Source organism: Oenanthe melanoleuca, chromosome 1A (genome assembly GCF_029582105.1).
Source record: "Oenanthe melanoleuca isolate GR-GAL-2019-014 chromosome 1A, OMel1.0, whole genome shotgun sequence".
Classification (NCBI taxonomy): Eukaryota; Metazoa; Chordata; class Aves; order Passeriformes; family Muscicapidae; genus Oenanthe; species Oenanthe melanoleuca.
This window is the reverse complement of record NC_079334.1, coordinates 22095026-22222572: the sequence shown is the minus strand read 5'-3', so window position 1 is coordinate 22222572 and position 127547 is coordinate 22095026. Positions and strand designations below refer to the sequence as shown.

Here is a 127547-nt window from a genome sequence, read left to right as displayed (position 1 = left end):
CCTGGCTAGCCAGGACTGCTGATAAATTATGGGGAGTGGCTTGGTGAGCTCTTCCACCAGCTTTCTCAGTGTTCTTCGGTGGATCCCATCCAGCCCCACAGACTTGGGAGTGTCTAAGTGATGTAGGGGGTCACTGAACATTCCCTCCTGCATTGTGGGGTTTTGTTGTGTTCCCTGTCCCTGTCTTGCAGCTTAGAGGACTGAGTACCTTGAGGACCAGTGGTCTCACTATTAAAGACTGAGGCAAAGAAGGTATTAAGTACCTCAGCCTCTACCTCACTCCTGTAGTCATCCTTGGCTCCAGAGCCCATCTGCCACAGCAGTTTGCCTCAAAGCCTTCACTGAAATGATGGATTCACTGGATTTTGAGTGACCCCATCCCTCCTGGTTCTGCTGGTGCTGAGGCAGAGCTGCCTCTCCTCAAATCTCTAATGCTTCCCTCTTGGGAACTGGGGAGCATCTCTCAGCACTAAATTCAAGAGTTTGCTGGCTTAGGAAATGAAGTCACCCCCTCCTTTCATTATTTACTTATTTTCCCCTGAGGGAATAAGCAGGGGCTGGTATTGACCTGGCTTTTAATACAGCTTTCAGAGTCGTGTGCCTGCCACTGGCCATGGAAACAAACTAATGGACCGAGAGAGAAGGACTTTGCGTGCGAGGACACGGGCGTTCAGGACACAGGCTGGGGTGGTGGCCTCCAGGAGAGGGGGGCCCCTCATGGCTGGGCACCCCCTCAGTGACATACAGCATCCTTTGGAGGTGGGTGGCACTGCTTGGTGGGGGTGAGGTGTCCCCTTAGCTCCTGGGACACTCCTTGATCACCAAGGAGGGAGCGTGCAGAGATGCCAGGCAAGGATGGTGCACCAGGGCCATGGGCGTGCACAGCTGGGGTGGTTGGGGCAGCACACTGCCACCCCTCCCTTCACATGGCAGGGCTCTTGTGGGAAAAATGGGTATTCAGCCATCCTGGTTCCAGCCCCCTCCATGTGTCTGAACCTGCTGGATGTTTTCATGTCGTGTTTGGCATCACGGTGGAGAAGACAGTGAAGCACTGAAGAATACCCAGCTAAACCCCTGCTGTTCATAATAAAATTGCAAGAAAGCTTTCAGTGCTGTCAGATCATTAGAGAGGGGAGAGAGAAGAGGGTTGAGGGGAGGGGGCAGAGGGAAGGAGAGGAACAGCCAGTGCAGGAAAACAGAGAAGATGAGTAAGTTTCTGCTTATCAGACACTCCCTGTGCAGCTGTGCTGCTGGTGCCACACACAGCCCCTCCAACAACATGGTGCAGCCACTCCAGGGTCTGTTCCTGCAAGCTGCTTTGCTGATACACAGCAGCAGGACATCCTTCTGACAGGTGCTTCTGCACCTGCACCCTGGAATCCCAGAGCACTTGTACACACTGCAGGTGCCTACATGTGTGTGCCACACATGGGGGCATAATCCATCCTACACCACAACTTAATCCCATAAACACCTAATCACAAAAGTGCCACACAACAGCCAGTGTCTCAACAAGTGCCTCTCTGGCCATATGCTGGAGACTCCTTTATGCAGCCTGTGAAATGCCGCTGGGAAAATCCATCCTGATAAACTGTTTGCTACAGAGAAGGCTTGACATTTTTAAGGATTCTGCAAATCAGCTGTCCAGGCCATTTATAACTGTAAACACAGGGTATTTTACCTTTTGCACACAGTGTGTGGAGCATCAGGTAGGTGACACCTCCTTGTCCTGTGCTCTCCAGAGAAGACACCTTTAATGAGGGTATGATGTCCCTGGCATCCTTTCCTCCTCTAGGATCTGATGGAAGGACTGTCTCCCTAAGACCTGCCTCTAATCCTGAGGGACTGGCAGCTTGCTTTTCAGGAGGAAGACACTGCTTCTTTGTTTATTCAACCACAATCTATATTTCTTTCCTGTCTTACTTCTGAACATGTTGCTTGGCTCATTATTGAAAGCTATTCACATACCAGGAAGATAATGGGGAGAGGAAGGACTTTTTCCCTATGAATAAGATCCAGGCACTGGTTCAGATCCTCTACCCCATGACAACTAACCACGCTGATGCCACTCCTGCCAACTCTCAAATGAATGTTGTTGTTTGAAATGACACTTGAGAAACTTGTTTCATGTTTTATTTTTGGTGACACTTTTGGACAACCCTTTTGAAAAGAAATCATCGTTGGCACCTTTCAACTCACACAAAACTTGCTCAGCAAAACATTTTGATACACGCTGCAACTAAAAATATTTTTAAGAAATGCAACAATAATCTCAATTGAGGAGAAAATAGGTTTGGATTTCCATTATTAGGAAGTGGTGCTGGAAATGTCTGTGCTTCTGAACAAACATGTTAGATTTCAAACAGCTTGGTTTTGTCCAAGTTTTACCCAGGAGTGGATAGGGCACATGGCACTGCCACAGCAGATGTGACCTCTGCAAGAGTGTTCTTTGCCCCTGCAGGAGGGTCTGAGGTCTGTTGCAGCTTTAGGACAGGCAATACGAAGTGGCTATGGTTTTAAATGTCACAAAAAAAAAAAAAAAAAAAAAAAAAAAAAAAGCAATCAGGAAAAAAAGTCTTACCTTCCCAGGCCATTAAGGGCTTGCCCCCGCCAAGTCAATGGGACTTTGGCATTGCCCGTGGTAAGAGCAGAGCTGGGCCCTAATGGAGCATCTCTATCGGAAAACCCCGCAGGGCCCGGCCCTGTGCTAAATCCGCAAAGCTGGGATGGGCTGGTGCTGCATGCGCAGGAGGGAGAGGGGAGGGAATGCAGCCTGCTGGATGCTGCAAACGTGCGGTGGGGTGGGGCAGCCCCGCTGGTGCGGACAGAGGGCACAGGAGGGATGGGCAGGCAGGGAGGCAGGGTCTGGCTGGCATCCCGCGGCCGGGATGCCACAGCAGCAGGAGCTGAGATGGCAGCCAGCCCTGAGAAGGGCTGCACGGGCTTCTCCTCCTGCCAGGTCCGCAGGGTGCGGGTCCTGCCCGCCCCAGCCCCGTGCGCTCCCCGGCGGGACGCGGCGCGGTGAGGATGAGCGCGGCGGGGCTGGGCTGGGCAAACCCGGCTATTGCCGGCCTCACAGCACCACCTAGGGATGAGAGCAAGGCTGGCATCCCCCGGGCCCCGGCGCCACACAATCACAGCATCTCTTAGGCTGGAAAAGACCTCTGGGGTCACCGAGTGCAGCCCTTAACCCAGCCCTGCCATGTCCACTACTGAGCATCCCTAAGCACCGTAGCTACACATATTTTAAACACTTCTGGGATGGTGGCCTCTTCCCTGAAAAGTCTGTTCCAGTGCTTGACAGCACTTTCAGTGAAGAAAATTTTCATAATATCCAACTAAACCTTCCCTGGTGCAGTTTGAGGACATTTCATCTTGTCCTATTGATTGTTATTTGGGAGAAAAGGCCAATCCCTTTGCTGCAACCTCCTTTGAGATAGCTGTAGAGAGTGATAAGGTCACCCCAGAACCTCCTTTTCTCCAGGCTGAGCAACCCTGACTCCCTCAGATGCTCCACATAAAACATGTGCTCATCCCCACAGATCCCAGCATCCTTGCATCTCCTGACTGCCCAGACTCACCCAGTGCTGCTTCTGGCCCCAGTGCTGGTGGGCAATGTGGGGCTGGGCTGGGGCTGAGGCTGACTCTCCAGGCAGTGCCATGGGGCACAGGTGAGGTTTTGATCTGGAGTGAAAGAAGCCTCTGACAGGACCAGCATCCACACCACCAATGCTGCAATTAAGGTCTGCCCTCCTGACAGCCAGGCCACGACTTTCACAGGGTGGACACTGACTCTGAAAACACTGAAAACACTCAGATATGTGCAACCACTTTGATTTCTTGTTGGGGACAAATCTGCAAAGCCATGCCAGCTCTGGGAAGTTAGGGAGAGATGACCCTTGTTCAGAGTCAGATCCTCCTGGTGCTGCCTTGCCATCTGCTTGTCCTTCACTTGTTTCTCAGCTCTGCCTGGTTGCATATGCTCAATGTATGAAATTTGCTCCCTTTTCTTCTGTTTTTGTTCCTTGATGGGACACATGCAGCCTATAGCTGTAGAATGGTGCTGCTGCCTCTCCCATGGCCCAGGTGGGAGGCCAGCATGCCCTGATGGTGGGAGAGGGGCAGTGAAGCTGCACAGAAGTGATGTCCTTGTCAGGTAGAAGGCTTGCAATGCCCTGAGAGCTCTTCAGGCAACCATTCATTTTGTATCCCCTTGGGACAATAGATAACAACAGCCAGGCTTGCCAGCTGTAAGAAGACTGTGGTCCTGGGCTTCTTCCAGGTTCCAAAGAAAGCAACACCAGCAAAGCAGTCAGTGGGCTGCAGTATAACACTTACTTTTGACCACATCCCCTCCAGAAGGGAGCATTTGATGTGAGTAATGCCTCTGCTTTCTGGGCATCCTGGACATGTGGACCCCAAGTGACTCACTGTGCATATCAGGTCAGCCTGGTCAGCCTGGTGAAGTAAAGTAAAGAGCAGCAATGTGATTCCACTGCTCTGATGCCTGTGAAGAAATTCAGGATGGACATAAGCACTATCCTGAAATAGTCTGTGTAACACAAGATATTTCAGCTTTGAAAGTTTTTTTTTTTTGGTCTCTGAAATTAGAAGGATTATTTTGGTGATGACCCCAGATTTGAAACAGCAAGTCTTGAAACCTGGGTGGGACCTGGCAATATTTGGGTCCCTGGCTGTAGTATATTGATAGAGTCGTTTGAATGTCCCAGCAGTACAACCAAAGTGTGCTGTAGAGCACAAGGCCTCATTACAGAGGCTGTATGAGCAAGAGAATAAGAGCTTGAAATTGCTCCTGACAGGTGATTAGGTGCTCACCCTCTGTGAGCCTCTGTGTGTCTACCAGAGGCCCAGCACAGCCCTGCACACCACTTCTGGGATACTGAAGAGAGGAGGACGAGCTGATGTAGAAACTCCAGAGAAGACTTTGAACATGTTTATGACATGACCTGCAGCCTCCACATGCTTCTTTCAGGGATAAGACAATGAATCAGTAGGAGAGTGGGTGCAAGCACATGACAGCCAATGCAGACCCATAGCAAAACACTTGGTACCACACAGAATGATCTGATTAAATGTAAGCAGAGTGGAGCCATCATTTAGCTCCAGGCTGCTTGGTTACACCATGTGCCTTTTGTTTTCTGGGATACAGTGTCGTGCTCACTAGCAATGAGGCTGCCTTGAATAGAGAAACTTACGTGACCCCTCCACGGTTGTGTGAGGCTGTAGGAAAAGCAGGGAAGAGCTGCAGTGTAAACCAGCTCTGGAGCAGAGCTGCAGACATGGGGTGACATGGGCTGCAGGATGGCAGGGATAAATAATAACACCTGGAGTGTTATTATTGGACCTCGATTGTCCAAGGAGCCAGCAGTGATCAGCAAGCCAGTGGGTGCTGATGGAACAGAGCAGCACGAGGTCAATGGAGGAAGAAAGTCAGGGTGAGAGCAGCTGACTGGGATTGCTGCAGAGGAGGTACAAGGTGTGTTGGTAGAGCTGCACTGGCCAGATGAAGCTGCGTGTTCCCTGCTGCTCTGCTTGAGACAGCTCTCCTGCAGTGGTCAGATGGTCTCATGAGCTCAAAATGCATTGTCAACTGTTAAAATGCAAGAGGCATTTGTGAAAATTGTGGGATTTTCTGATTCCTTATAAATATTTGATGATTTGTCCCATGGAAAAGCCTCCAGAGTCCTCATGTTCTCCGTGGCTCCATTTTGCTTGTTGCTGCAGTCACAGGAGAAGGGACAGCTTCTGTTCTCATTGAGAAAGCAAGCTCAGGGGGACAGAAGCAGCTGACAGCAAAGCAAAGTGACTTTCCCAAGATCATGAAGCAGTCAGTGGCCAATGGACAGATTTAACCTTCCACTGTGGGTTTAACCTGTCACCTCCCTGCACAGCTAAAGAAGGACATTGCAAGTGATAAATGAACCAGGAGCAGTTCCTAGACTGTCCCTGCCTATCCTGTGTCCACAGCTGCAGCAAAGCTGTTGCCAGGACATTGCACTTCCCTAGGTACACACACTACACCTATCACCTTTGTACCACTGCCTACAACACCAAGCAGTAGCTCTGACAGACCAGGTGCTGTGCATACTCCCAACTCAGACATACCTGGCCTCTAAACATCCAGATGTAGGAACTGGGAGCTGTTGGGTCTCAGAGCTTCCCCAAAAATAGCCTATATGGGGCCTTGCAGATACTGACCATTACCTTCTAGAAGTGAATAGGAGGCCACGGGAGGCTCAGATGAGCAAGTCTTGCAGTCCCTGATGAGCAACAGCATGATGTGAGGCAGAAATAAAAATACACAACCTCAGTCCTCCTAGGGAATGAGTCCCAGCTGCCTCTCATCCTTCGCTGTGTGGGACGGGTGGTGAGATGGCCTTTTGTTAATCGGTGCCCTGTGCCTGGTGTTCAGCTGGCGAGGACAGACTGTCCCTTCCAGAGAAACCCCTTGCATAAGAATTAAAGACGAGCTGGGCTGAGATGCTGAACTAATCCACCAGGGCATGTCGGGAAGACGCATTTTAAGCCATTCTCCCTGCCCTCCCGCCTTCCAGTGCATTGTTTATCTCTCCCGTTCCTTCCACAGCAGCACGCGAATCATTCTGACTGCTGCTATGCAGAACACACCGTTCTGTCCCATCCCCTCAGCCCCAGAGCCTGCCTGGGAGAGGCTCATACATGGGAGGCTTTTTATCCACGGCTGGTTTGTGCTGCTGTGGGCAGCAAGAGCACACAGACACCGCTCCCTGCTGTCTGCAGTGCCTGCTGCCTGTGCTGCACGCACATTTCGCTGCTACATGTCCACTCCCCTGGCACACACACACACGCAGCCCCACCTCAGGGACTCCACAGGCTCCCTGCCAGCTCACTTTGCTCCTGTAGTGCTCAGCGAGCTCCTCGGGGTGCACAAAACTGGCACAGCTGTCACAGGATACTGTGTCTCCCTTGAGCCTCACCCTTCCCATGGGATTCATTCAGTCTTGCAGCTCAGCCCTGCCACAGACACATGTGTAGCACATACTCACCTGGCACTTTCCAGACACATGCTACACACAAATGGGGATCTGGGCATCATAGCATTGAAGGATAATTCAGTTTGAAAGAGACCCCAGGACAGCTCTAGTCTGATTTCCTGCTCAGAGCAGGGTCAGAAAAGGGGTCAAATGAGGTTGCTTGGAGCTTTATTTGATCTTATAAACTACTAGGATGGAGACTGTACAGCCTCTCTGGGCAACTTTTTCCCACACTTGACTGCCTTTGAGGACAGAAAGGTCTTCTTTGTATTCAAGTTGGACCTCTCTTCTTTAAACTTATGTTCCTTGTCTCTCATCCTCCCACCAAGCACCACTCTGAAGAGCCTGGCTCTGTATTTTACCAAGACTCACTGGCTCTTTCCCACACAGCTGTTCTGCATCTATCTCCAGCCCACATCGTTGCCAGAGCCTCTTCCTTGCCAGGTTCAAGGCTGTGCATTTGCCCTTGCTGAACTCCCAGTGCTCCTGCAGGCCCCTCCCTCCAGCCTGCTTATGCCCCTCTGATGTCCCCTCAGGAATGTCGACTTGTTTCCCCTCCAATAATCACCTGAATGCTTGATGGAAGTGCACCTTCTCCAGGTCAGCAATAACCACATTAAACAAGAAAGGTGCCAGGACAGCCCCCTGAGGCATACCAGCCTCTAGGTAGAGTACAACCCATTAAATACTCCCTGTGCCTGACCAGACAAATATTTTTTTGTGTCCATCTGCTTGTCCACCTATTGAGACAACACCACCTTTACCTGGCTATCAGAACACTGGGAGACGGCATTGAAAACCTGGCTGAATTGGAAATAAATTATTTCCAGTACTCTCCTTTCACCCACAAATCCAGTCTTTTTATCAAAGAAGGTGATCAGGTTCTTCAGGCAGACATGGTGCCTCTCCCGTGGCCCTTCATCTTGTCCAGACTGCTGGGCCAGGTTCTTCCACCAGCCCGTAGGCACCCAGCTGCCTCGGTGCACAGAGAGCACTCTGCATGCAGGAGAGCAGGATGAGGTTACACATCTTCAAGTAAGATCCTGCTGATTCAGCCCTGAGTCCAGCTCCTCCCAAGGAACCTTGGCCCTGTCTTGTGGTTCTCTGATACATCTGCCCTGGCCTGACACAGCTCTGAGAGTGCACCTAAATATTCCTGTTTGTTTCTTTTCCCCATTAGATCCGCCTTCCTTTTTTTTTTTTTTTTTTTATTTTTATTTCACCAAAGCAAGCCAGCAGGGGTGTAATAAAGAGAGCCAGTTGCAAACTGACAGAGGCTGGGAGTACCACGAGGATAAAAAAAGGCAAGGCTATATGGAAAAAAGCAATAAATGTGTTTAATTACAGGTGTGGCTAGGAACAGCTCCTATTATTAACGTTGCCAACACTTCCCCTTTCAAGACCCTGTTTTCACTTGCTTAAAACTTTGTCAAAGTTTCACCACTGGAGCACAAATTTTCCATAGAAAGTGATTGTCTCAGCTGGAATTTGGCGTATTTATTTAGTTCTTTTTGAAAATGTGGACCCACCACTAGTTTTATATATACAGGAGACAAAAACTGTGGAACTTACAGGCTTGGCCTCGGGCAGGATATCAGTTTTTGTGTCATGGAGGCTGTGTTTTGCCAGCTCCATGAAACACTATTATTCTCTCCCACCAGCACAGACAAATTACATGGTTTTGCTAAACATGGAAAGACTTGTCACAGCTTCACAGCTACAAACTTTTCAACCTTTGCTAGCCTGCCCAACCCTTCTGGTTTCTGAGACTGTCATGACAGCATATGGGCTTTCCCAGGGTGGAGCACTGCAGGAGGAAACTGGGAGGGTTCTCGCTTCTAGAGCTGCTGTTATGTGTCATGCACTGTTTGCATCTCTCAATACTTTCCTCTGCCCTGTGCCTCTGGCCACCTCTCTTTTGCCTTCAGGGAAGCCTGGTGGAGAAAAGTCCCTGATTTGAGTACAGAAGGAATAAAACTCAAGGGAGAGAACCAAAAATCTGGGGAACAGCAAATGAGACTGGGAGGCAGATGAGACCACAGACTGCAGGGAAATGCTGCGTCTGTTTGGGAAAGGGGCTATTGCCTGACAGCTGCTGTAGTGACTTGGGACAGCTGAGCAGGAGACTGGAAGCAGAAAGCGGGGCTGGCTGGGACAGTGAGATGAGGAATAGGAAGAGCAATGGCGTGGTGATTACAGATGGGGAACGGCAAGAGAAGAGGAGGGGTGATTGATCCCTGGGATGGGAAGAGGCAATTGGAGGAACACAGCCCATCTGCCTGGGTGGTGAGAGTTTCTAGTCACATGATGGAAGGGAGATCCTATCATCCATCCAACTGCAAAGGAAGGCTTGCACTGGCAATAGGGGGCAGCTTGTGTGGAGCAGGACATGTGGTGGGAAGGCTGGGGTTGACTGGCCAAGGACTTGCAGCTGAGACAGCCTGGTACTGTCTGGGCAGGATACTGAACCTGGGAATACAGTGGGAGAAGAAACAGGAAAGGGCAGGTGAGGTGGACCTGAAAGGGAGCATTGGCTGAGCCCAGAACCCAGGGCTTCCTGACAAGAGAAATCAAAAGTGGGAAAACATGGAAGGGGCAAGGGAATGAGGGAAGACAGCCATATCAGCCTGTGTTTCTGGGACTGGAGACTTCAGTGTCCGAACAAAGGTCTTCTCCCAAGTCTTCCTCCTAACTCTTATTGTTCCTCTGCTGTTATCCCAAATGCCACCCAACAGCACATGTCACCTCTTGCTAGTCCTGCTCCTTGTGGAGGACAACAGGCAATTGCTACTCGTTATATCAAATACACATTTCTCATCACTGGGAAATGTCAGCACCAAGGCTGGCTGTACAGCTGCCCTTCAATGTCCTCATGCATATGAATTATGGTCGAGTCTTTAATTATGTGGTCACAGATTTATTTTCCACAGGACATCTGCAGCACACAGGTTAGATGGTGTTCTGGATGAGTCTGGGCTGTGTCACGAAGAAGGCTCTTTTCAGAGTCTTAGCATCATCTCTTCTTTCTGTTGTTGTGTTGGTTTTTTTTTTTCCCCCAAAAGTGTGAAGACAAAGGAGTGACTCATTGCTGAGGCAGTGGTGTGCTGGCCTGGATCCTTGCCCCTGCTGCGGATTTCCTACCTGATGCTGAGCGAGTCACTCACAGCAATCTTTTCAGAGGTAGCTATTAGCTATGTTTTATTTATTTTGGCATTTTGCTTTGTTTTTAGCCTTGTGCTATCCTGGGATCCTGACGTCTCATTTGCAGGAGTATTTATTGCTCCCTGCTGCATGTGAAGGGGGACTTGCACCTGACTCTAGAAAATGCTTTAAACTGCAGAGCGCTCTGGTAAAGCGCTCAGATCAGCATCCCCACCTTGCAGGCTGCATTTGACCTTCCCTCCAGGAATGCTGGATCTTCTCTAAAATGCTGCTGTATTGCTCAGTATGAGTATTGAAAAGGCAAATCTATTATTATTTGTAAAGTACGGAGAAACTAGGTGCATGTTGTGTAAAAGAGACCCTACAAACATCAATCACTATTTTTGGAGTGGGGGCTGCATGTTCTGAATGAGCTGTGAGTCAAAGCTTTGAAGAACTCTTGTCAGCCTTGTTGGATGTGTCAAGCCACAGGCACCTCCCTCCTCAGGTACCTTTGCTGTTGAATTGCAGGTGGCAATGTGTTTGTTCTTGCTTCTCATCTCTCCTTACTTTCACTGGCCTTGGAGAAGTAGAACTTCTGCCTGGTGTCATTGTTTTGTCTGCACTTCCCCTGATTGCTCACACTTCCCTAGCGCACGCAAATATCTCTGTGGCAAACTGACCTTGGTCTTCAAAGCAATTTGTCCTTCTCCAGAGGGTGGGTGAAATGGGATTCTGCTCTTTGTTGATCAGGCAGAGCTGCCAAATGTGACCTGGCAGCTCTCTGAGGTCTGCTAGGGCACTGGAGCTCAGCTTTCCCATGAGTTTTACTAGGTGCTATGAATATCATATACCGTGACTCTGGAAGGCCACCCACTCAGCCATGACACTGTGAATAAACAGCACAACTCTAGCCCTTCTTCTCTTTTCCTACCTGAGGAATGACACGGAGGGCAGTGGAGAAGCTGGCTGGGTGCCCAGTGAGGTATAGACCCCTTGGGTACACCAGCCCACAAGATCCAGCTCAAGACATGTTGCCGTGGGTTTTCTCTACAGCGCTGCAATGAGAGCACTGGGGGCAGCCCAAGGACTTCATGTGTGAGTGGGACAGTGTGTTGGGTTGATGTGGCCAGAAATGTGTATTCTATCACCAGCTGTTGAAGCCAGGTGGGGCAGTGATTCCTTATCTCCGTGGCACATACTATCTGCTAATGGGCCATCTTTAAGACTAGATGGAGCAATCATCTTTATCTTTTCCACAACCCATCCTCCCTCCTGGAAGATATCATCTGCTGCTGGCCCATTCAGTCCCACTGTATGACTGATAAAATTACATCATCCCATGGGAGATGCTCCAGCCAGGGGGAGGAGCCAAGCCTTTCCTACCTAGATAAAAACAGAGATTTTGGACAGCAAGATACTGTGTTTCCACTGGATTCCAGAAGAAAACCGGACCTTTTCCACATCATCTCTGGACCTTCAGAAGAAAACTGCACCTTCCACAGGAGCACTGCTCCAGCTGAACCACATCTGCCACTGCAGGAGGATGCAGCCACCACTTAATGGGACTGCTACCAACACCCTGACTGACAGGGTGTCAGGTTGTATTCTGACTCTGTCAGGGCTGGGATTGTTCTTTGTAATACTGTATTTTATTTTAATTTTCCTAGTAAAGAACTGTTATTTCTAATTCCCTTATCTTTGCCTGAGACCCCTGTAATTTCAAAATTATAATAATAATTTGGAGGAGGGGGGTTTACATTCTCCATTTCAAAGAGAAGCTTCTGCCTTTATTGGCAGACACCTGTCCTTCAAACCAGGACGCAGGACAGTAGCCAAATGTAGCCCATCTTTTGCTTGCCTGCCTTCAGCAGCAGCACTCCCTGTACCATCTAGGGCTGCTTTGCCCATGTATGAATCCTGGGAAAGGTAGACAGGAGGTGTCCCAGGTGCAGGGCCCCTGGTTGCTGAGCTGAGGGTCTTGGACTCCCTTCCATGCTCTTGCACCCAAAGATCCCTTCCAGGCAAACCAGGGAGACAGAACAAGGTGAGGTCTCCTGGGGCCTCATCTGGGAATGTTGTTTTGAATGTGTGAGCTGTGCCTCACTGCTGGATTTGGGGGGTTAGACAGCCTTCCAGGTGCTGTAGTCTGAACAGAGTCTTAGTGTCCCTTGCTTGGTGCCTAATACAGTGCTAACCTGAGGGGGTGCTACCCTTTGGAGAGGTGCACAGAGGAAAAAAGGTGCTGCCACTACCCACCACTTTGATCACTGGGAGGAATGGAGATGGCCCAGCAAAAAGCACAGATTCTGCCTGTCCCTCAAATTTATTCCCTCTCGAACCCAACCCCAGCTGGCCTCTCTCTAGTTGGGATCCTGCTGCTTGTGTCACATCTAACAACTTCCTTTTTCAGACACTGGGGCAGAAGTTACCTGCTGGACTGCTGGAGCACTGACACACCTGATGGAGATAGGCTCCCTGCAGTACTGACTGCTACATGCATAGCCAAAATCAGCAGCCCCTGGCCCAGGCTCCCTAATAGAAATTACTCCATAAGAAGAGATGTAACTAGGCAATGCTTGGAGAGAGGTGGGTGTTAATAGATCACATGGCTAGCCAGCACTAAAAGCTTGATTACAATTCAATTAGGGGAATGTTTCTAATTAAAGAGTTCTTATTTTAAGCTGTCAATGATTAAAATAAAGGTAGCTGAAATGTCCGTACACACTCCAATTTCATCCCCAAGGGCTGCACCTACGTTGGGGATTTCTTCAAATTCCCTCCCTCTGCCTCAGTCAGTAACAGGGGGAGAGCTGGTATGGCCACTGTCCTCCTAGATCTTGCACCTGCCTGCCAAGCAGTGTCACCCTAAACTCTGCTCCCACGAGGCATGCTGAGAGCTGCTTTTCCTGGATGCTGATTCAGATCCACCCTTCCCAGCTCTGCATCAAAGCCCACCTCTCCCAGTGCCTTCATGAGCCTACCACTTGCAGCAAAGTCATGAGTGGTGCTGGGCTTTGGGAAATCCCTTCTTTGCTGATGTGCAGCGACCCAGGGAAGGAGAGCAACCCTCAGCTGGATCCAGCAGTGGCTGCATACTATTACCTGCCTTCCCATCTGCTCACTGTTACATAAGCTGTGAAAAAACAGAGGCTCAGTGGAGCATGTGTAAGGAAATGTCATTACTATGAAAAACTCAATTAAATTTTAAATTCTCCAAGTGCAGGCCAAGTTCTGTAGCAAAGCAGGCCCAGCAGTAAGAGAGGGAAGCAGTACTGGCTCCCAAAGGCTTGTATAAAATGAGGAACAAATCCCAGGTCTCAATGGACTGTCAAGTCAGCGCGGGCACTGTCTGCCAGTGGCATTCAGAAGGTTGCAGCCCCCCATCTTGGTACAACTTGGAGCCACGACTGCTCTCTACAGCACACAGTGCCAGCACGGCTGCAGCTTGGGCCTCTTGGCACCGACAGCCCGTGTTTACATCATGTATTTGGTAGCTGACATCAGGGGCCTGGCTTAGAAGCACCTAAGGGCTCTTCTGGTGTGGGGGCTCCTGAGTGTTTCCCCATCACACTTATCTCCAGCTGCAGGAACTGGGCTCTTGACTTTGGGATGGCTGTGCTGGAGCAGCTCCGGGCCTTGACAAAGTATCCTGGTGCCTCCAAAACTGGGCAGCATCTGGGTCTTGCTCCACAGGACATTCTGTCCCTTCCAGCTCATCCTACACTGGCCTCCAGCCTTTCCTGCAGTCCTGCTCCCAGAGCTTTCAACAGCACTTCCATCTTCCTTTGCACATCCAGCCTCAATCTCCCAGAGACCCCAAACTGTTCCCCAGCCTGGGCTCTGCTCCTACACTCCCATATAGGTCTGTTACATCCCGGCTGCTCCCCTGACCCAGCTGGCTTTTGGAGCTACTTCCTGTGTCCGCCTGGCCCCCACACACCCCAGGGTCTGGGGGTAGCCCCAGCTTTGCACCCATCTGTTGGTTTATGTGGTGTTGGCTTATGTGTGTGCTTCGTTATTCGTGTGGATTTGCAGGTGCCTCACCCAAGGGGCATCCCCACTCCTGAGGGGCGCAGGCTGAGGAGCCCTGAGCACTGTGGGGCCTTCTGGGCCTTCCTGAGGGACCCCCGCTCGCCACCCGCTGCCAGCGCTTTGGGACCCTCGTTCGATCATCCCCATGCGGGGCCACCCTGCTCTAGGGGGCTGCCATGGGTGGGCTGTCGCTCCACGCTGAGGAAGAACCTCCAGCCGGGTCGCGGCCCTCACACCCGAGCCCGTGTGCCGCCCCGCTCGCCGGAGCTGAGGGCTGGGAAGGCGTCGGGAGCGGTGGCGGTTGCGCCTTTAACGGCGGGCGGAGGAGGAGGCGGAGGAGGAGGAGGGCCGGGGCTGCGCTGGGTGACATCAGTGGGTTTGGCTCCGGGGCTCAATGGAAACTGGGTGAGCGCCGGGCTGTGCCGAGCACACGCCGGCTGGAGGGGACGGCGAGCGGGCGGGAGGCGGCAGGCAGCGCCGCGCCGCGCCGAGCCGAGCGAAGGAGGGACGCGCCGGGCACGGCCGCCACCAGCCCTCCCCAATCCTCCGTCATCCTCCCCGCCGCGGCAGCCTGGCCCCCTGACAGCCGGCGGAGCAGCATCCCCACACGGCCCCCTTCCCGTCAGGGTGGGTATGGGGGGCGCCCGCCCGCATCTTGGGGCGCAAACCCCGGGGGAAAGGCGGCCCCTCCGGCTCTTTGTGTGCGCGGAGGGAGGGGGAGGGGGCGGGGGAGGGGAGGGCAGGGCGCGATGCGCCGGGCCGGGGGGGCGCGGGGGACAAAAGCCCCTTTGTGGGGGCGCGGGGAGGGGGTCCCCACCTCCGCCACCGGCAGATTTTTGGGGGGGGGGGGGGTTCCCCCTTCTCCCGTTTCTAATCCGCCTGCCGGGGCCCTGCCTGGCTGCCGGCGGGGCCGGGCGGGGAGCGGGGTGCCGTGTGTTGTCGGCGGGGGTCTGCGGGGGTCCCGGCGGGGGGCCGCCCCCCCGGGGGATTTAGCCCCCCAACCCTTCCGTTCACTGATGCTCCCGCTCTCCCTCCCCGGCCCCCCTCGTCGCCTCTCTCCGGGGAGAAGGGGTGTCTGCTTTGGGGGGGCTGTAGGGTCGGTGTTTCCTCTCGTGGGGGCCGGTAGGGGCGGGGGTCCTTGGCCGCGGCCGGGTGCGAGTGCGGGGACGAGGAGAAGTTCAGCGCCGTTCCCGGGGGTGGCAGCTTTTTGTTACCTACCCGGAAAAATAACAGCCCGGGTACGGCTGTCTTCGCGTAGTGTTTGCCTGTAGGGGGTGGGGGTGTAAGGGACATATTTATTATTATGTTTTTTTGTGTGTCCCCCCCTTCCCTGTTTTTCTGTTGTGGGTATTTCTTCCTCAAATGTAGTTCAAATGCTCTATGCTTGGCGTTTCTTTTCTCTCCCCCATCTTATTTGCTGGTCTTCTTTCTGTAAGTGTCTGAGGGTCTGGAGGGGATTGCTATTTTGCATTTCAATCAAAATGTGCTTTTTTTCTTTTTTCCTTCACATTTTTAAGCCAGTTCAAATTACTGTTTTCCCAGCCTCATCCTTTTTTCCCTTCAAATACCACCCCCCCACCCGAAAAAAAAAAAAAAAAAAGGCCGTGTAAAGCCTTAATGATCTATGGGTAAAGCAGCCCCCACTCCCCACACTTCCTCTGAAAGCTGGAGCGGTGCTGGGATCGGCAGCCTCCATTATGGAGCCGTGGGTTTGGTTTTGTATGGCTTTTGCTAGACAGGGCATCTTCTCATTCCCGACCCCCTCGGGTGGGATAGAGGTGTCCCTGTTGTCCCCCAGCCTCTCTTGGGCACCCCCCCCTCCACCCCCCCCAGATGATCCCCGCATCTTTGGTCGCCATCGTTGCTGGCACAGCAATGTGGTATCAACTCTTATCGTGTGTTTATATAATGGCCTTTGTGCCTGTACGTGGGTATTTTATATTATATAAAAGGGGCTGGTGCAAAATGGTGTGTGTGGGGAAGCAGCGCTGGCGGCTGGATAGTATTATTATTTTTTTTTTTGTGGCTGTGTAGTATTGGATATTCACGTATGCAAACGCTCATGCAGAGCACACTCTCGCTCTGAGGTTGTATGTGTGTTAATCCCTTATGGAAAACTAAATGGTTTAACTAAATGATTGCCCTGCAGCCCCTGGGAATGCTGCCTTGGCTGTACAGTGCAGGAAGGGTGGCAGGGCTGGGGAGGTTAAGCCTGTTGGGGGAGGGTGGGAAGAAAGGATGAGTTTTTAAATATTACGTGTATAAATAATATATAGAGGGGTGATATAAATTTCATATGTAAGGATATATATTTTATAGGTACAATTTTCTTTCTTCTTGTAACGGTAGACCTGAAGATCAGAAGATAAAGGACGGAAGCTGTAGATGGTGGTGGGGGTACGAGTGTGAAGTAGAAGCAAATGGGATAGATGTTAGAACTCCTGGAGCAGTTGTTGAGGGGGTGGGATGTGTGTGTCCTGCTCTCTTACCAGGAATCCAGGCTCTCGCTCTCTGGCTATCCTCTGCCCAGGTTTTCTACTCACACTTGTGTATGTGTGTGTGTTGGGGGGGAGATAAGGCAAAATGACAGCTGTGCGAGACCATGATTTTTTTTTACTCCATTATCCTGCTTCCCGCTTCCACCCCCGCGCCCCAGAGCATTTTTTAGATTCCCCTTTGGAGCCTGTTGCTTAATCAGCTACAAGGGCTGCTGCCTTGTGAGAAACCCTTCTTAACCTGGCTCCTGCCAGTCCTAGAAGGGTGGGTCTGAATTTAGGTTTGGGACTGTGGTGTTGCAGAGCAGTACCTGCTGTGTCCCGGTGTGGGGCAGACCCCACCAGACCTCTTGCCCAGTCTCTGCCGTGTGCTCAGCTGTGCTCACCCCAGCTGGGAATTCCACTTCCAGTGGAAGTGTTTGGGGTTCACAGGCCTGGGTAAACACTCCATGAAGGAAGGAGGATTGAGAGCTGTCTTCTTGACAGTGGTGTGACGGGTTCCCGGGGACACAGACCTTTGATCGTTCATTGGAGTAGGAGTGTAAGCAAGTCAGATGTATGTTAATGTGGCTCTACAGAACAGCAGGCAGCGGATAAAAATCATGTCTATTTGCTGCGCCCTCACCCAGGTACTCCTGCCTCCTGGTTCCCAAGGCTCTGCCTACATTCCTTGTAGTAAGAAAGTCAGAAATAGCCACAGGGTTTTGTAGGCATTATATGCACAGAAACCCACATGCATAAGCAAATACTAGGTAAGGGGACTCCACCTCTGTGTGTTTTGTGTGTGGTTTCTGGTGACTGGAGCTCTGCTTTCAGGGTTCACAATGTCCCCTGAATGCCTTGATAGGATTATTTCCCTGTACATCTCCGCAGCCCGTCCATTCTTCTTTCTGTAATCCCATCTCCTGGGGCAGGAGAAGCAGCTCTGGGTTTATAGTATGCCCAGAATCCTGTAGCTGGGATTATTTTTTTTGTACTTCTGTCTCACAAGGCCATTTCTCTCTTCTTCCCTTCAGTGATGCTTCCTTTCCCCCAAGCTCCAGCAAGGGAAAGTTCCTTGCACCCACTTGTGAAAACATGAATCATTCCTCACCCTTCCTGTCCCCAACAGGCTCTGTGTCTGCATTTTGTACGCTAATAATGTGGCATTGCATAAATTAGGACTGTGGCAAATCCTTCTAAAAGGAGACACATTGACTGTCTCGGGAAGAGATGTGGTTCCTAGAATAAGTTGGTAGCCATAGAAGAGGCAAGGGAAAGAGAGCTGTTAAGAGGGGAACTGCTGGAGCTGCGTTTGGCCAAGGTGTTTGCACCAGAAGTTGAAGTTGGCAGAGAGAACAAACTGTGGCTGTGGCCCTCCTACCTAGTTGGTTTTCTGTGGAAGGTGAGTAGGCTGAGCCTGGGCATCTTGATGGGGTGTATCAGGTCAAAGGGTTAGCTAATCATCTCAGGTAAAGGGATGAGGAAAGGCCTGAGCTACTAAAAACAAACAGCTGGCACACCTAGGTAGGCAAGAGAGATGGAGAGGCTCAGGAAGACCAAAGGAGGTGGTGATCCCATCAGCAGAAGCGTGTGGAGATGAGCAAGTGTTGTTCCTAGTTAGTGTGTGCCTGGCAGGGTTCAGTTCAGTGAGATGTCTCCTCCCTGTCCCCTGTGCTGGCCCCTGCCTAGGAGTGATGCAGTCGCTTGCTCCTGGCAGTCTGTCTGTCTGTCTCTCACAGCCCTTGTGTCCTGTGCTTCACCACCACCCCTCGGTGCAGGGTGCTACTCCCCTTGGAGTAGGGCTGGGTCAAAGAGAAACTCCTCACAGGGTTTATTATGCCTGACCCTTGTGGTGTCTCACAAGGCTGTACCTGTCCCAGTGCCAGGTACTGTAAGGTACATGAAGCAGTACCTCTTTACAGTCGTGTGGCATGATCATGTGCTGCAACTTCTTAGGAGGAGTTTCCTGAACCCCTCCCCAGTCTGAGCAAAATGGTGGGGAAGAGTCTTGTTCAATCATGCTTCATTCTAATAATGGGAACATGGGTAAAACATGCTTGAGAGTGTTCTGTTCCTGCAGTGTTTCTTTCTCATGCTGTCCTTGGAAGTTCAGGAGATCAGGAGAGGTGATAGAAATCATGTAGAAAGTGAAGTATTTTAAGATTTAAAGCTACTCAGCCTCTGGGTGAAATGGGGAGGTCTCTTCTGTAGTCTTACATGATTCACTTCCTGTTTCTGCTCTGACACTGCTCTTTCTGTGCTTCTTTTCTCAGCCCGACTGAACCATGGAGCTTCGAGTGGGAAACAAATACCGGCTGGGCAGAAAGATTGGCAGTGGTTCGTTTGGAGATATTTACCTAGGTGAGTGTGAGAGTCTGTCTCAAGGTTGGTTTTCTCAATTGCATCATTGTTTTGGGGTTGTTTTTCTTGCCTGTTGGTATTTGTGGGCACCATGTAAGGTTGGAAGGGGTGGAGAAGAGAAAAAACTAATGGAATACTGCTAGTGGCTTCTGGCCTTCTCATGGCAAAGAAAGGGGGATGAGCTCAGCTCTGCTTTACCACATACTGGAGACACAGTGGTGGTTGATCAGACTGATTTAGATTTGGACTCTTTGGGGCCTATTTGTCATACACCCTATTCCAGCATTCTCACTTCCTTTTCTTGAGCTAGGGTGTGTGTGGGTATAAACTCTGTTCACAGAGTGCATGCTGGAAAGGGAGGAGGTAGCTATTCCTTCAAGGATAGAAGGAATACAGTTTTGGGAAGACTGGTAGTGGAAGAGGTGGTCCAGAACCTGTAAAGAGAAAGGTCTGAGACTAGGAGGTATAAAACAGGTCAGAGAGCCTGTCCTGGTTGAAGTTCTGAGGCTCAGATCTGTTAGATATATAATGGGATTTAGAATTAATGTCTGGAATGACCTGAGCTGGAAGCTCAGTGGAGAGAGCCCATGAGGTGCTGGGTTTCCTGTTACCACAGCAGGTCACCTGGGTAGAAGTTCTTCCAAACCAGTGTGCTGATGTGTAGATATGTTCCCTGATGCTTTGCCTGCTCATGTTTTTATTGGCTCAAACCATGTGGGGCCAGAGTGGTGAGACTACCCAGCAGCCTGCTCAATCCCTCCATGAGGGCTGGCGTTACCTGTCTCTTGTTCTCACCACTGCCTGTGGTCCTGCAGGCCAGCAAGGAGGGCTGCCCTCTGCTTTGGTGTCTGCACCCTTTGGGTACTTGCAGGTGGTACTTGCAAGGCGCTCCTTGACTGTTAATTTGTTCAGTTGAGTTGTATTTTGATTCCCAGTACATCCACCACTCCTCATTTTACTGGTCCTTCAATTTTTCCTAGTTTCTTCATCTGCTGAGCAGGTTGGAGCCAACTCTGCATTTGAGGTGTGGCATTTCTAGTGCCTGGCAGTGGAGGACTACCCTCGAGTGATCTGTAATGTGATACTTTGTGATCTGCACAGGCTGCTTTGGGTCTCCTTGGCTTTCCCCATCACCAACACTATCAGGTTGCAGAATTGGCCTTAATGCACTGTCAGCTGTATTGCAGGAGAGCTCTTCTAGGATCTCCAACATCTTCCCATCCCTCCCCAAATGCCTTTCATTGAATACATCTAGTTCAGATTACTTTTTTCCGTGATTGTAAATCACAGTCTGTTTTCAACCTCTGGTTTTTATCTCTGGTTCCCTCTTGCTTTATTATTCTCTCTTGATTGGTGTTGGCAGCCCTTCTTGATTAAGTGTCCCCTGGGAATCATCAGTAACAGGCTTTGTTGCCACCTTTATCCAGAACATGAACAAAGATGATAAATAATGGATCTGGGATCCCAGTTCCACTATGTGTTGCCTTTACTGCAGCCTGCTCCTGTGTGCTGCTCCTCTGTGACCCTCCAGCCAGTTGTCAAACCAGTGTCTTGGGTGCCAGTGCTTTTAATTCCCAGGTGCTAGGATTCAGGGGTGGTAGTTCGGACACAGCATTTTCCACCTATGCTAGGGCTCGAAGCATTCCAGACCCTCTCTAGGATAGTACAAATTGTCAGGATCTTGCAAAACATCTGGGGTACATGTGGGGAGAGAAAGGAGGTACTGAACGGAAAGGCCTGATCCTGTATTGCTCTGTATCATGTAATAGGTCATCCACCTGTGCAAATCAGGTATGGAAAATAGCCCCTGGTGAGGGGGTTGTGCCTGCCTTGCCTGTCACCAAACAGAGGAAGCCCAGTGCCCCAGTGTGGTGAGCACAGTAGGATTCAACCAAGTTACTTGAATGCAGTATCAAAGCCCTTGTGATGTTCCTTGAGGTGCAAGCCAGTGTGTTTTGAAGCAGTGATAGTGAGACTTCATGGAGCCTGGGTGACTCCCCAGCCTGGAGGGATTGGGCATGTAGTCTGTGGTGGTGCGTCTGGAGGACGCTTGTGCTCATGCTGTGCTCTCACGGCCTGCTCTGCAGACAGAAGGACTCATTCACTAGGACTTCTCTCCTCAGGTTCACCTCACAGTTCTCTTCTTTGGTAATGGTGTGGACACAGAGCAGGGCTTGTCTGTCTCTGAGGATTAGCAAGGGCTATATGGTTTATCCTCAGCTTCTCTCTTTCAGAGTGTTACTACCTTCACCCACTCTGTAACCAGTGGGTGCTGTGTGCTGTCCTCTTTGGGGTTCATTTTAGGGTTTTTGTCTGTCAGAAGGAAACTTGGATTCTATATGGATAGACACAAAGGATGGGCTGTGTTAATCCTTAGCTGGATATTGAAGCACATTCCTTCCTTGCCCTGCTTTTAGGGATAGATGGAATATTCTCCCCCCATTGGTTTGAGAGGGTGGGAGATGAGATCAGGCTGCCCATAGGCCTTGGCTAGCCTGTTTACTTCTAAAACTGCTCGTTCAGAGGAGCAAAACCCAGTTTGCAGAGGAATTGCCTAGACTTTGGGCCGCTGGAGGGGGAGGTGCTTTGTCAGAGGTGCTGGCCAAGAGGCAGGGCAGGGTTGCTGGACATGTAGGAATCGTTTGGCCAGGACGAGCACTGGTGGTGGAGAGGAGCTGGGCAGACAAAGCATGCTGGGACCTGAGCTGGCTGGGGACAGTTCCTGGTGGCAGGCTCCTCCCTTGCTGGGAGGGGAGTGCCTTCCCTTTGTTTCCTGGCTTGTTAACTCTCTCTCGCCCTATCTGCCTCCATCCATCTGTTCCCAGCCCTCCATTCTTCCCTCGGCAGGCTGTGGAGAGGGGGCACAGGCGGTGGGGAGTGCGGGGCCTCTGCCTGTTGCCCCCGATGCTCAAGGAGGGCGGTGTTTATTGTATCAGACATGCAGTCAGGATTCCACTCTGAAAAGATCCTGTTCAGCCGGTGACATCCTCTGTCCCCGGGGCCCCGTTTCAAAGAGCTTGTGATGAATGAGTTGAATTTGTGCAGCCCCCACAGCGGAGCCAGACTGGGGGAGGATGTTAGGAATTATCCCCCATCCTACATTCAGTCTCTCGAGTGGCTGAAGCTAGCAGACTCTGCTGTATTTGTCTGAAAGATGGTGCTTTCTAGTCTGTAAAGAGAGCACAGAACTGTTGCTTTTGTACTTGTAGCTTTAAAAAAGATGGTGGTCAAAGCATGGAACAAAGGATCAGAAAGACTCCTGCCCTTAAATTCCCTCCTCGCCAGTGGTGGTCTCGATCAGGGTGGATGTCTAGCCAAGAAATTGTACAGGGAGCAACTTGTAGGCATGGTGAGGTTTGGAGAGGGAACAAGCCTAAGGAGTTCAGACAGTGACCTTCTCAGCAAAGAATAGATCAGATTGGTCCAGAGAAGGATCACAATAAAGGTTAGAGGGGTGAAGCACCTCTGTTATGAGGAAGGGCTGAGAGAATTGAGATTGTTCGGGCTTGGAGAAGAGAAGGCTTTGGGATGACCTAGTTCCAGCCTTCCCTCTCTGAAGGAAGCCTACAAGAAAGACTGAGAGAGACTTTTTGCAAGGGCACATAGTGACAGGACAAGGAAAATGAATTAAAACTGAAAAAGGTTTAGATTAGATATTAAGAAGAAGTTCTTTGCTATGAGGGTGGGGAGAGACTGGAAAAGGTACCCCAGAGAAGTTGTGGGTCCCCACCCCTAGAAGTGTTCAAGGCCAGGTTGGATGGGGCTCTGAGCAACCTGGTCTAGAGAAAGGTGTCCCTCATGACAGAGGTGTTGAAACTAGGTGATCTTCAAGGTCCCTTCTGACTCAAACCATGCTCTGAGTCTACTTGTGCTCTTCTAGGCCACAGGGTTATTTCTTCTTTCTCTATGTAACATCAGTGTTTGGGCTTTGGGGAGTGTGAGTATCTGAGCATTTGAATTACATAATCACATTTTGAAGAATCTGAGTCTTCCTGATGTCTACCCCTGCTTTCCCTTTTCCAGCTTTATGTGCCCACAGATAACACTCCCTACCTGCAGACAGCCTAGTAGGTGGATGCATCTTCATCTTCATGTTTCTGAACACCCAGGGTAATGTGGAGATGAGAAGTCGTATATGTTTCCACTGTTCATGTTCTGGGAATTGGGTTCATTCAAAATGCTAATGCTGCAAGAAGTCAGAGAGACTCATCATTGCTTGTGTGTCAAAATGTATTGAGAGAGGGAAAAATTCTCCCTGGGGAACAGACAAGGGAGCTGCTTCAGAGGATTTGGAGGGAAGTCTTCACAAAGGCAGGGAAAGAAACAAGGGAAAGAAGTGTTCATATGTTTTTTGAATGTCCTGGGTGTTTCCATGCTGAATGAGGGCCAGTGGTTGAACACTAATTTAAAAGGTGGATAGATACTAGTCCCTTTTCTTGCTCTTTTCCTCCTTGCATCTACTGGTGCTTTTAAGAAAGATCCTGTGGTGGAGTGAAGGGAATGTACAGACTTGTTTTTCTGGCCACCAGTTTTTAAGTGGAAAATGCAGCATCTTTTCAAAAGCAAGCATTGGACAAATGTTTCTACCCTTCAGGATGGCTTTTTCCCTTTCCTTTCTCCTGGATCCTGCATTAAAATCTGTATTAAATTGATCCCATTGCTCCTCCTTCCCCTCCCTCAGAGCACCCTAAATAATTCCTCTCCCTCCTTAGTGTTTACAGCCTTCAAATATTTGTAGACTGTTGTCATGTCCCATTCTTCCTCCCCACCCTTCTTAGTTGTATCTCTTGTCTATGTTACATATTTAGCTCTTTTAATCTTCCTTAGTAAATCAATCCCTCTAGGCCCAGATCGTTTTTGTTGCTCTCTTATAAATTCCTAGCAGCTTGTCTGTCTCAACCCGGCACTGCAGCATCTAGATCATGTGTTTTTGCTAGCAGGCAGCTCTTGGCTAACTTTGTGTACAAGCCAGAACTCTTCAATTGGAGATGGATCTCTTTAGGATCCATGGGGAGAAGCAATCCAGTTGTGTGAAAATTTCCTTCTTTTCTTTGGTCTCTGGCTCTGGAGGTGGTGTGTGAAAAGGATAAATGAAGAGATTTATCTGCAGTTTGTCCTTGTGGACTCTTAAAGTCTTATCATGTAGTTCAGGAGGCACAAATTAGCCAGACCTACCAAAAACTAGCTGTGGGATATCTGCAAAACATCACCTTTGACTCCAGCTTATGTTTGGCACACATGTTTTGGAGTAATTTATTTTACGATGGTGTTCATAAGCTGCTCGTGATCAGGGCTGCTCTCTGATTTGTGTTTAAGTGCAATTTCTAGTAGTTCCAGATATGAGGAAGGGCTGATCAGAGTGTGTGAAGCAGGCATGGCTGGGGAGGAGAGAAGCAAGCCTTGAGTGTCATTCCCGTGACCCGTGTACAGATATTCCTTCTTTCCATTTTAGGATGATGTGAAACATCTGGAATCCTTTCAGCTAGTACAAGAAAAAGAGCAGCCTGTTCCTTCTTTGACAGTGCACTTTGGGACCAGTGTGCTGGCTTTTACAGCTGGCAGCTCAGTTGTTTTTGGAGAGAAGTGTGTGGGGTGGTAGTTTAGTATCCTTGCAAAGTATATAGCAATACTTTCAACAAAGGTGTCCAGGCAGCCTAATTCAGGACAGGATTCTGCTTATTTCTTCATGCTTCTAATTTGTGATATAGCAAATGTTTCTGTGTTGGCAAAAGATAAAGGTATTATTAAAGCCCTCAGGAGAGGGAGAAGCTGGGGATTTGGAAATTGTCTGTATTGAGCAGGTCAGCACTGTGGAGAAAACAGAAGGAGCTGGTGTGTTAGTAATGTCTCCTCCTCAACTAATTGGCTGTGTTGAATCGATGTAACTGAGTAACCAGTAATTTTGCTGGGGAAGAGATACTCAGTATCACTGCCTGAAGGGCTGCTTGGGTTCAGGGGCTAGGTTTACGATTCGAGGAAGCTACAGCTTCCACTGGGTTTATGTACTGTTGATATGTGCAGATTGACCTTCCAAAGTCTGGCACTTTCTGAGATAACAAGGTAGTTCACATGTAGGATTGTTGTTCTAAACTGACTTCAGGATCAGACCTGTTTTCCTCATGTACCTCTCTCTGGGCTTGCATTTACAAATGCAGTGCTGGAAACTGCATGAAGTTGAAGTGGCTGAATCTCATTTGTGTCATAGAGAATAAATTTCAGGACAAATCTTCTGGTTTTGTCATCTTTACAGGCCTTGTTAAAAGTATTTAACTTCAGTAGAAGCTTGTGCAATCTTCATTTCACTCTCATTCCTGTGCAGGAGCCAATATTGCAACTGGTGAAGAGGTGGCCATCAAACTGGAATGTGTCAAAACCAAGCATCCCCAGCTCCACATTGAAAGCAAGTTCTACAAGATGATGCAGGGAGGAGGTGAGATGGGGAGGAAAGGATGGGGCCGGGGGAGTGGTTGGAAAAGGAAATTATTCTGGAGGGCTGTAGAGAAGAAATTATTTGGTGTTACACATGATCTTCTCAGCAGGGGATTCAACATCTATTCTCTCTGTTCCCTGGGCTTAATCTTTTTCTTTCCCCAGTGGGTATCCCCTCCATTAAATGGTGTGGAGCAGAGGGGGACTACAATGTGATGGTGATGGAACTCTTGGGGCCCAGCCTGGAAGATCTCTTCAACTTCTGTTCCCGCAAATTTAGTCTCAAGACAGTTCTGCTGCTGGCAGACCAGATGGTAAGTTTCCTCGGAAGCATTTGTGCCTACTCTCCTTTTCCATGCCTTTTCCCCCCACACACTCCCCTCCCATCCCCTCTGCTTGAGAACTGCTGTATCCCAGCCTTTATTCATTTAGCACAAGTGGCTGCCAGCTTTCTATTTCTTGATGAAGCCTGGAACCTAGACACTGGTGGCATTTCCTCATCTCCATCCCTCCTTCCTTTGCCTGCTGCTCGCCTCATGTTGGTGTTGCACACATAGGTAGTTTTGACTGCATAATGAATTTCTGTCACCTGTCCACTGCTCATGCTCTGGTTTAAGACCCTTAGCTCTTCTGGACAGACCTGTTCCTTTCCTGGCCCAACTAAGTTCAAAAGTTGACAGCTGTCAATGCTGAAGCTCAAAGTTTTAGTCCTTATAGACTTGCTTCCCATCCTTCCTTGTGATGTTAATGGTGACCTTCCCAGAATGAGGACTGGGCTGGTGTACAGATTTAGATTCCATCTCCAGATCCTGCAGCATCCAGAGGGTGTCTTTTCCTTAGCTGTCATTGCTGATATTCAATGCAAAGTGTCCTTTTCTTGCTCTGACAGCCCAGTGTCTTGGACAGGGTACTATTTTTAACAGATGCAGTTAAAATAAGTTTATTTCTTGCTTGTCTCACTACTTATTTATTTATTTATTTATTTATCCCTCCTCCAGATCAGCCGTATTGAGTACATTCATTCCAAGAACTTCATCCATCGGGATGTGAAGCCAGACAACTTCCTTATGGGCCTTGGCAAAAAGGGCAACCTAGTATACATCATTGATTTTGGTTTGGCCAAGAAATACCGGGATGCCCGGACCCACCAGCACATCCCTTACCGGGAAAACAAGAATCTGACTGGCACAGCCCGTTATGCCTCTATCAACACCCACCTGGGAATTGGTGAGCCTGCTTGCTGTTGCCTCTTGGTGGGGCTTTCCAGGGGAGGTTGGATGTCCCCAGAAGGAGGGGGTTGGGTTCTTTGCCTGACTCTGCTGCTGACCTGCCTTGAGATGGTAGGCTAATAACTTAAATGCTACACCTGTGTTACTTCTGCTGTTGTGGTGCCACTCTGAGCTCCTGAAGACAGAAATCGCCTCCTGGTCTGTTTTTTGTGCGCTGCTTAGTGCAGGCAGCCCTGTTGAGCATCAAGACTGTGACCTCCATGACTCTGCTTCTACTAAATCTGCCTTTGCACAATTTTTGCAGGCTGATTAGATGTGTAAAGGAGACATTCACAGGCACTGAGCCTTTAGGAATATGTGCAGTTGAAACTTGTCTTTTTTGACTCCTGAGTGCCCTTGTTAGTGATTGTTCTGTAGCTGTCAGAGCTGGAAGATACAGGCTCACTGCAGTATGGTGTTACTCACCACTGAGGATGGGGATGTGCTGGAAATGCACTAGAAGCTGGAATGAAGGAAGGCTTCTAGCTGCCTGGACACCCCTGTTTTGTGACAGAGGATTGGCTGTCACAGACCTTCAAAATTCAGATGTGTCTGTGAACTGCACAAACCCAGTAATGCAACTTCAGGGAAATAGGGTTCTGCCCTTAATATATGTGATTAGTACTGAAGGGATGAAACTAGGCTGGAAAAGAGTGTTCAGCCAGGTCTTACACTGGTGATGACCATCATCCCAGGTTTTGTAAAAACCTTGTGCAGGTTTAACTGCACACTGCACTGCGCTTAAACCTCCTGAAGTCACCCAAACTGTTGTCCTGGGAGTCAGCCCCTAGTGACTGTGAGGAACATAGCTTAAAACCTCTTGCAGTTTTCTCTTTTGTTCTCTGCCCAAAAACTTCTTTCCAGCATTTGACCTCCTTTCTGCTAAATTTTAGCTAGACTTTGTTCACAGTGTGAGGCTTCCTTAGCTACTGTAGGGTCCATTTTGAGCAGGCTGACTTGGTTCTACTCTTGACTGGCAACTCTAAGGAGCAGACACACTGAAGCTCTCTTGCCTGTTGGACTCAGGGAAGTATCTGCTGTGCTTGCAGATTGTTTATATCTCTGGGAGGCCCTTCTTCTAAGTGTATGACCTAACCTGGGAATTTGAAAATCAGAGCAAGGCATTGAAACATTTTAAACTAACAGCTTTCACAGGATTTCACATCCTCATTCTTCCTGCATTCTCTCCTCTTGCAGGTAATTCTCAGAAATCTGAAGTCAATACTTGGCCTGCAGAAAATGAAGCAGTTTTTCCCAATGTCTTCATTGCTTAATACTATATAACTTTAGATGGAGAATGCTTTATTTATATCAAAATGAGGAGTGTTGTTTGTTGAGAGTGGGCTGTAATGTCCTGACCTCTTCCCTGTTATAAAAATAGTTCTCATAGAGCTTTCTGAGTTGGCCTTCTGTATTTTGGCTTGACCTGCATATATATAACTGAGTCTCCATTGAATTCTCAGTCAAGATTTCCACAGCCATGGTAACTGCCACAAGGAGACATGCACAAAATAATTCTCACTACTATGTCTGTCGATTCTTTTGTGTGTGCCTGCTCTGCTTGAACTGATCACGAGAGGCTAAATGTCTGGTTGTGGCTTTTGAACGACTTCATTATTCATTCCACCCCAACTTAGCCCTTTACTAGTGGTGCTTGGCTTGTGTGTCAGGATGAACAAACAATGTCTAAACAGTAATCCAAGGGCAAATTGCATATGCCATCAGTCTGAGTGCAGCCGCCGCTCTCTCCGTGCCCTTTGATTCGGGAAAGTCTGGGTGTGAGTTACTCTGCGCAACAGGTCTCGGGTGTATTATCTCCACGTTGCAGATAGTTGCCCTGAACGGCATAAGGGTTACATGACTTGCCTGGAGGAAAGGGGGTGGGGGTGTTTGGGTTTCAGCTGGAGTTCCTGTTTCTCAAGACCTTGCCACAGGGTATATAACAGAGATATTTGTGAGCTAGCAGCATTGCCATGGGAACCATCGCTCTGAATTTTTTTGACTTTTCAGAGACTAAATTCTCTGTCCTAATGTTAAGTTAACGTGGTCTAGGGAGAGGGAAGGAATCAGGTGCCGGGGTATTTGTGTGACAAGAATAGCAAATGAATAAATGCCTTTATTTGAATTTGCAAGCTAAGGCTGGGGCATTCTGATGTCTGGAGGAAACACATTCTTTTCCCAGTGACTGGGGAAAAAAGTAGGAGGCGAAACTGGGGAGGATTTTGCAGCTGGAGACTTGCCGTTGGGGGAGTCATTGGACTGTGCAGGCTTTGGTTCACGCATTCCAGTCAATTTTCACATGCTCTAGAGATGAGAGTCCCTTGCACCCACTGTAGCCTGTAACGTCTGAAATAGATGCCTGGTGTGCCCAGGAGACAGGCTTGGAAGAAGCCTGATGGTCTCTGTCTGGGTGTCAGAGGGGATGGGGGGGCAGTGCCTTCCCAAGTGAATGTCCTAGATGGTACCCGTGTAGGCTGTGCAGATCCTAAGTCCTCCTGTTCATCCTGCCCTCTGTTACCCATTCCAGATTCTTGTGTGTTTTTAAAGGCTGTCGCCATGCAGTGGGGAGAGAAAGGGGAACTCTAGTCCGGTATGTGCAAGATCAGATCTGAGTATGTAATCAGGAAAACATTGCTTGGTTAAGCCTGCCTGCAGCTGGGCTGGCTCCAGGGAAGACAGCTGATTTCTAAGGAGTTCTGCATGGGAGCAGCATCACTTTGGTAGGATCAGGGTGAAGGAAAACACTCTTTGGAAGGGGGGACCAGGAGACAGTTTAGGCTGCAAAGAAACACGTTTTGTCATGAACTTAGTGTCCAAGGCAACCAGTCCTCAGTCTTCGGTCTTTGCCCAAGCATGTCTTGTCCTGTCCTGCCGCTCAACCCTGACTTGGCTTTTGAGGACCCTGCTTTGGGGAGGGAGTGAAGGTGTGGGCTGGCTGGGAACCTCGCTGGGGGGTGGGTGGGAACTGGCAGGAGATTGCTTGCAGAGTGGGTTGGGTTTGAGAGGTCATGTTGGGTTGTGTGGGCAGGCGACCTTGTGTTTCTATAGGAAGGCTTTTGGGAAAGGAGGGAGTAAAGGATGAGTGTCTTATGAAAAATAAATTTTTCATAAAATTGGCTTTCAAACCCTGCCCCCCCGCCCCCCCCTGCATTGTAGGAGAGTGGAGATAAAATGGAGAGAGGAAGTGTGGTGTAGTATCACAGTTCATGACTATAATCCTACTTCTGGACTGACTTGCTCAGCAGATGCATTCACATCACTTGTATTTTTCTTTCTCTTTACAAACTCCAAAGTGAGATTTTTTTTTTTTCCCTGGCAGCCCAGGGACGCTGCGAGAGTTAGTCACTGATTGTCGGTTTCTAAAAGTGGAAAGTAGTAACACTAATAGTGTTTCCTTGTTGTGTAGAGGTAAACTTTTATTTCTAACTTTGCTGTTTAATGTTATCTAGTATCCTGAGGATGTCGGTATATGAGACCCTGAGAAAAAAGTAATTAACTGTTGGGTGGTGTGTAATAGTAACTGAAGATGAAACAAAGAAACAGGATGTAGGAACGGTTGTCCTTTACCCTCCTCTAAGGTTAAATTCAGGATCTTGTACGTAGGGTTACAGGTAACAGACTGCTACAATGTTTTGAGGTTGTGACCCATCTGTGAGTGCTGCAGGCTCATCACGGGTTTGAATCCCACTGAAGTTGCTTAAGTGGGCTGCAGTGACCACATGTATGGGAGGTGCTAAACATTGGGGAGTGCAGTGCAGTCAAACACTTATCATTCAGCATTTTAATAATTAGGTGTTGTGCTTGCAGTTGTTTTTCCTTGATCATATTGCTGTGTTAAGGCACAGTTAAGGTGTGTTTGCATGCACGTAATGGATGCTAGTTAGCTTCCCAATTTGGTTTTTGACCCCTCTCATTGCCTTCAGTGAGGGCTTGTAGCATCCCCCACTGACTTCAGGCTCCCTAATCTCAAGTCTCTAATTCTGGCCATCCCTAAAGTGCTAGGACCGTGCCCAGGCATATGTTTGCAGAATATATCCTGTTCTGGATGGGGTTGGTGGCTGTGCTCAAAAGTGCTGTGCTTCACACAAGTGGAGCTGTGTTATTCAGCCTGCCCTAAGCAGTTTGGAGTTCAAGCTGGATTTTGGAGGCGACATCCTGATTTATTCCTGAAAGGCTGATTTGCTTGTTCAGTAGGTTTCTCTGGTTCCTGCCCTGCCTTTCCCTGCTCCTCTGAGGGGAACCACCACGCTCTAGTCAAGAAGCCACAGCTAGAGGTGTTAAAGCTACAGCATGGATAAGTCAAGGGCTGGCAAGACTGCAGGACTGAGGTTATCCTTGTCTCCTGTGCTTTCAAGCCCTGGGTGTGTGTTCTGACTCCATTTCCATATGCCTCCTGTCTAAGGATGTAGGTCATTAGCCAATATTGTTTAGTTTTGTTTATTTGATATGCTGGTGAGTAATCACAGCCCTCTGAGAGTACACGTATCCCAACCTTAGGCTAAATGCAAAACTGGGTTTCTTTTCTCTGCTCCTGTCATAGCACCCAAGTATCACCCAGACAGTCATGTAATTATCTTTGGCAGTAGCCTGATAAGATTAGGAAGTATTAGCCCCTTTAAAGTGGGCAACTTGAGACAGTAAGTTTGTGAGGTCAAAAAATGCTGTAATTTCTGCATGCTCAAAGTAAGACACTTTGAGAATCTGCAGGGCTGCTCTCTCCTCTGCCGTCTTGGAATGTAGCATTTTTGTGTTTTTCATGTACTTTTGACCCAAATGATCTCTCCTATCAGTAATGGAGTGATGAGACCCTCGTTTTCTTTTGCAACTACAGTACTTTTTTTTCCCCCCCTCAACAGTTTTAACTTGCCAAGACCTCAGCTTTCAGAACAACTAGGAGTTTATGAGAGATTCACGAGGAAGAAAGAGCCTTGTGACCCACAGCTTGTGTTGTTGCTTGTAGATATGTGTATCTGTGACCTGCTACAGCTAATCTTTAGTCATGATTCAGCTCAGCTAACAGAAAAAGGGATAGCTGTAGTGACCTATTGGCCTTTGAATGGGGCTGGTGGTAGCATGTATCTGATACTGACAGCCCACAGACTAGTACATAATCTGCAGCATCTTCTAGGATGTGGCACTGAATCCAGCAAAATGTGCTGTAGTAAATTAGTCTAACAGATGAAGCTCTTTAGTCTTTCCTCTATCCCTGTGCTCTCCCTTAAGCTATATTTTGCCTGCCTGTTATCTGTGTCAGTTGTTGTTCTTCTGGAGATGTGAAGTACTTTCTCCAAAGCGTTTATTTTATTTGGGAGGGAAACAAGAACAAGACAATCTTGGCAAGACTTATAGAAGAATTTGCAAGCAATGTTGGAGGAATTTGGAGGAGTTAACCAGGCAATATTTGCAGTTGTTGAGATTATGCATAAAGTCCTTCTTGAGCTAGCTTGAAATTTTAATTGGCTTGGCTATTCCAGAGAACAAGGCCAATGTGAAATGTTAGGGGGGGGTTTTGTGAGCCAGTTTCTTTTGTTTCATAAATAAGCATCTAAAGACCAGTCCTTCCAATGGCATCTTAAGGGTGACCCTTGGTCTGAGTAGAGTTGGTAGTGATGCCAGTTACACAGTCACTCCCCATTTGCAGGGGAATTTTTTATTCAAAGTATGTATCTTTCCTCCACAGCTTGAATAATGTCACCAAGCTGGAAAGACATCTTGGCACATTACATGTTAGGCTTCTACTATCAACAAACTATCAACAAAGTTGTTTACTACAAGAGAGGGTCCCTAGTTCCTTGTTTCTGCCCTGCTTAAAGATTGTCAGCAGTTTAATTAGAAGATGTGTTTGAAAGGGCTGTGTTGGACTTACCTCTGTTACCTTTGTTTATCTATGACTACCTCTGTCATGACTAATCCCTGAATTGAAGAATCGTTCTGGGTGGGGAAGTGTAAGTGCCCTTCCTCTGGGACTGGGAAGAGCAAAGTAGGCAGGGTTGCTGCAGCAGTTCTTGAGATGTGAAATTCTTGTGTGAATTAAGGCTTGCCCATGTGAGGAGGTAGTCAGAGTCATTAGTTATGAAGTGGGTTGGGCTGTATGGGGAGAGGAGCACCTTAACTCTTGTAGCATGACCATCATCAGAGGAATTTGCTCTGGAATGTCCTCTACAAGTTTAACTATCTATACAAATCTACCAGGAAAGAGAGAGGGTTGGTTGTTCTGTTCAGTGTTCACCTCCAAAGCTATGTGATTGCCAAAGCAGTTTTGGTTGCTGCTCACTCCTTGCCCCTTTGTAACTTCTCACAGAACAAAGTCGCCGTGATGACCTGGAGAGCCTGGGTTATGTGCTCATGTATTTCAACCTGGGCTCGCTGCCCTGGCAGGGCCTCAAGGCTGCCACCAAGCGCCAAAAGTACGAGAGGATCAGCGAGAAAAAGATGTCAACGCCCATCGAGGTGCTGTGCAAAGGGTACCCTTGTAAGTGCTCTCATCTTGATGGCTGTCTTGTCTGCTGCTTTGCTTGTTCACCTGCTGAAACCCCCTGGAATCCTGAATCCTAAAGTGCAGTGCCCAATACACCAGACCAGGATGTGATGCTGACACCAGTGATGAGAAGGATAAGAGAGTAGTCATAGTACAGTTCGGGTTCAGAAGTGGGAAATGTGTTTTTGTGGACAGTCAAACCTTATGTTAGTAAGGGCATGAGAGTGCTGATCTTTAGGACCTTGTGAGGATTTTAAAGGGGGGTGGGCATTGAGCTGAGGTGTGCTGATGATGTTGAATTTTTACTAGTTAATGAGGAGTCCCAGGTGTAACCAGGTGATAAAGTGGCAAATGCAGTTCTTTGTAGGTAAACATAGAGTAATGTATGTGAGAACAGAGAGAAGTCTTGGTCCTCATGTCATGTGTACAATAGTAAGCTCTGCTCTGGCTGACCAGTGCCACTCACCAATGAGCTTTTGCAATTACAATCAATGGTTCTGTGTAAACATCAACTTTGTGCTCAGTGGCTGCTGAGGAAAGGGAGCGTTAGGAATTACTAGGAAAGCTCAAACAGTGTGCATAAACCCATGGCCCACTTGCACCTTGCATGTAATGTGTAGGTCTGGTCCATCCCACAGTTTCACAAAGGATATGGTATTACTGAGAAAAGGCCCAGGAATGAGCCGAAAGGGTGACCAGACACCTCTGCCCAAGTAACAAGTTTGCTGGAAAAAGAGGTGGGTAGAGAGATAGAAGTCTGCTCTCTGGCTATAGCTACAAAAGTTTGGATGGGAGTTGATTATTTGGTTGCCCCAGTTTTTATATTGGAAGAAAAACAATGCTGGTTTCTGCCAGCTTCAAAACAAAAGGATGTGGTTCTTCATACAGCCAGTAGTAGACCTGTGGAACCCCTTCCCAGAAGATGTTGCGGATACTTAAATCTTTACAGGAGTTCGAGGAGAGACGGGACAAGTACGTGGAAGAGAGATCCTGTGAGGATTTCTAAATAGTTAGGAACTACATCCAGATCAGGAAGTTCCTGGAGCTGAAAGTAGGTGCTGGGCTAATGTCAGTGGAAGTGTCAGACACGCCTACCCCACTCTTTCTCCTCTCGTCTACTTCTGGCCACTGCTTATGACAAGCTACTGAGCTAGGAGCATTTCTGTTCTGAGTTGAACTTCCCAAAGCTCATCTCCAGCTCTTCTTTAGGCCTGCATCCCTCCTGTCCTTCAGCAGGCACTGTGACTTGCTAGGTCTTGCTCGGAGAAGCCGATGGAAAGAGACGCATAACATTTTTTTCTCTGGTAAAAAGAGAGATGAGGTCCTTTTGGTGGCCAAAGCGCTGCCACCAGCAGGCTCAGTTTGTGTTACAGAGCTCTGTGTTTGTGCTGTCCTGGTCCAGCAAGCCACTGTGGAGAGGCTACTGCGGCTTCATGGTGGGACCAGGGAGGCTGGATGGCCAACATCAGCCGTCAGCTGTTCTCTGCTCTCCCCAGCTGAGTTCTCGACATACCTCAACTTCTGCCGTTCACTGAGGTTTGATGATAAACCCGACTACTCGTACCTGCGGCAACTCTTCCGCAACCTCTTCCACCGCCAAGGCTTCTCCTACGACTACGTCTTTGACTGGAACATGCTTAAATTTGTGAGTGTGTTTGGCAAAAGGGCTGGACCGGGCTCGGTTTGTATCATGGAGGTAGGGGAGGAAGGCTGGAAGCTGCCTGCTGTCTGTGCTTAGCCCTGGTGAACAGCTTGAGCAAAGGGACCAGGTAGAGTGAAGAAGAGGCAGAGTTGCTTGGTGTGTAACTGGGTTACAGCTACTGTTGTATTAGTGAGTGTGTCTGATGGAGCATGTGTGTCAGTAGATCTAGAGGTAGCTAGAGATAATATTTCAGGAAAGAACTATATTTGGAGCTGGGACACAGATGTGGATTGCGATAACAGCTGTAGTTCATATGCTTTCTTAGCTGTTTTGTTTTGGAATAGAATGAGGTCCTTTCTTGGTGCAGTGGAAGACCGTGGGGGGAGTTTTGGGGATGGAGCTCTACTTCCTTGGCGCGATAGAGCACCGTGTGTTTCTGTCTCTCCTGCCTGACAGCCATGTGTGGTTTCTCTCCTCAGGGAGCAGCCCGGAACCCTGAGGATATGGATCGGGAGCGGCGAGAGCACGAGCGAGAGGAGAGGATGGGGCAGCTCCGAGGGTCAGCCACGCGAGCGCTGCCCCCTGGCCCACCTGCCGGAGCCACTGCCAACCGTCTTCGCAATGTCACCGAGCCCATGGCCTCCACCCCCACCTCCCGAATCCAGCAGTCCGGTGAGCAGGGTGGGAGAGCTGGGGGAGGGTGCCACCCCTGCTGTTGGCTGGAAACCAAAACTATGACTGATATTCTTGTCTCGACGTTTCTCTGTCCCAACAGGCAACACGTCCCCCAGAGCAATCTCAAGAGTGGACAGGGAGCGGAAGGTCAGCATGAGGTTACACCGAGGAGCTCCTGCCAACGTCTCCTCATCTGACCTCACAGGGCGGCAAGAAGTGTCACGGATTTCAGCATCACAGGTGAGTTCCTGCTGCAGTGTTCCTGGCCTTGGCCTGGATATCCCAGAAGGTCTACAGGCCCCAGAACAGTTTTTGCGTGATTTGCTGGAGCTGACATGAGCTGGAAGCTTCTGGCGTGGTGAGGGGAGTGGTACCAGGTTAGACCCTTGCTCTTCTGTTGAGTATTTTCTGGAGGCCATGCTCAGTACTGCCATTTTAGCTCTCTGCTTTGCTTGGAGTAAGCCTTCACCTTGTTGTCTTCCAGACCACAGTGGTTTGGAGAAGCAAAGCAGTAAACTCCTGAGAGGGAGGGTGTCCTGAGAGAAACATGCAGCCTTTCTGTTTTGGTGCCTTTTTTTCTTTTTTCTTCCTCTCCAGCCCTTAGCAACTCTTCTTATTTTTTGTTGTTTTGTTTTGTTTTGTTGTAGACAAGTGTGCCATTTGATCACCTTGGGAAGTGAGGAGCAGTTGCCACTGGACCAGTGTTTGCTTAGGTGAGCCTGTACTCATGCCTGGGAACCCCCGAGAAGGGAATTGCTGGGAATAAAAGGCCTTCAGACTTCATGTTGTTGTGGGGGATTGGTATTTTTCCTTTCCTTTCACCTTACTTTGAGATGGTTTTTGGCTTCAGAGGGAAGAGTAAGGTTGGCTGCCAAAACCTTGAGGGGACAGATTGTCTTAGGTGTAAAGGTAGCTTCCATTTCTCCAGGAGGATAGGAAGAGTGGAGAAGGTGCTGAGCTGGGGAGCCATTTCATTAGTTCCTCATGAATGCTTTTCTGGCAGTGGGACAGTGTTGGGGTGGAGGGTGCTGAGCAGGTATTCAAGTGTGCAACACTTTGTACAGCTACTGAATTCCTCTTGTAGAGGAAACGACAGTAGCTGGGTAAGGTAACTCTGAGGGGAGGCAGGAGTGTAGAAGAAAGGGCTGATCTGATTTGTTACACTCCAACTAGCAATGGAAGTGCTGGGAAGAGCCTTTACTCCTAACATCTCTTGCCTTTTTCTCTCTTTTGAATTCTCTTTTTAGTGTCTTCACTGTATTTTTCTTTTAAAAAACAAAAAACCCAAAAAACAAACAAAAACCTAAAAAAAAAATAAAAGACAAAAAAAAAAAAACCAAACAAAAAAACCCAACAGAATTTCTTTTTGCCAACGATGAGGAGTCGAGCTGTGCCCCCGCGCTGGTGTGAGCCGTTTCCAGAGGGCCGCCTGTCCCCGGCGTGAGCGCCTCCGAGGAGCTGCCGACGTGGGAGCCGTGTGGGAACACCTGCACTGCCCCCCAGCCCCTACTGCTGCCCCCACTGGCTACCCTCAGTTCCCTCTCCTGACTCTCTGCTCCTGGTTTTGATTTCTCTCTCTCTTTTTCTTGTTTTCCTTCTTCTTGGATATCTTCTGCTTTAATTTTTTTAAAATACTGTTTTCAAATCATATGGTTTCTAGCCATATAAATTTAAACTTTGCTCTCCGTTTTTTCTGAGGGCAGGGGTTGGTGGTGGGTGGGTGAGGTATTTTTTTGGTCTTTGTTTTTGTTTTGTTCTTTTCAGGAGCCTTGTGGGCCAGGAGGGAATCAGATTCTAGCCACACTTGATGGCAGAAGTCTGATTTTTATTATTATAACAGAATTTATTTTCTCAAGCATTATCACATCTTAAGCTGTGAGGGGAATTGTGGCAACAGCCTAATCATTGACTCGGGCTTCCTTTCCTTGGGTGGCTTCTCTGCGGTTTCTTTTTTGGCTGCTGGGAGAAGTGCCAGCCTTCCCTGATCCAAGCGGTCCTCACACGCCGAGGGATCCCTTTGGAGAGGCACCTGGTCCCATGGAGGATGGGATTGTTGGAGCTGACATACAGGGAGAAATATACTTCTCATCCCTGCAGCGGGGTCTTTTTTTTCGTCTGGCTGTGCGTGTTTTTCTATTTTTATTTTTTAATTAAATCTTGTTTTGATTCCTGCGGAGAGAGTGTGGGACTTGAGGAGAAGAGAGGGGCGCACAGAAACTGGAGTTTGGAGTTCTTTCAGAGCGATGGTTCTTGCTCTCTCCTTTCCTCATGCAACCCCAAGTAAGATCCACCAATACATGCACAATCCCCTCCTGCCCTCTCCCACCCGTCTCCCCCCCCCTTTCCCCCCCCACTTTAGTTGTTTTTAAATATAATTTAGGAATACTCAAGCTGCTTTGTGGCACTTGGGGCTTTGAAACACAATGATCACCACTGCGACCTATGGCCTGTAGCAGACACACTGTCACTGTAGTGTGGAGCCGATGGGTTGTTGGCAAGGGCGGGGAGGGTGGGGTTAGTCTTTGTTTTGTTTGTTTTTACCCTTTCTATTTAACACTTTATTTTTCCTCCCTGTTTTTTTCCTAATTTATTTACCCCTCTTACTGTCTCTCTCTTTTTTTTAATTAAAGAGCAAAACTTTTTATTACTTTGTAATTTAAAAAAACAAAAAAAAACCTGAAGAACTTTGGGGGGGATTTTGTACTTTTTTCCTGTGTAAATATTGGACTTTTTTGAGCTTTATCGTGGTTGTTAATTTGAAGTAATAAAGTAGAAAATGATAAAGTGACGCCAGCATCTGTCATTTCTTCCTTTAATGGCCCTGGCATCTTTGCTGGGAGTCACATCTTACATACAGGGAGCATGGTCTTGCAGCTGAACCTGTTTCTGAATTCCAGGAACAAGTTTGATCAGAATTACTGGAAAAAAAGGCACAGGACTGGAGTGCCTAAAAATAAACCTGAGCTGATCTCTGCAGTTGCAGCCTTGGAACAGGCAAGAGTTATGTGAAATCTGATTCAGGTTCCTGGATCTGAGCCTCTGGTGTCCCATGTGTCTGGCCTTGAGGAGGAGAGAGGGATGCGCCTTTCCACGCCTTTGGCTTTGGGTGTGTGCTGACTTTGACAGAAGTGGACCCTGGATTTTGTGCTTTTTGCTTTCTTCAAACCTAAGTCCTGAAGCAGAGGGGTGCAGAGCACTTGACAACAGCACAGTGCCTGATGCAAGCAGGCTGAACTCCCTGTGAAGTGGCCCCTGCTGCTTTGGTGTCTGCAGTGGTGTGGTTTGTTTGGGTTTCTCCTCCTTTGGTTGTCTGACCTGTCTGGCAGTAAAATACTATGTTTTAATACTGATTTATTTCTAAATTGCTGCTCCTATAGTTATGCATCCCTGCATTATCCTTATGAGAGGCCTGTTTCTTCCAGGCTTTGTCAAACCCTTGAAACTTATTTTCAGAAACACCTGCTGGGAATAAATGATGGATCTTGGTGACTTTGCAAATTCTTTCCAAGCCTGTTCCCTGCCAGCTGGAAGAGCTATTCCTTTGTTTCCCTGCTGCATGGCTCTTCCAGCTCCAGGGATGAGAGTAGGAGGATGGGAAGAGAAAGGTAGTTCCAGGGGCGTGGGGTACATTTATCCTGCATTTGCCCTGCCTCCATTTTGAGAGTGCTTTTGCTGGATCAGAATGAAACTGGACTCTATCCGTTGTAAATCCTGTTTTCTGTGAGAAAGGAGAACCTTTCCTCTGTAACGCAACACCGCCATCCCCGCAGCGTGGTGGAGGCAGCAGAGCTGTGGTCTGGCAGGGTCCAGGAGCACTGGGGGTGTTTGGGGTTGGAGTTCTGGCCCGGGACAGAACGGGGATGTGCTGCTGTTTTGGGGCATGTGTGATAGCAGCTCCATATCCGTTTCAAGATGGGCAAGTGGACTTCCAATGCAGCAGGAGAAAAGGAGAAAACCATCAACCCTATCCCGCGTAGGGTGTCACCTCCTTTTGCTGACACAGTCGTATTAAACGTTCTAGGGCGTAGTGTGCTTGCTTCCTTTCTCTGTTTGGCTATTTTTTTTTTTTTAGACTCAAAGTGCCTTGTTCAGACTTGAGTAGAGACAAGGCTTTGGTTTTCACACGCAGAGGTGTTGTTTGTTTCACTCGGGGGTTGGCGGAAATAATAGGCGCTGAGGTCGGGTGGAAATCTGCCGGGGAAGAGGCTCTTCCTGAGGCCAGCACTGCCTTTAGCCGGCCTGGCGGGCGACAAGAGCCGCCGGATAGCTGGCCCGCCCGGGAGCCCGGCTCCGGGAAGCGCACGGCTCCGCCCGGCGCTGCGGAAACACCCCGCGTCACCCGGCCCGGCGGCGCTGCCCCTTTAAGAGAGGCGCGGTGACGTCACCCTGTTCCCCCTTCTCGCAGGCAGTGGGCGGCGCGCGCGGTGCCGTGCGCAGGCGCGGAGGGAGGGCCGGCCGGGCCCGGCGTCGCCATGGGCTCCTGAGGCCTCCGCGCCCCCGCGCCGGTGCCGGCGCCGCCCGCGGGGCAGCGGGCAGGGCCCGACCCGACCCCTCCTCGCCCCACCGGGCTGGGCCGCGCCCGCCCGCCCGCTGCATGGTAAGACGTGGCGGGGGCGGCTGCGGGGCGGGCCGGGCTGGAGGGGCCGTGCTGGCGCAGGGGCGGCTCGTTGAGGCGCCCACGAACTTACCTTGCGCCCCGGTGTGTTCGCGCTTCCCGCTCCCCCCTAGTTCCTCCTCCCGTTCCCCCGCGGTGTGCGCCCCTTTCTCCTCAGGGCTGCCCCCGCCGTTCCCTCTCCGCGCACATTCCTCCCGCATGGCCTCCATACCAACACACACCGCCCGCCCCCGCGTCTACCCACAGCCTCCCAGCGCAGCCCCCACAGCCTCGCCCCCATCCCCTGTGCAGCCCACCCAGCTCCTTCCTCTCCCTCCCTCCCCGCAACCTGTCCTTACTATCCTTGTTCCGCTCTCCCGGTCCCTCGTTCCCCAGTGCTGTCACGCTCTTTGGTGGCTTTGGGTGGATGTCGCTGTCTGCACGGGTGTGTGTGGTCCTGGGTGGGCTGGCAGCTCAGTAGACGTGGCGGGCACCAGGTTTGTGTTTGCTGGGGTCCCTTTGGTTCAGAATGGATGGGCTGACAGACGTCTCCTGGATGTGCCGGTGTGGTAGGTGTGTGAGGAGCTGTTAATGTGCCTGTGGTCTCTTGCACCGTAGGTGAGTTGTGGTGGGTCTTCTTTGAATGCTCGTGGTGTCTCGAAATCTCAATTGCTCGGTGAGGGCTAAATTCAGCCTTGGCAGCTGCAGCGTGTAGTGGAAGGAGGGCTTTGGAAGAACGTGTGCGTGACTGAGTTCTGATAAATTGAGAGTGATTTCAGGGACAGCTCTATGAAAGCTGCCTGGAACACTTTGAAGCTGTCAAGAGTGGGTGGAGGAGGAGAAGGAAATCTAGAGGAAATAGTGAAGATGGCTCCTGCTTACAGAAAGTTTGAAATTGTTCTTGCCATGTAAAGAGCTCGAACAGGAGTAATTATTGAAGACATAAAGACAGGCTTCCCCAGAGAGAAGATTGTTTACCTCTGTTAAAGATAAAAATAGAAGACGTTGATCAATAATAGAGCAAAGGCTAATAGGGTGAATAGAAATGGCTTTCCTATCCTGCAAAAAAAAAAAAGAAAGAAAGCAGTCGATGAAAACGTAATAGAGCATACATCTCACTAACAAAGACTTGGCTGTGTTAGTACAGCAGTTAACTGTGCCTTTGAACTTGTGTTGCTGGACGTTACCCTTTGGCCCAAGAGCTTAGCAGCCTCCCTAAAAGGGAGCACGGATTTCTTTAGAAATGTTCTTGTTATTCAGGTTTCTAATAGTAAAGGTTTGTATTTGTGTGATACTGTTGGCAAAAAAACACTCGTGCTTTTAGGATGTTGGCTAAGTACTAAACAAGAGGGGTTTTGGGAGAGCATTTCTTATGGTGAAGGTATCCCAGAAAGGCCTACTTCAGGCTTTCTTTTCACCATTGTCCCAAGAAAATGGGCTTCAATGATCTGGTCTAGGGAGCAGGTTTTTAGGTCCCTAATACTCTCATCATTACGGTTGTGCTGTAAACCCTAGGTGGCATGGAAACAGCAGGTGGGTGCCTCTGCATCTGGAGCAGTTTGGTCTTGCTGCAAAATGCTTGGGAAGCTTTGTTACTGAAGTCAGTGTTTCTGACCAGTTCGGTGGTGTGGGCAGATGTTTTTCCTTGTGTTCCACTCAGGTCCCGGAGTGCTCCCCCAGAGCATTGAATGGGTTGTGTTTTGGAGATGTGGGGCAAGGAGATGAGCACCTCCCAACCTCTGGGCCCCTTTTGGACTTTAGTCTGTCTGTCTCCTTAGGACACGTGGCAGTCAAAAGGGAAAGGTTCTTAGATAAACTGGTCAGAAAATGAAGTTCAGTGTGACTGGCTGATTTGGCATAACAAAAGCATCCTGAGCTGTCTGGTGTCCAACCGTTTGACAGAATCCAGCTAGAAATCTGCCTTGTTCTCTGTCAGCTTCTTTGCCTGTTTGCTGGTAGAAGGCTGGGAGGTGAGCTTTTGCAATTGTGGGATTAGGGTTCTTTTCTTCTCATGGATAAAGGAAGGGTGGGTGGGGTTTTTTCTTAGCATAAAATAACTTTTAAAGCACTTCCTTCCCCCTCAAAAAAGGTTGTCCCTTTTTCTACCCAGTTTTACTGCTGAATTAAGCATATAATAATCATGTTTTGGTGTGAGATGACAACCTTTTAATTTCCATGCGAGGAGCTTACCCTTCCTGTTTTGGTTTCGTTTTTAATTGGCTTATGTTTGTATTAAGGGAGATAAACTGTTACCTGCTGCTCCTAGCAGAAGCGCCTGTTTCGTTTTCCAGCAGCTCTAAGGATATCTTTAAGGAGCTCTTGCAGCAATGTCTGGTGGAAACAGTGAATTTCTAAGGAGGTGTTTGTTGTTTGGTCCTAGCTGCTTCAAGAGCCCAGTATTGTATTGAATGATGTTAGAAGTAAGAGACAAAGTTTCAAATCAGACTTGCTGATTCTGAAGTGCCACTGCTATGACTCATTTTCTCAGTGTTTCCAGCCTAAAGTTGAGGAAACCGATGAAAGCAGCAGTGAATGTACAGGTTGGTCTGTCTACAATATGAAGAGGATAGCACAGCCTCAGAGAGAAATTGCATTTAAGCTGTATACAGTCGAGTTTTCCAGTACACGCCTGCCGCTGGCTGCCCGTGTAACAAAGCAGCTGGGTGCTATTGAACAGCCCTGGCTGGGGGCAGGAGCTCTTCTCTGCTTTAGAGTTTGTGGTTGATTGTGCTTGCCGAGGCCCTGGAAATTTGAGGTGTTGTTGATAATAGCACTGGGTTGGAGTTTTGTGTGCTGGCTTGCCCAGCTGTTCACTTGGAGTGCTGTGTCTGTTGTGTGCTGTTCTCACTTCTTCCCGATTCATTGGGGTTTGCTTTCTTGTGGTGGAAGAGTGGTTTCCTGTCAAGACATCACACCCTACCAGAATGCTTGTGCCTCTGAAAGCAGTTTGACACTGTGATAAGATGGACTAAAACACTTAGCTAAAACAAATGTAAAATGTACTTGAGCTGAAAACACCCTTATAGTAAGAGGTTTGGGGGTATTTTTTTCTTTTTTTTCCCTCTCCTGTTTTTTTCTGGTTTTCTTTTTTTTTTTTTTTTTTTTCCTGCTTTTATAGACTGCTTTTGGGGAGAGCATCTGGACTTGTTTTCAGAGCAGCAATTCCCCAGGAAGGTTTTGGAAGTGAAATTCTGTCAGCTAAAGCAGTGACTTGCACTCTGCCAGGAGCCTCACCTCAGAGCCTCTCTCTTCTGAGAAGAGGCGGGAGCTGGAGTACTTGCTCATAGCCAGGTTCTCTCTCTTTAAAAATCTCGATGGGGTTTTGTTTCTGATGGTGTAAGTAACATGTCTGGGAAGGCAACAGAGCAAGCTGTGTCCAGGGAAAATGCAGTGTATAGGCAAGCTGCTCAGGAGCTGTGCTGTATCTGGGTTTGTCCAGGTCTTTATAGCCCCCGAGGGATATAATTCACAGGAAACCTGAAAAGGGAAATAACTGACATTCTACCTACTGTATTAACCTACTGTATTAACCCATACAGCACCTGGATATTTGTCTCCCCATTTTCAAGTCTGTTTCTAGATTGAAAGGATGGGAATGTTGCTCTTATTATATTACAGCCACAGTGCCTGGGAGTCTGATGGTACTGAAAGGATCAGCTATTTGAGGATGCTGTATAAGGAAGAGTGACCAAGAGCATAGAGAGTTGGTGTCATGGCCTCACATTTTTTCTGTCTAGCCCCAGAGCATCCATCCCTGCCTGGGTATTTTGTACATGTGGCCCCCAGTGAACTCACTAGTGAAAAAAAGATCCCTCTGATTCAGCAAAGAAAATTACTGCAACGTGTTATGTAGTGCAGCAGTGAGGCTTCAAGAAGGAGATGAGATGAAATAATACCTTAAAAGCTGACCTTGCCGACCCAGTGTTCTCTCCTCAGGCTGTAGAACATGACATGGATGCTATTGGAGGCTGCTGAGCTGATTGCTTGGGAGCCTGCAGCTGCCTAGTCCTCTCCAAGACAGATACAGCCTCAGCAGCAGTAGTGTAGCTGTGCCTCTGTCCAGGTTGCTTGAAATGAACATGGACAAGTCAGTCACCTCAAGAGGCAGGTTAGAAGTGAGTGAATTTCTCTTCGTGGCTCACCATATCTTGTCTCTTCCTTGCTGGTTTTGCTATGAAAGACTGGTTAGTGGTGGGTGAAGCTATTTGCAGCTATTTGTCCCATCAGCTGGGAGTAACTTCTTCTCCAAACTCTCCTGACTTTCAGATTTCCTTTCCCCCCTCCCAATGGCTTTGTGATGACACTTGATTTTACAAGAGTCTTAAGTCAAAGGTCATTCATACAAATTCCCTTTCAGGTAACTTTATGTGACTGGGTAATTTAGTATGAAGGTGTCTGGAAACATTGAGTTAAAGTTTTGTCTTTTTTTAAGCATGCACCCTCCCAGGTTGATGTTTGGTGGGTTTTTTTTCTGTGTAGAGAAAATGCATTGCTGATGATGGCTTTTGGAGTAGAGAGACTCCCATGAGTCCAAGAATACAAAGGCCCTGATTCTGCTTTCAGAACTTTGCCTTTGTAGGATTTTTATTTTTCTTGATGAAGTTACAGGGCAGGAAAAAAGTGTGGAGGGGCTAAGATAGGAGCAATGAAATTAGAAGTTCGTGATTTTGGGGAATTAGGAAGGATGTTTGTGTCTTATGTCCAGAGGTCTAAATTAAAAAACAAACAACCAACGAAAAATAAGCCAATCAGTTGTTATTGCAGCAATAATGAAATTGCTTTATAGTGAGTGTGGCCTTGGGTGCTTTGTTGAGAATCACTGATTTTACTTCTGCAGTGCTCATCATTGCTACAGGTTTGCATCAGAGGATGATTGCTGGGGAAGTCAGATGTGCCCTCATATACACCACTGCACAGTTGCCTAGACCTGTCATAAGATGTCTGGATTCTTTCAGCTCATTTACTTGCTAAATTGAAGTATGTATCTGATCTGATAGATTCTATATGTTATCTTCTGTGTGGAAAAGTATACTCCAGTGTATTAGAAAAACTTCCTTTATGTGTGACTGCCACAAGTTCAGTACTTTTCCATGCTGCTGTAGGGTTTGAGTTTTGATTCTTCTTAAAGAAACTGTATACCCTGTGGTAACTTTAAAACTCTTGTCTGCCCGATCTTGGCACTTAGAGGTGGGAAACAATAAATGTAAGTGGTGGTGGTGGTGGAGTAAGTTCTGATTTCACTCTGTTCCTGAGAATTTGGAAAACGAAATACAAACATTCTCTGTCATGTGGGACACAACTGTTTACAACACGTCCTTTTTTCTTCTTGCCTCTTTCCCTCTACCAGTTGCAGAATATCTTTATAGTCTTTCTGTGTTTCTCCCCTGGGAGCAGAGGGCTTGCCTGGTTTGTGTGGAGTGGGGCTGCTGGGAGTATGGGAAAGGGATGCAGTGCATGGCCCAAGTGTGTTTGATCCTGTTCTCAAAGGAGAGGTTGGAAGGTTGGGGAACATCTCTTCTCCTCCTCTCCCTCCCCCTTTCTCTCTTTTTCCTGTCCCCTTCCAAAAAAGGGACTGGATGTTGGATGTTGACCTATCACAATGTGGGTCAGTCCACAGGAAAAAAAAAAAAAAAGAGGAGGAGGAGGATGGGGGGAGGAGGGCTGTGCAAATACAGTGAGACAACAGAAATTAATAGAGCAGAAAAAAACTCTGGAAAGAAGAGTGCATGGCTCAGGGTAAAAGGGTTTTGTTGTTGATTCTGAGTATTTTAATGGGTGCGTGGGGAGGGGAAGCTTCTCTTAGGGTGACTATGGGTTTGCAAAATGGGTGGGGACTGTATGAGCTGCAAGTGGAGAAGATTTTTGTGGTATTCTCAGATTTTAGTTTCCCTAAAATGAGAAACATGAGGGTGTGACCTTGTAGCAGGTTAAATTGTTTGTGTGTACATTGTGGTCTTATGTGTATGTGGGCATTGGATCATCTCTTGAGTATGGCTTAGTGAGTGTGTACCTTGCCCTGTGGTTTAGTCTTCCTTGGGTGCCTGATTCCTCTACCTTCTGCTTCTGAGCTAATGGCTCCCTGCTCCCTCTTGCTGATCCTACTGGTCTTCTGTCCCAGTGACACTTTCCTTGTTTTACTGACTGTACCAACAGCTGTGAAATTGTGACTGAGGCATCTCCTCTAAAGAAATAACACTGAGAACTGCATTTGGATCTGCAGATGCAAGCACTGTGTGTGTTTGTAAGTCTGGTGTGTGTCCCTGTGTGTGACTGAGCACAGCATTGCTCAAGTGTGTTCAGAGTTACCCCTGTGTGGAAGGTGCGTGCTGTGGGGTGGCTTCCACTGACTTGAAGTTGAGAAAGCTTTGCCCAGCATGGGCAGTAAAATGTAAATGAGTTGTACTAGTTAAAATTGCATGCTGGGTCACATACTTAACTCTGATTGTTTTGGGAGTGCTGCTGGAGAGCTTAAAAATGCACTGTTGGGACCTTTTCATGTCTCATAGCTAAATAAACTAGATGCTACCCCAGAGAGCAAAAGCAATTTAAGAAGTAATAAATGTAAAAGCATTTGATTGTTCTTGGATTGCTATCACTGATTTCAGCTGTGCCAGTGACTCTCTTACTGTGTAGTGCTGTTTTGTCCTATCTGCCTGCTCCTTTTCCTCTGTTTTGCCATTTCAGCTGGTGATACCATCCCTTTGGGTGTTGAAAACACCTTAGATTAATTATTTATCATATGTACCCAGCACAATACAAAGAGCTGGTCCCAGTTGGCAATTCTAGGTATTGTTATAATTAAAATAGTCTAAAATAAACCTTGAACCGTTTTGTTCTGTGTTTTTGTATTCCTTGTAAGTCTAGGGCACATTGTCAAAAAACATTAAGCGGCTGCTTTCACTAATATTAAGCTCTTGCTTGTGCACGAATAAATGCAGAAAGTTCAGGCTCTGCTGCATGCCACTTCTGTGTTGGCCTTTTTGGATCTAGAATAAAGATAAATTTAATGGAAAAGCACTTGAAAGAATAAGAATTTGAGGGGAATGGGAAATGTTTATGTGGTATTTTAACAAAGTTCAGTATGGTGGATATTTAAAGCAAAGTAAGTGTGGAGTAGGTTTTAAGGAAGAACATTGTCTTGTCTTGTAGTTCTCCAGGAGAACCTTGCAGCCAGGTCATGTGTGTTTTTTTGGTTTGTGTCTTGTGCAGCAGAAGCAGGCTTAGCTGTTAAGACTCTTTCATGAGATAGCTTTGTGTATCATTCTTTGCTCACTCAGCAGTTTAGAAATTAAATACTTTCAGCCTTGGATGAGGTGATCTATTTTAAAAACACAGATTGTGTTTGCAGATGGGAGAGAACAGCTTCCCAGTCCTGTCATTTGGGGTTCTTTTCCTATTGACACTGGGCTAGGTCTTCCTCAGAGCAGGCAAGCACCTCCTCCTTTGCTAGATTGTGGTTGAATGTATCCCATGGAACTGCAGAACCATGCCTGAACCTTTCTTCCCTCCTCTTACACCACTTTTGTTGCACCAGAAGTGAAGTTTTCATATTTGTGTTTGTTTGTGTAGAAATAGCTGCTCCTCAGTGGTAACATTTTCCATGCCTTTATGCAAGCCAAAAATGAAGTTTTTTGTTTTCACTTTTGCCACATCCTGTCTGTTTTCTGTTTTGAGTTTATTTTCAGCAGAAGAAGCTGCCATGTTAATGTTGGAGACAGGAGGTCTCTGTTTCCAAAAGATACAGGACTGGCAGTCTGCTCCTGATGGAGAATTAGTGTGCTGTTTTTCCTGTGGATGCAGGCCATGTGGACACATCCCTCTACTTTACATCTGTGTGGTGTCATTAAGAGGAGAGCTGCTCTCCATGCCATTTGGAGCTTCTTCTATGCTAAAAATATTCGTAACAGTGTTCTGCATCTCTGGGCTTTTATCAGGATACTTATCTTGATAGAAAAGCCCTGTGTGTTTACATATATGTGCTTGTATGTGTGCTTGTTTCCAGTTTCCAAGGTTTGGTGCTTTTCCTGGCTCTATTCTGGTCCTGTTATGTTGCAGGTTACCTCCGGGGGGAGCAAGGTAGTCACTTGGAGATGGGGAGAGCTCCAAGAGTGAAATTTAGAACTGTTGAAATATTTTCCTTTGGTATATTTAGGAGAGCCCTCCAGAGAGGAAGAATAAGTGTGCAAGGTACTTTACTCTCCCTTGAAGTGAAAGCAGTGAGGTGGAGATTAAAGAGGTGGGCAGAGAAAACAGGGTAGGGCAGAAGAGTAAGAAATGATTCAAAATTTATTATGCATTAGATTGGTCTGTATTTGATTGGTAATTTAGGTTTCCAAATGCCCCTGATTTGACATATGGTAATGTCAAGTGCTTTCCTCGTGGTTTGGTACCTTGCAGTGCTGGGAACTGTATGGACAGAGAACAAAAAGATGGTTGTCCCAGGGAGATTAAAATGCACAAGAAACAACAGAGAAATACAGCCAGCTGGGAGGAGCACCAGGAAGGAAATCACAGCCAGGAGCTGATGGAGGTGAATAGGGAATAGCTTTATGGCTGTTGGAAAGTACCTTTTTACCCAGGCATGAGAGTAAGCAGGGAAGTGTGTCGTGGCACTGACTTGGGCTGTGATGGAGGTGAGTGTCAAAGAAGTGTCAAAACACGTACACAGTGTCAGGTAAGAGGGAAGCTGCTGATACCAAGGTACTGAATCTGTAGTTTATCAAGGCAGTGTTTTTGTTGTGACATGTTCCCAGGCACCACCTTTACTGGGCTTGTGTCCTGTTGCACAGTGGGAAGAGACATCTCAAAAGCAAGGCCTCTTGAGAGAGTGGCCACAGCCCACTCTCACAATTCTCTTTTCAACAGGGCAGAAGAGGAGCTAGCAGACTGAGCTGGTGGTAGTGAATGAGCTGAAATCCATTTTCCTGGTTAAGGCTGCAGTCATCTGTGCTATCATCTGTTTCTTAAGTGTAGACTGGAATTGCTCTTACAGCTTCAGCTTCTTGCATACAGTAGAATTTCATAACAGCTTTGCATGGTGCTTATACCTGTCACTGTAGCTGTGATGTGTGGGACTCGAGGAGATTAAAAGGGATAATTTGGAAGGTTTATGTTAATTTTGTGGATTTTGGAGTACAGCATTCCTTCATGTTTCACTAGCAAGGAGAATGAACTGCAAACTGATGCATAGAACCAATAAAAGGTCTCAAGGAAACAAAAAGCTGTCCTCAAGGGCAGCCCTGAGTGCTCATGGGTGAGGTGGCTTGGGGTTTGAGTAGGAGATGTAAGCCCTGTTTTATAAAAGAGTTTGTATTTTATCTTTCAGAACAGTGGTGGAAAAAGTTATTAATTTCAATGATGGTGTGAATTGAAAGGGATTAGGTGAAGAATGATGCACAATCCTGTAATTAATGGTTGTTGATGTATAATCACAAGGGGGCAGTGTTAAGATTACATACACAACTTAAATTTATGACTGACCTTGCTTATGAGTGCATAACCCCTGTCATGACAAAATGTTTGTTGATCACTTTTTGCTGTTTCCACTTATTTTTAAATGAATGCAGAGACACAGAAGAATTCCCTTTCAGATCCTCAGTTCTGTTGATATTACTGCTGCTGCATTTGGGTCTGTGCTGCTGATGTGGTTTGATCAGCTGGAGTGTTGAGGTCCAAGTCCTATTGCTCCTGTGGTCTGCTGTACAGATCCTCTCCCCCATGAACTTTTGGAAGGGCTTAGCAGCTTCCTGTCTTGCATAGCTCCCAAAGTGCACTGAGATGTGCAGGACTGCAGCTGGCTGGACTTTATTTAGAGCTAGGTTAACCACAGGTGCATCTGCTTTGATTTCATTTTAGATGTGCCCTTTTTGAGTTTTGTGGAAGCCCTCTCAGCACTGTGCATATTCAGTTGCTTCAGAAATTATTTGGGTAGAAATCCCTTCTCAAAGCAATGAAAACCTTGCTAACTTGTGGCATCTCTACTCAGCCTCCATCTCTCCAAATTTTTAGATATTGTACAGATAATGAAATGTGTTAGAAGCTCAAAACTTAAATTACATTTCCTGTACTGATCAGGACTGGAAATGAATTACCCTACTGTACATGCAGTTATGGAAAGCTGTAACTCAGAGCAGGGATATTTTGGTAAAACAACTGGAAAGAACAAAGAAAAGCCAAGTTTGATGATTAGTTTGTAAATTAAGGCACAGCACTTATACAGCTCCACCTATAGTAAGATAATACATGCTTAAACAAATCTGGGTATTTCCCAGGACTTTTCTTTTTCCACCATGGAAGAAAGCAGAAAGGAGGTGGAGTGTGGCATAAGGTAATGTCAGACTGCTGCACACCAGTGATACGAGTGCATGTTTTGGAAAAGCCTGTGCTAAAGGGGCTATTTTCATACCTTAGTGTGCATGTGGAAAAGACTTGCTACTGGCACTCTGCTTTTACTGGGTACCTATTCCCTTGTTTGTGCTGTGGCTTCAGGTGAAGCAGGGCTGGGGCAGTTCCTCTGTGAATATCTGTCCTCTTTTGTGTTCTGTAACAACCTGTCAGTAGATGACAGATGTATCCTTCCCTGGTGCAGCTGTAAACTGTGGCAATGGATCATTGGCCTTTCTAAAGCCCTTTCTATCCACTGATCATAAAGGCCTGTGTAAGAGCAATGTCTTGAGCTTTTATAGAAGTGCTATTCTGAAAAATATTAGGAGGTTATCAGAAGGAGGCAATATTATGCTGTTCCCTTTGATGGCTGCATCAGAAACAGCTCCTCTAATGGACAGAACCAGTGGCTGCCTGTTTGTGATCTTGGTTTAAGTGGATTATCCTCCTACAATCCAGAGGTCACCCTAGAGCCTTCTTATGACCAAATTGAAAATAATAGCTACTTTAGATCTTAGACCTTCAAGAATTTGTTCCATTGAAAAAAGATAGCTTTTAATCCAGGAAATGGCCAAGGGTCATGCTGCTTTGAAATCTTGCATATTGTGTTCAGCATGTTTCTATATGTCAGCTGCCTTTAAAAGCCAATGAGGTTAAATTCACATCATGTAGAAAACAATGCAAAGTTAGTAAAATTAGTGACAGGCTGGCTAAATGTACCATGTACAAGTTTTGGTAAAAGCACAACTTTCATGCTATTTTCACTGGAAAGTGTGAACAGCTTTCAGTGCATATCCTTCAAAGAGAGTGCTTTGGGCTGAGTGTGGTTTTCAGCATGACTGTAGGAGAGGTGGGCACTGCTTGCTGGAGGAATTAGGATATTCTTCCTCCTGCCCGCTTCCTGCACAGGGACACTGTGGCACATGTTCTTGTTGTAGCTTGGCAGGCTAACTATTACACCAGGACACAGCAGAATAGCCCATACTTTTATGGAAAGTAGAGCTGTTTACTTAGATGTGCTTGTAATCTTCCAATATATACTTCCTTCTGATCTTTTTACAAGGGTATGTAGTGATAGGACTAAGGGAAACAGCTTTAAATTGAGAGTAGATTAAATTAGATATTAGGAAGAAATTCTCTGCTGTGAGAGAGGTGAGCCAGTGGCACAGGTTGCCCAGAGGAGTTAGGGATTCTCCATCCCTGGAAGTGTTCAGGGACAGGTCTATTGGAGCTCTGAGCAACCTGGTCTAGTGGAAGGTGTCCCTGCCCACCATACAGGGTTTGGAACTAAATGGTCTTTAAGGTCCTTTCCAACCCAAACCATCCTATGATTCTGTGATCTCTGAATGCTGTATTCATCTTATATATTTTTATTGCAGAAGGGTGGTGATAATGGCAGTGGCCAGATTTCATGATCTCTGGGAGACTATTAGAGGTTCCTGAGGTACACATGATCTGTTATATCATGAGAGGTGGCAGTGGCAGACTTATCTGGGTCCTGTTCACAAAACATGTGAGCAGCCTGGTGAAAAGCATGTGAGAGATGCAAAGTTCTATTACATTCCTGACTCCTTTCTACTGGGTTCAATTGTTTTGTGGTTTTCTTCCCTCACAGGTCTTGGCTCCTGGGCAGCTCTTTAGCAATCCCGACTGGAACCTCACACCAAAAGGCAACATGATTATGATGACTGATGTTACTGCAGCCCCCAGATTGGGGTCAGCTGCCACCACTCCAGCTGTGGCTCCTAACTTCTCTTGGATGCCAGAGGATGGCAGCCCCACGGCTGTGGAGCAGCCAATATTCCTCATGACCACTGCTGCTCAGGCTATCTCAGGTTTCTTTGTATGGACAGCTTTGCTCATCACCTGCCATCAGGTAAAACCCTGTCACTTGTACTTCTCATCCTTTCCTTTTCCCTGTGTGAAGGAACAGACCATTTCTGTAGTGTGAATGGAGAGGAAGCACACTCTTTAAAAGCAGCAGTTGTAAACATTTGGCCACTCTTGAAGGTTTGCAGAAAGGTGTGTTATCTCAGCCCGTCCTTTCACAGGTCTTTAGCTGAATCTCACCATTTTTTTATTGTGTCACCTGTTAGCTAAAAGATCCTAGTCACCTGTTGTTTGACATTCCTCCTTTGATCTCTTGTGCCAGGGGATTCCACAGGCTGAACTCTGCTGCGGAAAGGAGTAGCAGGAAATGTTTCATTTTAATTTTTTTCCCCTCCCCTCTCCTCTCTCTGGGGCAGGTGTCCTGGGAGCCAGAATAAGTCAAACCCTGCATCCTGTTCTGTACCTCTTTCATGCAGTTGTCATGTGAACTGAGAAATACAGTGGGGAAACAAGCCCTGTTATTTATCAACCCATGTTTTGTACCTGTTGGATTGTAGATTCCAGAGTGATGACTAGAATCTAGAAAAGTACAGCCTATTGATGGAATACGGGGCCAGTGGAGGTAAAAAATGGATTAGTCACAGATGAATAAGAGTAACACCTGCAGTTTCACCAGCTTGGGTAACAATTATGAGTGCCATGGATCCTCCTGTCAAATTGATCACCTGCTGAGGGTAGGAAGAAATTTTCTTCTGCAGTATAACATTGCACAGTTAGGCATTAATGTCCTGTGAAGAAACCAGTGGAGGTCAGTGCTAGAGAGACACTGTTGATTGAAACGCACTGTTGTTCTCTTACACAGCAGCAGTTCCTGTGCTCTCCTAGGCACACAGATCACAGGGCTCTTTTGACATCCCAAGGGCAAAGCTTGGAGTCATCTGAACTCTGGTGTCAGCTGTCTCTGTGCTGGATGAGATGTGTCACTGGGATTGTCGCAAGGCAAAAATATCTCTGAGGTTTGTTAACTTCTTTTCAACCTGTTCTCAGGAAATGAGCTTTTTGTGAGCTCCTCATCAGTTTCTTCTTAACAAGAGGAATTGGAAGTATTTTTGAGCCATTAATAGGTAAAGGAAACAGAAGTATTTTTGAGCCTTTCAGTCAGTTTTGACCAGGGAGGGACAAGCCACAGACAGCTGGGGAGACACAAGCCCCTCTGCCTTACAGTGGAAGGAGGAGATTGTCAGTGTATGGTTTTTTTCAGTCTCTGGAGAATCCTGACAGCACCCTAAGATGCAGGGTGAAGTTTCAAACAAATGTTTGTACCTCTTCAGGCAGCAGAATCAGTCAGAGGTAAGGCACATATGTAATCAGCTGGCTGTTACTAATTCCAGCATCTGGGACAGCAGCTAAGTGAGAATTGCTGTGCAGAGGCCTTGCCTCTCCTGACTCCATGGTCAAGAGAGTGTACCCACAAATCGTGCTGAAGCTCTGCCCGTGTTATTAGGGCATTACAAGGGTTTGTGCTCATCTTCAGGATGTGCTTGTGGTCAATACCTTTTCTGGGAGGTGGGTATTCTGTAAAAAAGTGTCTTAGGTGTGGGATTTAATGATGGCTAAGGAACTGTGAGTGGTGGGAGTGGGTAGGGTGGGGATGCTGTGCTCCCCCCAGCCAGTGAGTTAGAGGGATTGGCATGTGTGCAGTCAGACAGAACAAACTGTGTGGTTCCTTTGAGCATACTACATGAGCTCAGTGCTCCCTTGATGGCTGACTCTTTGTGGCTGTGCTGTCACCCATGTGCAGAATGACACCTTTTGAGCAGATGAGCTCTGGCTTACCAGCTTTGGGATGTGCTGTAAAGGGCTCTCTTAGGTTGTTTCAGGTGAAAGTTTTGAAAGCATCCAAAACAACCAAAAGAGTGAGTGTTCACAACCAGCTTGCACTTAAGTGTGTGCACCTTCCCTTTTCAGAGGAAAGCAGCCTGCAGTGTTATGAATCCTAGGTACTTAAAAGAGGCTAGAAGGAATATATGACTGATGACTGGGAAAAAATGTATGAACAAAAAGAATGTGGGCAAGGTGATGTAAAAATAAATCAATTCCCTATAAGAAACCAGATTAGAAATGCCTCTGTTTTCTCTTCCCTCTCCTTCCCTGTCTCTGCAAACTAAGGGTTGCTATATCAATACCATTTATCTTTTCTTTTATGTTCATCACCTTGAGGCTGCTGGAGAGGTGATTTACTGAGTTTGTTTTTCCTGGCCCAATTGACTCTCCAGTTGTGCTTTCTCCTCCCTCTCCATCTCTCAGATCTACATGCATCTGCGCTGCTACAGCTGCCCAAACGAACAGCGCTACATCGTTCGGATCCTCTTCATCGTGCCCATTTATGCCTTTGACTCATGGCTCAGTCTCCTGTTCTTCACCAATGACCAGTACTATGTTTACTTTGGCACAGTGCGGGACTGCTATGAAGGTAAGGAGGGGTCAGACAGAAAATGGGGGTGTGGGAAGTCTCTGTTCTGAGAGAGCTTTATTTCTGGTTGAGAACGTGGAAAGATCATTGCTGTCAGCTGCTGAATGTTGTGCCTAACTGTATGACCATGGCTTACTTAGTGACTGAAAATCATAGAATGATGGGATGGTTTGTTTCAGGATGGACCTTTAAAGGTCATCTAGTGCAGCTCTCCTGCCATGGGCTGGGACATCTTTCACTAGATCAGATTGCTCAAAGCCCTGCCCAACTTGACCCTTTCCCTCACTGGCCTCTGAGCATGAGTCTTCCCTCTAGGGTTCTGTAGAGTCTAAGTTTATGGTTTTCTGAGATCCTTTGCTTCAGGAAGGTGAAAGCTTTTGGTAAAGCCAAAAAATCTGATGGTATCTGGGTGTTAGAAAGTGAGGTATTGCTTGGCTCCTGTCTCTTTTAACAGTACTTAGCAGCCAGACACTTGCTTTGTCCTGTGTTCCTGGTTTAGCTTGTTAGCAGTGTATTCTTCTGGTCCCATCCTGTGCCCACTTTGCTTGCACAGAGTAGCACAGTGACCACATGCTGGGGCTGCTGAAGTGTAAAGTGCTTTGGAATCCTGTAGAAGAGAGAGTGCCATGTTCAGGATGAGCACCTGCTTGCTTTTAGTAATCTCCTGCAGTGATGTGATACCACTAGTACTATATGTGAGGGAAATGGTTACTTTCCTGTAAATGCTATTGTGACTTCCCTCCTGGTCTCATCCTGAAAGAAGCCTGTACCCACTCAGCAGGAGATCCTGTACTCTAGCAGTGTCTTTTTGAGGACAATTTATCACCATACCCTCATTAAATCCTAAGTCATCGTTGCAGTTGTTTTGGTGAGGTCTGCATTGCGGAGAGTTGCCCCTGGCCATGTGAACAAGTTAATCAGCTGAAGGGAGCAGCAGGCCTTCCTTCCTTCACATCCACAACAATGCTCTGGTTGCAGCAGCAGATGGCAAATGCACACACGTGGTGCAAGAAAGCATCTTTGTTTGGGCCTGGGTTTTTTTCTTTCCCCGCCCTGTGTGTGTGGATAGGTCTAGCAGGAAGCCTGCTGCTCCCCTAGCAACAGCGACTATCCCGCTGCCTCTCTTGCTCTGGGAGTTTGTAAACATTTGAGCATCCACTCAGGAGGCTGCCTGTGCTCCAGAGTTCACCTCAGCATGTTGGCCTGTGTAAGAAAACTACAAGTGGAGCTGAAAATACCTTTGGAAAGCAGGTTCTCCCTCACTTTTTTCTGAGGATTGCTTCAAAGCAATCACAGCCTTTTAGTCCTCTTCCCTCTCTTGCCATCCACCTGCTTTATTTTTTGTAAAGGTTTTGCATTGCAAAGTGGGCTGGTAAGGAATGGTGGAAGAAGACCCTACTAATAAATTTTGAAAGCTGTCTTCAGCCATTTATGGACTGTATTTTGTAGTGTGTGTTAGGAGGAGCCAGTTCTGGTGTTACTCTTCCATGTGACTGTACAAACCAGGGTGTGAGAAACACTGACACAAATAGGATTTGTTTGGGCGTTTTTTTGTTGTGTTGATACCATGAATACCATCTGATGGATGTAGATGGGGAGTGGGACAAGAGTTCTTTGCTGGTGTGATGAGCTTTGCTAGTTAGCACTTCTTTTGGGGATGAATGAGCAGATATTTCTCCCTTTTGTTTTGTTTTGTTTTCTTCCTCTGATGTCATCTCTTCCCTAGAGCTTGGGGAATGGGCAGCTGGTATTGTAATGACCACATCAGAGGGCAGGGGTCACTGGAGGACAATAGGAAAAGCTCAGCCTTTCTTTCTCTGAGTGCTGGGAGCTGTCAGCTAAGTTGCAGGAAAATTGAAGGCAGAAGGGGTTACCACAGTTATTTAAATAAGTTTTCAGTGGTTGATGTTTTCTGTCCTAATTAAAGCTTTAGCAAAATCATTAGTGTGTGAACATCGTTCAATAATAAGCATTACAGATGGAATAACAATATCCCAATTACGTACATAGAAGCATGTATACCACTGATTTTTATGTGCCATAGCAGTCTTGCCAGCTAGACACGTCTACAAGCCATAAGTACAATGTTTTGAGACTGTAAGTGTTTAGGGGAGCATGGAGTATCTCTTTGCCAGGGCATAGTTTGGATGCTTATAGAAGAATTTGTGTGAATTTGGAAGATCATTCATGTGGAAAAACTGAGCTCAGGTCTAATAACTGGCTGCTTGGGGAGATCAGCTTCTCAGTGTTGTACATTATTAGGTTTCTGTTCTTATCTTAAAGTTTCTTGAAACTGCTGTTTCTATCCCAGTTATTTGGGGCAAAAAGTAGGATTTGGGTGTTGTCATTCCAGGGAATGTCCAGACACAGGTGACCATAGAATATAATGTTGCAAGAAGGATCATCTGGTCTGTCATCTTTGCCCCAGGGCTATCTGTGACAAATGCAGAAGTACAGTCCTTGCCCTAAAAAAAATCTCACAACTTTGAGGTCCAACAGCAATTATAACAAGTGGCAGACAGGGTGTATACAGGCTCACTTCATTAACATTTAAGTGAGGATGGATCCCATGAAAAGGAGATACGTCTGTAGTTATGGGGAGCTGAAATGGGGCAAAGTAGTCAGTCTGTTCATCATCTGTACCAGGTTGCTGGGGAAGGTGGAAAAGAGGTGGTCTAAGGAAAAGTTTATTCAGGAAACAAGAAATTTCATTTTTTTGAGAAAATGAAGCTCAGAGTTTATTTTACAGAAGTCTCCACAAGACATGAAAGCAGAATTTCAGTGATAGTTATAAACTGTTTTTCCAACTCTTATGCCTGTAGTCTGGTTACCTGTCAGAGACAAACAGTGTTCATCAGCTAAAAGCTTAAATACAGGAGATAACATATGGCTGATGGATCACAGATACCTTTTCTAGATTATTTAGTACCAGTGTGATATCCTGGAATAATGCACAGGAACCCTGTAAAGAATGGTATCTTACAGATGCCAAATAGGAGAGACTGACTACAGTTTTAAATGGTTCTGTGACCTTTTTGGCATGAGTCATGGAACATGGCCTTGGACCTTGGCCAAAGTCCCAGTCAGATAGTCTTGTGAGTGCTGAGGTAGGATAATAAATGCAGTGACAATCTGGAGTGCTGGGGAGGGAAAGGTGCTGCATAAGCAGTCCCTGCTAGTGTTTGGTCTGTTGCTCGTACTCTTGGTCCTTGCACCTGTTTTGAGGTTGGTTGTCATTTTACTGTGATTGATGTCTTTGCAGCCTTTGTAATATACAACTTTCTCAGCCTCTGCTATGAGTACTTGGGAGGGGAGAGCTCCATCATGTCTGAGATCAGAGGGAAACCAATTGAGTGAGTATTTATTGTGCTTACAGCATGACGCTGTCCTCCTTCTGTGCCCATCTACTATTTCTCTATCCCTGTCCTGAAAAACTGTGTCAGGTGGCAAATGTCTGCTGGAACTGGGCAGTGTGGATGATGATGATGATTTACCAGTACCTTGCTGTGAGACAGATCAGGCTGATCACATCCTCTTAGGCAAGCTGGACTGATTCACAGTTTTTCTGGGCACCTGCCACCTGCTATTCCTTTGCTTATTTTCTTACTCCTTTCTCCTGCTTTAATTCTTTTCTGTCTTCAGTTGATTGTGTTTCTCTCCTCTAGGATCTATGTTTTTCCCCATGCTACTCAGTGTCAGAAAAAAAAATTGCAGTGTACAGTCAGGATATTGTTTTACACGTCTCCAAAAGAGGGTATGGCCATAACTGCAGTCATTGTTAGAGAAGGCATCAGTCCTGCAACTTTGATACAGAGAGGTAGATAAAGAGGGTAGGAATCTTACACTCTTGCCCAAATCTTTCTTGTGAACCCTGTCATCTTGTGTTGGCTCTTTCAGGTCCAGCTGTGTGTATGGGACTTGCTGCCTGTGGGGAAAGACATATTCAATTGGATTCCTGAGATTCTGCAAACAGGTATGGGCTGGAGGGACTGCAGAAACTAGGTTTGTGGGGGTGGCAGTGGTGCCTTTTGCTGCTGAATTTCTGAGATCTTTCTTTTTCTACTCAACCCCACATCAGGAAGGCTTTAGTTTAAGGCACAAGTTATCTCCTGGAACTGATGTTAATCCTAGGAAGAAACTCTTTTCCTTTCTGGATTACAACTGTAAGAAATTGATGTCTGTGTTATGTCGCAGTCACCCCGCAGTTGTGTAACAGCCTCCTGAATTCCCAGTGCTGCTGTTGAGGTTTGGAGCTGAGGAGGGGGTGGAGGTTAAGCATGACACATTGGTTTGTAGGAGGAACCGAGTATTGCTCACCATGTGTGTCTGTCTGTGCTGAGCTGGGTTCGTCGAGGGCGGTGGAGCAGGGGAGACCTAAAGCTCTATGCAGCCCTTGTCTGCTCATTGCAGGTCAGTCACCTCTGGCTGGCATGAAACAGCAGGTGAATTTCAAGGCTTTGCTCACTTGCTGAAATGATCACAAGAAGTTTCTGTGGAGGCAGTGTGAAGCATGTCTGGTTCTTTGGAAGGGCTCAGTTCATTGTCATTTCAGTCAGCAGGTTTAGATATCTGCTTGGCTTTTCCTGAACATCATGGCCCATCTTCTGTGTTTTAGCAATATGCAGGAACATCAAAAGTACAGTGCAGCCTCATGGTGTTAAGCAGTGCTGCACAAGTGGCCAATTTCAAAGGACCAGTTTGCTTATCTGTTCTCTTTGTCCCTGCCCCATATTTTGTCCTTACAGCTTTTCTGTTTTCTTGCCTGATAGTTTTCTAGTCTGAACTCAGTATGTTCAGACATACTTCAACTGCTTCAACTGTTTCTCATGGGTTCAATCTGGACACCTTTTGATTGATTCACTGCATTACCTATTCTTATTGCTCCTAATGTTGACTTTTACCTTTTAAATATATTGTAAGCAGATGTAACACCCATGAATGCTGGAGAAATAATTTCCCTTAGACTTCTTTCTTTTCATGTCTCACAGCCTGTTGCAGTTATCACCACCTGGGTTGCACGTGTGTATGTTTGGAAAGTTTGTTCTCAACAGTGAGGACTAGAAGCACACCTTAGGGAATGGGGAAGTTGTGTTTTTTATGCTGGCCTCCACAAACCTCAGCTTGTTTGGTAACTTTGTCTTTGGTAGATATTTTGCTTTTCTTTTGCTGGTATCTGGCAGCAATTTTTCTACTCGTGCCTGCCCTTTGCTAACTGCTAAGTCTGCTGTGGAGGCTGTGAGGGAGGTGTATTGCAAAGAGATGCTTAAATACTTCCATCCTTCTTGGCTTGAACTTAAATACTGCCTTGGTGAGAAATTGTTGATGCCAAGGTTCACTTTCTAGTACTTCTAGACTTCCAGGATTTTTGGGGAAGACCTTTCAAGGCAAATTCCTGGGAAGGCTGGTGCGAAAGGGCAACAGAACAAATGTCAGTGCTGATCTGTGCAGTATCCACCATTGTGATGATCAGGAAGAGGAATGTGCTGAAAGGAACACCTTGCCCTTTTTAGCCCTGTTCTTAGTGTCCCTGGCATTTCTGTTGCCTCCCATCACCACCATTTTCTGCTCTTTCTAGTTCCTTTCATCCTGAAGGGATCTGTGTGTTATAAACATTTTTTCTTACCACCTTCATGCCATCTTCCCCCCAGCTTTTCTCAGGCCGGTGCCTGTTGTGGGTCAGTCTGTCTGCCTGTGTTGCCTGCAGATCTCCAGCAGTGTGGTGGTGTGCTGGTGTCTGTGGTGCGAAATCTCAACAGCTCGTTTCCTTAAAGATGTCTTGATCAAGATTCTTTGCTGGGCATCTGTCTGGTGACCCTCACACATGGGTCACACACCATCCATGTGCTTCCCATATGCTATAGCATCTTCTAGGGAAGCAGCTAAAAATAGTATGTGGTGGTTTGGATTGCAGGGAAATGGTTAAAATGTCCCCAGATTGGAAGGAGGGGAAGCTCAGAGGATGGAGTTGTTTACCAATTAGCTTGACCTTTTCCAGTTCACATATTTAAAGTGACTCACCAACTGGCATGTGCTGGGGTTTTTAATCTCCTTGAAGTCTTATGACCACTAACAAATTGCATCGTATCCAAAGCAATTATTACTGTTTGGTTTTACCTTCTTTCCTTACATAGCCCTCCCCACACACACACAGGTCAGCACCTACCCAGGCTCTTCAAGCCTCCCTCAGGGAGACACAGGTCACATCTCTTCAAGGAGACATTTTTAGGACCTTTTTTAGGATTCCCTTTTTTAGGACTTTGAAGTTCAACATCTGCAGCAAGTTGAAGAATGCGGTGGTTTTGAGAGAGCTCCCAGTAGGAGCAGTAGTTTATACAGGCAGAATGGATAAAGCTGATCCCAAGTGTCATGGAATCTTTGGGGAGATTCAGTAAAGGTCATGTGGATGACAACAGACTAGCTCTTAACTTGTGTGTGGCAACACACATTGCTATGTTTACAAAATGCCTGAATATTGTGGCAGTTGTCAAAAGTTCCTCCTCTGGCAGCGGGATTCCCCTCTGATCCAGGGGACCTTCTTGCCTAACTTTGTGACAGCTATGGACTGGAGTTTGCTTTCCTTCCCTGTATGTCTCTGTTAACCTCACTGTGTCTGTGCCATAGCACAGTGTGGGATTTTTTGTTTTTCACATTGTTATAGTACATAAATGGGCTGCAGCACAGCCTGTGAAAAGCAGCTCTGAAAGAGTGGGGATGAGCAGCTTTTAGAACAATCCTACAGAGAGGTTTTTTCTTCCCGTTCTGGACAAGTAAATAGCACATGTGCGTCTTCTAAAACTCCATCTCCTTTTGGGTGCTGCAGTCCTCAAGCACAATCAATTATCAAGTGACAGGGTCAGACTTTCTGTTGGGGCTGGACTGTTACCTTGCTGAGTGGTCCCAGTGGACAGTCCATTGTGATTCTGGTTTGGCAGCTTGTCCTCTTGCACCACCTGCTTTCTCATTCCTCCTGTTTCGTTCCTGTAGGCTACCCTGCAGTTCTGTGTGGTGAAGCCCCTTATGGCGATCAGCACAGTCATCCTTCAGGCCTTCGGCAAGTACCAGGATGGTGACTTTGAGTAAGTTTATTTATTTAGCATTCATGATTTGGCTGCCCCTTCTCTGCCTGGCTTTTCCTATTGTCCATGTGTGTGCTGGGAAAAGATGGGAGTACATGGGTAGATGTGCATGAAAAAAGAAGGCAGAGTTCTCTTAGTTTCATTTTCTTCTACCTTGGTTTGGGGGTGGGAATGGAACCATGAGGCAGAAAGGAAATGGACTCTGTATTGACAGTGACAAGGAAAAACATCATGTTGAAGTTTCAGGCATTCATCTATATCTTCTCTTTTCAGTGTAACCAGTGGCTACCTCTATGTGACGATCATCTACAACATCTCTGTCAGCCTGGCACTGTATGCCCTCTTCCTTTTCTACTTTGCCACACGTGAGCTGCTCAGTCCCTATAGCCCAGTCCTCAAGTTCTTCATGGTGAAGTCTGTCATCTTCCTGTCCTTCTGGCAAGGTGAGCTGCCTTTCCTTTCCGTTGGTAGACACAAAGAGCTCTCTGCAGGGGCTCAGACACAAGAGATGATGGAGCAGATGTTGATTAATAGACAGAATGTCTTTCTGTATTCCATTTGGTTTATAGTCATTGATTACTTTTCTCCAGGAAACCTGTTTGGCTCAGTTTAATTTTTGTTTATATGCTCCTGAATCCTTATTATCCCTGTGTGTGTGTGTGTGTTTTCACAAGAATATGTACCTGGCAAAATCAGCTGATAGGGTGAAGAGTCCTCTGCATTCCCGAAACAATCATAAAGCACAAGCTGCCAGCGTTTTATCTGCATGCTGCCATTTTATTGATTAAAGTGGTACATATAAAAAATTTTAGTGCTTCTTTTAGTACTCTATAAATAAAATTTTAGTGGTATGTCTGTGATGTATATGAAGCAGTAAGCTGGCTGGATGCAGTGTGTGCTGCCACAGAACCACTGACAGGAGAAGGACATTCAGAATTCATGCACAGGAAGCAGAGGCACAGTCGGAAAGTTGAAATTCCACCTAAGCTTAGTTCTTCTGACTAATTGACTCTAAGCATTTCCCTGTTCAATGCCCTACTTAGGTTTACTGAGTTGCACTTCAAAGACTAATTGAGTAGGAACTTAGGTGGAATTTAGGCTGTTGGAGTATAGCCTCCCTGTTTACAGACAAACTAATAGGCTGTCTAGTTTATCATCTTGAGGCATCTGGTCACACACTTTGTCTTCTCTGAAATTCTTCAACCACTAAGCTGTGGACAGGGAGAAATCTTTTTCTTACAGTGGTGTGTCAAGAACACTAATATGCTTAAATGAAAAGTTCTGTTACTTCAGCTTTTGTTCTAGCTAGTGCAAGTGCTGATGTTGCAAAATGTGGAATATGTCAAAATATTCTTAAGAAAGGATGTTCTTTGGTATTTGATTGTATGCTTTCAAGTCTAATCAACAAGAAAAGAGGTTTAATCTGTGAAACAGCAGCTTACAAACAAGCTCCAAATGATGTCCAGGTGTTAGAAAGAAATTGCTCGACAGTAGAATTGCCTTGTTAAGGTTTAGGGATCAATGTTTTTCAGTGACCTCAGGGGAGGTTAACAAAGCTTGAGAAGAAGGATGTACCACAGATAGGGAGTGCAAAGAATGCAAAATTTACAGGCCACAGAAACATTTGGCAGAACCCCTACGATAAGGAAGAAACTAGTAAAGAGAGCAACTGTGCTGAATCAGCTCCAATGGAGTAAAAGGTAATTCTGGCAGGGGGAGATGATGGCCACTGACCCAAGAAACCACCTACTCAAAAGGAGAGAAAGACTGAGCATGCAGACTAATTAGCATGAGCAGTGAGAGGATCATTAACCAATAGAAAAGAGAATACTAATTAAAAAGAGAATTAGGTAATTTTTAGCCAAGGAACATTAGTGTCTTTGTTTGCTAAAATGTATAAATAGCAAAAAGCTTTAGTATTCATCATGTTGGCTTTGTGGATTTGCCAGCCAGCACCCCTTTCTATGTAGAACTGTAAAAAAGCCAAGTACCTCAACTCTTTGTGTGGATTGACCTTTTGCACACTGTGTGAAAGAACCTATTTTGAGACAACACTGAGATCACAGGGTTGCTTACAGAAATATCTGACTCCTCTTATCCTTTTGGACTTGATTAAGTCCTGCAGCAGTTAGTTCCGCAGTTTATGTATCAGTTGAGAATAGAAGAGGATCGGTGTTTGAACTAAAAGTATTTGTCTCACTTTATTCTTCCTTTCTCTGTTGCACAAGTGACCGTAGCTCCTGTGGTGAGTTGGGTTATGTCTAGGACATACAATACAAAAAACTGTTTCCGTTCTTTGCGGTTACTATGAGACCATGTTTTCTGCACATTTACATAAACTTATTACTTTGTTTAGGTATGCTGTTGGCCATTTTGGAAAAGTGTGGTGCCATCCCCAAAATCCACTCTGCTAATGTGTCTGTGGGTGAAGGCACAGTAGCTGCTGGCTATCAAGACTTCATCATTTGTGTGGAGATGTTCTTTGCAGCCATTGCCCTGCGCCATGCCTTCACATACAAGGTGTATGTGGACAAGAGAATTGATGCCCAAGGTAGGAAGTACACCAGTGCATATGGCTTGTCTCTTTGGTAGTGAGACTGGGTGATGACAGATCCCTCAGGACTCCCAACCCAATAGCTTGGAAAATGCCACATCCCCTCCTGCGTGGTGTCTGAACAGATTTATTGTGCAACAGCTCTCCAGGGCAGAAACCTTGCACTGAATTGCACTGTTCCCTTTTCAGTTCCCCAGCATGCCACCCACAATAACTGGTTGCAGACCTGAGGGCTGTAAGATGTTGCATTGTTTTGGTGGAGTGGGTTTGTCCTTCTTCCTGTCTCTCCAAAGGGGAACTCCATTGCTCCAGATTGTGCAACAGACTGAAGGCAGGAGGTACAGGGCCTAAAACAGGCTCTGTTTTGAATCTGACTTGGGAAGATGAGGCTGTGCTTTGGCAATATGTTTGTCATAGAGGAGGAGGATCTTCCTGTAATGACTTTGTGAGGGCTGGGCTGCTATAAGGAAGATTGTTATTTTGGGGAAGAGGAAGATGGATGTTATCTCTGGGAAAAGGGGGTTTTTTACCTAGTCTATACAGTGTTTTCCAAATAAAGGGAGTCATTCCTACTGGGGGAGATCTGTGCTGAGGTGCTGGAAGACAGCAGCCCTCAGGCAGTGTCAGTGTAAGTGACCCCTCCATCCCAGTCAGCCCCAGAGGTTTTGGAAGAACAGTGGTTGTAGTGGGGGAAATGAGATCTGTGGGTGATGGAAGGGTAAACTACAGGTCAGTACAGTGGGGAATGTTTCAGCGGTGGGCCTTGTTCAGTTCTTGTTATTTCCTCTTTCTCTGTCTCTGTCTTTCTCTCCTTCCTTTTATCTCTCCTTGCTTTGGCCACTGGTCCCTGATGCAGCTGTTCCATCATATGGGCCATACGGTAGGTACAGCATGCTTTGTGTGTTTGTCTCAGTAGGTTTTTAGCTGGGGTGCTGTTCTCTCCTGATTCCCAGCCTGCCTACAGGCTGCCCTGTCCCTTGTTCCCCTTTCCTTGCAAGTCTGTAACTCCACTGCCTCACACAGCTATTTTAGGGTTGTCTGGATTGTAAGTAGTAAAACGGCTGCATGGGCATTAACGCATAGCTTTAGAGCATTTGTGTCAGAGCTGTGGGAATCTCTCCTGAGAGTTGCACAGACTCTCAAAGGAGCTGTTCTCACCCCCGCCTCCCTTCACTTTATAACTGCCACAGATGATTAGCATACTTTGGTTCTCTGGGGAGCTCATCCCCAGAGCTGAGCAGAGGCAGAAGTCCACATTGGAAGTGGAACCTAGAATCCATGAAACGTGGCAGGTCCTAGAAGGAGACACAGCTGCCCTCTGTGCTTAGCACTTGAGTGGTACATTCTCCATCTGCTGCTTACTTCATGGTATCATCATGATACATGGGGTAGCTCTGCCTCTAGTACTGCCTGTTTCCCTTCTTTCCTTACTTGGTGCTGCTTTTTACTCATATGATCTCTTTCCCATGGGCACTTTGATACCAGCTAGCAGTCTTAATTTCCAGTGAGTAGAATGGCAAATGCCCTTTCTCCTATATTTTTAGAATTTACCTAGTTTTTGTCTTCTGAAAGTGTTTAGAAGAGCACCTCCCTACCCCACCTGACTGTATTCGTTGCACACCTAGGCCAGTACCAATAGTGTGTAGTGGAGATTGTCACTGTGGGTATGTCCCGTTCTCATGGTGTGTCCCCTATTTGGTGCTGTGGTGGATTCACTTGGCTCAGTGTCTGGGTTTAGGAGCACCACTGATAAAACTCAACACTATTTGTGTGGCATTTCCTCAGCAGCTGCATAAGGAAGTCTGTAGGGCACCTTCTGCAAGATCTAGGACTGCTTGTTTCTTGTTTACTTACCTTTGTATTAAGGGGTGTGGGGAAGTCAGCAGTGTTCTTTACTTCTCCCTTCCTGTCTCACCCAAACAGGTCGCTGCGCTCCCATGAAGAGCATCTCCAGCAGCCTCAAGGAGACCATGAATCCCCATGACATTGTCCAAGATGCCATCCACAACTTCTCTCCAGCCTACCAGCAGTATACCCAGCAGTCCACACTGGAGCACGGTCCCCCCTGGCGCAATGGCAGCCACGTGATCTCGCGCTCCCACAGCTGCTCCGGTGCCCGTGACAACGAGAAGACCCTCTTGCTGAGCTCCGATGATGAATTCTAGGAGGGGAAACTGCCAGCACATGCTGTCATTTTCCTTCTATTTTTTTTTTTTTTTAAATAATTTATTAATGCAGAAACACAAAAGTCATATCACTTCCTAGAGAGTAAAGATTGCAGAAGTGGGCACTTCCCATTAGCTTTTGTGGGTATGGACGTGATGAGGAATGCAGAGGTGGCAGAATGGCCAGGACTTCGTGCTCGAGCCCATTCCTTACAGCAGCAATCAAATTGAATTGATTCAAGCAAAGCTCCAGGGTCTGGGGCTCTGGCTTCCCACACCTGCCCAGCTTGGTGTGGGGTGTGACTGGCTGGAGCCTAGAGTTGTAACCAAAAATGTTTTTGGTTTTTTTCTAGCAGGACAACCTGACTGCTTTCTATTTCTTTTCCTGAAAGGTTGATGTAGGCACAGTTTTCTCCCCAACTCCCTGGTACTAACATCTCTGCGATCCTTGGGAAATAGGATGGGGATGCAGCCATAAGTGTTCCTGAGGACCAGACCTGAGACTGGTCTTTCTATATAGCCATTGCCTTTAGTGCTAAGTAAGGAACATCTGTCCCCACCTTCCTGAGCACCTGGTTATGAGTCCTTGAGTCACTTGAGGGAGTGAAGGGGAAAAGAACAGCTCCCTGCATCCCCAATTGCTATAAAAGCTTGTTGAAGCTTAGTGGGGATGGAACTGCTTTTTCACAAGGGTGGAGTTTTTTAATCACCAGGTGTCCAAGCTTCTCATCTTCCTGGCGTTCCTGTGGCAGGAAGCCTCCCTGGAGCATCTGTCTCCTACTAACAAGACTGAGGACTGGCTATGATAGATGGTGGAAATTTGTAGAGCTCTGACCCCTTCACCCCTCTTTGGGAAGGGAAGATATGTAAACACAAAACCAGTTTTTCTTCTTATTTCCTGTCCCCCAGCATCACATCTGTCCCTGTTAGAGGTAGCTGCCAGAGCAGATCCTGGTCTCTCACAGGTGTAGCTCTCCCCATGCTCATCATCACTGACTTTCCCCAAGCTACACAAGTTTCACCCTTAGGCAAGAATATTCAGGAAGGAATGTTGCACACTCCTTTGTTTTTTTATCTCTGTAGCTGTTCTGGGGCAGGCTGAAGCAGACTTGAAACCTGACATGACCTGGCTGGTCAGATTTGTCGCTTTTATTTTCTCAGGCAGCAATTGCTGCTGCTGCTGCTGCTGCACATTTCACAGGCTCTGCTGCACCTGCAGTGCTATCAAGGGTGGAACCAGCATTTATGGAAGTGGGAGAAGCTTCCCCTTGCTTCTCTTGGGTTTTGGATGAACCCGTGCGTACTTAGTGAAGCCAAAATGAAAATGATTCCTCTGTAGATCTATCCAGAGACTAGGAAATACCTCTTGCTTGCTTAAAATTATCTAGGAGAGAAGTGGGTAGCACACTCAAGTGCTACAGCTCAGATACTCCTACCTGCAAGCAGGAAGCAAAATTGAGAGTGGAGCAAGCTACTGTGTTCAGCTGTAGTTTCTCTGTTCCTCTCCTGCTTCACACCTCCCCCTGCCAAGAGCAGACCTGTGTGATTCTGGATTGTTCCTTGCTGTTCTGCTAGGAGAACTGGAGTCTGGTTTGCTGCCTGGAGTTTACCTTTCCATTTGTTTCCTAATCCATCTGCTTGTTCACTCAGTGTCTCAGAAGCAACAGTGAGTGAAGAGCACCTCATTTTTTCAGCACCTCTGCCCAAGCTGGGCAAAAGGGCTTGAAGAGAGGCAGGTTTGCTCCCTGCTGAGGATGAGATAGGGAAAAGATTAAGAATAGTGCCTCCTCCTGTACTGATGTTTCTGGGGGATGGTGAAGCATGTGAGAGCAACGGTACTGCTGAGGGAGCTGGAGGCAGGGTCAGTGTATCCAGCAGCTTCTCTGCTGCTTGATTTTCCCATTCACACACATCCTGCAGTGCCATGCAGTTGGTAACTAATTTTCCTGAGTTTGTGACTGCTTAATTAAACATGCAAACACACTTTGCCAGGCTTTGTGTGGGCTTGGTGTGTAATGGTTTCAAGTATAACTCTTTTGCACCAGCTGCCTTTGGAGGAGCCTGGTGAGCTAGTACCCAAAAAGCCAGCTGCCCTACTTTATAATTTTTTATATATATATATGTTTTTTAATACCACACGAAATCATCCATGACTAAGCTTCCTGCTCTCCCTCATGACCAGCAAGGACCAGAGCAAGCACTGGCTCTGAAGCTGCTTTGTGTTGGAGGAACAAATATGAGATGCAGAGCTTGAGACCAAGAAGGCCAAGGCATCCATGGTCTTGTAGGTCTGCTCATGGTAGCCCAGGACCCAAGAAATGTGCCAGTTCCAGGAGTAGACCCATGGAGCTGCTCTCCCTTACCTGCTTCCCATTTTCCTTCCTTCTTTCCTTCCTTCCTTTTTTGTTTACCATGTAACATACCCATGGGATTTGTTTATTATTTTTCCATATAGAGTAGTTCTTTGTATATAAATGACTGAAAAAAAGTATGATAAATAAGACAGAGTCACCTAGTTTTGTACCTATTGTGTTTAACTGATGTGAGCTCAGTGATAAGCCACTCTCTATTTTGGTCTTTGTGACATTATACTCTGCAGAAATGAGCAAATATGATGACAAATAAAAAAAATATAGAGATAATATAGATTGTACTTAAGCTGCCTCTGTGTGGTGCTGTCTGGGTGACTTCTCTGAGTTTTCCATCCTTGCAGGGACTGAGGCTTGGTGGGTCAGGATCTCTTGTCCTTTTCTCAGAAGGAAGGCTCCACATCTCTATGTAGGAGCTGATGGAGAAGCATCACTGCAGCACCCTGGGCTGAGAACACCATTGCTGGCACAGGGCAGGAGTGAAATTCATGTGTCAAAAAACCTGGAGCAGAGATTAATCTTTCCTTAGGTGCTCACTGTGAAACACCAGTGGGAGAGAGAGGGCCCTGAAGCGCAGAAAATAGACTTCACAACCTGTAAAGTTGTGGAGTAGGTACGTATTTTATTCAGCGCTGGACACAGGGGGAGAGCATCCTCCCAAATCCTGCGTACCTTACATGCTTCTTAACCTTCTATTTATCTAGGAAGTTCATGCATGTTCTAAATCGCCTATAGATATTGATTATCTGCCCCACCTGTTTCCCCGCTTCGTATGGAGATTAGCTGCATATTCATTGCGGCTGCGTAGTTTATTGAGTTGGTGGTCTTCAAATGAGTCTGTGGGCGGAAAATGATGAAGTAAAAGTCGTCCTCACTAGTTGAACACCTTGTCTTTCCACGCATGCGCTTGTAGTCTCTTGGTCGCGATATTTTGCGGAGTTTGTACTTTTACGAAGAGGGACCCCTTCTGCAAGCTCAGCAAAATCTATACATCAGGGGTCTCTTATCGTGCATTCCTTTCCTTATAAGCACACAGTAACTGATACCATATGTTCTACTCTTCATTCTATTTAACCCTTAAATCCCCTGTTTCAGCCCCGGCAAACAATGGCTTTGGGATTTTCTTCCATGAGCAGTGTTTGGGGCTGGGGCCATTTGCAGTGGCAGAATGAATGGGAATGTCAAATCCCCAAATAATCCTGAGTGCTGCAGCCCGCTGGGGACCTGGCCCACCTGGGTGTTTGGAACATGCTCACCCACTTCACTCAGTTCTGAGTAAGGGTAGTTTTTCCACATAGGAAGAGGAGGTGTGGCTTTATCTCCCAATAAGAAGCCTTCCACGCTTCTGTCCCTGCTGTTCCCAGGTAAGGTGATTCACTCAACAGGGAAGTTTGTGGGCACAGATGCCCTGCATCTGCCTCTCCTGCACCTGGTCCAAGGACAGCCTGGAGGGAGTTTTTGTAGGGAAAAGCATCTTTCCCAGGAAAAGCTGATTCAGCACAGCTGCACTGATCCTAAAAGCAAGCATTTGGGGGGTGCTATTCAGCATTAAGCGTGCTTTTTTAGTCCTTTTCTCTCAAAGACTATAAATCTGGTTTTGTCATAAAAAGCCCCTATCCCATATTTTTTGGGCAAGTTCTTGAGCATGTCCTGCAGCAAAGCCAGAGGGAGACAGAAAACCTGGTCTCAGACCCAGCTCTGTCCCAAGTTCAAGAATGACCAAACACACTCTCACTGTGAAAAAAAAAAAAAAAAAAAAAAAAAAAACTTGCTTTATTTGTAAAGTCTACAAAATACAGAGGAGTCGGGTAGGACACATACTGTAAGTCAGAAAATAAATAAGTTTTTTTTTTTTTTGCTCTATATAAGTATAAGATAAAATGTGATTTGCATATATAAAATATAAAGTACGGCTCTGTACCAACATCCTGGCTGTGCCGAGAGGCGGAATGGCAAAGAGGACGTGAAAATAACTTATGTTCGTGCAATAAATAAACCCAGGAGGAGTTGGGGTGGGGAATGCCAACCAGGAGTGGCAGGCACCTCTCTACAGAGAAGAATGGAGGCTGCAGCCGAGGGCGGCTGGCGTGGCAATACCCGGGCAGGGGAATCATCTGCAGCAGCAGATCCTGAGATGGACCTGCCTCTTGCTCCCTCCCCTGTGCTGCCTGTATTTAGTGAACCCAGCTCTTCTCCAGCCTTTCAGCCTGCTCAAGAGCTGGTTGTCCTATACTATGGTCCAAGCTGGAGGAAAACCAAAGGGAGGAGCATTCCTGCCTGCCAAGCAGCTCCCAGGAGCAGGGATGCTCTCCGCCCCTACTTCCCACCTCCTGCACCTCCACCCCTCTCTCTGCCTCCACATCTCTGACTCTGAGGGCTGGGAGCACCTTTCCATGGGCGTTGTAGGCGGTGGGGCACCAGGGAGGACTTGGTGGGGCCTACAAGCTGGCCTTCACTGAGCAAAACAGTGTTTATCTCTGCTCCAGCTGCCTCTGCTTCCTTCCTGCCCGTGCTGCTGCATTTCAGACACCAGGCCAGGCCGAGTGTCCCGTCAGCAGGAAGAGGCGCGAAGGTTGTGCATGATAAAGATAAAACAGCACCACTGCTTCTCCCCTTTGCGGACAACAGCTTGGGCTGACCCACTCAGGTATCCCAGCTTCCCCCTGCCCAATCACTGTCAGCTCTAGGGTCTCCCAGCACACATGCTGACACAGCTCTTTCCCATTCCATTCACCCTTACCAGGCATTAACACACAGCCACTTCATCTCCTCCTCTGACCCGCAAACCTTCCCTTGCCATCTGCATCCCCAGATATTTCAGACATGCTGCCACCTTCCTCCTGTCTCCAGCTGTGGTCCAGGTTGTCTGCCCAAGGCTGATACCCTTCTATCATACCTTCTTCCCCTACATTGCAAAACCTCTCTCTCCTCTTTTCCCTCTCTGGCACGTGCTCCTGGGACTGCCTGGCCCACATTTAGCTCTCCCATGCCCTCTCACAAGAAAGAGGCACCTGGCATTTTCCTACCAGCTTGGAGCTGTGGGATGCTTCCCCACTGCTGTCTGTGTGGGTTTGCTCTCTCCTGTCTGCACACCCAAGAGGGAAGGGAGCTATGAGGGTCACCAGTGAGGTCCTGTCCTTCACTCCAGCACCCACATAGCAGCAGCCCTCCCTACCTGGGAGAGCTGGAGAGATGGGAGAAAGAGGATTTGGGGCACAGGTCCTGACAGGGAGGAGGCTGGGGAAGGGCTGGGAGGCAATTCATGGGGAAGGCACCCCGGGGAGGACTGTGTCCAGCCGGGGGACGGAGGCCAGCACTAGGAGTAGGCGGCCTGGTTGGTGCCAGACTTGACGATGGTGATGACACTGGCAGTAGCCACCTTGGCAGGGGGCCCGTGAGAGGCCACGGTGCGGGCGAAGCCCTGCAGGGCCTCGTACTTGCCACGGAGGGTGTCGAGCTCCAGGCGCATGGCAGCATTCTCCCGGGCCAGCTTGTCCACCTCCCACTCCAGCTCCATCTTCTGCTTCTGCAGCTCTTCCTTCTGGCAGACGCGCTTCACCCGGCAGCTGGCAGCGTAACCCCGGTTCTTCAGCGTCCGACGGCGCTGCTTCAGCCTCGCCACCTCCTCCTTGGAGAGGCCCCGCAGGTGGTGGTTGAGCTCCCGCACTGACAGCCCCATCAGCTCCTCATCCGACAGCAGTGGAGTGTTCTCCCCCAGCTCCCGCTTCACCTGCCAGAGAGAGGGGTGGTTGCCTGAGACCCCCAAAACCAGCTCCCTGACTCCCAAGCCCCTGTTCCCACTGGTGCTCACCTTCAAAGCCTTGCTGGAGAGCCCGTCTGCCGCCATCCTTTCCACACTCCGGCCCTGCTGAGCAGCCAGGAGAAAAGCTGGTTACTGCCAGCCCCGTGTTCCTCACCTCACAACAGAGGACACCGGCCCTGCTGGTCCCCTGCCCGCTGCCCACTTCCCCCCCACCCTGGGCTGCATGACTTATCCCACTCCTTTAAAAAGTACATAGTAATAATATTAATAGCAATGATGACTGCAAGCAATAATAATAATGGGGCAAGGATGGACCTCCCGCCCTCCTTCATCCCATCACGAGACGGTTGGGATGCTGCTCTGCTCAGGGGACCCAAAAAGCCCCAGCCGCCTGCTGAAAGCCAAGCCTACCCCGCGGGGAGGAAACACAGGCGAGATCCGCCCCAGGCTGAAGGGAAAGTAAAAGCAGCAGCCCCACCGAGTGACACCGTGGCGAAGTCACCCGGCCGGGACGCGTGTGGAGGTGCCGCCCCGCCGTCCGGCCGGAGCGCCGCGGGTCGGGTGTCCCCAGGCTCCGGGGCTGGAGGGTCGCGGCCCCGCAGCGCGGGCGGGTGAGAAGCGGCCGCCCCGTGATTCAGCAGCGCAGGGGTGAAAGTCAGGAAGCGGTGCCTGCCCCTCGCCGACGGCCGGTCCCTCCCCGCCCCGGGGTTCGGAGAGCGAGGAGGGGTCCGAGAGCCCGCGGTGCAGCCCAGCAGCCTCTGCCCACCTCGGGGAGCCCCGGTCCCGTCAGGAGAGCCCTCGGCGGGACAAGGGGGGCCGGGACGGGGCCGAGAGCGGCCCGACAGGAATGAGGGGCTGGAGGGGGGCGGTGGGAAAGGTGGAGCCGGGAGGCTGGAAGCTGATGCAATCCGGGCCGGGGATCCGCCGCCGGAGCCGGAGGAGCGGCGGCGGATCCCTCCGGGGCGGCGGCCGTGAACTGGGAAGGAAGAGCGGCCGGGCCCGAGCGCGGCCGGCCGGTCCCCCCGTCCCGTTTCCCCCAGCCCTAGTCCCGGTCCCGATCCCCGCCTTCGGAGGCGGCAGTGAGGCCTCCAGCCGGTGCGGGACCCCGCCGCCCCCTTCTCCCGGCCGCCCCAGGCGGGAGCGGAGGGGCCGCTCCGGCCGGCGCTCACCTGGCGGCTGCGCTGGTCCCGCGGGGCCGCTGCCGGCTCGGGGCGTCGGGCGGCGCCTCCAACCTCGCTCCCCGCGATTACTCACCCGCGGATTCTTTTCATTCATAAAAACACAGTCATGCGGTGACGTCACCCCCGCCACGCCCCCTCAACGCCGCTGCCGTGCGGGGCGGCCGCTGCCCTTAAAGGGACCGCTGCCTTCAAAGCGCCCCGCGGTGCCAGCGCTCCTCGCACGCTGCCAGCGCACACCGCTCACCGCGGCGTGAATGCGGCCGCGCTCCAACAGCGCTGGTCTGTACTCGAATTGAGGAGTGACGCACGATCGATGACCGGCGCTACCGGGAGCAGAACGCCCCACAGAAATGGGCCGCTACCGCTTTAAGAGGGGCGGCCGCACCCCTGCCGCCCCTCCCCTCACAAAGATGGCGCCTCCCGCCCTTCCGCCCTCCTCCCCCGGCAGGCGGCGGGCGCAGAGTTAATCCCGCCCCCGTGGCCCCGCCCCGGAAACGGCGCAGCTGATTGGCCCGTCCCGGGGGGCGGCGCCGGCGATTGGCGGGCGGCGGCGGCGCGCGCGGGGGGCGGCACGCGGGGGGCGCTGGGGGCCCGTGGTGCTTTGCGGGACGCCATCCCCGGATCCTGCCTCATCCCGTTGCCGGTCCCGGGCTGGCACCCGGCGGCGCTCCGGTCGCACCGTGCGCGGAAGGGCAGGGGGAAGCTGCCTGAGGCTCTGGGAAGATGCAGTTTTTTGGGCGGCTGCTGGACACCTTCAACAGCGTCACGCAGATATTCTCCAACCCGTACCGCGTGAAGGAGGTGCCGGCCGCCGAGTACGCCGGTCACGCCTGCCTGCGGGAGGAGGGCAGGGTGGCCCTCTACAAGAACAGCCTCTCTCGCTCCTGGGACTGCTTGCTGGTGAACCCCCAGAGCCCGCAGGTCGCGTTCCGGTGAGTGGCAGACCTTTGGCCATCCCTGCTGAGGTGCGAAACCAAAGACCCCAAACTGCTGATGTGGGGGCTGCCGCCGGCTGTGGGGTGTTGTGTTGAAGCAGCAGGTGGGCTGGGAGGGGTGGAAGGCTCGTGGCTGTGCAAAACGGCTCGTGGAAACAGGATAAGGTCCAGGCATTGGGACAACAGGCAGCTGTGATACAGGATGGCACTGACTGAAGAAGTAAAGGAAGGTTCCCAGCACTGCCGTTTCCCTCAGACGCATGGGATTGGGGTTATTCCTTTGAGCAGGATGAACCCTGTGCTTGACTCCTTTCCAGACTCTTCCAGCTGGACAACGAAGCAGACGCCCTGGTGTACTTTGAGCAATATGCCCGGCAGCTGCGCCCTTTCTACGAGAGCTCGTGCCAGCCCCTGTCCCTGGAGGAGCTCCAGCAGCTCAGCGACTGCGTCCGCAGCTACCCCGGCTGGTCCCCCGCGCACATTGCCGTGGAGTTCGGCCGCCGCGAGATGTTCCGGCACAACCACATCGTGAGGCAAGGAGCAGGGCGCCTTGGGAGGGCAGGCTGGGCTGTATTCGAGTATCCCTTCTTGGCTGTGGAAGCTGATTGGTGGGATTCAGCCTGCTGCTGCAGAGTCTGCAGCTCTGGTGTTTGATGTAAAGGATTGAAGTGTCCTGCTAGAGACACTGGTTAGGTTGTTGCAACCCTTGTGGAGCAGATTTTTGGAGGGGGTTTTTGCTCACTTTGTAAGCCATGACAGTGGAGGTACAGTAGGACTGTCTGGAGACAGTTTTTGGCCACAGGGCATGGTTTTTTCACAGGAAGTTCTGCTGTGAGCAAGCCCCACGCAGCTACTCTTCACTCTTCCACCAGAGGGAGTAGAGGGAGAATTGAAAGGGCAAAAGGTAGAAAACATGGGCTGAGATAGGGAAAGCAAAAGCCAAGTACACAAGCAAAGTGAAACAAGCGATTGAATCACTGCTTCTGATGGGCAAGCATGTGTTCAGCCACCTCCAGGGCCCCATCGTGGGAAGACAAGCACAATGACTCCGAATGTCCCCATTTCTCTGTGCACTTTACATACTAAGCAGGATGTCATATGGGCTGGAAAATCCCTCTGGTCAGTTGGGGTTACCTGTCCTGGCTGTGTTTCCTCCCACCCTCTCCTGCATCTCCAGTTTTGTCACCAGTGGGTTAGTATGAAAAGCAGAAAACACTTTGGCTCTATGTAAACCCTGCATAACAATAACAAAAACATCTTTATATACTCAACTCTGTGTTCAGCACAAATCCAGAGCACAGTCCCATGCCAGCAACTGTGAAGAAAATTAACTCTCCCTGAGCCAAAACTAGCACAAGTTTACTAAGGATAGGGCAGACTGGTGATGAGTTAGGGGACTGGAGGGCAAACAGCAGCACCATCACCAGGTTGCTGACTGTAACCTGTCTCCTGTCTTCCTTTGGGCAGAGGGAGCTGATCCCGTATGGAGGGTAGGAAAAGGAGCGGCATTGTCAGGCAGAGAGTCGAGGGCAGGGCTGCTTGATGTCCCTTCCCTGGCAAGAGGCTGGGCTTGCCTGAACCTCATGGTTCACCCCAGATGGGACAGATGCGGAGGGCACCCCTGTGTCAGCTCCTGGAGCAGCTGCATGCCCTCCTCCTCCTCGTGGCCACTGCTGGGCCTCAGGCTGAGTGCTGTCTTGCAGCTGTGTGAACAGCACGGCCAGCGAGGACGGCTGCACCCCGCTGCACCTGGCGTGCCGCAGGGGGGACATGGAGTGCCTGCTGGAGCTGCTGGAGTGCCACGCGCGCCTGGACATCACCGACAGCAGCGGCGAGACTGCGTTCCACTACGCTGTGCGAGGGAGCAACCCCCAGATCATTGAGGTGGGAGGAGGCGGGACTGGAACGGCTCTTCTCTGTGCCGTGACAGAGATGGGAACTGCAGAGAAAGTCAGTTCCCTCTGCTGAGTTATTGCTTGAGCCTGATTTCAGCCTCTTATATTCCCTCTTTTCTGGTGCTGTTTCCCATATTCAGAGTGCAGATTCCACCCAGCACTCAAACAAGGACGTTAAGCAGGTTTCCTCAGAAATAATCGTTCGCTGTTGTTTGCATTTGTTTGCGTTCGCTGTTGTTGTCCATTCCCTCTCTCCTTCAAGCAGGGTGTTTGCTTTTGGGCAGAGTGGTGCTGTAGGGAAGTGTGTGTTGAGGCTGCCATGGGGGATCATGTGTTGCCCACAGGCTAAAGGACAGTTTGGAGATGCCCTGGGCTCTCCTGAGCTGTAGGACCTGCTGTTTAAACTGAGTGCCCTTGCATGGGGGACAGTGACCAGAGCCTCGAGGCAGAGACAGTCTGAAGTTGTAGGTGTTCGTGATTGCTGAGAAGTGCTGGGCAGTGTGACGGGGTTTGTAAGGTGTGGGTGGCCTTGCACATGGTTCCTGAGGTCTGTCAGCTCCCCAAGACTTGGTGCAAGTCTGGGACTGACTCCCCCCATGGCTGCAACCCCCACGTTTGCCCAATACCTGTTGTGACAGCTCTCCCTCTGCCTACCTGTCTGTGTTGGAGTTTCCTAATGCTTGATGAGGTAGGATGAGAATCAGGTCTTGCCATGCTGTGGAGTGGGCAGTTAGGAACTGTGCATTAAAAAGATATCCTCTTCTTTATTTCTCTGGCATTGACTTGGCTTCTTGTCTGATCTGTCTCATGTTTATCTGATGTTTGTTTTCTGTATTGATTCCTTGCTAAACCAAAAAAAACTAAATTCCCACTTCTCATGCATGCACCAGGGCATGTGGCAGTGGGATACTTTTCTGCAACAAACCAGTCAGCACATAACAGATGTACAATTTACAGTGAGCAGGGATGGAGAGGACAGGCTGTAGCATTGTGAGGTGGTCCAGAGTCTGTCTTCAGAGCTCAAGAAAAGACAGTGCTCTTCCGTGTGTGTATGTCTATTTATTTATTTACTGTCTCCTCCTTCCAGCTCCTGGGCAAAACCCCAACTGCTGTCTTGAACCACCTGAGCCATGAAGGGCTGACAGCTCTGCACCTGGCGTGCCAGCTGGGCAAGGAGGACATGGTTCGGTCCCTGCTGAAGTGCCGTGCCAGCTGCAGCGTCGTGGGCACGCTGGGCTACCCCATCCACACAGCACTGAAGTTCTCCCACAAGGGGTATGGAGTGTCCCCTCCACTCTGGGGACTTGTGTACTTGCTCAGCATTGCCCAGGGCTGTGCTCAGTAGGACAGGTCTCGTATGTAGTCATTGGCAAAAGAACAGGAAAGTGCTGGTATGGAAAAGAAAGAAATGATTTCAGAATAAAACCTTTTTGTTCTTGAATTAATACCATTTTCAGTATTAGACATCAGGAGAAAGACACAGATTTAAAAAGGTATGTTTGAGAAATGCTTTTTCTCAGAATGAGCTGTAGGAAGATGATTGAGAGATGCTTAGATAGTATTAATTGCTGTACCTCTGTCTTTGAGTGCTCTGTTCCTCATAAGCTTTCATTTCCTAGTTTTTCCTATCCCCGGTAGGCCAGAGATACTCTTGACTCTTAATAACACACTCTGGAACTGAATCAGAAGAGGCACAATATTTACTCCCTGTTTCTTTGGAGAAACTCAATTCCCTTTGTATATACTTATAATACTTAATGTTCAGAGAGTGTTAAGCTCTACAAACAGGGCTTTCAAGGCAACACTAGCTGCTGGTAGCTGTTTTTTTAAGCATTTTGAAAAGTACTTCCAATATCAGACACACATTCACAAGCCTAGAATGAGCATAGGTCACTGAGGTTGCCCTGGGGCTCCATCTCTTGTAACGTGTTTTTTTGGTGGTAGTGGAGAAGATAACCAAATTTCATAAGTCTACCTACCCTGTTTTCTAGGCACCAGATATTGGTCTGTTCTCAACAGGTGTGGTTTTTCACTCATAGGGAAGTACACACATTCTTCATTTCAGCAAGTATTTAACTATTGTTCTATCCCCATGTTTCCATGGAAAGAGAGGAGAAGAATTTCTCTTCTCAGTTTTGGAGAGTTTCCAGAAATGCCATATTCCTGTATTAGAGAAGCACTCAGATGTTGCTCCACAACTTGTAATTGGAGAGATTCTCCAGCTCCCAACACCATTTGGCTTGTATGCTTCCTGTTGTGCCCACACTTTCTGTGAAGAGCAAAACAAAAGTGCAGCTGAGGAACTCGCAGGTGTTACAGAGATGCTGGTGCTGCTGCAAGGTTTCCTGGAATTCCTCTGGGCAGAAGGCAGGTGGTGATTAAGTGGAGGTCTTGAGTCAAGACAGCAGCCACCCATCCTGTCATTTCACTGTCTTTCCCAGGTGTGCTCAGGCCATTCTCGAGGCAGATGCCAGCCAGGTTTGCTCCAAGGACCCACGCTATGATGCCACTCCACTGCACTGGGCAAAGAAGGCAGAGGTAAATAGATGGGGAGGGCCTGTGCTGATACCCAGCACCCAGTTAATTCCTTCTGTGGCTAACTTGTCCCTTTCCAAGTGCATGTGCAGAGCCCTGGGAGTGTCAGGGCCCAGCCAGCAGCCCAGTGTTTGATTCTCTTTGCATTGTGCCAGTCAGTGCTGTTTGTCACAGAGAATAGACCAAGAGAGCCTTGCAGTGAAATAAACTGGTGGGCTCATCTCTAGTATTTAATCCATGGCTGTGAATCTGCCAGCTTGTCCCTTTTCCCTTTTGTTGGAGAAACTGCAGCACTGTCCCTGAAGTACAGTTGCCCCTGGAGGGAAGGTTTCTTCTCATTACCTGCCAGTTTCCTGGGAGCACATAGATGGATGCCTTAGAAACTGCAGGGGAAGTGTGAGGTAGGCACAGAGTGCTGGCACGTGGGGGAAAGTCCATGTCCTGCCAGAGGTGGGCAGGATAGTGATATGCCATGCTGGAGCACCTGAATTACACTTGTTGCAGGCAGAGGGCATTGCTATTGCAGGGATCTTTTCCCTCCTGCAGTATCCCATTCCTCTTGGAAATGTCCTCTGGAGTTTCAGAGCAGAATTGAATTTGCTTGGCTTATAAAGAGAAGCTCAGAAGGCAAAATTTTTCCTTTCAGTCTGCAAGAATCCTGGACTGAGTAGAAACTGATTTTTTTCTCCATTAATCTCAGCCATTCATTGTGGTTGTGTATCAGTCCCAAAGCATCCAGAGGCTGCAGCCACCAACTAGTTCTTTGGTAAAAGACAGATGTCCTGGTTTGAAGGACTGGTATCTGCCAATAAAGGCAGAAGCTTCTCTTTGAAATGGAGAATGTAAACCCCCCCTCCTCCAAATTATTATAATTTTGAAATTAAGGGGCTCTCAGGCAAAGATAGCGGAATTAGGAATAACAGTTCTTTACTAGGAAAATTAAAATAAAAATACAGTATTACAAAGAAGAATCCCAACCCTGACAGAATCAGAATACAGCCTGACACCCTGTCAGTCAGGGTGTTGGTAGCAGTCCCATTAAATGGTGGCTGCAGTCCTCCTGCAGTGGCAGATGTGGTTCATCTGAAGCAGTGCTCCTGTAGAAGGGTGCAGTTTTCTTCTGAAGGTCCAGAGATGATGTAGAAAGGTCTGCTGTTCCTCTGGAATCCAGTGGAAAGACAGAATAACTTGCTCTTCAAAATCTCAGTTTTTATCTAGGCAGGAAAGGCTTGGCTCCTCCCCCTGGCTGGAGCATCTCCCATGGGATGATGTAATTTTATCAGTCATACAGTGGGACTTAATGGGCCATTAGCAGATTATATCTTCCTGGAGGGAGGATGAGTTGTGGAAAAGACAAAAGATGATTGCCCCATCTAGTCTTAAAGATGGCCCATTAGCAGATAGTATGTGCCACGGAGATAAGGAATCAATACCCCACCTGGCTTCAACAGCTGGTGATAGAATACACATTTCTGGCCACATCAACCCAACACAACAGAGAAACCCCAGTGCTCGGAACAATTCAGCTGGCATCTGCCAGCCAGCTGTATCCAGGCTCCCTCTTCCCCTTGCTTTGCTTGCCATGAGCCCTGGATGGTTTGAGTGCCCAGCTGGTTGTCCTCACGAGTGCTTTGTCTGTGCTTGGCGCTGCCCCCGCAGATGGCGCGGCTGCTGCTGGAGTACGGCTGCGAGGTGAACGCGAGCAGCCGCACGGCCGACATGGCGCTGCACATCGCGGTGCAGAGGGGCCGCCTGGACTGCGCCATGCTCCTGCTGACGCACGGCGCCCACACCAACGCCCGCGGCCGCGACGGCAACACGCCGCTGCACCTGGCCATGAAGGTGAGCCCGCTGGGAGGGACGCGGTCTTGTTAAAGGGTTGACACAGCGACAGGCTGCTTTAGGTGGTGTTCCCTTGTGGGTGCTTTAGCTAATGAGAAGGGGAGGGAAGGAATGAGAAATCATGTGGCAGCTCTTGACTGAGCTTTCTCTCGTGCCCTAGCATGACCACCTGGATATGATCAAAGCAATCATCGTCTTCGGAGGAGATGTCGAGATCCCCAATGATTTTGGGGAGACACCAGGCTTGTTGGCAGCCAGGAGCAGCAAAGGTGAGGGAGCATGTCAGCAGCTTTACAGGGTGAGCCCAGCATCCTGTCTCCCCTTGGTGGCCAAAACAGAGGTGAAAATATGCCATGCATGGGCGATGCTTCTCCAACATGCTTTCCCAGCTTCTAGTTGCTCACGTAGTAAGCACCTACTTAGCCTAGCACATGCTTTGTATTAATAGCCCTTGATGAATTTCTCTTCTGTGACACAGAGATGCAAGAGGAAAAGCTGGCACACGCTCCCCCTCTTTTGGGCCCCTATGTCAGGCACTGCAGGATCACAACAGGATGACATAGCACTGCTGAACCACCCAGGCACAGGCAGGCATGGGCAATTCTTCAGGGGCAAGAAGTGTGTGCACACACCCTTGAAGCTGCACAGCAGTGGTTTCTCCTGCTGTGCACAAGAGCACTGCCTGGTGTTTGGGGAGAGATACCTGGGACCTTCCCCGGGTCATCCCCGAGGCTTTGTGAGGGTCAGGCCTGCTGTGAATTGGGCAGAGCACGTTCCCCCTGGTGTGCACGTGCACGGATTCTCGTTCTGATCTGTAACTCCCCCTTGGTCACCTAAGGTGCGAACCGGAAAGTGCTCTTAGACCTGCTGCAAACTGTAGGGACCGAACGCTGCCACCCACCACCCAACCCTGACTCCCCAAGCCTGGCACCATCTGCTGCCTCCTTCCTGGAAGGCCAACCTTCCTCACGGAGCAACCTCAACAGCTTAGGTAAAGCCTTCCTGGCCCTCCCTTGCTCTTCTCTCTTCTTGCTTCACAGTGCTGTCTCAGACCTCTTCTTCAGATGGGCTGTGCTCTGGGAACTGTCAAAGCTCTCACTGTCTGGTGACTCTGTGGTGACTGTCCTCATTCATCTGCTGCAGGATCCCATCTCTTTTCTCTGCTTTTCCTCTGTGTGTATTCTAAACTCTTGTACTCAAAACATTTGTTTTATAGACCTGACACAATGTAGTTTTGTAAAAAGAAAGACTGGTATCCTCATATCTCTGGAAGAGGGGTGACTTAGCCTGCAGGTACTTTATCCACTGGGTCATGTGTAGAGGGGAAGGTGCTTGCTTGTCTACCTTGAGCACCTCCCAGTACTGTGCTGCCACAAGGAGATTTAGAAGTGTCGCTTATTCAGGTTCTGGAGGCTAGTGTCTGGGAGAGGGAAAGGGTGAAGCCTGAGGATAAGCAACCTTGATGATGGGGTTTGTTATAGGAAAAGTCTACCTTGGGACATATGGTTGTGTTGAATCTTGTGGTCTATGCTGCCCAGACTGTGTGAATAAGGACGTGGGTTTATTCTAAGAGACAGGCTTTCTGCCTTCAGGGAGCTCCAGAGCTCAGGAAGAGGCAACAAGAGGGCTTATGGACTAGGTAGCAGGGGAGTTGACTTGGAGGGTCATGAGAAGAGCATGCAAGCAGCTAACTTCTGCTTGCAGACCACTTCCCATCTCAGGTTGGAGATTTTCTTTGCAAAGGCTCTTTGCCTAGAAGACAATCCTGGAATGTGTCTGTGCCACCAAAATTGCAGTGGCTGCTGACACCAGGACTTTCTTCTCACCACAGCCTGGTGAAGGCAACCCATGTCCAGTTTCAGGTCTGATGCAGTGACAGAGCAAAACCCTTTTTATCATGCACTCTGGCTCTTGAAGAAACTCCTCACTGCAATTCGTTGTTGTCCACAGCCACCTTCTGGCCTGGGTGCTGGCAGGAGTATGTAACTTCTCTCCCCCTGTTCTTTCTTCTTTTGGTTTCACAGGCTGGCTTCTCACCTAGCCTGGATTGGTGCCCACACCCAGGGTGGCCTGGGTGAACGTCAGCTGAGGGGTAATGGCAAGTCACCCTGTCCCCACAGTCCTCCTGCCTAGGTTACTTTGAGGAGTAGATTTAGGTTTTACCTTAACAGCTTGCAGTAAACTGCATAGTGGGCACGCTGCTGGGCTCTGCCTTCTCTCACCCACTAAGCACATCATCTGCTGCTCCAAGCCCTGTCTTTTCCAGTGCATCTACAGCTGCCTGTTCTAAAGGGTGGTGTTACTGTCCTTTGGTGTGGAGTTAAATTTGGGGGTTACCTGTTGGCTGTGGGTAAGATGGCTTGTGTCTTCTTCAGAGACCTTTATTTGATGGGGAAGGGAGCTGGATATTCTCTCTTTATGGTGGAAATCAGTTACCACACTGGTGATCTCTAATTTATTTTTTTCCTTTTGAATGTTCATGGCCCTCTAGGGTACCAGGACCTTCTGTATGTTTCCACAACACTTGGACAGTTGTTGAAGGCACCAGATGTTGTGGACATGCCCAGTGAGGCTAGAAGAAAGTAAGTGAGGAGCAGCTTCTGCTCCAGTGCAACTTGAAGGTGAAATCTGTGTGTGAATTCTCTCCTTCCACACCCATGGGGATGGCATCCTCAGAGCTGGCATTATTTCGTGCCCATCAACATTGCAGTTTTTCCAGCATCTTTTGAGAAATGTCTGTTTCCATAAATGACCCCTGTCTATCCTGCCTGGTGCTGCAGTAGAGCCTGAGCTCAGGAGGTGAAACCCTGCTCTGTCCCTGCCCTGTGCTACTGGGCACCCAAGACTGTTTTGGCTTTGTGATTTCCCCATCCTGACACACTGCCCTGATGGTCACTCAGCTCCTCTGCACTGTCTTGGCAGTGCCTGCACCTTGCCACGTGTGGAGTGGAGAAGGAGTTGGCACTGAAGTGCTGCTGGCAAGATTTGGGTCTGTCTGCTTTTTTATTTATGACACAATACCCATTACTGTGTAGTAAGGGACTTGGATGTGTTTTTGGCTGGTGACTTTCTCACTGGTGTAAAGGTTAGAGATGGCTGTGCAAGAGCAAAGGATGTTCCACCAGCTCTGACAATGCTTATTGGATGTGTCTTATTTGCACCTGAGAAGGCACTGCTGGATTTGTTTATTCACCAATTGCACTGTGTGCAGCAATCTACTTAACTGGCATAGCTTCCTGTCCTCCAGGGGCAAGTTCCCATGGAGTGTTCTGTGATTTGTAATCTGTCCCACAGCTCCCAGTCATCTGTGTCTGTCTCTCCAGTCAGGACCGGCTCCTGTGCTTGGATGGAGGGGGCATCCGTGGCCTTGTGCTCATCCAGCTTCTCCTGGCTATTGAGAAGGCTGCAGGCCGTCCCATTCGTGAGATTTTTGACTGGATTGCAGGGACCAGCACTGGAGGGATCTTGGCCTTGGCTATTGTACATGGTAAGGACATAATGGGTTCCTTCTTACTCTGGTGAGCTGAGTGTTCCTCTCAGGGGAGCAGATGTGTGCTGGGAGCTGTCTTTCTAATCCCAACAGATCTTTTCTGCCTGCCAGAGGAGGGAAGGGATATTCCTTAAGGAAGGAAAGCCTCTACCTGGCTTCATGCTTGCTTCTCAAAGCTGGCTTTTGGGGAGTTAATGGTGGCAGAGTTCAATGTTCTGTACTCCTGTGCTCTCCACAGATGCCTTAGAGCAGAGTGATTGATACATTCTGGTAACGGGAGGCTGCTCTGAGCTTGCTCTTCTTCTGTAATCCTTCCCAGTCATGCTGATGAGAACCAAGCAGATGAACCAAGCAGCTTGGGAAGGGGATTGGATTGGGAGTGATGCTTCCCATCTCCCACTTGTCCTGGGAAACCCTTGCTGTGATGTGCTGTATGTTCTGCCTGCCTTTCCTCTCACTGCCTGCTCCTGCCAACACTGTTGCCCATCCCAGGGAAGTCCATGGACTACATGCGCTGCCTGTACTTCCGCATGAAGGACATGGTGTTCCGGGGCTCTCGGCCCTACGAGTCGGAGCCCCTGGATGAGTTCTTGAAGAAGGAGTTTGGGGAAAACACCAAAATGACAGATGTCCAAAAACCCAAGTAAGTCCTGCCTCAGGCTGTGCTGGTTCATTCTGTCCCATGTGTGCTCTTGACCTGTCTCAGCAGAGATGCTCAGCCTCTCCTTAGAGCAGATCTGGAGGAGAGTGATGTGCAGACCATTGAAACCATAAGTATTTTTTTTCCAATTTTCCTCTTACTCTCTCATGTGTGCTTCTTCAGGGTTATGGTGACAGGGACATTGTGTGACCGTCAGCCAGCTGAGCTCCACCTTTTCCGGAATTACCCTGTACCAGAGACAAAACGCTCCACTGAATACAAGACAAGTGCATCTTTCCAGCCACTCACTCAGCCAGAAGGTAAATGATGGCACACAGGAGTCCAGCTGGTTGGCTGGGGAGGTTTCATCCCTCAGACAGATTTCATGTTCTTCCTCCTTGCTCTGAAAATCAGCAGTGGCTCATTCCCGGTCTTATATTGTAACTAGGTGCTAGTATTGGTTCCCATTTCTCCTCTCTCCTCCTCCCTTGGCTTCCCTTGTACCAGGAACAGAGTCTGGCTAGCGAGGTTCATGAGTAAAGGGGTCTGCTAGAGGAGTCCTGTGTACTGTCAACATCTTTCCCTGGGCTCCCACAGAAAAACGTGGAAAAGTCATGTAACCCCCTCCAGCTTGCTGCCTTGTCTGGCACCCATAACTGCTTCACTATCAAAATAGCAGCAAGGAGATGGATAGAGAGTGAATTTGACCCAGGATATGCAGGAAGTGGTGAAAACATCTTTTAAAGCCCTGCAGAGTCATTCTGTGTATCCAAGCAGAAGCCCTGCTCTTGGGAGGAAGAGGCACAACCACATAGAGCAGAGTTTCCTGGTATTGCAGGCCATTCTGATTTGTGTTGGTAGAGCTGGGGTGCTTTTCTTGCAGCACAGCAGAGCTGCTGCAAGAGGCCTTTTGCTGTCTGTCCCTTGCAGAGCAGCTGGTGTGGCGCGCTGCCCGCTGCAGCGGTGCAGCTCCCACTTATTTCCGGCCCATTGGCCGGTTCCTGGATGGAGGGCTGCTGGCCAACAACCCCACCCTCGATGCCATGGCTGAGATCCACGAGTACAACAAGACACTGATCAAAAAGGTGAGGGAAATCCTAGCCTTGACTGGTAACTGGAGGGTTTTGGCCCCACTGAGCCTCTCTTAAAAAAGAAGCGGGTGTGAGGGTGGATGCATCTTGGTGGATAAACAAGTTAGCACTGCACTACCCTAAAAGGGAGTGTGTGGCAGGGGATATGTGTTGGGAGTAGTAGCTGTGAGGTGAGATACGTCTTCTAACAAGGGTGTGAGAGGGGGAGACAGTCTCATCAGCCTCTCCTTGCTTCTTTGAAAAAGGATGATTCAGTTGATTGTGTATGTGGCCCTTGACATGGCTCTGCAGGACCTTTTTCTGCCCAAAAATAAATGGAGAAAATATGGATAAGGTACTCTGTAAGGCTGAAGAGTGGATGCCTTCTGTGGTGTTCAAAAAATTCAATAACCAGTGGCAGCTATTGCTCCCTGTAGCTGAAAGGGGAGGTGTTTTACCAAGAATTTCGTGGTTATTTGGTCCTAGGACTCATCTCCAGAGTGGTCAGGAGAGAAGAGACAGAGCAGTGCAGCTCTTGCAAGTCCTGTGGGTTACAGCTGTCTCACCAGGCCATACTTAGGGGGATGATGGGGGAAGAGTAGGCTGCTGAGCCTTTTGCCTTGGTTTCAGAGCTTCCCCAGGAAGCTGCTGTGAAAAAATGCTTTACTTTCATTTTTGGTCATTGCAAACAGATCTTTTGTTTGTCCTCAGGGTCGGCAGCAGGAAGTGAGAAAGCTGGGGTTGGTGGTGTCCCTGGGAACAGGGAAGCCTCCGCAGGTCCCAGTGAGCTCTGTGGATGTTTTCCGCCCCTCAAACCCTTGGGAACTGGCCAAGACCGTCTTTGGGGCCAGGGAGCTTGGCAAGATGGTGGTGGATTGTGTGAGTACTGGGAGGAGGGGATGGTGAAAGACCCCTGGGTTGCTTGAAGGGAGGGAGAAAAGGTTTCCAGTTTCCAGCTTCCTTCTTTTGGATGTAAATTCTATTTCCTTGGAACTGCTCTGACCATGGATGTAGTGAGTAACTTATGAATTGCAGGAGCACTGCAGGCCTGAAAACATGTCTGATTCTGTGGGGTTTTGAGTGCCCCAAAGGGACACTCATCCCCAAGGGACATTCTTGCAGCTGAAAGGAGCTAAGGACAGGATGGTGGTCAGTGACTCTTAGGAACATTTGCAGGTGTGAGTTTGTGAAACTCAGTATCTTTCCAGGAAGCATTGCTTATCATCTGAGCAACCTGGGAAAAAAAATTATTCATGCCTCAGAAAACAGCAGTTCATTTTTCTTTAGAAAAGCTTAGCTTTTCCCACTGGGGAAATTAGTAAATACTAGAGAAGTGAGAGAATCACTCATTTAAAACAATAAGTACAAGCTGTTGTTAGGAATGTGTAGCTGGCATATGCACTTGTGTGCTTCGGGAAGAAGATTGTTACATTTTGTTCATGAAAACACTCTAAAAGGATGAAAGCCGGAAAGATCAGAACTGAAGTCCTGACTATGATTTTAATGCTGTTGCTTTATCTCCATTTTAGCTTCCTGAAGTGAGAAAATGCCCAGAGTCCTTTTGCTTCTATCTCAGGGCTCCCAGGGAAGCTGTCCCAGGGTAGCCCAGTAAGCCTGAAGTAATCACAGGCCCTGCTATACAGGGTTTGGACAGAATGGATACAGGTGAAATCCCAAGGAGGATGTCATTCAGATCATCCTGGGAGTTTTCTTGAGGCAATCCACTCTGTGCTGTGATGTATGAAGGGTTGGTAGGGTGCAACTCTTGTGTCCCAAGGATCAAGAGCACTAAAAATAAAGAAAAAGAAAAGCAACCCAGCTCTTGGTGGCGAGGAGTGCCATCCAGGATGCCCTTGCTCCTGGTTTTTATTTTCCCTGTGGCACTTGTGCAGTTGGGGTTGGTGCCAGGGAAGGCTGTTGCAGGCAGGGAAGAGCAGCCAGGCTGTAACTGCAGGCCTGTTTCTCCCGCAGTGCACTGACGCAGATGGCCCAGCTGTGGATCGTGCCAGGGCCTGGTGTGAGATGACGGATGTCCCGTATTTCCGGTAGGAGCTTCCTTCCCGCTCTCTTGCACAGACCTATTTTTATCCCTCTGGCCTCAGACCTGGCGTGGCACACGTCATGCCAAGTGGCATCCCCTGCAGATGGCAGGATGGAGCGTGCCCTGGCCCTCCCCATGAGCTGAGGCACCCAGCACGCCTGCTCTGGGCTAGTTAAGGGGGTTTGGGAGGTGATGTCTTGCATGGGCCTTTGGGATGTGAATCCTGCCCTGTCCCATGCCCTGTTCCACCCTGCACAGCCTGTTTTAGACTTGGCCCTCATGTGCTGCAGTCGCTTCACTGTGGCTCAGCCCTGGCTAGGCCTTGAAAGAGGGATGTCTTGGTTTGAAGGACAGGTGTCTGCCGATAAAGACAGAAGCTTCTCTTTGAAATGGAGAATGTAAACCTCCTTCTTCCAAATTATTATTATAGTTTTGAAATTAAGGGGCTCTCAGGCAAAGATAGGGGAATTAGGAATAACAGTTCTTTACTAGGAAAATTAAAATAAAAATACAGTATTACAAAGAAGAATCCCAACCCTGACAGAGTCAGAATACAGCCTGACACCCTGTCAGTCAGGGTGTTGGTAGCAGTCCCGTTAAATGGTGGCTGCAGTCCTCCTGCAGAGGATGTGACAGATGTGGTTCAGCTGAAGCAGTGCTCCTGTAGAGAAGTGTTGCTTTCCTTTGAAGGTCCAGGGATGATGTGGAAAGGTCCAGCTTTCCTCTGGAATCCAGTGGAAAGATGGAATAACTTGCTCTTCAAAATCTCAGTTTTTATCTAGGTAGGAAAGGCTTGGCTCCTCCCCCTGGCTGGAGCATCTTCCATGGGATGATGTAATTTTATCAGTCATAGAGTGGGACTTAATGGGCCATTAGCAGATGATATCTTCCTGGAGGGAGGATGGGTTGTGGAAAAGATAAAGATGATTGCCCTATTTTGTCTTAAGAATGGCCCATTAGCAGATAGTATGTGCCACTGAGATAAGGAATCACTGCCCCACCTGGCCCCAACAGCTGTTGATAGAATACACATTTCTGGCCACATCAACCCAACACAAGGGGGAGGCCTCTGCTTGGCAAGCCTGACAGATCATGGAAGTGTCCTGCTGGGCAGGCTGGTGCCTGGTCCCCTCCCTGTCTGTGCCCAGCTGGTGATGCTGTCTGTCTGCTGCAGGCTCAGCCCTCAGCTGCACACAGAGGTGATGCTGGACGAGGTGAACGACACGGTGCTGGTGAATGCTCTCTGGGACACCCAGCTCTACATCTACCAGCAGCGCGAGCAGCTGGAGCAGCTGGTGCGACACCTCTGCCGGTGACTGACCTGCAGGATCCCGTTCTGCATTCTGGAGGCAGGGAGCAGCAGACACTGGAATGGCTCAGATTTGCCCTCAAGCCAAGGTGTTGAGGTGGGGGAGAGACTTGTAGTAGTCGAGGAGAATTAATATTGAATAGACAACAGAGCACATACACATGTATTCCTAGGCACAGAATGTATGACATGTATGATAGCTGTGAAATGCTGACAGTTTGTGCTGTAACCCCATCTCTGCTGCTGTGCTTGGTTTTGCTGCCCTCCTTTCTGACCCAGAATCCAGAGCCCTCACCTACTTGTCTTGAGTTGTAGCAGCTGGAATGTCTCCTGTCTGTGCAGTACCTCTACTGACAAAGCACCGTGCACCTTCCTATGTCACAGAATGGGCCTAGGCCTGATAAAGCTTCAGGGATTGCTTAGCCCACTGGGCCCAAGGTATTTCAGTGTATAGTATTGGAAAAGGGATTATTTTCACCTCAACACACCCAGTTTGGAGGAGAGCAGAAATGCTGAAACTTTTTACATAGGTTCAATGCAGAAAGTTGTAGCTTTTCCTGAGACAGTTGTCTTCTGCAACAGTTTCTTTCCCCTCTGAGATGGGCTGGCAACACTGTGCCTGGAGAGGGAGCAGCCTCCCCTACCCAGGACTTCATTGTGCCACTGATTTTCTGTGTTTCACTTTGCTCAGGGGCTGAGATGTGAAAGCCTGTCTTTACTCACAGCAAGCTCAGTGGAAGGGAAAAGAGCCTTGGCTTTGTAGAGAGATTGTTTCTCTTTATTCTTAAGGTGAAACTGAAATGCTCTGAGATTGGTTCCCACCAAAGAAGCCAGAGCTGTGACAATTTGGATTTACTTTTTTATTACAACTGGAAGTTCTGCTGTGACTGCTACACCACTTGTTTCTGCAGTAATTTTTGCGTATTTATGAATAATTTATGTATCTATTTGGAGATGTTTCGAGGAGTAACCTGGAAAACTGACTTTTTAATGTTTTTCTTTTGAGTGAATGGACTGGCTGCTGACTGTTTCTGTGAGAAACTAACATGTCCTAAAATAAAGAAAGATTTGCATTTGGTTCCAATGTCATGCAGTCCACAGTGGTCTTGTCTTTCTCTCCATCCTACAAGTTCCCAGAGGGGTCCTAAGCTTGCAGACTCTGAATTTCTTACAAGTAGAAAATCAGCAAAAGGGCTCCTTGAGACACAGGATTTATACCTTTTGTATGGGCTGAAGAGGTGAATGAGCTGTCCCTGCAGCCAGCTCTGGGAGCATGTGGGTGGTGTAAGTGGCTGGTTACCCCACAGCAGCTGCAACCAGAGTAGAGAGGCTTTGGACCAGCTGCAATATGAGGATCCTCTTGGAGCTGTCCAGGCCTATAAAAAACAGAGCACTGGGTTTTGCTTGATCCATCTCTTCCCAGAAGAAATCAATGACACTGCTCCCAGCTCATCAGAGGTGAAACCTGGGAATGGGCTGAGACAGCAGCCAGTTCCTGCTGTTAGGAGAATTTCACTGAGAGTGGGAGCGATCACAGGCTGGTAGGGATCTCCTGCCTGTGTGGGGGAGCCCTGGAGGTGCTGCCCTGCTCGGCACAGCCAGGCTGTGGCGTGGCAGTGCCGAGGCAGCGAGCCGTGCGCGGGGCTCGGGCAGGTGGCCGGCGCCGCAGGTGTCAGGACGGGCAGAGCTGGGCACCAGGCTGGCAATCAATAATGCAAGGAGGCAGTCACATGGCCTTGCTGGCTGTCACAGGGTTCCTCTCTCCCCTCCAGAGTCTGGTTACTTCCAGAGATCAAGTTCCAGCCTCTCGGCTGGTGAATTATTAAACTGCATCAGTGCTCCCTTTGTACCACGTCTGTGTCTTCCTGCTGTCCTTCCTTGCTGGTGACAGGCTCTTTCCATCCAGCTGGCTGTGCAGAAGCAGAGTCCTTCGGGCCAGAAAAGCACTTTGTACTCTCCTTTGCTCCTTCTCTGTGGGAGAGTGAATAGCCTCCAGAGATGGATCTGTCCTACAGATCCACCATCTCCATCTATAAGGTGAGTGTTGGCATCAAAGGCTGCTCCTGACTGCATATGGGAGATGTGTGGGTGGGAGATGAGTGTTTTCTGCTAAAGGCTCCCTTGGGTGGACAGCTGAGGGCTGAATCCATTCCCAGGCTGAACTGCAGCAGCTCCTGTCGGCTCTGGGCTGTGTTTGGGAGCAGGAGGAGAGGGTGGTGTGAGCCCTAAGGGGAGATTTGGGAAGGAACTGGGAAGCCAGGGTGGTTTGGATATGGAGCATGAAGGGTGATACACCCTGGTTGCTGGCAGGAAGAAGTTTGATCAGCCGTTTTGGCCCTCCTTTGAAAGAGTCTCTGATCTCATAAATGCTTCCCTACACACATCAGTGCTGAACCAAGGCGGGGACAGCTGACAGAAGTGGGGAATTGCCTATTCCAGTCTCTCTGTAGTCAATGGGCACCTTTTGATAAATGCAAATAAAAGCAGAGAAGCTGGTCGTCCATCCCTTCTCTTACTAAGCTGCTGAGTCTGGCAGTGCACCACATCCTGGCCAGGAAAGGGTTGTGTTCATGCCTGGGTAATCAGCAGTGACCCTCTGGCTGGCTTTGGGATGAGGGAAAAACTCCTCAGATCCCCTTGCAGTTACTCCCCTGCCTGCAGTGGGTGTGGGTCCTTAAAAAGCCATCTTCCTTTAGGCAACCAATTGGCTCTGCAGGGCTACCTTGCCCTCTGGCACAGCTCCTCTCCTGGCTGGCTTGGGAAGGCTAAGGGCAGCTGAAGTTGCTAGCCAGCCCCAATGCAGGGAGCTGGCTGTGCTTGGCTGTACATTGCTTCAGTTCCAGTGCTCCAGAGGGGGCTCTCACCCAGCCAAACCACAGCACAGGGGCCTTGACTGCTGAGGTCTCTGGGCACGAGGAAGAATGGCATTAACATGTTTCTGCCTGGCCACAGAGCATCCTGGAGCAGTTCAACCCTGCACTGGAGAACCTGGTGTACCTGGGGAACAACTACCTGAGAGCCTTCCATGGTGAGTGAGTGTGCCTTCCACACAGCCAGGGCTCCAGACCACAGTGCTGCATCCAGCCTGGCATCCCCCATCCCCTCACCCAGGACAAGGTTGCTGGTCTGCCACCTCTGACACGTCCTGAGCTGCTCTTAAGCACTCTTCAGCTCCAGGACCCACTGCTGATGGGGAGAGACAGGGTGCCTACAGGCAAAGTACCAGGAGGTGGCTGTTGTGTGTGCTGCTTGCTGGAGCTGGTGATGATGGGGAGGCAGGCTGGACCCTTACCTTACCACCCCTCTCCTCTCCCCACAGCATTATCCAAGGCAGCTGAAGTGTATTTTAAGGCAATTGAGAAGATTGGGGAGCAAGCACTGCAGAGTTCCACCTCACACATGCTGGGTAAGGCTCTCCTGCACATCATCTTCTCTCCTGTGGTGAGCCACAGTTACCTTTTTTTGATCTTTTCCTTTAGTTAGTCCATTCTCAGGTAGTGGGGCAAGAAAGATCCTCTAAATGGTGTCTCTCTGTACCAGGCCCTGTCCAGGTGGTGACAGTCAAATTCATTGTGTGTCCTTGAATATTTCTCAGTCCCAGCACTCTTCCATGTATCTCTCTTAGATTAGCACGTGGTCCAGTGATGGATCTCTCACAGAAACTAATCCCTGTTGAGGCATCCTGCCCCCAGAGATGAAATTTTCATCATGGAGGAAATATTTTTCTCCTCTTTGGAAGTGTGAGGGAAAAGTCAAGGAGTATGCACTGACAAGAACTGATGGGGTTTTCTTCCTCCTGAGCCTGCAGCCTGCTGGAATGGCAGCTTGGGGCTGAGGGACTCACACTCAGCAGTGTAAATAACTCTGCAGCATGGTGGTGACTGCTGAAAATGTGGTCAGGCAACTGCTCCACTGCTAAACATTTTAACAAAAAGCTTCCAGCAGATGTGTCCCTCTGAAGACTCTTTTGGTCATCTACACCTCCCAGCTAGCTCTTCTCCCTGTCATCAGTCTCTTCCTTTCCTGGTTTCAAATGCCAGCACTGGTGGAGCAGGACCATGCACAGCATCAGAGCAGGTGCTGGAGCTGCCTTCCCATGGGACAGCCAGAAATGTGCATCACAGCTGGGGAGCCACAGGGGTTAGAAATGGGGGCTGTGGGGCTGTGGCAGAGCAGAAACCCAGCACCCACAGCCCATGGCAGAGGTGAGGCTGCCTGCTGACACCTGGGGCTGTAGCAGAGCACTGCTCCAGCCACCATGTAACCCTGGAGGAGCCCTGCACTGGCAGTGCCTGGGAAGGAAGGCTGCCAGGGAGCAGAGAGCAGGGCTTTGTGATATCTCTTGGACTTTCACAGCCATGTACCATCAGCCTGAGCTGCAGGCTGCTGTGCAGCTTGGGCACACAAGAAAATGGCCACAGGACTTCTTCATCTTCTGTCTTTTTCCCCCTGAAGGTGAAATTCTGATGCAGATGTCTGACACACAGAGATTACTGAGCTCTGATTTGGAAGTTGTGGTGAGTGGTTTTCCCAAGGGCTGGTGGGGGTGGATAATAAAGTGATTTCCTTAAATACAGCTTATCAGCATTTGCCATATTCACCCCATCAGCTGCCCTCACACATGCCTGCAGGCAGGTGCCTGCCTCCCTGCTGCACGTGGCAGGGGAGGGTTACAGGGCTGGCATGGCCAGAGCCTGGCTGCAAGTCACTTGCTCAGCACATTTTATGAGCTACCCCTTATCACAGTGTGTGCAACATCACATATGGTGAAGGGATAAGGGTGATGGCTCCTTCACTGCTCTCAGGCTCAGACCTTCCACGTGGACCTGCTGCAGCACATGGAGAAGAACAGCAAAATGGATGTGCAGTTTATCAGTGTAAGTGATGAACTCCCTTCTCCTCAGCTCTCCTTGTTTCCCTCTCCCCTTCACCCAAGGGTTTTTGCTTCAATACTTGAGGTGTTTCCATGGTTCTTCTCAGCAGGAGACAGGGGAGGTCTTACCTTCTCCCATCATGGAACAAACTCCCCTTGTTCAGCTGATGATGGAGAGCTAAAGAGGGCAGGTGGCTGGTGGGCATTGCCAAATGCTTCAGTGGGGCTGAGACACTCAGCATTCCAAAAGCAGAGTTCCCAGCTTCCCCAAACCACAGGCTCTGCTTGTCTGTGGGTCCTGTGCTGCCATGGCCCAGCTGGCCATGCTTGGTGGGTAGTGTCACAGAGAAAGGGGCAGCTGGGTGCCAGTCCTTGCTCCTGAGATCTGGAGGTTCATCAGCAACATCTTGGGCCACATAAAATGAAAAGAAAGGCGAAGAGAGACATTTCACAAGAAGTGCAGGTGAAGCCTGATTGCAGGTGGACTCAGATGACCAGCCACCCATCAGAGCAGGACCCTTGCTGCCTCTCAGTGTGGCTGGGTCTCTGGTTCCTAACTGAGCCTGTTTCCTCCCTGGCAGGAGAGCCAGAAGCAGTATGAGCTGGAGTACCAGCGAAGAGCCACCAACCTGGATAAGTGCATGGCAGAGCTGTGGAGAATGGAGAGGGCTCGTGACAAAAATGCCCGGGAGATGAAGGTAAGCAGTGATTGCAGGAAGGGGAGTTGGTAATAAGAACTGAATGATTTCTTAGAAGCCAGGGCTGAGTTCACAGCAGTCTTAGCCAAGGGGTTGCCCCAATGTTCAAAAGGCAGCAGGCTTATCTGGAAAGTAGGAAACTCCTGTTCTACAGGGTGCTACTGACCTCACTCCTGCCAAGCCCTTTCCTCATTTAGAAAGCCTCAAGAAGCAAAGATTTAATCTCTGGCATTCTGCTCTAGCTCCTCTCTGCTGCACCAGCACTGCAAGTGGACTGGGAAGCTGATAGACATGATGACCCCTTCCAACCCATCCCCTGAGTCCACTCTGCTGGATTTTCACTGATCCCTTCCTGTCTTTTCCCCAACACAGGAGAATGTGATCCGACTGCGCTCGGAGATGCAGGCGTTCGTCTCTGAGAGCCAGAGGGAGGCTGAGCTGGAGGAGAAGCGCCGCTACCGCTTCCTGGCTGAAAAGCACCAGATGCTCTACAACACTCTCCTCCAGTTTTACAGCAGGGTACAGCCCTGACATGCTGGGGAGAGCGCTGGGGGAGCAAACAGCAGGGCTGGGGGGGGCGTGTGCAGGCAGGAGGGAGCCAGGGCTGAGCCATCCCTTAGGTGAAGGATGCATCTGTGCATGGACAGGCAGGAAGCTATTTAGTTTCTTGCTGTGAAGTTCAGGCTAGCTGTGCTAGGCTGGGAGAACATGGCTGGGGCTGAGGATGGTGCTGGCATGGGCTTAGTTGGGTGTGTGAGTGATAGAAGAGGGAAGGGTGCTGTAGGTGTTTATAGCAGGGTCTTTGGGACCAGGGGATCTCTGCTAGAGGGTGCCATCCTGGAAATTCCTGCCTACAGGGAGCTGTTTGGCCATTCCCACAAGCCTAATTGTGGGAGGACCTAGTCTCTAATGCACATGTAAGCCCTAGGCTTCCTCTGTAGCTGGTCTGCCCTGTCCATCAGTCCCTGTTCTCTGTTTCTCCCCAGGCTCGGGGCATGATCCAGAGCAAGGCACCGCGGTGGAAGGAGCAGCTGGAAGCCACCCGTAACCCCTCAAACAGCCACTCCCAGGGGCTGCTCTCAGCCTCCCACAGCCAGGGGTACCCTCCAGCACGGCACACACCCACCCACCTCGAGATGGTGAGAGCCCACAGACATTTGGGGAAATACTGGAACAGGTTGCCCAGAGAGGGGGTGCCCTGTCCCTGGAAACATTCAAGGTCAGGTTGAACTGAGTTGTGAGCAACCTGATCTGATTGAAGACATCCCTGCTCATTGCGGGCAGTTGGACTAGATTGCTTTTAAATGTCCCTTCCAACCCAAAATATTCAATGGTCCTTTGGTGGTGAGGCTGCAGGGCAAGGTCAGTCCTTGGCCAGCCATGGTACTTGCTGCCTTGTCCAGCTCCAGTGGCCTTTGCTGGCCAAGAGGAAGAGTAGTCTGTGTGTGAGCTGCAGTGGAGGAATGTGCTGAGTCTGGCTTTCTAAGAGGGACTGCATATCTCTCAGAGCATCTCCTGCCTAACACAGCCTTCATGGATGTGTGTTCTTTTCTTTCCAACAGCCCCAGAGACCCCTTGGGGACTTTGCTTCTTCTATGACTGGGAGTAGATCCAGCATCTTCACCCCGGACCCTCCTGAGATGAGAATGTCTCCTCAGCCAGAGTCTCCCAGGCGGCCCCTGCGGAGGACACCATCAGCAGCCAGTATGAGCCATCTCTGGGAGCAGTGCTGTGGGGAGAGGCAGGGGGTGGGCCTCTCTGGGAAGAGGGTTGGGTCTGGGAAGGGACCACCACTCTATCAACCACCAGACCTCAGCTGCATTCCTGGGCATGGTGACAGGACAGCGCCTAGGGGAGCTGTAAAGGGCAAGGCTGAAGCAGAAGGTGAGCTCAGCCTTCAGGGCAGAGTCCATCCAGGGCAAGGCCAGGCTGTGTGAGGTGGGGAGCACACAAATGTGCAATTTTCAAGGCTCCTTGAACTACAAGAGCTGGTTCTTGCTAGAATTCCCATTTTAGTGAAGCACCTTCTCTCATACTACCAGATTAAATATTAGCTCACCCTATGAAAACCAGCCATTTAACCCATGGCACACCTGATTTTGCTACCTGAGAAATTTCAGTGTAACATTTTTAAATGAAGTAAAAAAAAAAGGACAGGGAGAGAGAGAAATGACCCAAATAATCAGCAGTTCCAGCAGGTCAGGAGGAGGACTGTCAGGCAGGGAGGGCATCAGCCAGGGCATGCGGTGCTTATGCTATAGGCATTTGGCCATAGAGGGCACAGTGCAAAACAAATGGGTTTGGCTAGAGCTGACTGTCTCCTGCAGGATGCTTCCCCTGCTCTCCCCGTGCCATGCTTTGCTCTCTCCCTGCAAGGCCATCTGCTCCTCCACTGAAGCAATCACTAGGGTGGGAAGCACCGGTCCCTTTGAGCAGTGTGGGCCTTGCAGGAGGACGCCAGAGCCCAGCCAGAGCTCGGGATGTCTCCCCACAGGCCTGCTCCCTGCGGGCCGCACGTCCCGCTCGGGCTCCTTTGGCGAGGCCGGCGGCGAGGGCCGGAGGAGGATCGGCACGAGCAGGGTCCAGGCCATCGTGCCCCACACGCCGGGCGCCAACCGCACCCTGCTGCGCTTCGAGCCCGGGGACCTCATCGCCGTGCTGATGCCCGAGGCGCAGAACGGCTGGCTCTACGGAAAGCTGGAGGGCTCCTCCACGTACGTCACTCTGCCACAGGCGGCCTTGTGGGGTCTGCAGCTGCAAGGGTTAACCCAAAATCATCACCCCGCTCGCCTCCCGGTGTGTGCTGTGTCCCACCCACCATCTCAGTGGGACAGTGCTGTGGGGCTGACGTGGATGAGCTGCCCAAAAACCTCCAGGGGCTTTGGGTGGAAGAGGCAGGGGTGCAGTGACCCCCTCCTGGCTTGCATGACTGAGTGACTCCTGTCATGGGATCCAGCTCAGGGCCGTGAACTGCTGGAGTTACCTGAGAGGCCTGGCATTTCTTAGCTCACGCTGCAACTGCTGCCACAGCTCCAGCACAGGCAGGGCATGGAAACTGCTGCACCCAGCACTTACTGAATTACTCCCTGTGGCACTGCCAGCCAGCATCTGTGTGTAAAACCAGCCCCATTCCGCATGGGATGTGGTCTGCAGGAATGCTCACAGATGTGAGATGAACAAAAGCAGCGCCTTTCTTTGGGAAGCTGTTCTGGAGTGGAATCCCTGGATGAGTTATCCAGTTTCCTTGTGGTTGTGGTTGGCTGGAGTGTCTCTTGTTGGATTGCACCAGCATTACTCCCAGGAGCACAGGTTTTGCACAGCTCCTGAGATAAGTGAGTCCTGCTCCAAGCTCAAGGTCTGTCCCACAATAACCCCTGTGCTCCACCTATGGGTGAAAGAAGTGCAGGAACCCTGTCACACATGGTAGTGGCAAATGTGGCTTGATTGATGTGTGGGATGGGTGCAGATCAGAAGGGTTTGGCAATTGGATCTGAAGAACCACAAGCCATGGTTCCCATGGTTGCTCATTTGTCTCTGTTCCTGTGCCCTAGGTGTGGCTGGTTCCCTGAAGCTTATGTCAAGCCTTTGGAGAATACAAGGGAGATGGAGGAGCCAGACACCAGGTAACAGGATGGCAACTGGCCAGGCAGGAGCTCCTGGTACACCACAAATGCCAGTGGGGTTATTGTTTGGAGTGTGCCCCATGGAGAGCTGCAGGGCTCCCTGCCAAGAGCCTCATCATGCCCTGGGATCTCATGGGCTTCCCTAGGCAGCTCCCATAACATGTGCAATGTCATCTCGAAGGTTCTTGCAGCTGGGCCATTCTGAGACACGTGTATTTCCTCCAGAGACATCCCATGTTGTGCCAGCACCTGTGCTGCCCCCTGATCCTTGCTCTTTGACCCCACCTCACTGTGCTCTCCTTCAGGTCCTTCCCGCTGCGCAGCAGTCACAGTATGGATGACATCCTGGACCGTCCCAGCACTCCCTCCTCCAGCAATTACTGGCCTGCTGCTGCCCAGCCCAGCTTGCCCAACCCACCTCCCCTCTCAGTGGGTGCCAGCAGCCACCAGGGTGGGGTGTCAGCCCCAGTCAGTTCTGGCTCCAAGGTGAGTGCAGGAGCAGTGGCTGGTGGGTGGGTGTGAAGTGGGCCACATCTGACTCATCCTCCAAGGCACACCTTTTTGCTTTGGCCAGTAGAGACAAAGAATCACCTTTCTATGTTGGTGAAGGGACCTGCTTCTTTCCTGAGTCTTGTTAGCACCAGTCTTTCTCATCCATGTTCACATGCCACCTTGTCTGATGACCTCTGCCAGTTTTCCTGGTGTGTGCAGATCCTCGGTGCCTGCTTTGCTCCCCCAGGGAATTGCTTTTCTGCCCCTGCCCTTCTCATCTCTCTCTCTTTTTTTGCTCACCAGGGACCCTTCAGTTCAGTCCTTTTCTCCATGACCTCCCAGCCTGATTTCTGGTGGCTCCAGGGCAGCTCTTCTTTCTGCTAATAGTAGGACCATGGAGTGACCAGGCTGGTCTGGGAGTGGGTGACCAGCTAACAGAGATGCCATCCTTCATCTCCCTTCAGAGAATGGAGAGGAGTTTCATAGGGTTCCTCTTTTAAATTCAGATGAGGGTTGGCTTAAAGTCACAGCTGGGGTAGGGAAAGGCTGAGGGCACAGCTATTTTTGAGAGCCTTAGGACAAGTTGTGTCCAACCCATGGCTTATGGATGGCAAACTGAGGAGGAAGTCCTCCACTTGCCATTGCTTCCAGCAGTAGGGAATCGACTGGGGAGAGCCAAGTTAAAGGTGAGGACCCAGGGGAGGAATGAACAGTGCTGCCCATGGGGCATTACTTGCTCAGTCTCACAGAGGGCTGGAAAACCTTTTCCATGTCACTGGTTCCAGAGGAGTGCAAGGTTGCAAGCAATTGGATGTCTCAAAGAACCGAAAACTGCAAAATTTAATTACTCTTTTTTCCCCTTTCTGTGGTTTCAGGTAGCATCAGGCTGCACAACACAGGGGAACAGCCTCTGCAGCCTTTCTGACCCTCTGGGGCACTGGGTTTTCATCCTGTCCCAGAGCTGGGGTGTTGGGATAGACCTGGGATTGAGTTATGAATTGTGTGCAGCATTTGGAGCAGCATGGCAGAGTGTGGAACCTCACTAGAAAGGAGGGAAAGACTAATTTGGAAAGACTCAGCCTTGCTTTGAATGTATGCCCAAGACACCCCCAGCTGAGCCACAAACAAATGGGTGTGACTTCCCAACTGGATCACAGATAGCCACGTGTGGCTTTCATGTTTGTCACCACAGCACTTCAGCAGGTCAGCTGTCACTGATCCTTCACTGGCCAAGAATAAGGGCCACAGGGCCTAGGTCCAACTTTGTCCATCAGAACTGCCCACTTTTAAGTAGGATGTGGTGTAGGGTAGGTGGGTACAGCTCTGGAGTTCCCCATGGATGCTGGATGACAGATTTTTTGCCAGGGTGTGTGGACAACAAGAGGGGGCATCTCTGGCTAAGCTGGAGGGTGAAATGTAGCTCAGACTGTCACTGTTTGCTGTGCTCTTCAGGTATTTTGGGCATCTGAGTCATCTCCTTTCTTCCCCAAAACAAAGGAAGGTGTCCTAGGGGAGTAAGGAACCTGTGGTGTAGGGACAGCCCACCACAACAAAATTCAGGGTATTATCTACAGTGGGGAATTTGTGGATTTTTGCAAAGCTTGAATGAATAAGGAGTCAGAGCCCTGTTAAGAGGACTTGGGCTCCTAACTCACCTCACTGTTTTGTGAAATCTTCCTCCATGTGTGCAGTGTCTCCTGCCCCACTTTCCTCTCTCCATTCTCCACTCCAGATTTCTCACTGCTGCTTTTCTTTTCACTGCAGAAATCAGGAGTAGATCAGCCCCCTGAACTCTTCCCACGGTGAGTAAGATGTGGAACTCCACTCTGGAATCATTTGACAGAGGGGAGAATTATTACAATGCTATTATTATTTAATTTTTTGAATTATCAAATGTGGGAGGAGCAAGGAAGTGTCTGGGGAAAAGCAATGCACAAATCCATGACAGGAGGCAGAGGTGTTCTATTCTGGCCTCTGCTGACTGGGAAGGTCCTATCCTGGCTCAGATAAAATGAGGTAGGACCTGAACACATATTCAGACCCACATGTTCCTTCCCATTCATCCTGGAAGGGTCACAATAGCAGCTCTCAGCCTGAGTGTGGAGCTACACGACTGTGCATCTCTGCCTCCTTGGAAAGGGCTGAGGCATAAAAGGACGTGGCTTTGAGTTCTGATGAGTCAGGTCTGTGGAGAGGAGTCTTGCCATAAATGCCTGGTTCTCTTCCCCCTGCAGCTGGATTGGTGTTTCCATGTTTCTGGTATGGTGCTGTGGCTTTTTTCTGCTACCTGACTCCTTGTTGGAGTGTACACTCAACAAGTGTAGAGTGCTATCATGAGGGACATGGTGTCCCTTCTGCATCCTTTGGAAGAGGGAGGTGAGAAGCCCTCAGGAGAGCCCAAGGGGAACCACATGGAAATGTGCAGCAGGGTGTGTTAAGGATGGAGACAACACACTCAGGGATGAGCTTTACCACGCTCTCCTCCTTGGCATGGAGGTGACTGCAACAGGACTGAGTAGCTTTTGTCTAGTCACAGAAGGCATTTGCAGACTTTCTGATGGTTGCCTGTTTCCTTTCCCACTCCAGAGGGACCAACCCCTTTGCCACAGTCAAGCTGCGCCCCACGGTCACCAACGACCGCTCGGCACCCATCATCCGATGAAACAGGGCTGTGGGCTCTGCAGAACTTCGGCAGAGAAGGAGGAGGAGAAGTGACACTGCTGTGACCTCCAGCTGGGCAGCAACATAGTGCTACCACCCATGGAGTGAACTCTCTTTTCCCCTCCCTCCCATACCTGTGGGACAATGGGACCCATCTCACCTGGGTGTCTGGTGTGCTTTAGCCAGAAGCAGATCTCTGCTGCCCTTTCTGGACTGATCCCTGCTTCCCTCCCCTTGTGGTGTTACTGTGCTTGAGTGGGAGGGAGCAGTCTAGTGTTACTGGTGCTGGTGGCCTGGGAGAAGGGATGGGGCTGGAGGCAGGGCTGGCTAAGATCATCTGCTGTTGGGATGCTGTGGGCAGAGAGCTTTCACCAAACTCTTCCTTTGCCACCAGAGGAATGAACCCCAAAAGAGAAGGCTACAAGAAGGCTCTTGGTGATGTGGTCCAGCTGACAGGGTCTGGTCTTGGCCCCTTTGACAGCTGTGTCCATTTAGCACATGTAGCAGCACCTGCCCCTTCTCACCCCAGGTGCAGCCCTTTACCTTGCTGGGCAGTGCTGGGGCAAGGCAGGGGCAGGTGACAGTGTCCAGCACCACTGCCCTGTCCCTTAATGTACTGTCCTGTGTAAACTATATGGGGTTTTTTAAAATAAAATGGAGAATGCATCTCCTGTGTCCATTTCAGTGGCTGGGACATCTCCTAAGTCACAGGATGCAGGGGGAGGAGGACAGGCACTCCCCACCAGCACTAGGGCCACGATGGCTGCCCACTTGTGGTGTTGGACACTGCAGTGCAGTGAGTCCAGATGGGGCAGCCACCAGCCCAGGGGTCTGGGGTGGATGTGGAGGGCACCAGGAGGGCTGCCCTGCCCATTGTTGGCTGCCTCCCTGTCTGTCTTGTTGCCAGAGGGCAGCAAGAACCTGTGGCCCCCTTCTCCTCACCCACTGCTGGAATGTGTGCTCTGGGCACCCCAGGGCTGCTCAATGCAGGAAAAAAAATGCTCCCTGAGGGCCTGTGGGGGCTCACCAATCTGGGAATGCCCTGTGAGTGCTGGGGGAGCCCTCACGGGAGAGGCAGCGTGAGGGAGGGATGGAGCGCTGGCCATGGCCAGGGCTTAGCTGATTAGCCTTATTAATAGACATTAAACCCTGGCTGTGAGTGTGGCCAAGCCCCCGCAGCCCCCCTGCTGCTGGGGGGTGTCAGGGCTTTACAGCCCAGGCCTTTTCCTCCCCAGAACACCCCCTGGGCTGAGCCCCAGCCCCCTCCCTGGAAGTAAAAGAGTCCCCCCACATGCAGCCACAGACTGGCTCATCCCTGCACCTGCCAGATCTCCTTCTGTGAATCAGCCACTGGGGAGGTTGTTTTTGGGGGGTTATTGAGCTGCCCGGGGTGGGCAGGATCTGGTAGTTTGAGCCATGGCTGGCAGTGATTCCTTGGCTGCTCCACCTTGTCTCACTTCTCTGCTGGGCACACGCCCTGCAAAACCATGCCATTGCTTCTCCATCGTGGCTGGAAGTTGAGGAAGCTCCAAAAGCAGCCACCTCACCTATTTTGCCCCTTACTGAAGCACAGGCACATGGTCTCCTCCTCCACTGCCTCCCTTCCCAGACCCCTGCTATCCCCAGCACCCAACACTCCTGACCCTCACCCTGCTTCTTCCTGTCTTGGTCCCTCTGACTGAATCTGTCCCTGCCAGCCTGCCCTGCTCTGCTGGGGAAAACACAAGGAGCCCCTGGGCAGCAGGATTACCAGAGGATTCGGGCTGTGGCAGGCAGCCACCTCGTCCCCATTGGCTGGAAAAGCCTCTTAAAAGTGGAGAAGTGCTTTCTGCCCGCTCAGCACCCGCTGGTCTCTGCCGACCTGAAACCATAAGCAGCTCCTGACCCACATCCACACTGGGAGTGCCGTGGGACACTACTTGCACCCACAGGAGGCAAGGGGGTGCCCCACACAGGGTGTCCCCCCCAGATCTGCCATAGACAGCTTTGCTGAGCATCACTGGAGCTGGAGGGAAGCAAGCTGAGAGGGGGATTAGCTCTCCTGTGAGGACGTAGCTGCTCCGAAGGAAGGAGCGGAGCAGAAGAGACTGCTCAACAGGTGCTAGATTCCTGCAGGCATTGTTCTGTGCCCACCATGGAGGAAAGATCCAGCAGGACCATCTAACCAGGCACCCCCATCCAGAGCCTGGAGGTGCCAGCCAGTGGGAGAAGGAAGCCCTGCTGACGGATCTGCCCAACACTTGGAGGCTCAGCTTGTGCTCGGGAGCTCATCGCTTCATTGCACAGGTCAGTGGTGTGGAGGGATGCTTGCACCCTTGCTCCAGCAGCTGATAGGACAGTTCCTGCCAGGCCTGCACCCTTGCTCCAGCAGCTGATAGGACAATTCCTGCCAGGCCTGCACTCATTTCATTCTCTAACAAATCCTTTCCCAGGGGGTTGTCTGTGAGCTGGAGAGGCTGCTGGCATGAATCGTGGCCCTTGCACTCAATAAATAGACTCCTCACTCTATCTGTACTGTGTGGAGGCACGAAGAGCATTTATGTGGACCCTCCTGGGTGCAGCTTGTCTGGCACAGTGGGGATTTTGTGGCATTATCCAGCACTGGCTGCACTGTGCTCTGTGTGTCTCCAGGGACTGGCAGCCACAGCTGAACTGCTGTGGTCTTCACCCTTCCAGCCTGGGCTTGTGTCTCCTGGCATGGGTGTTAGTCTTCTTGAAGACACCTGCAGCAGGTTCTGTGGCAGTGCCTGCTCTGGCCCACCTTCCTGTGATGCATGGGAAGGGCAGGTGCCCATGGTAACAATCTTTTGTGTGCCTGTAAACACACACACACACACACACAATGTTTTTACCTGTGAATAAAGCTCCTCAACTGGGGACAAAATGATAGTGAGCTGTAGAGTGTGCAAAGGCAGATGCAGGGTATGTGGTGTGACCCAGTATACAAGCATGTCATGGTGTTAGGAACAAGGCAGCTCTGAACTGGGATAACTGGCTCACAGCTGGGATAAATCTCCAGCAGAAGTGTGCTATGGCATTTTGGCCTTGGAGGTGTCTCCAGATGCCATGGGCTCATCATTGACAGGCAGTGCTACAAAATCTCTGAAGAGCATGTCACAGACAAATATTTTCTTGCTAGGATGCTGGCAGGGAGTGGCAGGGTTGAGGGAAAGATGGATTGCAGTGGTTTGATTGATTAATTTAATTTGTGGTGCGGGATGAGCTCAAGAAAGCAAGGCTGGGAGAGGGGCTTGGATAAAAAAATCTCAGGCTATGTTTGGGGGCAGCTCTTACTTGAAGTAGCTATGTGCAGCAGATAGTGCAGTGATGGAGCACAAGCACTGATTGAGAAATCACTGTGCTTTGGCAGCAGGTCACCTTTTGTACAATTGGATCTAGCTTGTCAGTCAGCTGGAGCTGGAGGGCAAAATGGCAGAAACTGAGAGAGGCTGTTCAGTCTGGCTCTCAGGGTGCCTGTGACACAGAAAACACCAGTAGGGGTGAGATGGGGAAGGGATGGGTAGCTGGAGAGTATCATTATTCTTTTCTTCCCTGTAGTGATTCTTTGCCTTAAAAGTATCTTTATAGCTCCCTGTTTTCAGTTCATGCCTCTGTCCCTTCCTACGGTCCCCGAGACCTGGGCTTCAAGGGAGAGACTAGAGTAGCCCGTGCTGGCTCCTGTGGTTCAGCCCAAGAGCTGCTAGGAAACAGCCATCCAGAAGAGTCCCAATCCATGCTCAGAGCCGGATTCAGCTCCCTTTTTTTGTGGCTCATAGCATTCTGAAAGTTTGGGGAACTCTGCTGCATGGTGGTGGCAGGCATCTGAGTGCTGCACTCTGTGTTTTCAGGACCAAAGGCCCCCTGGAGCAGGGAAGGAGGGGTATGGCTGAGGGTGGCTGTGGGGTAGGACCACTCTTGCCAAGGAAGGGCTCTCTGCCTGGGGTCTGCCCCAGCCTGTGCCATCCATACTTTTGTCTAAAGGATTTGCACTTCTCTGACCTTCAGAGCAACAGCAGCCATGGGAATCAGCTCAACTCACCCCCTTTGCTTGGAGGACACTGAGAACAGGGGCTTCATTGAGAAATGCAGCCAGATCCAAAACTCTCAGGTCCTACCTATGTGTGTCACATCCATAAGACAGTCCCCATCCCCTTGGCACTCTCTAGTCCGTGTGGGACTCCTGGCTTTTCCCACAACAGCTGGTGCAAAGAGATGAGGATGCTGCTGCCATCCTGCAATCCTTCAGCCAAGAGAGCTGGGCAGGAGAGAGGACCCTTGTTAGGAGTGTGCTGCCAGCAAGGCAGTGATAGGAGACAAACTGGACCAAAAAAAAACCCAGCTCAGGCATGGAGAATGCCTGTCTAATCTACTTGGGAGCATCCGTAGTCTAGATCCAGCGATGGCTTTGCATAGAGGTGTGAAAATAATCCTGGCTGACCAAGAAACTTTGGCCAATGGTGCTGGAACGGGCAGAGACCTGGTACCTAAGGGAGAAATTAAAAACATACCCATAGCAGCCAGCTGGAGCAAAATTCCTGGGCAGCTTAAGAGCCCTGAGAGCAACTCACAAGACATCCCCTCTAATTCCCTCCTTCTCCCCACTTAGGCTTTGTTCCGGCCCCTCCGTGTATGTACAGAGCCCTAATCTCTCTGGCATGCAAATAACCACCGGTTTTTTGTGCTCTCCCCCTTCACCTATTTCAGAAATCTGGCCCCTGATGGTGGGGAGGGGAGGGAGAAGGAGAGTGCCATGCACTGGGGCCTCCCAGAGGAAAGCACAGAGGGCTTAATGGATCTCCTTGCCTCGCTGCTGGAGGATTCTGTGGGAGGGCAGGTCCTGGAGGGCTCCCCACTGGAGCAGACCAGCATGGGAGAGGCTCAGAGGCAGATTTTAGGAAGCTGAAAGAATTCACATTGCTGGTCTTTGCCTCACACCATCTGTAGGCAAGGCTGGATATGAAGCGAGGGGGGTGCTGCAGGTCCTGGTGCTGCATCAGATGCAGCATTCCAGGCTCAGCTGGGAGCTGTGACTGCTCAGCTGTATTTGGCATGGGGTTATGGAGCTACCCCAGTCTCAGGGGGAGCTTCCCACCTCTGCCCAGCTGAGGCATGACCTTACACGCCAAAGCAATCCCACCTGGCCTGGCAGGATCAGGGTACAAAGAGCAGATGTGGTCCCTCAATGAGCCTCTCAGAGCTTGGAGATAGTGGGCATGAAGAGAAACCTTGTAGTAAACATTTGCTGCTCTGCTTTCCTCTTCTCTTTCTGCAGCACCAGCAGACTTTCCCTCTCTCTGTTGCCCTACTTCCTCCCAGCCTGCCTTTCCTTCCTAGGTTAGAAGATGGGGAGACCTGACCCAGAAGAAGGGCAACTCCCAGCTCCTGTGAAGCCCCCGGATGGTGGCTGGGGCTGGATCGTGCTCCTTGGCTGCTTTGTGATCACTGGCTTCTCCTATGCCTTCCCAAAAGCCGTCAGTGTCTACTTCAAGGAGCTCATGAAAGATTTCCACGTGGGCTACAGTGACACAGCCTGGATCTCTTCCATCATGCTGGCCATGCTCTATGGGACAGGTGATGCTTGGACACACTTCCCCCTACTTAACTCACACCTTTCCCACTCATGGGCACAGACAAGTCCCCATGGACTCTTCTCATGCTCACTGGCCTGGTCATGAACCATGAAGACAATGAATACAATTGCCCTACCACTTGTCTTCTGGAAGTGTGCTTTCCTCTGCCCCAGGAGACCCCACTTAAATCCCAGATAATTGATACAGGGTTTGCTCCCACTGCTGAGGTGCTGCTCCTGTCACACCAAGAGCCACAAATAGGTGTCCAAAGGCAGGGCAGAACAGAAGTCTCCACACCACCAGCCTCTCTCCCTTGGCCAGGCCCAACAGATCTGTATCTAAGCAGCCAAGTAGTGAGCTCCATATTACAGCTTCATCTTCCCTGACAGCCCAGCTTGGGCTGCCTTCCCCTTCCCAGTTGTCCTGTCTCCTTCTGGTCACCTACTCTGTCTCTCCTCTGCTTCCTCCTAGGACCAGTATGCAGCATCATGGTGAACCAGTTTGGCTGCCGGCCTGTGATGCTCATTGGTGGGCTGCTAGCTTCTGCTGGGATGATCCTGGCATCTTTCACCACCAATATCATTGAGCTTTATCTGACAGCTGGTGTGCTGACAGGTGAGAGCCCCAGGATTTGGGTACAACACAGGCTTCCCTGGGGAAGAGCCAAGACCATGTTGTACTTCCCTTTAGCAATGCTGTGTCTAGTATCAGCTCTCCCTCACCTACTTGCACACACTATGGGAAGCATCTAGTCCTGAATGTTGCACATGGGAGGGATGTATCTGCTGGTCTAAACAGCAAGGGCCTGTGGTTCAGAGACAGAAGAAACCTAAGTGGTGCTCAGTGATCATGGTGACTGTGGTAGGTGACATCAGTACACAGTGGCAGGGGAAAGAGGAAGAATTCTGTATAAGGCTCAGGTTGTGCCTAAGTGTGAGCACAGTTACCTGATCCAAATCCACTTCAGGTGGACTGGCTGGTTTAGCCCATCCTCTGCAGGGCAAATCCACCAGCATGAAGGTACAGAGGCTTGTGAGGAATACATTCATCCCTTCATGGGAGTTCAGGACTAGGATAGTCTGAGGGGAGTTTTCTGCTTGTTGCAAAACACATCTCATGTTCTTGCACTCCCTGTCTCCCTCCTGGCTCTCACTTCCATGTAGGTCTGGGTATGGCATTGAACTTCCAGCCCTCACTGATCATGCTGGGCACCTACTTTGACAAGCGCCGGCCTCTTGCCAATGGACTGGCTGCTGCTGGGAGCCCTGTCTTCCTTTCCTCGCTCTCCCCACTGGGGCAAGTGCTGCTGGAGAAGTTTGGGTGGCGAGGAGGGTTCCTTATCATGGGGGGCCTTCTGCTTAACTGCTGCACTTGTGGGGCAGTCATGAGGCCCCTGGATATGGGCATGAAGAAGAAGATGGGGAAAGCTCAGGACAAATATGAAGCCAAGGAGATGCTGCCCATAGGAGGGAAGTTGGAGGAGGGAGTCAGCACCACTGATGGAACCAAGAAAGGCAAGAAAGCCAAGAAGAAGCCCAAGAAAGGAAAGAAGCTTCTGGATTTTAGTATCTTTTCCAACCGAGGTTTTATCATTTACACCATTTCAAAGTTCATCCTGGTCTTGGGTCTGTTTGTGCCCCCCATATTGCTGGTCAACTATGCCAAGGACACGGGCGTGCCGGACACAGAGGCCGCGTTCTTGCTCTCCATCATTGGTTTCATAGACATCTTTGCCCGCCCCGCCTGTGGCATGGTGGCAGGGCTGAAGTGGGTCCGCCCTCACGTGGCGTATCTCTTCAGCTTCTCCATGCTCTTCAATGGCTTGACAGACATCTGCAGTGCCAGGGCGAGCAACTACACGGGGCTGGTCATCTTCTGCGTCTTCTTTGGCATCTCCTACGGCATGGTGGGGGCCCTGCAGTTCGAGGTGCTGATGGCCATCGTGGGCTCCCAGAAGTTCTCCAGCGCCATCGGGCTGGTCCTGCTCATCGAGGCTTTCGCTGTGCTCATCGGCCCACCCTCTGCAGGTAAGGTGTCTTGCTGCAGGTGGTTTGTCTGGCTGCCACTGTTCCACAGTATGGCAGGGATTGGGCATGGAGACAGCACTCTAAGAAAGACCCTGTTTCTCAACTTTAAATGTGCTCTAGAAGCTGAGAGCTGATCTCTGCTTTCAATACGAATGTTGCATAGAATCATGTTAAGGACAGGGTCAGGCACATGCTCCAGGCAAACCTTTGAGAGTCTTTATTAGGACAAAGCAAGTGTCTCTCAGTTCCCCTCGGTGTCCATGGCCTTTTGATTGGCAGTGTGAATAGTGATCTCAATTTGTTCTGATCCCAATTCCAAGGCACAGGTGTTTTGCTATCAGTCAAGTCAAAACAGTTTGTACAGTCCCCTGAGGCATTTGCTGGTAATTTTTCTAAGAGGATTAAGACACTCACAGCTTTTCAGCCAGTCTAGTCTAGGTCACAGTCCCTGGTAAGGCCCATGCCCCACAAACAGCCCATAAAAACAGGCTGTTGAATGGAGGTTCGTGTAGATTAATGTTAAGTGTCTGATCATGTGAGAAAGCCAAATCATGCCCAAGGCTTATTTCCAAACAAAGTGCAGTTTCCTGATTTGCAAGGAAGAGTCATGGACAAGACTATGGAAAATGCCCAGGCAGGAACCACTCTATTGTTTCTTTTCTTGCACTCCCTTCATTCAGCTGTAACACATGGGCTAAAGCCCATCATTGAAGACCGTGGTCTTTTCCTCAGCACAAACCACCTGTTATGAGCAACTCCAACCAGTTCTCAAGTGAAATTTGGCAGCCAAGAGAAGACCCCCTTAAATGCTAACAATAATTCATGTCTCATTTTATAACCTGTGGGGCTGTTGGCAGTCCATGGCCAGGGAGGGTCAAGAAATATGTCTTGGAGATGTGCAGAGAGATCACTGGGGGAGAGGGGGATTTAACAGCACCTTGCCCCAAGGAGCAAGGCACACCAGTGGGGTGCTAACAAGGGACATCCCTCAGCCCTCCTGCCTCAGTTCAGCTGTGCCTTGGTGCTGTGTGCACGTACAATGGCACACAAACAGTGCAGAGTGAGCAAAGAACCATGTTGGGGGCAACCAAGGCGAGCTGGGGGCTGTAGGACCCCCCTGGTGCAGGAAGCTCGAGTGCTCTGACAGTCCTGATGGCTCAGACTCGGGGAGAACAGCGCTCGGCCGGGACAAGGGGGTTGAACAAAGTGGCTTTGTTTGGTGTAATCCTCCTGAGCTGCTTCCCACTCCGTGGGGCTGAGGGGTTCTGGCACAGGATAAGCTGCACACACACACACGCACGCGCACGCGCGCTGGACACGCAGGCTCCTCGCTCGCCATCCGGCTTGGCTGAACAGGGGCACATTCACCTGCGGAGGAATTCGCCACGTGCCTCCCACGACTGCCACAGGAGGCACCCCCACGTGTCCTGGGGCTGGTTTCCCCTTAGCACAGCAGGGACTGGGGGTCACATGCACCTTTAGGAGCATGAGAGACCAGGGTGAAGAGTGCAGTTCTGTCCTTGCTGCAGCAAGGCAGCTGTTCGTGCTCCCCAGCACCAAGGACTGGGAACTCTTCCTCCATTGCCAGCCCCAGTGGATTCAGAAAGTATATTGCGAATATCTCTGGCACAGAAATCATCAGGTGTGGGCCAACCAAAGGGGTTTCTCTGCCAAGAAGAAAATAGTTCTTCCCTTCAGAATGTTTTCCTGACATAATAGCTTAAGAAATAGCAATGCCTCTCAAACTTTCTTTTCTGAGACTGGCCAATCCAAATCATGAGAGGCTTTTCCCACCTTGGCAAGTAGAAGATGGCCCACCATGGAGTGGGACCCTAACATGAGGGTGTCGTAATTATTTAAGCTTGTCCAGACAAGGGAAAACATCGTGTGCTGTTACTGTACTTTCCCTGGAAGTACAGCTCTTTCCTAGGGTGATTTTTACATATTCAGACTTCTTGCTCTTCCCTTGAGGAATGGGTCCTCAGCCAAATGCAGGTGTTGCCCACCTGCACTGGGCTGTCCATGCAGGAGTGTGCAGGCCAAATTTAACCATCTCCTGTCTTCTCCAACCATCTCATGTCGCCTTCTCCCACCATCAGGCCGCCTGGTCGATGCTCTCAAGAACTATGAAGTGATCTTCTACCTGGCGGGCTCGGAGGTCGTGCTCTCCGCTCTCTTCCTGGGTGTTGCCAGCTACTGCTGCCTGAACCGAGGGAAGAAGGAGCCTCCCCCGGAGAACAACCCCCCTGCAGTAGGTGGGAGTGACACCGAGGAAGCAGAGTCCGACGTGCAGGAAGCCGAGGAGCACAGCAGCGACAACCACCAGCCAGCCCACAGCACTGACAACGCCGTGGTGGTGGCCAACGAGGAGGCCAACCACGTGGCAGAGGAGCAGAGAGGGGAGGGAGGTGGTTGTTCCACAGGGGATGGGGAGGTGTTGGCACGAGACGGCTGCAACGCTGACCAAATGGTGGAGAGGGACAGTTTTTAGCCAGGGCAGAGAACAGGGATGTAAAAAAACTGGCCTTGTTTGCAAGCACCTCAGCATGGGAGGGTAGATGGGATATGGGGAGCAGAAAGCTGGGACAAAGGCAGGTGTAAGAAATAAGAGGGAGAGGTATAAGAATAGCTGGTCCTTATGTACATTTGTCCACAACCTACCCTTGCATCCTGCGCCCATGCTGGTACAACACAGGCTCACAGCAGCCCAAACACCAAAAAGAAAAAAATAATAATCTTCTTTCCTCACTTTCAAACCAGCCCTGGAGAAAGTCTTCTGAAAAGGCTGCCAAGGACTCTCCTTTTCCTTCTGCATTGTCACAATACAGAACACAATTAGAGACTCTTTGTAATCAGATCTGGTACGCTCTGTTCTGGTGTCGGTGTTTCCTTTACCCCACTTCCATGGTCCTGATAGTGTCAGTCTCACTGGCAGCACATTTAGGAGGTGGTGTAACTCACAGCTACCACCCGGCCACCTCCAGGGGCCACCAGCATGGGGGTAGACACCAGGCTCTCTGCACCACCTCCCTCGGGCACTGCCAAACCAGGAGGCCACCAGCTCCAACCATCTCTGCCTGGCACATCTTTTGTGGACAGTAAAGCTGGGGCAGTGACATCTGATGCTGCTTCCTCAAGCAGGGAAGCTCTGGGAGAGGCTGCTGCTGAGGTACAAGAAGAAGACACATAAGAAAGGCTAATGCCATTAGGTGTGCAGCCACAGTACAGAGCCTCGCTGACAGGAATAGCACCAAGCCAGCTTTATCTAGGCTCAAGTGTGTCTCCTTGACGTGTGAAGGGAACAACTTGGCCCCTGTGGGGGTGGGGGTTAAATTACAGGTAAATTACCATGTCCCAGGTGATTATCCATTGAGAAGGAATGGCAGGAGACATGCCTGTGTTTTCCTCTTAAATACAGAAAACCTCCTTACATAAAGGAATCAAAGGTAAGGCAGAAGGACAAGCCCCAGTCCCTGAGTGCCGCTAATGAGGGTGTTGGAGCACGTGGTAAGGCAGGCCTGACCCCCTCACCCCCTGCTGCAGTGGTGGATTTCTAGATTCAGAGAGGACAACCTTCCCTGGCATGCTTAAACCACTTCTAATCTGCTTTAAGACTGGATCTTTTATAAACACTCCTGGCCAAAGCTCTTTCTTCCGGTTTCCTGAACTGCTTCACCTCAGAGACCCTGGGGGAACCTGTGACTGTAACAAGGGATCAAAAAATAAGCAGAGGGCTACAGGGAAGGCAGATCATGGGGCCACCAAAAGATGTGTTTCACTCCAGACCAGACTGACTACAAATTTATGGGTAGTTGGCAGAGTCTGCAGGATCCATAAAGCCATTTAAACACAGCAGGGGAGTGGGGACGTGAAGAAATTAATTTGCTGGGGGCATTCTAGGCACTCCCAAACAAAACCAGCAGTAAACGATGAGCAAAATAAAGCTGTTGAAGAATAAAAGTTTAAGAAGAGACAAAAGAACTGGAAATTGGAGGGGAGAAAGTAAACCACCAGGCTGTACTCTGTCCCACCATAGCTAACACCACTGTTAGATCTCATTTCAAGCCAGTCATAGGTGACTTAAGGCTTTTTCCCATTCAAACTCACTTAGAAACACCTCAAACGAGACTAAACCCCATAACAAACCCCAGATACAAAGCTCTGGGAGAATGAGAGCAGCAGCAAGGGTGCTGGGGTCCTGCAGACCTTCATTCAGTGCTCTCAAAGCTTGTTTTCCCTCCCCACAAGGTAAGATTCCTGTTTCTGCTCGACCAAGCAGCTGTGCAGCCCTTTCCCCAGTAACCCCAGGCTGGGTTTCCCTTATTCACTACAATGCCCTCCAAGAAGGAGCTCACAACTTCCCAGAGGTCCAAGGTCCACAGCATGAAAACAACTGCCCTTGTCAGCCAGGCCAGTCACTAGAACAAGGTCCCCTCTGTTTCCTTGTCACAAGTCAACATTTCCCACTAAGCCTCCCACTCTCAAATTTTTTTTCACAAAAGCAAATATAAGCCCTTAGGGTATGAGATCTCACTACAGACAGTGCTGCAAGATTCCCAGACCTCTTCCTGAAAAACTCAGCTATGCTGCTTACACTTTGCCTCAATGGCTTTCAGGCAGACTCTGCTGAAGCGTTTTCAGCTCCTTTCAACTGCTCCGTGTCTTGGCACAACAAACAGCTCTGAAAGAGGATCAGGGACTTAAGCATCAGCTGAAGCTTGTGATGCAACAGCTGAGCTGTGTGGAGAAGCTGGCCCTGGAGGGGCACAGGGATGCCACCTTGGCACGACTGAGGCACCTGGTGGCCTTCGAAACGCTGTTGGGTCCCCTGGGAAGCTAAAATGCAGAGAAGCTGGTATTACTGGAGAACTGGCCTTGCTACAGCATTTATAACTCTCTTCCTCTGGAAATCTGCACTGCACTGACCACCTCAGCTTGGTATTGAGATTATGCACCAGTATGAGAAAAAACAAATGGCCAGCACATGACACTCATCTTCCCCAAGATTATAATTTAAGATTAAAATCAATGGATGGTAAGCAAACAAATCTCTTATAGGAAAGGCATGAAGGACATGAAATGAAATGTCACATATTTCTTTATTACAGACAATAGTCACTACATCAGTCTGTTTCAATTCTCCAGAGCAACTTGACCATGGATGGCATTTTTCCAGGCACCCACAAAGAAGCTTCAAAAACAATCAGAGAAACACAAATCCAAAAAAAAAAAAAAAATCTTGATCATAAATTAATGCCCTTAAGTAACTTCTCCCACAACCACTAGAATGTAATGACAGAGAAGTCAAAACCCCTGCCCCAGGAAGCACACCACCCCTGGCAGTTGTGCTGCCCACTAACAGAGAAAGTGCCATCTGCATCTGGGATTGGCCCACAAGGAGGGAAGAGGAAGAGAAAAGGAAGGAGGAAAGATGCAGTCTCACTTACCTCAGCTTTCCTTTTCCCCCTTCCCTTGTGCTAGGGAATGGGAAGGTAGCTAGTACTGCTGCTGGCTTGCCCAGAGGCAGCACAAAAAAATTGTGTTGGAGAAAGGAGAGCACGTTAGTCATTCTTTACACTAAAAAAATCTCAAAACCTCTGCCTAAAGAACATGTCTTCCTCTCTCCACAAGGTTTTGTGTCTCCTCTCTAGTTTAAAGATGGGATATTTCCATCACAGTCCTAAGGTGGATCCTCAGAAGGAACTTGAAGACAGCAAGCAGTGATGCTAACACTTCCCCATAGCACAAGGGGAGGGTGGAAGGGGGCAGTTCTAACCATTCGTAATCACCTCAAAGCCTTAACCACTTCCATGTGCCAGAGGAGAGCGGTGCTGCCCACGTGCTCCCTGCACAGAGGCACATGGCAGTGTGGGAGCAGCTTTTCCTCCCCACACCGCAGTACCCAGGCTGGGTAGCAGAAGTCTCCAGGGGCAAAAAAGAATATCGAGGCAAACAAGCAAAGGAAAAGAGAGGAAAGCAGAGGTTGGTCCCAATCCAACCAACTACTCCACCCAAAGCAGAGGAGGAATCCCAGGCTGGACACATAGAGAAATCATGGAAGATGAATGGCCACATGAAATACATGTTTTTGTAAGTCTGTAAAGTCCTTCCTCTGGCCATGCTGACACACTCAGGCATCATCAATGAGCTTCTCTCCATTTGCATCCTCCCTCCCACTACCTTCTCTCTCGCTTTCTCCTTCTTCTTCTGCCCCATCTGTGTACGTGTCCTTCTGCCCATAGCTGAGAGTGGTGCGGGCAAGGTCCACCTCGATGGGAAAGACATCCGCGTCCCGGAGCACGGCGTAGCAGTCGTCATAGTACTTGGACATCGTGGAGACAAAACGCTGGAGCTGGAACACGATGTCCTGCACTGTAGTGGAGACATGATGGGGGGAAAAAGTGTGAAAATTCCCTTCCCCAGCAGTGTGAAGGCTGTGATCAGGCCTCCCTTACCAGTGTTAGATACCATCTCCTACGCATTAATCCCTTTTGGCCCTCAGGGCTGATGTCTTGGGTACAGCCACAAAGGAGCTCTTCAGCAAAGAAGAACTGAGCTGTCTTCTGAGCTGAGACAAAGGAGGAACACAAAGGCCAAAGTCATGTCTCCTGAACTCAGCATGGCACTCACCATGTTTCTGGTCCAGGAGCTCTATTTTCTCTAGCACGTCCTTCCTCATCTTGGCAAAGCGCGTGCGAGCCTCCTGACGGCAGCGCAGGATGAGGCGGTACTCGTAGTTCCCAGTGCTGACCCGGTAGAGAGGCTCACCCAGAGCCTGCCAAAAACAAGGCACCACTTCAGAGACTCCCACAACAGTGCTTCTACACACAGTCTGCCTACCAATGTGGACTCACAGTGGCCTTGGGTTACTACAGACCTCTCAGGCACAGGGGAGCTGCTGTCAGGAAGCAGGAACCGTGAGGAACACTGAGCTATGTCAAAACCTGGCAGTCGGTGGGGCCACTTTGAAGGCCAAACACACACCAACCATGGTAAAGAAAAGCATCATTACTAAGCAAATACAAAAGGACAGGCACCTTTCAGCCCAGCATGGAGACATGGCATGGCTTCTTAACTGGACTAGTAAGACAGGCATTAAGAACAAACAAGTTTGTATCAAGCACAAAAAAATTCTGACCTCCTCTGTAAGTTTGCCCTGTGTGGATTGCATAATGAATTATGTATCTACAACCATCCAGACACAATGCTGGGAACCAACAGGGAGGGACCTATACATGGTCCTGCAAAAGTCTGGAAAGGGGTTAAGTCTGTCAGCAACGAAGCATCCTTCCCTTGCACCTGTAAACACAACATACAGAAAAATCTGTGCTACAGACTACGGCTCCCCAGCACACACTGCATGTGCCAAAACCCAAAGATGTCGCTCCACTGGGCAAGACTGGGATTCTTCCCATTTAAAGAAAACATGTAATGAAAGATTGTGTTAGGAGTTTGATTCCTTCCTGGCACTTGGGAACTAAGCATTCCAAAAAGTCAAATACCTGCTCTGAGATTGACACCTAGGATAAAAAAAAAGATGCTACTTTTATGCAGGGTAACTGGAATTTATGGGATACATTTAGCTAATTTAAACAAAGCTGATAAGGATTAAAGTCCTAAAGCTCTAAACTATAAACCCCCTACTGCTGAGATCCTTTAATCAATTTTCTTCACTTATAAATGCAGTTTCACGTGCATTTTGCTGCAGAGAAGCTAAATCTCCATTCTCAGAAGCAAGTACAGAATTAATGATAAGCTGTACACTACACAGAAATGGAATCTGTGAAGATAACACCTTAATCCTCCTTACATAACCTAATAGTACTTAAACACTGAGAAAGGCAACCACTGAGCAATCAAGCTGCAATGCTTCCCAGGTAGCTTTTAAGGATCCCTCATTTCTAATACATTAAGAACAAATGTATATAATTCCTAAGGATGCATTCACTAGTTTGGGTGCTGATAGGCACAGGAGTATTTCTGCAATTATACTGATACTCACAATGCAGCTGTATTCTTCATCATCCATCTCTTTGACTTTCAGGCAGTAAGACTTTGTAGAATTAAAGATGCGAAAAAAGAAAAGCAAAACAAGGAGGAACTGTTAAAAATTAGAAACAACTTCATCATCGCCCATATCCATGAGGTTGTACCATTCCAAGCCTTCCTTCAGTGGACAGACTGAAGAAAGCACAGTGGGAAAAGTCCTGTGTTCATCTACTCTTTGGGAAAAGACAGTAGAAGAAAAGTATGAGATGAGAATAAATAAAGAGGGAAAGGAAAAGATTAATTGCAGGAAGGATTGACATAGGAAGAGATTCTGCCATATTCCCTTGCCTAAGGGCTGCAGTTCCAAGTACTTCTCTCAACAGATAAAAGGAAATAGATTCCTACACCTGCAGAACAGGTGCACTGAGCAACCTTACCCTTTTTGCATAGAAAAAAAAGGCTGAGTAGAATGAAGGAGAAAAAAAATAGGCAATGTCTAAATTAAAGCAAATATGACTTGACAGTTATTTACTTTGGCTAAAGAAAGTGTCCAAAATTACCTGAAAAATATGAGCTCAGGAGCTCTTTAGAGGAGTTCAAGAGCCTAAGATGCAGAGGAACTATTTAGAAATAAATCAGGAAATAATTTTGATCATGTAGAAAATAAGTCTTGTGGGTCCTGTAAGATCCTTCTTACCAGTGAGAAGTGTTAGATCAAAAGCAGGTGTCTGAACCTGAGTAATCTGGCAGTAAACAAAAATCTGGCAGGAAAAAAAAGCACATTCTCTCATGGATCATGGAAGGATGGATATGTGATCATATAGGCTAAATGTGACTTTCAGGATGATTCTGTGAATCTTAATTTCAACCAGCACTAAGAAGAAAAAACAAAAAAACAAAAAGCAAGCAGCTCACCAAATATTCAAACTTGACATCCAGGTATTTTTTGATAGTCAGCCTTGTGTCAGGAATGGCTTTATTCAGGTAGGTATTCAAGTCAGTGAGCATCTGGAAAGGAAATGCCCTGTTGCTGAATTAAGACTAAAAAGCATGACTACAATTCAAGTGCAACCTTCTACCCAGCACAGGTCATGAGGCTCCCCAAGTTAACTCTTCATTAAACTACAGCATATTTGAAAGAAAATGTTTGATCATGGCTCAGAATGGTTAGAGCCTCCATTACTGTCACTGGCAAGTGACAAACAGCTCTCCCTGATTCAAAGTTTCACGACCCAGCAATGTCCATCCAACACATCACTGAAAGTGGTGCTCAAATCAACACCTGAATTCCCTCTTTGCTAAACTAAGTGCACAGATCCCCTGGAGACTCTCACTCAAATATATTGATTGAAATTATTACATTGTTTCTGAGTGACTCCTCTGAACTCTTTTAGTGACACAATGCAGTTATGAGTACCAATACCAGGTACTACACTGGTCAGACTACTCTCTCATTCCCAAAAGAAAAGGAAAGGAATATACAGAAGTCATAGGGTCAAGGTAGATATATTTATTATGTTACCTCTCAGGTTCTTTTCTTTATGAAGAGAATTCCTTGATGGAAAGCAGACAAGGATCCTTCTTCCCACAATGAATGAACTTCTAAGACCACATCTCTAAAAACAGGTTTCTGCCTTCCCCTCTTCTCCAAACCCTTTACTCCTATGGTTAAATTCTTACCGGCTTAATTGTTTTCAGAAGGTGAATCCCAAACTTCTCAATGTTGCGATGGGCATCAGCAAATTTCACAAAGGCTTCACTGGCAGCTGGCTGTGGTTCCCGTACACCAATGACAGAGAAAACATCTCCAAATGCTGCAAGAGCAGAATAAACACAGATGAAAAAAGAGGTGAACCCTGAGAAAAATCTCATCTCCAATATTAGAAGTCCCTCTCACAACCTTACAGTTGGGGGATGATGCTACATATTCCCTAAAGACCATAGTTTGGTAGGGCATTTCCCCAGTGTCCCAGGAGAAGGACAGGGCCTGTGTTAGCACCATGAGAATAATGCAGTAGAGCAGCCCTCCCCAGCTCATTTCTGCAAGCCTTAGTTTTCTTTGAGTGAAGGAATCACACATCTAAGTACTGACAAAAATTCCTGAAATGAAGGTCAAAGATGTGTGCTCCCTTTGCTCACAAGATTCTTTACCTCTGTGTGTCTGAGATAGCTCAAAAAAAGCCCTGAGAAGACTCTTGGTGTGCTCTGTCAAGCCTGTAATGGAAGCCAGAAAAAACATGTAAGTCACTTCACTGGAACACAATGAAGGCATCTTTTTCTCCCATCCAGCATGTGATGGAAGACCAAATTTACCTTTGTATAACTCTGCAGTCCTCTCCAGCTCCTCTAATCTCTTCACTAGTCCATCTAAATAGAAGCAAGAATCAGAATACAGAATTACAACAGTCACATTCAGGGTATGGTTAAGACCTGATTGGGTGGAAAAATACCAGTTTGATATGTTTGGCTCAAATTTCCCTCACCCCTTAATGCCTGCCCTGTGATACAACATGGGAAGCTTCTAAAATTACTGCAAACTTATTTTATAGTGTGGGGTCATCATCTATTGGCATTCACTAAGTTGGTCCCTGCTTTAAATTAATCTGACATGATATAACATTTAAGTGGCCACAAGGACAGGCTATATCACTCAGGAAGGGCAGAACAGCGAGGCAGAGCAGAAGAAAAGAATGTGGACCATGCAAGCAACAATGAAAGAGCAGGCAAACACAGGAGAGTGAGTGTTCCATTGGGAAAATGTCCTCCTGGACAATACTTACCATTGCAAAGTATGGCTCGGCTTAACCCCAGGGCATCTGCTGTCCCTGAGCTCATGTTCTCTACCAGTCGGTGCTTTACCTTCTTCAATACTGAAGGACAAAACAAAGTTAAAAACCAGCATCAGGATCACTTCCACGGGCATGAAAAGCTCACCAGCACACATCACTGGTTTTCCAGGCATGGAATAAACTGCACTTAACTCAGTATTGAGGCAACAAGCAGAGAGAGAATACAATAGAAATGGCACTCTGGTCCAGTCATGTATAACATATTTTGTAACTTGCCTATGTGTTCTGCTCTCACATACTAATCACTTCAATCAATGCAGCTCCAACAATTCTTTTGGAAGGCTGTCCCAGTCAATCACTTTGCTATACTCAAAGCTCTTATCTTGATATTTGGAACTAAACTTTGCTTCTGCTACCTGCTGTATTACTTCAGCTGAAGTTGGAAGATCAGGCTGAAAGACAATCAGGACTTAATGCTCAAGTGTTGTCTCTTTGCTTACTTTTACCTTTTGAATCCTAGTTAAACCCTTTCATCACCTCTTGATGGAATTTCTGCCTTTGGTGTCATACCCTGCAAATTACTGGAGACATCTATTCCCTCCTTGGAACCAGATGTCTCAGCCACCTTTATTTACAGGCAGACTTGCCTGCAGATCCCAAGAACTCAGCTGAAGCCACAGTGTTCTGGAAAATACCATATTCTTATCACACTTCTGTTTTCCCAGAAATCCATCTCACTATTCATGATTTTCCAGAACTCCTGTCAATTTATTAGCACCATAATCACCAGGAAAAGAAATGAGAGGAAAGAGAATGGATAAATTTTGCTGAAAGTGAGAAAGGCAGACTATATAAAGGAGGCACCTGTGTAGGCTTATTTCATATCCAGACTTTGAGCAATAAAGGCTCTCCTGTCTCCCATAAAATTTATATTTGTACAAAACTCAGTGTAGATAGATATTTCATCACTGCTCTCCAACCTTAGAAATCATCACCAATGCCTTTCAATTGACACATTTTTGTGTACATCGAAAACCAGGTCAGCATCACTTACATGTATTGAAAATAAACTAATTAAATTATTACACAGTTGAAATTCATCATCCATGCTAAACACAGCACAGAAAAAACAAGCTTCCTACAACAACAGTTAAGTCTTGATTTAACTTTCAAGCCTATTTCAAAAAGTCAGGGAAGGATTTTTTTTAAAATCTGTAACTCTCTTTGACATTTAAATATGACTGAGTTAAGAGCAAGAAACGAAATAGAATTTTACTTTGATTTCAGCTGGGATCAATCTTTCACCCTTCTGCACCATTTTAACACTCTAGGGAGAAAGAAACCAGTCTTACCAATATCCAAAGACTTGCCCTGCTTTGGGTCAGCCTGAAGCTTGTTGTAGTGTATTGTGACTTCTCCCTGCAGAAAGAGCAAACCCCAAACTGCTGTGCTGGAAGCAGGCAGCAGTGGCTCCCTCTACCCAAGGAGAATGAGCTGCCAACTATGACTCAGAAGCTCCAGTGGCCCCCTCCTACCTCTCACCTTTACCATCTGTATCATCTTGGCCACCTCCACCTTGGTCTTCCCCTTGACAGATTTCCCGTTGACTCCTGTGATTTCATCCCCCGCTGCTACCGTGCCGTCTAAGGCTGCTGGAGTGTTGTCAAACACCTATGACAGAGCACAGGCAGCCTGCAATCAGGATGAAGGTAAATGCAGAGATAAAGAGCACAAACCAGCTGCATTCCTCCTATTTCATTCACTTTGTCCATGGTGAAGCTGCAGTTTTCCCCCTTTCCAAACCAAGAGGTGGGCTGATTGATCATCTTGTTCCCTCAGGAAGTTCCTGTCCCAGGATGCACCTCCTCAAGCACAGGATTTCCTCATACTGGGAGTGTCACACTGTTTCCCTGTGAATTCTAACAAGCTTTCCAAGAAGAAGGATAATTCCAGAAGTCTTAACTTAATTCTTCCACACCTACTAGCTACTAGAGGAAGGAAATCTTTTCACTGAAAAATGAGATGTCATCTCCCACTTTGAGAACAACAAACAGCATAGGGCTCTCTCTCCACACTTCCCATCTCTCAGGACAACACTGCTTTAAAAAGATGGCTTATTTTTCCTCCCCAGGTGCCCACCTGAACAATGTAGAGACAGGGGCAGTACTGTGCTCCTCCTCCAATGCTGATCCCAATCAGGTTCTGAGAATCCTTCTTCAGGGTCACTGTCCCAGGTACAGTGGGGATGCCCCTACAAAGAGAAAGGAATAACTGAGCTTAGGCAGAGCTGCCTGCATATGAGACAACTCCACTATCTGAGTCAGTACAAATGGAAAACATCATGGGCACTGCACATCCAAATTCATTCCTTCACCTGTGCCACAGAGTCTACCAGCATGGGCCAGCAGGGAGACCTCCTGTGCTATCTTTTTCTTGGGATTGCATGCAAGGATCAGAGGTGGAAGAGACACCCTCATCCATCACTAGGCCCTGAAGAAACACTATCATGCTTCAGTGTTTCACCTGCACTTAGTGCTGGAGTGAGAGGACAACTTGCACAGCATAAATGTGATGCAAATCAAGTGCTCTATGTTAAATGCAGGGCAGACACTGCAGAGCAACACAAATGCTCACCTTTGCTCAGCAATGCCTCATCCCCAGTCTCCAGAGAAATCAGCACTGAACAGGAAGTCTGATGTTCAGCACACAGTGTCACACACAGGTAAATTTATCAACTCTCTTTAGGTCTTGGCTGCAAAGCCTTCTTCTATTGTAAGAAACACCAGGAAAAGACAAGTGAAATACTCACAGCTTATCTTCCTCAATATCATAGTCCAAATCTGCAAACATTGTTTTGGTTCAGTGGAGTCTGTTTGTCTGAAGCTTCTTATTCCAAACTCTCTGGGAAGAAAGAGCAGAACAAACCAAATAAAAGAATGACTGCAATAGAAAAAAACAGAGAACCAGCCTGCCACCTTTTTTTTTTTTTTTTTTTTTTGGAATGCCACGTGGTGGTCTTTGTTCTTATATCAAAATATGAAAAATGAGTCAAGTGTCCCTGGTTATCTGCTCTGCATGCGACAGGATAAAGCCCTCGAGTTTGAATGCTGCATGTCCCAAACCCAAGACTGACACACCTGCAGCATTTCCAAAGCACGGAACAAAACGCGGTCCCTGCCCGAAGCTGCTCGACCTGCACCACGGCTGCTAAAGATACTCGGCTTTACCCCCGACATCCATCACACCTCTCCACGTTCGTGTCGCGTCACTTTTTGACGTTCACCGCCTGTCTCCGCAGGCCGCGTGCCAGCTTCCCACCGAAACCCTCATTATTCCCCCATGCACAAACCCCACTTCCATTTAATTTCGGGCAGCGGTGACGCTGTGACGGTGGTCACCGCCACCACACCGAAACTTGAGGGACCAGGGCTTCACCGGCAGCTCACCGTGCTGCAGCCCTGAGGCGGTGCCGGGCAGGGGCTGCGGGCAGGATCCGGCTAGGCAGGGGGCGAGCGCAGCCCCTGAGGCGGTGCTGGGTAGGGGGCGAGCGCAGCCCCTGAGGCGGTGCTGGGCAGGGGCTGCGGGCAGGGCAGGGCCCGGCCGGGCAGGGGGCGAGCGCAGCCCCTGAGGCGGTGCCGGGCAGGGGCTGCGGGCAGGGCAGGGCCCGGCCGGGCAGGGGGCGAGCGCAGCCCCTGAGGCGGTGCTGGGCAGGGGCTGCGGGCAGGGCAGGGCCCGGCCGGGCAGGGGGCGAGCGCAGCCCCTGAGGCGGTGCCGGGCAGGGGCTGCGGGCAGGGCAGGGCCCGGCCGGACAGGGGGCGAGCGCAGCCCCTGAGGCGGTGCCGGGCAGGGCCCGGCCGGGCAGGAGGCGAGCGCAGCCCCTGAGGCGGTGCTGGGCAGGGGGCGAGCGCAGCCCCTGAGGCGGTGCCGGGCAGGGGCTGCGGGCAGGGCAGGGCCCGGCCGGGCAGGGGGCGAGCGCAGCCCCTGAGGCGGTGCTGGGTAGGGGGCGAGCGCAGCCCCTGAGGCGGTGCTAGGCAGGGGCTGCGGGCAGGGCCCGGTGGGGCCGTCCCGGGGGCAGCCGCGGGGGGGCGTCCCTGAGGGGCCCCCAGGCTCACCGGAAGCGGCCGCGCGGCGCCGTCAGCCCCCCGCCGGTGACGTCACCGCCGGCGCCTCCCGGAAGTGCCCGCCCGAGCCCCGCCCCCCGCGCCCGCCGCGTTGCCATGGGGACTGAGGGAGCGGGGCCTGGTTAGGCCGGGGAAAAGGAGGCTCAGGGGTGACCTGATCACCCTGCAATCCCCTGAAAGTAGCTGTAGCTGGTGGGGATCGACCTCTTCTGCCAGGCAACAAGAGGACATAGTCACAAGGTGCACCAGGGGAGCTTTAGGTTGGACATTAGGAGGAATTTCTTCACGGAAAGGGTGATTGGCCATTGGGATGGGCTGCCCAGGGAGGTGGTGGAGTCGCCGTCCCTGGGGTGTTTAAGGAAGGGCTGGACGTGACAGTGCCATGGTGCGGTTGATATGGCTGGACTCCATGACCTTGTTATAAATGAGAAACAAAAGTCTCGATATTCAGCAAAATTTACATTGCTTTATTTTATATAGACAGAGGAAGCAGCGCACTGGGGATACATGGGGGCCACTGTCCACTCCACGCTCCACTGAACTTTGGTTTGCAGCTCCCTTTTATAGCATAGTTTCCTTTTATCAATAATTGTTATTTTTTTGTTGTCATAATTCTGCCAGGTAAGCAGTGGTGGTCTGTGGGATCGCTAGACAATTTGTCCCGTAGATAACCATCTGGTCTCGGTAGATAAGGAAATGGCAGAAGTCAGGAAGTCTGGTTTCAGGGATAGGCTGCAATTGATTGCACAAAGGAGGAAACCTGATTTTGCAGGATCTGTTGGGCTGTGTGAAAGCCTTGTTTTGAAAGCTGTCAGTAGATACACCTTATTTAGAAACATAATATTCATAACGGGGATTTAAACCAAAATGATTTAATCATATATTTTCCTTTCTTTAGTGTCATGATTCATTTCAGACCTAACTATTCTGGTTTATACAAACCCTAATACTTTTATGATTAACACAAATCTTGTATCAATTATCACAATCTCAGGAGTCATCTCCAATCTAATTAATGCAGTAATTCTGTGAAACTGGTTGGCACCATCACCCCTGGTGCTGGCAGTGACCCGCGGCAGCATGGAATGCCAGTGGATGTGGAATCCAGTCAGCACAGCTGTGTGCAAAACCACAGCACCTCCATGTGTGCAGCAGCATCGCCAGGTTCCGTGTTCTTCTCCTCTGAGATGGGCTTGGGGGAATGGTTGGGTGTTCAAAGGGTTTTCCTGCCTCCATCATGACAGCACACCACTGGGAGAATGCTTTGATTTCCCAAAGAAATGTGATCGCCTTGTTGCATTGTGTGTCATCTTTTCCAGCTGCTCCTGGCTTCTGAGCAGCTACCAGGCTGCCAAACCCGACTTACTGACGCAGATTAAAAAAAAAAAGAAAAAAAAAAATCAAAACAAAAAAACCCCAAACCGACATTTTACTCTTTGAACTGAAAACTCCTCTGTGACTAGGAACAAAGACTGGCCCATGGCGCTGACCTCTCTTGCTGGCTGAGAGGGTGGTTAGTGTTTGCGGTATGCAGCCCCGTGAGCCTCTTGTCTGCATACATCAAAACTCTGGCTGAAGCCACCCACAATGCTGGGCTACAAGGGCGAGAGCGTGTTGTTAATAATCATTTTGAAGTCCTGGGTCTAAGATGTGATTTATTTATGAGGGGAAGCTGAGTGAGAAATGCAGTCCTTCAGGTGGGAGCTCTCTGAAGTAAAGAGACTGACATCCCGACCCTGGCCACTGACAGGAGTTATACATCCATGAAGCTCCAGAATTGATGAGCCAGACCCTGATCTCTGCACGACAGCTTGCTGGGGCTCGGCACTGCAAGTGCACCTGACTGTGGCTGTGGCTGATACAGAGAAGATGGACCCAGACTCTGCTGAGGGTTTTTGCACAGCTAAAGACAAGAGGAAGGGGCTGCAAGTTGCTGGATGGAATTACAGTGCAACAAAAGGGGGAAAGAAAAATCACTCTGAGGGTGGGTAAGCGCTGTTCCATCAGCCCAGAGAGGTGGCGGAGTATCCGTCCCTAGTGACAGTGACAATTTAGCTGGGTCGTCCCCGGCCGCCGGCTGGGCTGCATTTCTAAAGGCGGAGCGCCATCATGTGGCCACTGCCCGGAACTGCTGCTGCAGGAGAGGGCCTGGATTCAGGGGTTTTCTCCTATTTTTCTCCTATTTTACTGCAAAGGGAAAAAAGAGGTTTTCACACACATAGGAGAATACCTGCATAACGTGAGTCATTTTCTTGCACCTAAGGGGATTGCTCAGAGCCTTATGCTGTATATCAGACTGGTTAAAAGAAGTTACAGGACCTCATTTCAGAAGTGTCCACTTCTGCTACTAGAACTGCAAGGGAGATGAACAAGCAGTGAATGTTCCCTTTGCTAGCAGCTCCTGCCATTCAAAAGAACGACATTAAGCAGAACTCGTCCGAGGTGAAAATCTAGACCTGCTGACACTGACAAGGCCAAAACCTGTAGGTCTGATGAGCCTTGTTTTGTGCAGCTCCAGTGAAGTGTGCACGTTGTGCATGTCCCTCAGTACATCCCCGAAGCATCAGCCTTTGTACACGTGTGCTGACTGACCCTGCCTTTTGTGCACAGCTGCCCCAAAGTGTCCAAGATCGATTGGATTCTCTCTGTGTGAGATGGAGAATGAATCTGCATGTGCCCTGAAGCCACGTCTGTCTCAATAGTAGGAATCCAGCTGATCGCCTCCTCCCAAGGGGAAAAGTAACGAATTGCTGATGAAAATGGTTGCCTAAAATCCAAAAAAGCAAGGTTAGACAGCATTTAAAAAAATCCCAGGAAGCTATTAATTTTCAAGAATAGGTATGATTAATTGTATCAAAATCTTGAAATGCAGCTTTCTCTTGAAAATTGGGCTCACTGCTTACAGTCTACTAATATGGCTTCAATCAAGAGGGCTTAGTTTGCACATACAGAGATTTTTCTGTCCCCAACTACACAATCCGTGAAAAGTTTTACTCTGAGAGTCAAAACTCCTTTCTGC

General features: G+C 49.2%; 7 protein-coding genes across 14 annotated transcripts; 5 read left to right on the top strand and 2 right to left on the bottom strand.

The window, feature by feature from the left end:
• Positions 1-14521: 14521 nt before the first annotated feature.
• On the top strand, positions 14522-38328 carry CSNK1E (casein kinase 1 epsilon). 3 transcript variants are annotated; one of them, XM_056515342.1, is made up of 11 exons: positions 14522-14837; positions 18961-19048; positions 25368-25478; positions 25643-25791; positions 26476-26704; positions 33047-33217; positions 34720-34868; positions 35345-35537; positions 35641-35780; positions 36188-36253; positions 36788-38328. In XM_056515342.1, the coding sequence occupies exons 2-10, from the start codon at positions 18973-18975 to the stop codon at positions 36218-36220; spliced, it is 1251 nt and encodes a 416-aa protein (XP_056371317.1). In that variant the 5' UTR covers positions 14522-14837; positions 18961-18972; the 3' UTR covers positions 36221-36253; positions 36788-38328. The 3 variants fall into 3 exon arrangements, with proteins under 3 accessions (XP_056371317.1, XP_056371311.1, XP_056371308.1); XM_056515336.1 differs by having other exon boundaries at positions 14621-14837; positions 36921-38328; XM_056515333.1 differs by having other exon boundaries at positions 14621-14837; positions 36898-38328.
• A 1645-nt stretch (positions 38329-39973) lies between these two features.
• On the top strand, positions 39974-69268 carry TMEM184B (transmembrane protein 184B). 2 transcript variants are annotated; one of them, XM_056482262.1, is made up of 9 exons: positions 39974-40137; positions 52133-52393; positions 54655-54820; positions 58083-58173; positions 58718-58793; positions 61805-61896; positions 62170-62339; positions 64253-64447; positions 66374-69268. In XM_056482262.1, the coding sequence occupies exons 1-9, from the start codon at positions 40135-40137 to the stop codon at positions 66613-66615; spliced, it is 1296 nt and encodes a 431-aa protein (XP_056338237.1). In that variant the 5' UTR covers positions 39974-40134; the 3' UTR covers positions 66616-69268. The 2 variants fall into 2 exon arrangements, with proteins under 2 accessions (XP_056338237.1, XP_056338238.1); XM_056482263.1 differs by lacking the exon at positions 39974-40137 and adding an exon at positions 41984-42104.
• Positions 69269-70737: 1469 nt separating this feature from the next.
• On the bottom strand, positions 70738-74083 carry MAFF (MAF bZIP transcription factor F). Of its 2 annotated transcripts, none has more exons than XM_056482265.1 (3): positions 73917-74083; positions 72796-72849; positions 70738-72714 (listed from the first exon to the last, which is right to left on the bottom strand). In XM_056482265.1, the coding sequence occupies exons 2-3, from the start codon at positions 72829-72831 to the stop codon at positions 72301-72303; spliced, it is 450 nt and encodes a 149-aa protein (XP_056338240.1). In that variant the 5' UTR covers positions 72832-72849; positions 73917-74083; the 3' UTR covers positions 70738-72300. The 2 variants fall into 2 exon arrangements, with proteins under 2 accessions (XP_056338240.1, XP_056338239.1); XM_056482264.1 differs by having other exon boundaries at positions 72796-72852; positions 73917-74080.
• Positions 74084-74508: 425 nt separating this feature from the next.
• PLA2G6 (phospholipase A2 group VI) lies at positions 74509-90769 on the top strand. Its single transcript, XM_056482261.1, has 16 exons — positions 74509-74860; positions 75181-75396; positions 76567-76747; positions 77846-78033; positions 79200-79296; positions 80953-81135; positions 81296-81404; positions 81974-82126; positions 83627-83717; positions 84459-84622; positions 85118-85268; positions 85449-85585; positions 86196-86350; positions 87047-87214; positions 88307-88380; positions 89551-90769. Exons 1-16 carry the CDS (start codon positions 74652-74654, stop codon positions 89690-89692), a joined length of 2418 nt encoding a protein of 805 aa, XP_056338236.1. The 5' UTR covers positions 74509-74651; the 3' UTR covers positions 89693-90769.
• Positions 90770-91557: 788 nt separating this feature from the next.
• On the top strand, positions 91558-102698 carry BAIAP2L2 (BAR/IMD domain containing adaptor protein 2 like 2). Its single transcript, XM_056482260.1, has 14 exons — positions 91558-91722; positions 92638-92713; positions 93005-93091; positions 94141-94202; positions 94491-94562; positions 95140-95256; positions 95629-95775; positions 96243-96395; positions 96819-96960; positions 97751-97970; positions 98808-98879; positions 99185-99365; positions 101136-101173; positions 101958-102698. The coding sequence occupies exons 1-14, from the start codon at positions 91684-91686 to the stop codon at positions 102031-102033; spliced, it is 1482 nt and encodes a 493-aa protein (XP_056338235.1). The 5' UTR covers positions 91558-91683; the 3' UTR covers positions 102034-102698.
• A 4499-nt stretch (positions 102699-107197) lies between these two features.
• On the top strand, positions 107198-112286 carry SLC16A8 (solute carrier family 16 member 8). Its single transcript, XM_056482258.1, has 4 exons — positions 107198-107603; positions 108074-108217; positions 108766-109629; positions 111729-112286. Exons 1-4 carry the CDS (start codon positions 107375-107377, stop codon positions 112118-112120), a joined length of 1629 nt encoding a protein of 542 aa, XP_056338233.1. The 5' UTR covers positions 107198-107374; the 3' UTR covers positions 112121-112286.
• Positions 112287-114709: 2423 nt separating this feature from the next.
• PICK1 (protein interacting with PRKCA 1) lies at positions 114710-124600 on the bottom strand. Of its 4 annotated transcripts, none has more exons than XM_056482256.1 (13): positions 124520-124600; positions 123217-123308; positions 122547-122658; positions 121950-122078; positions 121760-121826; positions 120399-120488; positions 119932-119985; positions 119770-119832; positions 119299-119432; positions 118534-118626; positions 117632-117682; positions 116260-116404; positions 114710-116001 (listed from the first exon to the last, which is right to left on the bottom strand). In XM_056482256.1, the coding sequence occupies exons 2-13, from the start codon at positions 123255-123257 to the stop codon at positions 115760-115762; spliced, it is 1221 nt and encodes a 406-aa protein (XP_056338231.1). In that variant the 5' UTR covers positions 123258-123308; positions 124520-124600; the 3' UTR covers positions 114710-115759. The 4 variants fall into 4 exon arrangements, with proteins under 4 accessions (XP_056338231.1, XP_056338229.1, XP_056338232.1 ...); XM_056482254.1 differs by lacking the exon at positions 124520-124600 and adding an exon at positions 123854-123991; XM_056482257.1 differs by lacking the exon at positions 124520-124600 and adding an exon at positions 123653-123782.
• Between the last annotated feature and the right edge of the window lie 2947 nt (positions 124601-127547).

What these genes read in the sequence shown, in the direction of transcription:
- SLC16A8 (XM_056482258.1), top strand. Translation starts at nt 107,375, where the DNA reads ATGGGGAGACCTGACCCAGAAGAAGGGCAACTCCCAGCTCCTGTGAAG. An exon ending in GGCCATGCTCTATGGGACAG is followed by an intron (nt 107,604 to 108,073) that starts GTGATGCTTGGA and finishes GCTTCCTCCTAG; the next exon opens with GACCAGTATGCAGCATCATG. An exon ending in GACAGCTGGTGTGCTGACAG is followed by an intron (nt 108,218 to 108,765) that starts GTGAGAGCCCCA and finishes ACTTCCATGTAG; the next exon opens with GTCTGGGTATGGCATTGAAC.
- MAFF (XM_056482265.1), bottom strand. Translation starts at nt 72,831, where the DNA reads ATGGCGGCAGACGGGCTCTCCAGCAAGGCTTTGAAG. An exon ending in TCTCCAGCAAGGCTTTGAAG is followed by an intron (nt 72,715 to 72,795) that starts GTGAGCACCAGT and finishes TCTCTCTGGCAG; the next exon opens with GTGAAGCGGGAGCTGGGGGA.
- BAIAP2L2 (XM_056482260.1), top strand. Translation starts at nt 91,684, where the DNA reads ATGGATCTGTCCTACAGATCCACCATCTCCATCTATAAG. An exon ending in ATGGAGGAGCCAGACACCAG is followed by an intron (nt 98,880 to 99,184) that starts GTAACAGGATGG and finishes GCTCTCCTTCAG; the next exon opens with GTCCTTCCCGCTGCGCAGCA. An exon ending in CCCCCTGAACTCTTCCCACG is followed by an intron (nt 101,174 to 101,957) that starts GTGAGTAAGATG and finishes TTCCCACTCCAG; the next exon opens with AGGGACCAACCCCTTTGCCA.
- PICK1 (XM_056482256.1), bottom strand. Translation starts at nt 123,257, where the DNA reads ATGTTTGCAGATTTGGACTATGATATTGAGGAAGATAAGCT. An exon ending in GGGCAAGTCTTTGGATATTG is followed by an intron (nt 120,489 to 121,759) that starts GTAAGACTGGTT and finishes TTTGTCCTTCAG; the next exon opens with TATTGAAGAAGGTAAAGCAC. An exon ending in GACTGCAGAGTTATACAAAG is followed by an intron (nt 119,833 to 119,931) that starts GTAAATTTGGTC and finishes CTTCCATTACAG; the next exon opens with GCTTGACAGAGCACACCAAG.
- TMEM184B (XM_056482262.1), top strand. An exon ending in AGTGCGGGACTGCTATGAAG is followed by an intron (nt 54,821 to 58,082) that starts GTAAGGAGGGGT and finishes ATGTCTTTGCAG; the next exon opens with CCTTTGTAATATACAACTTT. An exon ending in ATCAGAGGGAAACCAATTGA is followed by an intron (nt 58,174 to 58,717) that starts GTGAGTATTTAT and finishes TGGCTCTTTCAG; the next exon opens with GTCCAGCTGTGTGTATGGGA.
- CSNK1E (XM_056515342.1), top strand. Translation starts at nt 18,973, where the DNA reads ATGGAGCTTCGAGTGGGAAACAAATACCGGCTGGGCAGAAAGATTGGC. An exon ending in GTTTGGAGATATTTACCTAG is followed by an intron (nt 19,049 to 25,367) that starts GTGAGTGTGAGA and finishes ATTCCTGTGCAG; the next exon opens with GAGCCAATATTGCAACTGGT. An exon ending in CTCCCGAATCCAGCAGTCCG is followed by an intron (nt 35,538 to 35,640) that starts GTGAGCAGGGTG and finishes CTGTCCCAACAG; the next exon opens with GCAACACGTCCCCCAGAGCA.
- PLA2G6 (XM_056482261.1), top strand. Translation starts at nt 74,652, where the DNA reads ATGCAGTTTTTTGGGCGGCTGCTGGACACCTTCAACAGCGTCACGCAG. An exon ending in GCAACCCCCAGATCATTGAG is followed by an intron (nt 76,748 to 77,845) that starts GTGGGAGGAGGC and finishes TCCTCCTTCCAG; the next exon opens with CTCCTGGGCAAAACCCCAAC. An exon ending in GGCCTTGGCTATTGTACATG is followed by an intron (nt 84,623 to 85,117) that starts GTAAGGACATAA and finishes TGCCCATCCCAG; the next exon opens with GGAAGTCCATGGACTACATG.